General features: G+C 41.8%; 1 protein-coding gene and 1 long non-coding RNA gene across 2 annotated transcripts; one reads left to right on the forward strand and one right to left on the reverse strand.

The window, feature by feature from the left end:
* Positions 1 to 17,947: 17,947 nt before the first annotated feature.
* On the reverse strand, positions 17,948 to 31,426 carry RCN1 (reticulocalbin 1). The gene is made up of 6 exons (XM_027735766.2): positions 31,209 to 31,426; positions 26,275 to 26,468; positions 24,566 to 24,744; positions 23,964 to 24,024; positions 20,837 to 21,036; positions 17,948 to 19,937 (listed from the first exon to the last, which is right to left on the reverse strand). The coding sequence occupies exons 1-6, from the start codon at positions 31,424 to 31,426 to the stop codon at positions 19,830 to 19,832; spliced, it is 960 nt and encodes a 319-aa protein (XP_027591567.1). The 3' UTR covers positions 17,948 to 19,829.
* An 8,564-nt stretch (positions 31,427 to 39,990) lies between these two features.
* LOC113995568 lies at positions 39,991 to 68,993 on the forward strand. Its single transcript, XR_005566942.1, has 3 exons — positions 39,991 to 40,015; positions 67,052 to 67,226; positions 68,786 to 68,993. It is a non-coding gene; the product is annotated as an uncharacterized LOC113995568 (long non-coding RNA).
* The last annotated feature ends 65,782 nt before the right edge of the window (positions 68,994 to 134,775 follow it).

Below are 134,775 nucleotides of genomic sequence, written 5' to 3' on the forward strand. Positions count from 1 at the left end.
TAAAGGGTACTTTTGTATGTGTTTTTCCTTGCAGTTATAGGGTTGGCTGTCTTTTACCTGTACTGATTAATAGAAAACTACAAGGTCTACATTCATCCAAATTTTTGATTGCGGCACATAAGCTTTTAAACTTCAAAATTTAAGATATTGTTGAAAAAATTGATGCTGAAATGCATTAATATTATTCCCTTTCCTCTTGCTCTGTGTATAAAATTTCCTTGAAGAGCTGCATATACTTTTGATGCTCATTGCAGAACTGGTTTTTATCCTGTGCCTTTTATCCTCATGTGTTAAGATAGCCTTTGCCTAATGCAGTTGTCTTTACTTTAGGCTCTTTCAGGCCAGTGTCTCTGACCACAGAGCAAATGCTTGCAGCAATCAGTATTTCTTTCTCCCCTCAATAATTCTGAAAGAACTCTGGAAACTGAAAAACTGACTCCCAAAGGTGATTAAAACTTGTAATTTCTCTTTGCTCAACGTGAAGTTACATAATCCTTCAGCACATTACAAGGTTGTCCTGTGGCATTAGGGTATTAGTACTAATGGAAAGACATAGTTATTACAAACAATTCCAAATTTCATGGCGTGTATCTTAATAGCAGAAAGGGATTTTCTCATGATTAAAGAGAAAAATGGGTGGCAAAATGAGGAAGAAATGCTTGCTACATGGGGGGATCCCCTGGAGGCCTAATTACTGAAAAAATAAATAGGAGGTAAATGTTCAAGATGTTTACAGGTTAAACATTCCATAAGTATCTTTTAAATAAGAGTATCTGCAGCCTTGGAGCAGCTAATTGCTCAAGAATCACAGCCATTTATGCTGCCTCATCTTCCCCTGGGATCGACACTCACAACAGGATAATTCTTACCCTGATATAAGTGTCACAGTAGGGACTCAGTGTAATTTGCTGATATGATATCAAAAATAGCATTAAGGTAATTGCATTTTGCACTTATAATGTTTCACACGCAATAATATAACTGAAAATTCGTCTTTTATTTTATTTTGTAGTTGTTGTAGTCGTTGTAGTAACCTGGCTGTTCCCCACCAGAACCACTTTCTTTCTTTTTAATCTCTCTTCTTCCTCTTAAGGTACAGCAGTGAAGTTACTAGAAAATTTTGAGGCTTTTTTAGCATCTACAACAGCGAATTGTATCCAATAATCAGAACTGAAGAACAAACTGAAGCAGGTATTACACTGTTCAACTTGTGAGATATTCTATAGAGTGAATAGATATTCCATTGTGTGACCTGTCCTCAGCACTGTTCCACTGCAGTTTAAATTGAACCCTTTGCCCCTCTTTTTTTCTGGAGGAAAAGTTAAATGTGTAGATTGCTGTTGCTGTAGTTGTTTTAATGTATTTCAGTTCATAAAATTAAATTTTTGTGTTGAAAAACTAAATTATCTGTAACACTAACTTGTGAATTGTGCGACCTATGGAAGGAAGCACAGTATTTGCAGCTTTTAGGATTACCTGGTCATATAGTTGTTTTTACAGTCCAGGGTAATGAGAGTGCAATGAAAAAGTGACTACATCAAGAAAACCAGACCTTAGTTTGTTGGAAATTGGTATAGAGATCAGGGTTTAAATTGAGTTCCTCTAGTTTATGCCATGTGACAGAATGACCTAAATGTTAGTTACCTGGGATAAAGGAAGTGGATTTAATTATCATTTAGACTCAGCTTGACCAGAGATTTTGCAAAGCTCTGTAGTAAGTTGGTGGTGTTTCTTTCAAACCTTTTATCACTTTCTGGGAAATGCCCAAGTCTTGAGAAACACTTTTTTATTTACATGTGATATCTTATCTTATTTAGATGATACCTATCATCTTACTTAGATGATACCTATCATCCTATTTAGATATTCTAGATTAGGTTTACAACTTTGGCATTACAGGAAGGATGATCACTCATTAAACCCTGGTCCAGAGAAGCTAAGGTATCCCAGAGACAACAAATATGCGGGATCAGACTTTAAGCTTTTGTGGTGTAGTGTAATGCAGACAACTTGAAGAGCTGATGGTGATGTTCAAAGTAGCCAGTGTGACTGGTGTGGTGGTTGGCCTGCAAAGCCTCCATGAGCTGCCCCACTGAAAGCTGCTCTGGAACCAGCTGTGAGTTGGCTCTGCTTCATCCAGACCTCCGTTAACTTCTTGTAGGAAAAAAAAGGGACTCACTAACCATGCTAGACAGTTTCCTGCCAAAGATTGGTCATGAAAATGAGGAGAGGAGCCATGTTGGACTGAATATTTATTTTTGTAGCTGTTATAATTTTGATATCAAGAAACAAGCATTTAAAAAGAGGTTACTCTTCATTATGAGAGGCACTTTGAGCATCTCAGAATAAAGCCTAGAATTGAAGGCTAATATAGATGATATAGTTGAGGACTCTCCTTCAATGGGCTGAATCACACAGAGAAAAAAAAAGAGGCATATTTGAATATAATTTCATTTTGCCAATGAACAGTGCTAGAGACCCATTTTGCAGATAGACAAATGCTTGTCATTACTTTATGTTCAAAGGCAACATTGAAAGTGACCTGGAACAGGCAGGAACTGACTTTTTTCTACTAATATGATATGAAAGTTTTATCGTATTAGGAATTTTCTGTCATGGTGGATTAGTATCAGGTCATATTAATGTTCATTTTTACTAACTTGCAATGAAATGTGCTAACGTGACTGCACTTCCCTATCACATGAGAAAAAAGGCAGAATGATTTTATATTAATGTGATACCATAGAAAGATTTCAATACCTCTGTCCCATGACAAGTAGGAAGAAGTTAAAAATAAAATATAATGGCTTGGGACAAGGAGTTTGTGTGGGTTATTTTTCCCAGGGATGAAACTCCTTCCCTCACCCTCCCTGCCCCCTACATCATGTCCATATTTGTTTAATGGTTTCTGGATTTTTGAAGTGATTAATTTTGAAGCACTTTGGGCCTGATTGTTTAATTATGGTTGCTCTCCCATTTCTAGCTAAAAGTCATTGGGAGCTGCAAATACTGAGTACCTATACAAAATAACCCAAGGTGTTCCAGGCTGACTATCCCTTTACTTTCAGCAAAGCAAGTGTTGACTTCTCAAAATGTTGATCTAGAAGCCAAATTAAAAAAACAAAAAAAAGGAGACCAGGAGGAGGGGGGGGGGGAGGGGAAAGAAAAGCCATCATATTGTGTCCATGCTCCATTATGCACAGAATGCTGTGGCCAGAAATAATTAACAGGCACAAAGGGTGGCAGTTAGTCATTTGGCTGTATGATTGTACCTGCAAGGTTTCTTTCATCTGGAGCCAAAATCTGATAAAAATGGATAATGTTTGAAATGTTCAGTCTTATCTAAATTATGACCAGAAAAAGCTTGGGTTCAATCTTGGCTCCAAATTTCATAAAGGACAAAGTAGATGAGTTTGGCTCCTAAATTCAAGTCATCTCTAATTCTGAAAGTCTGCAGTACGGCTTTCAGTGTTTCCTTTTGACACAGCTAATAATATTCCTAAAAGCTTTGGTCTAAAGTAAAAGGGATCAAAGCCTTTCAAAAACTCCGAAGAGGTGACAAATTAAAACAGAATTATTTTCAGAAGTGCGGGATTTCTTCATTAGATGATATCCATGAAATATGTCTGGATTTCCCTCTGGAAGGGGAGGAAACATATTTATACCAGGTCGAGGACGTGTGCACTCCTCTTCCTGCATGTGTAGCCTTAAGTAAAGGCTCTTGGCAGGTGAGGGGAGGAGAACACCACCCCCTCACCCTCCTTTTCCAGTGTGAAGGGAACAGCTGTATTTTCCAGTTGCTACTCTAAGTAATATCAGTGCCCTTGTGACCGGTCTGGAGCCCGTTGTCCTTTTGCTGTTTGTCACACTTGCCCCGTGTGGGCTGTGCAGTGACACCTTCCAGGAGGACTGTGGAGCTGCAGGGAAGGGCTGGAGGTGTTGTGCCACCTCTTGTGTTTTCACACCTACAAATCAGATAGGCCTTTGTGCTGGAAAGAATGGGAAGGGCAGGCAGGGCTGGTGGGCTCTCAGCCCCTGTTGCAGGACAGGACACTCTCCATCAACTGCTGTCGAGATATGGAACAAGTTTCCTGCTGATGCAGGTTGTTCCAGCAGGTTTATGACCAGGCCATGGCATTGCTGAGCTGATTGTCACTCAGATATATAAAAAAAGTGGACTCAACCCAGGAAATTAAGAACCTGAAATGCTCTGCATCATTCAAAATGCTGATTGAGAACCTTAGTGCAAGCAAATCTCCTGATCCATGGCTCAGCACAGGGGTAAAATCCAGCTGGTAGCAGATACTGTGGAGGTCATGTGGAAAGCCAAGTTGAGCTTGGTCTTTCCGAGATATGTAGAAGAGCATTGTATTAGAGAGGAAAAACTGAAGTTTTTATGTCAGCATGTTGAAAACATGTTTGTTAGTCGCTTGTAGTCATTTAAAAGCTCTTGCAGGTTAGAGACCCTAGGCTCTTCATCCTAGCACTGTCCCCGTGGGTTCAGAAGCTTCTCATCAGAATGGCCTCAATTAAAACAGCAGCACCACTATCTGTAGATTACTGCTTTCCATCATTTATACTGTGTTATCTCTCTCTTCAGACTGACTTTTAATTTTTATGTTTGCAATTATAAGTGATTTATAGGAAAATTCATTGCACGATCTGTCCAGAATCATTAAATTCACCTAGGTTGAATAACCTGATGTTCACCTGGAAACAACCATATCAGAGACATTATCTTACTGAATTTTAGCTACCTTAGAAGTATAAAGCTTATTTTTTATTTTTTATTTTTTTTTTTAACTCTCAAATATAGTGGCAGGGGGGGGGAAACATTTTTAATTCATAAGAGGTAATTAGCCAAGTCTGAAAGGTGTGCCCTAATTACAGAATGCTGTATATCTTGTGTGGCTGATTGCAGCACAGGTTTCTGAATGGTAGCTGTGATTTTATTTTTTTTTTCCCAAACACTGTTCAGTAATTTGAAATGTTATTAGGGGATTAACTTTCCATACGAAAAGCTAAACTAATACTTATTATACAGATTATAACAGCGAGTGGCCTGAGGAGCTGTAGAGGCCATTATTTTGTGGGCTGTAGTCACTGCCAAAGAGCCAGGAGAGTGCTGGATAACCATCCCAGCCTGGGGAATATGCAGAGCTCCATCCTCTGCTGCTCCTCGTCCCTCCTACCTCTGCCAACATGAAGCAAGCTGATGGGCTCCATTTATGAACATGACTCCAAAATGAAGAGGCAGAGGGGAAAAGGTGTGGGGATTGTTCTGGGCTGTGTTGTTCTGCTATGGTTGCAAATCAGTCAAACTACGCCGATCTTAGTGAATTTTTAGCTGTTTTGAAATGTTGTTGTCACCTTACTTAGAGGCCAAACTTTGGGAAAAGACTATCACAGGTTTACTGTTTTGAGAAAACAGCTGAGCAGTACACCTTTAAATATTTATTTCAGTTTGTTTGATCCGGGGTAAAGTTATTTTTTGCAGTCAGCAATTTCAAACCCCATTAAATAGCTTGTTTTGATTTACTCTCTCTGTGGTGGTGTTAGCTGCTGTTTATTTTCCCTCCCTCCCTCCTCCCCAGGTTTTATGCTCTTTATAGGGTCATATATTTTCTCTTTGTGTGACCTCTGATATTTGTTCAACACATGGGAAATCAAGCTGGATTCCTCCAACCTAAAAGCACGAGGCCATGGCTGGAGCTAAAGGATTGTAGCTACAGTGGAAACCTCCCATTCCCTATGAACAAGGCAATAGCAAATGCAGACCTAATTTTAAATGAAGACCATACAGCTGTGATCATGGAGAGTGGATGTGGGAGTGTGTGGCACAGTAGTTTGTGCCAGTGGAGCTGTAGAAGGAAGCTCTTAGATTTCTCTGCTGAATAAGTTGGCACTTAAGTGTTGGGGCTCAGATTGGGGCTGTAAAAAGCACACTAATCAGTGGATGGAAAATACTTGTGTACAGGTTATGTCTCTAGGGAAAATGCAACCCTATTTTGGAAAAGAAAGGACTACACGATAAAGTCTGATGATCTTTTTAATTCTGTACCCTGGCTTAGTGTTAAACTCCAACATCATCAGCACCACTCCTCTCCCCCTGCCTCCCCCCCAAAAAAGAAAACAACCCTGCCATCATTGCTAAAAGAAATTATTTTTGTGTAAAAATGCACTAATTGCATCATATTATTTGCAGTGACTTGTATTCTTTGTCTTGGAAAGCACCTGGTCAGTGCAAGTGTAATTCTTCATTAATAATTTAAAACAAATTTCCTTATGACTTTTTTCTCTGCCTTTTTGCCTTCATTCTGGATTCTTTGATAGATCAGCTAGCACAGTGTTCTTCCTAGAGGGACTTGAATCTTCTCTTTAACGAAGGTCTAAACTATTTTATTGAAACTTAAATTATCTGTTCTTCCCTCAGCCCACCTTATTAATCAAGGCTTCCTTTGCTTTGCTTTTCAGTGCTGTTTCTGTTTGTAAAATTATAGCTCCTACCCCCCTGTTAGTGCTGATATATGATTGAATAGCTTATTGAATGCACTTTGTCCACATTTCTGGAATACATTTGCTGTTCTAAATATTTTAATGCTTTTGGTTTCCAATATGAAACTTGGGGAAATGGTTCTGAACATCTCCACATCAGATTCCCATCGCCTCCCTTTGTCTATCCTAGTATTAATATCCTTTGAGATTTCCTCCTACAGGCATCTCTGAAACCCTTAATTGAACCACCAGTGTGCTTGTTTTAAAGTGTTTCCCTCACTTGGCTTTCTAAAATGATTTTTAAGCTTTCCCTACATAACGTTTTCAGTTTCCCTAGGCTTTCCCTTAACTAATGGCATTATGATGGTCTCTTGTCTTCTGGGATCTCTCTCGAACTACATGAACTTGTAAAGTGTCAGTGAAGACTTCTCTCAGTTTCTATACCCGCTTTTATTGCTCTCTTGGATATCTTATGTATAGTTTGTGGGCTTCCTTAGGGCTCAGCTATGAGCAGCTGTGCACCCCTTTGCAAGAGAAGAAAGGGATGTAAGTCACTGCGTTGCTCCCTTGCATGGGCTGCCACTGAGCTCTGGTTTATGAGTGAAGTCAAAGTTTTGGGAAGCCTTGCAGGAAAGATGGAGATCTACAGAACACCCAGTGTGATGGTAATTTTAAACTGTTTCTCTTAGAAGTTTATTTTGATTTGGGAAAAGCATGCAAAACTCAATGGCCTTTCAATTCAGCAGAGGTCAGTTACCACAAAAAACTCCACCTTTCCAGTTTTGATCATTATGACAGGGTAAGGAGCCAGATAAGACTGAAAAGACCACTTTGCCCCAGTAACCTGCTGCAAAGCACCACTGTGAAGGGCTGGCACGGTCTGTGCTGTCTGCCATCATATCAACGAGAGGTAATGTGCTGTATTCAGGTATGTTGTATCAGATACAGTTATATCTTGGAATAGTTGCAAATTAATTCTTTAAATATTCCAAGTACTCACTGCATTTTAGTTTGAACCTTTTTGCTCTCCTTCTGGAAAGCGAATTCTTTATTCTTGGGTTTGACCTGATTTTTAAAAAAACCCCACCCAAACCAGGAAAAACTGTTTTTTTCTCTCATACTGAGAGACTTAGACTGTATGATTCACTTTTGGTTTTGTTTCACTTGGTTTAGCCTTTTTCTTTTAATACTTAATCAAATCTTTCACTTCTGATATTTTATGGATGGGTTCAAAAGCTTTTTTGTTTGTCTTACATATTGTTCCATATATCTGTCTTGAGCTATGTTGGCTTCTGTTGTCATTTTGACACTGATTTACTGGAATGAACTTATATTTTAAACTCTGTTGTGCTGTTCTTTAAATGTCTCCCATTCCACATTAACATTTCTCAACAATAGTTAGTTCTAATTAGTTTTTTTCCAGCCTGTTTGCAAATCTATCATGATGCCTTCTGAAAACAAACTTACTGAAGAATATCAGACATTTTAAGAAAATAAGTGATCAAGTGCTGCTGGTAGTTCATCTGTGTTCTGTGTGTGCTTGTGTCCAATTATATATGTTTAATAGTCATTTAACTCACAAAGGAAAAGTTTAATTCTATTAAAAGGTCTGCTCCAGAAAATTATTTTTTCAGTGACCTGTTGTAAGTGGAGTTTCAAAGGCTTATGAGTAGGTAATGGATTTTTATTAGGGTGTTCCAAAAAAGTTCTCACACTCTGTGAGCAACTGAGCCCCAAACAGCAGCTCACTCATTCCCCCCCTCAGTGGGATGGGGGAGAGAGTCAGGAGGGTAAAAGTGAGAAAACTCCTGGGTTGAGATAAAGACAGTTTAAGAGAGAAAGCAAAAGCCATACACACAGGCAAAGCAAAACAAGGAATTCATTCTCCACTTCCCATGGGCAGGCAGGTGTTCAGCCATCCCCAGGAGAGCAGGGCTCTATCACTCCAAACATCCTGCTCTTCCTTCTTCTTCCCTCAGCTCTGTATACTGAGCATGATGCTGTAGGGTAGGGAATATCCCTCGGGTTGGTTGGGGTCACCTGTCCCAGCTGTGTCCCCTCACAATTCCCAGTGCACCCCAAGCCCCTTGCTGGTGGGGTGGGGTGAGAGGCAGGAAAGGCCTTGACACTGTGTAAGTGCTGCTCAGCAGTCACAAAAACAGCCCTGACTCATCAACTTATCAACACTGTCTACAGCACAAATCCCAAACGTAGCCCTATACCAGCTACTGTGGAAAAAAATAACTCTACCCCAGCCAAAACCAGCACATATTCCCACTGACATGTTTTGATGGCACTCTCACTGCCCACTGATTTGTGTGTACCTGTCTTTGTCTTGATCTTAAATAGGGTTTCAGTTCTTCTAAAGACAATGGAAAGCCACAGCAGTACCAAGACATCTTAATAGTTTTCAGTGAAAGAAATTTGCAAATATGTTAACATTTTTATTCTGTTTTAATCCAAATAGCTGAATAATTTGCTTCCTCATCTGTCTTTCATGTGCTGTTGCACATCCATTACGTGTCCTCTACAGCAGCAAAAAACCTGTGCAGAAAGGCTTCATTCAGTGTTCCTTTTTTTCTAGGAGGATTGTTTACAGACAAATCTATTTTAAATATATTTTAAACAGTGCCTGTGGATGTAAACGAGCACAGGTGCATTGAAAGAGAGAGAAGATAAATTTTTTAGAGCCACACCAATTAATATGAGCTGAAGGTTGATGCATTTGTGGTGTGCCTTTCTGATCAGTGCGATTATTTTCTCTCTCCCTTGTGAGCTATTTCTTCGTGGTTTGGTGGTCTTGAGGTATGAATTTTAGTCAAATAAAGTTAAAACTGTGGTTGTTTTATTACTTGTATTACTGTAATTCTTAGAAATCCAAGTCGTGAGGCACAATTCCACTGTCTGAACTACTGTAGCAGTGCTGAACCAAAAGAGGCTGTTGAAGAATTTACAGCACAAGAAAAGGGAAAACACAGGGATGGAGGCAAAAGGAGGAGTGCACAGACTGAGTTTGATAGGTGGAAGTCCTCAGAAGTTTCTTCCTCCCCACTCTCTGAAAAGTCTATTGGTCTATTAGAGCTTCATTTCTTCCTCTCTGTTTTGTCTTGCTGATACAGAAAAAATAATAATCTGCTGGTTGTCAGTTATGTTTTTATGAGACGTAGCTGAAGAGAGCATTGGGAGATAATTAGAAATTTAGAAAAGCCTCTTAAAAATATGAGGAACAGCACGTGAGCATACACACAGTTTTTGGCCTTTAAAAAATTAACTTTGTTATAGGTGAATGAGAGGAATAAAATTTTCATCAGTGGGTGAGAAATCAGGGGTAGTGTGGACTGTAGGCTGTGAAGAGTTTTGAAAGTGGAGTCTCTTGGAGTTTGATGGACTGGAGGGAGTGGAATGTTTCCTCTGATGTGCAGCGGCACTTGGAGCTGCACATATAGGAAAAAATGGTAGTAGTGAAGTTATGAGTAACAAGAGACTGCCCAGTTAAAAGTTTTTGCTGTGTGGGTGGACAGAAGTCTTGTACAAAAAGAATGTGCAAGACTTCAAAAGTTGCATTCCAGAAAGCGGGTTTGGATGGATGTTTAAGAGATGTGCACGTGCAGCTGGATCAAAGCAAACCATTACAGCTTGGCTGAGAAGACACTTACAGTAAATCTGGCATTCATTTTTTTTGTGTTGTTCAGATTTTCGAGGGGAGCAGAACACAAAAAATGAAACAGATTTCATCTCTGCAAAGGCTTGATTTCCGGGTTTGATTGGAGAGCAGTTGGACAGTGAAAATTCCTCTCTCTTTACAGTACTACTGCTGCCTATATATCCCCATCTTTGTGCCTGCTTGTTCTACCCCAAGCCTCAATGCCAATTTCATAACACTTAAGTGACCTTCTAACTCCGGTGTTTGGCTTGTTTCCTACACGCCAGAAGCTCAGTGAGACACAAGGATGACACATGAATGAGCACACCCTTGAGAAAAGAGGATTTTTGGATGAAAGAGTTGTGACAATCTCAGCAAGAAAACTATCTTGCTCAGTTCCTCTGTGTTGTACCATGGTATCAAAGAAATGCTTGACACTCCTGTCAAATCACCTTTCTTCCCAAACAACACGCAGGACCTGCAATTCAGGCAAAACACTCGGATTAAAGAAGCAAGCAAGGCACCACACTGCCACTTCGGTTGCTGTGTGAATTTTGGGCATTCCTGTCTGCGTCAGGCAGCCTCATCCACGTGCCTTGTTACGGCTTCATTGTGCTCCTTAGTGGCTGTGAGAAATGTGAGCGGCTCCTCGGGTAACTGCTGAGGCAGAAAAAAACCAAAACACAACAACAACAACAACAACAACAACAAAGAAAAAGGCATGAGAGGGAAGGGGGGATGAGTGTGGTTCTGGTAATGCAGGGCTGGCTTTTATCTGAGATTGTTCCAAGTTTTACCGGGAGCAGGGCGGGATGGTGCAGAGCTGCAGAGGGTAAAGGCTTTGCTTGCCCTCCCCAAGCCTGTGTCATGGTTAGATCACGATTTGCCCCTTTCACTAAACTGTAAGGTGTAGGGCTTTGCTCACAGCGGGTGTAATCTTTTCTCATTAAATGTAATTTTAAATTTAATTTTAAAATGCGTGTTTGGAGACACCGTAACCCTGTATACAAAGCACATCTGAAAATTTAGCGTGCAAGGAGGTGTTAAACGTTTGATTTGATGCCGTTAAAACCGATGCTTGTTAACAGCATAGCGTACAGGTAGGGAAAGTATAAAAATAATGTGTAATGCAGTGGAATGAAAAAGTATCTTTTCCATTCTATTCTGAGAATGCAGCAAAAATAGCCCAATGTCAAATGCTATTTGAATATAACTTCTTAATGTGTCTGATACTTATGCTTTATGTGAGCCCACTGCTGTCTTGCTTATGTTGTAAAAATAAAAAAAATCTATATTAAATTTATTTCCTTTTTGCCTCTAGGGGTACCACATTAGTTTCTTGGTTTCATTCTCAACTCCTTACGGTTTTTGCGTTGACTGATTGACGGCATTCCAACCATCACGTTGTATAAGAGAATTTGAAAGTTCCAACTTAATAGCTCCACAAACTGTTTGCAAAATCTCGTATCTCTGCAGGGGAACGAATCCCACGCAGTTCCACTGGCTGTTACCATCCTGCCAAGTTGCGAGGAGGCGGCTGTAATGAATTGTAACACTGGTACGTCTGGGCTGATACCAGCATTAGACAGGGAGTAGCAGTAAGAAAGCTCCATGAAAAGCTTCTCTGTAAACCCTGGCAGACCCAGCAGCGACAGCGCGAGAGGCCGACTTTTATTCTTCGCTATCAGCGTGCAGTACTAATAAAGCAGGCAGCTAAATGGGAGAACAGGGTATCAAACATACTGCACGTAATAAAATTACGCGGCATTTTTAGCTAAATTAGTCGATGTGCACGTGGCAGTGGAACTGTCGTGCCACACTGTCTGTAACCTTTAGCCACATCTCGGATTGCAGGCTTGAGTTACGCGCTGACAATAACCGCGCTGTCTCGCTGACTTATTTTGACAGTTTGTGTCCGGTTGCTTTCAGTGATTTGCAAAGCTGACATTTCCCTTTAGTGAACCTGAAACTCCTTTCTGCTGTATTGCCCAGATATTTTTAACGTACCAGGCAGCAATGAAAGGCAGGGAAAAGAGGAGAGGGCTTCGTTCTTGCTGAACCTGGGGAGTGGGTTTCGCAGCAGATACGAGGGGTGAAAGGAGCTGTAGCACAAATGAGGACTGGGCCCAAGATTAGTATATTTGTGGTCAGAGGCTTATTGTTATTAATTTTTTCATGCCACAAATGTCACACTCCTGTTTTGTTCGTTAGTAGATATTCTTCTGATATTGCAATATTTTCTTTCCTTCTGGTGAAGTGTATCTGATTGAGCCAATTTATACTGACAGCTTTCCTAAGTTAACTTCTCTATGAATTCCCAGTTCATTTAATATTTTTTTCCTCCTGCTTCCCACATTTGAGTTACCTTTGTTCTGTGTCTGAAGGATAGGAAGCTGATAGTTATTTTATATTTATATTTCAAGGCTGCTTAATGTTTAATGAGGCTGAATATGTTGTAAAAAGCTTCAGAACACTCAGACTGGTTAATATTTCATGCTGATCTACAGAGACAACTATATTGATCTTTTAAGCATCTGCTAAACAAGACAAGGAATAAATTAGATTTTGGTCAGTTTGATTTGGCTGGCGAGTTAAATAGCTTTTAGAACATTATCACCTTTTAAAATGTTTTGTTTCCAGTTGAATAAAGTAGATTTTAAAGGCAGTATTTCACATCGTTTCTCATTGCTCTTCATCTTGCCTCTTTTATTTCAGCTATGTTTGTGTATGTTACGAAGGGATGCAGAAATATAAAGAGAGGATATCTGCCCTGTCTGCCTTATGCACCCATAATTTTACCTTCTGAAGCCACAGTTGAAGGGGCCCTACTTGTCTCTGTTGACTGCATTTTGGACCCAGGTTCCCACTATTAAACTAATGTTTATTTACATCACAGTTACACGCCTAGAAAATTCTCTGAAAACACTGCAAAGCTGGACTGTGACTACAGTCTGATTTAAGGGAAAACCTACCTTATCCCCGAGTTTCTTATCCAGAGGACCCATTTTAACGTCTTGTCACAATCTTACTTTTTACAAGCTTTGGGGTAACAAATGCAAAAAAAAGATTTCTTTGCAAAAAGAGGAAAAATAAATTATTACATCCATTCAGATGTCTACATAACTGTTCTGTAAACCTAATGCTAGTAGATTACAAGGCTTTTGAAGGGTCTTTTTTGTAGAGAAATACTTTCAAAAGGGTTTTGTGATGATGGAAAGTTTTTACAAACTCTGCACTCAGAACACATAGCAATTGCAGAGCAGATCTAATGCAGACATTTTTATTAAGAAACTGAGTAGGCAGCCTTGGAATAAAGTCACGTGGTTTGCCTGTTAGCTCAAGAAGGTCCATTCTAATGGTCATGCAACTGTACTGAAGAAAGACCCATGCAGGAAACATTTGCCAGTTTGACTAAACTTAAGTATAAATTACTGCATTTATTGTATCAGTGAAAACAGCACTCTCTAGCCTACGTGTATACAAATATTCTTCTTGTCTAGAGTTCACTTTTAAATTATTTTGTAGTAAACTAAGTACTCCAACTCAGTATAATCCTAAATATGTCTGTTCCAGGTTAGATATATTTCTGTTTATGAATATAGATGGAATAATGGAACAACACATTTTTTGTCTCTTGCATTTGTGGTTTGGGGTTTTTTTTGTTTTGTTTAACTATATTTTGCAGTTTGGAGCATATGTAATAGCTGTGAAAATTTCATGTCTTTGGCACAAAACATTTCAAAGTTATCAGCGATTTGGGAAGGTTTGGAGGTACCCAGAAATGTTACATCTGGACTGGTAACTGAATTTAAAACTTAAGGACAAATAAAGAAGACAGGCAAAGGAATAAATGCAAAATCTTCTAAATTAAGAGTAGGAATGAAGTTTTTGATTTTGTTAGATTCTGGGATACCTCTCTAGCCACTCTTTCCCCTTCATTCCTGCTGCCTGTGGAATTTGTCTGTGAATTCACCTACGATTTAAAAATGTTTCATCTAAATGTTGCCATCTAAAGCTTTCAGGAAGTTTTAGCTCTCTGAATTCTTTTGCACTTCCCATTTGATGAGTTCTCAACTAGCATTCCTCTCTTTTCTGTGTCCCAGCAACCAAGGCCCTGTGAGATGCAGGGAGTGCGATGTCAGCAGAACTTCAGCTGAATTTAAAGTTGGGGGTGGGGGCATTGGGAATAATTTGGGGGGGATGTATCTAACATGTCAATCTAGTCAATGTTATTTTTTGGTATGTCTGTGTTATCTTACAGCCAATCTAATGATAAAAGCACCTTCCCCCCTTTTTTCTGTCTTCCTGAAACATTGAATTCACTGGCTTTTATCCAAACGGAAGGAATGTCCTGAGAACACCATGTTCTTGGGAGTTCAAGAGTTAACAATTAGAATTAACGACTTTTTTTTCCCCCTTCCTAGGTACTGTGGCCTTGATACCAACTTGTTACCTGGAAACATAGTGGTGGGATTCATGGTCACCCACACGGCGTTTATCATGCACCCATCAAACTTCCTCAGAATCCAACAGCAGCCTCAGGTGGGAGAAGGTAGTGCATGCTGGAGCAGAGTAACTTTATTTTTACCAAAACCTCCTCAGTCTGTCAGGTACAAAAGCAGTATCTTCAGTGATGGCTGTTTCTTGGGCAGTGCTGTACTGGAACTGTTTGAGAATGTGGCAGGTGCTGTGGGGTTATCAACTCACGTTTCTGTGACACCATCCACAAAAGCACCAAGAGGCCTCACTGAGGACTTCAGGCTATGTCTTCAAAAGCTATACTAATTTTTCATTGAGTTTTTGTACCCCCTTTGGTCCTTTTTAAAAGCTGTCAGGCTATTCCCATATAAAGGAAATATTTCCTAGTTAACTGTGAAAGTGTCTTGATGCGTATCTAAATTCTTGTTGATGTGATGAAACATTGTCATTTCTAATGTATGTGTCACCCTTAATTACTGCTCAGATTCAGGATCATGCCATGACTTGTTCTATACAGCTGTCCTGGAACTTCAGGTATGTGGTGGTTGGAGACCACAACCATGGTTAACTTCACAAATGTGAGGCCAACTTAAAAATACTAAAACTTCAAAAGCTAGCCAACCAGATCATATTTGGACCCTTTATGACTATGAAATAAATTCTTCCACAAGGACAATGACTAACATGCAGTATATGAAACTAAGCTCCAGAGCCAACATTTGTGCTGAGGATGGATATTCCTTAATTATCAATAGGAATAGTAATGTGTACACAGGATAATTGCATTCTTGTCACTGGCACAGTGAAGGGATTCTCCCATCTGTTGGAGATATTTTACTTTATTCTGTGGAGGGACAGAATGCAGGTGGGAAATCGCCTGTTGTGTCACGTACAAACGTGTGCCCCTTGTACACTCTGGAAAGCTGGTAACTTGTTCTTCCAAGGTTGCTTTGAAACACATCATGTTTGGAATAATCTACATAGCACTTGAGTTTGAGGGACATCAGCCTCACTGGTGCCTGAAACTTCAGTGGAAAATAACCCTAAATTCTTCCTTTGTAATTAGCAAATATGGTTAATATGCTCCTTGCTGGACATATAAAATGGAATATAGCACACACTAAATTGGAGCAATGAAAAGAGAAGGGCACTGTTTATTAGTGGTGGATGCTTCCAAGTGTTGGGACTACAAGTTGAGTGCAGTTTTGCAAAATTTTTGGCCTTGAAATTTTTTCCACGGATCCTTCTGTCCCCCTGTAAAACTAATTTCATCTGCTAATGGTAACTTGCTGTCTAAGAGTGACGCCACTGTCGCTCAATAAAAAGCCTAAGGCTCCTTGACCACACCAGCAGAACATCAGACACTGCCTTCCATGAACTAGACTTATGCCCTAACTATCTCACAAGAGTATGAACCAGTCTAAACTCCTAAATGTTAGTGCTCAGCAGTAGTAGTGAGGAGATCAGGATCTGATGGTTGTAAGGCTATTTCTGACTTCCAGTCCCACCACCTCATTGTTCTGCTTGCCTTTGGGCAAGCCTAAGGCCTTAGACTAAGACACACTAGTTCTTATTCTCCTTAAAACTAGTTCTGTGTTAACTTCACTGGGATCAAGATCAACTTCTGCACTGCAAATAGCAAAGCATTATGCAACTACTATAAGATACTTGTGTAAGTGTAACGAGATCGGGATGGGCTGCGATCTCCTTTCCTCAGGGAGTTATGAACAGCACCTTGATTGGAATAGGAGACAGATTCAACCTGATTGAATCTTTAAATGGAATTATAGGACAATGAACATCAGCCACTTAGCTCATTTCATAAACTCTAATAATTAAAACTGCATGTGCAATAATAATGGCTATTCCAGATACCCAAGCAAGAAAAATGTCCCTTTGATATGTTGTGGCACAGGCACAATGAAAACATTGAGTTTAATGGAGGATATATGTAATAAGAGTTACCATACAGAACCTGCAGTTGGAAATATATAAACATGCTTCCCAACAGAATTTCACTACGTCACAATTCATTAAGAAAATCGGCAATAACTGACAAGATAGGCACAAAATGGATTTTCATGTTGCTGGGATGAAGTATGGCTCCCAGCAATTAATGGTTTTAGTCATATTAAGCAGATAAATAATGCTATCTGACATTACAGTATTTCACATTACACTAAAATTTCGTAACATTTGCTCATAATATGAGTTGAAATATGTTACCTAGGAAAAAAAATGTTATCTCTGGAACAGTCAAACCCCATTAGAAACCTTAGGCTTGAAAAATCACAATGTTAACAGTTATATCCCCTAGCAAAGGTTTGCTTTCCTTAAATAGTGTTAAATTTAAACCCAGAAGCTCTAGTCTCTTTTGGAGTTACTCTTCTACAGTGCATTGAGCTTGAAAGGGAAATTTAGTGCATGGAATGTACTGTGCCATTACTGAGTGTTGGTGAGAGAAACACTATGAGGAACTGCAGAAAGAGGGGAGCCTGTAGAACGAAATCATATCAGGGACACTTATGTTCTCTAAAAAAATGTTTCTATATTCTGCTTTATTAAAAAAGCTCCTTGTCTTAACATCGCCCCCATTACTCATTATTGATAGATAACTTGATTATTCTAAACCTCATTCTAATTGGCATGTCTGCCTTTTTCAGAGCTGGATATATGCTACCTGAGTATCATTGTCTTGGGGAAAAAAAGCTTTTACAGTAAAATACTATGGGTCTAAATTTCCAGTTTTGCATGAACAACTCTGATTTCAGCATTCTTACTCCTGTAAGTATAGTTTTATACAGGAAAATGCCTGTGTGTACCAAGCATTAATAGGAATCAAGAACAAACAGGGGAACATGATTTCTTTCTTGTGTGATGCTAATTCCACTCCAAATTCATTTAGTAATGTGGAAGGAAATGTGATTGCTTGTCAAAGCACAGATGTGTTTTTTTGTTGGGACAGTGCATAGTGCATTTGGAAGTGTCATGTTTAGCTGAAGGCAACAATGCTTAGTGTCTCAGCACCCAACTCCCACTGAATTTCAACAAGAGTGAGCAAACAACCTTCCCTTGGGCTTCAGTGAAAATCCCTGGCTTAGTATCCAGCCTGAGCTGCAGTTTCCCTTGCAGGAAACAAGCTTTTTCTGAGGTCTTTTAAGGTATTGTTTCCTGAAACAGCAGAAGTGCAGAGAGAGTACTGCAAATCTGTTACTAAAATATGTTAAATTTTGATATGAAAGAACTTAAAAAAAAAGTTCTCAAGATTTTTAGGATTATTGAATACAATAAACCTTTCCAAATTCAAGCCATAAACAAACCAGATGATCGTTTACATGTGCCAAGATACAATTTTATTGCTTCTCAGGTAACGCTGCACTTAGGCATTTATTTAACTTGAGGGTACTCTAAAAGCAAAACCAGTTCACTTATGTCTTATGACATTTGTCCTACTGTATGTTACTAGAAGAGGTAGGGACTTTGCAGAGACATTGCTGGCAATGTCATAAGAAGTGCACACCAAAAGCTCAGTAATGGTGCTATAGCAAGAACATGTAATCTCTGCCAGCCTCTGGTATCTAGATTTAATTATCTTCAATGAGAAGATGTAAAATATTCCACCACAGTTCTTGTATGACCTTATGAAAATGACCCTGCTTACAAAGGTCACAGCTCTGCATTGTCTCATGCTGATTTTCACAGATTTGTTGAACTGCTGAAGTGTATCACAACCCGGGAGTCTCAAAGCTCCTCTCTGGATGGTTATGTGACCTCCAGCGTGTGATGCTGTAGGCCAAACCTTCAAGGAACCTCCCAGTGACTGCTGTGGAGCCCTAATCTCCCAGTTATTATTGTTCAGAAACAATTCTAGTCATAGCAACTATGTATATTGGACTCCTTTCTAGCTTTTTTTTTTTTATTGAGGTGAAGAAGAAACAGTCGGTGCTGTATGTCCAGCTGCTCTTTGTAAATGACCACCCAGTGCTGCAGGAGTTGCCAATGACCCAGTCCTTTGGGAACCACTGGCTTTAGAGGCTTGGTTTGTGCTTTCACATCATTTCTCTGTGTTAGTCTGTGTTATTGCACCTTCACAGTATCAAAAAGAAGTATTGGTTTTATTGTGCTTATTTTAAAACCGGTACATTTAAAACCAACCAAACTTATCTAACTTGGGTATATAAAAATATACATGTAACAACTCACATTATACAGTAAAAAAGAAAGCACCTGTGTGGAAAGCTTACCCTCTTTTTGGGAAGGAGAGCTGTCTTTGTAGAGTTGCTTCACTAACATGTCCTTAAACGTATATACATACAAACCCAGAACTTTAGCCACATAAATCTGTCCTCTTACGTGGCAGAGGAGGCAGAAGGCCCAGAGGGGTGATATGTCTCATTCTTTCTCCATCACAGAGCTGCTGCCATTCACACTGCACGAACAAGAGCCCGGCTCGGGTAAAGCGCGAAAAGCGCGAGGTAAATGATGCTCCGTGTGGCACAATTCCTGCCAGGGAACAGCCCAACCAACAGCCCCCAAACAGCTGTGCGTTCCCCCGCCCTCGGAGTGAGCAGCTGCCCCTCTGAACTCCACATCCCCTCTGCTCTGTGATGGGGGTCAGAGAGAAGGGCCAGCTGCACGTGTTGAACTTGGAAAGCTCTGAACCAGAGGGCTGCTGGATAACTTCTGCAGCACCTCTGACCCAAAGTGGGAGACAAAACCTCTGTGGAGACAAAGGTTGTGTCAAACCTCTTCTCTGGCTCAAAGTCTTAACTTTAAATTGTTATATGCTATTAAAAAAAAGACAACTAAACAGCTTAGTCTGTTTAAACATTAGGTTTCTTTCTAACCCTAGCTGCATTTCACTATGGTAAAAGAGGGTATTTGAAGAAAATATTTCACTATTAAACATCCTTGCAATTATGTTTTTTAGAAGTGCTTTTTCCGTGTCAGGCTCTAATCTACTCAGAAAAGTTACCTTTTTTTTTCCAAAATAAAGCCTGTAGTAACTATATATTGCATATAACCACGTGAAAAGAGTAAAAAGCTATTTCTAAGCGGTTTCTGAGGTAATAAGCTGGCATGTTAAAAATATATTAATGCAAGTTGTTCAGCTGTGAGTGTCCCTTGCCCATCTCCCCCCGAAAGAAGGGATGGACACAGTGATTTCAGTAAAGTGGAGAAAAGGTGTGTAGCATACTGGTTGGTATTTGTATCATAGTTCATCGTGGTTTCTTGTGAGGTCCTCCCCATAATTAGTAGCTTGACTTCCAACGAACATATTCCAGTTGTCAAGAACTTCCTCTTTTGTTAGTTTTTGATCCTGGTAGGAGGAAAACAAAACCTCTGTAAGAACATTTTCAAAGCTAAGTAAAAGACACTTGTAGGAGCTCTGGGAAGCACACAGTTCTTCAAAGCAGCAGACTGCAGGTTCAGGAATCATTTGTAGCTCTAATGGTGAGTGAAATCTGGACTCCAGTGGCTTCATTTGGGTCAAACTGCCAACTGAAAGTTCTTTGTAATGAACTCTCTGCCAAACAGTACATGGGTTATCTGGTACACAGTTTTGCCCTCTGGTTTGGTTTTGCCTTCCTGACAGTAAGAATGAAAATCCTCTGGTGTACTTTGCTGAAGATGGTTGCTATGTCAGCAGTTTACACACTCTCTGTGTAAGAGAGTATTTTGGCTTTTCAGGTTCAGACTTTGCTGACGTTACACTTGTGAAGATCATCATCTGGAATCTAGTGTCCCACACCAGAGGAAGAGGATGTACTGAGTCAGCCTTTAGTGAAAGGTATGTGCTTGATTATAGAACTGAGGGTGATTTTGCTACCCCCTATGTAAATAGGTCTTTATTTTCCTCTTGTAATCTAAATTAACATACAAAAGTCATGACCATTCTTAAAAGAAAAGAGTATTTCTACTGTGTTAAAACACCCAGGTTAATGATGATAAATAGATTCTTTTCTCACCTAATGATAGCCAAGGGAACCTCTCAAGCTGACAAGCTGTATTTTACTACTTTTACTTTGTGATTCTAACCCTACCAACTGAAATTGGCATGGAAACATTAATGCATGAGCAATTCTAGCCTCTAAAACTCCATTTAAAGTGTACTAATAAGAAAAGTTATCAGGAATAAATTGTTGCAAGCTGATATTTAAAAAAAAACCATAACAGCTTGTGTAACTTCTTTAAAAACTACAGTAGAACACTATGTACCTTGTCTGCATCAGACTCATAGACTAAGTGCCTGGCTTCAGCCAGGGCATGATCATAGTCTTGAGGGAGAATCCAGTGCTGAATCTCATCTTTGTCCATCTTTCCATCCTTGTTGAGGTCACGAAAATCTGCAAACTGTTCACGCTCTGTAATCACCCAGTCAGGCTCTGGTCCACCCTCTTCATTTGCAAACATATCAGCTGGAGAGGAAATAAAGGTCTCACTCGAGTCATATTTAATTTGCAAATTATGCACAGGCTAAAGACATTTGCACAGTGTTCCTCAGAGGAAGACCAAACTTTTCACTCTTTGCACAGCATCTCTTTGTACAGAAAATGAAATAGAGTAGCTGTGTGTATCTTGTCTCAGGCCTATTTCTTCACTGCTGGTGATTCTGTCCTTTCTTACATTACCCTTGTCTCACAACTGTGCACTCCTGGTCAGGCTAACATGAGAGGTGAATGTGTTCAAAGGCCATCATCACTGAATTTCAGAATGAAAAAATTCTCTAAGGGTCTTTAGTTAAATAGCAATCACAAGCTTTAGTGCTAGGCTCAGTCACATGGGGAGGAAGGAACCCAGCCATTTTATCTTGTCCCTGCCAGCAAATGTCTTTGTGGATAAGATCAAACTCCAGCCAGCAGAGAGTGATTAAAGGAAAAAAGGCACAGGGGAAATTTAGGCAAACAAAAATTGCTAAATGGAACTTGCATGCTTTTATCCTGCTTTTAGAGAGGTCTGTGTAAGAGATGAGTCTTCTTTTAACCATGCAGTGCTGTAGCATATTCCAGCAGAAGATACTCCCCTACAAAGAATGAGCTGGAGAAGTCATGAATCAGTGGTGGATTCTGTGAAAAACCACAGGCAGAGGCACTTGTCATAGGTTGGTACCTCGGGATGGAGCACCATTTGTGACACAGGATGCAGAGATCACATCAGTCCTGTGCTATATTTAGGAAGCATTGGCAGGACAACGCCACAGTGGCAGCTGCTATCTGCACAAACAGGGTTAGGACGGGAGCAGTGATTATTAAAAGCAAGTGATTTGTAACTGAACTGGTTTTTTGCATCACAGGCCTTCCAAATGATAAGTAGTGTGTCCACTTTGTTCTTCTGGTCACTGTGGCTAATCGCTTTTTGCTCATCAGGGCTGTTTGTCCCTCAAGCCTTCCACTTTTCTAAATAGAATTAAAGCCTGCTTTTTGATACTACTCCTCTTCTATGCCTTTTGTGTTTGGTTGTCAAGGATGTGCTAAGGAAGAGTGCACCCCATGAGGATGGTCTCAGGGCCAGAGGCTGGATGGTATCCATAGGAAACATAAATGGTGATTTCAAAGCTAGGAGTAACCTCCTCTGACTCTGCAGTGTGAGTGTGTACACTAGGCCGAAGCTCTCTATTGCCACTGTCCACAGTGTCCCTGAAATACTCTGTCACCTGCCCGTGCACAATGAGAATTCAGTTCTCTCTGCTCAACGTGATTAGGGATATTTTGCTCTGCTGCTTGTGTAAATCTGAAACAAATTTTGTAAAAGACAAAACAGGAGGAAAGAAGGAGAAGGAGGGAGGAATCATGTGATAACCTTCAGCAGATTTCCCCATCAAATACCCGATCTAGAGACTGACATTTTTGGACTTCTTTTTGTAGAAACTATTTTTGTATAAACTATCAACCATAAACTATCAAAGAAGAGATTTAGTTTTCTGTTGGTTTCTTAACCCCGACTTCATCAAAATTAAAAAATAATTATATCTGAAAAAGGGAAGTAAGAACATCTCAAGCATAGTTTTCTCAACTCATGAAGGAAACTTCAGACAACACATTCACTTTCTTTTTTCATTTTTTAAAGTGCAAATTATATTGTTTATTTGAAGCAACTGACATGTCCTGTCAATTTGATTTTTATCATCCTTGCCAATGTGGGGTGATCGTGACTAGAACATTCTATGTTCCTATCTATAGAAGACAAGAAAAACCAGCATTCACATGGTAACAAATGTTGACAATTACCTTATAATTATACGTAGGTAATGTCACTGAATGAACTGAAATTACTGTGGAAATTATGCTGCTCTGTTATTTCAGTCATAAATGAATAGCATTCACTTTCTGGGCTAAATATAATCTAGAGGGAACAGAACCCCCTGCCATTAATTAACGTGTGTACATTGTTCCTGATTCTGTGTGAAGCGATCTTTACAGCAGCACTTGAAACAAAGATTCATCCAAGTTTGCACTAATGCTTTCCTGGTGCTACCTTCCTGATTTAAAACCCATCAAAACGAGTGCAGTGGAGAAGGTGGGTTCTGGTATCAGAGTAATGATTCAAAAGGCTAAAATGTATCATATACTGCTGCTCTCCACTCCTGCTTCTGTTTTGTCTTCGTAGGTCTAAGTGCAAGACAGCAGCCAACTGCCTGGCGTGACTAAGTTTGTGTAAATTAACTGTGACTGATCTGCTGAGGATGTTTCCCACTTTGTTCTCTTTCTGCCACTGCAGTAATGCACTGCTAACTTTCACACATTTCACAACTTCTTTGAGAATCTTAAATCTTAGCGCGGTTCATTTTTCATGTATCTTCTATTTCTAGGAGAAATACAGTGGTATTAGAGAAGTGTGGGGCTTTACTTACTAATTAGACTAGGAAAAAAACTAGTGGAAACAAAAGGTGAATTTTCTCTTTTTGCAATGTGTGCTTCCTAGCTGGTTTGTATATTTGAGTAACATTCAAACTCGGGAAAAGACTATTTCACTTTCTAATCTTCCTGCATTTCTAAACACTTTCAAACAGCTGTTAACATTGCCTAGTATACAGAGAATATCCCTCTCATGGAAGATATTATTCCAGATCCTCTTCTCTTGTTCTCATATAACTCTTAGCTGAGTTATATGAGAACATGAGGAGAATCTTATGCTGTAAAGTGTGAGGAACCTTTTCCTGGTGATGTTGCTATCTGCCTAAAATGAAATTAGGCTGTACCAACGATCTGAGTTGGATGGTTGGTACAAAACAGTCGAACTGGAACACAGAACTGTTTATCCCTGGGTTGTTGATGCTGCTGCAAATGTGAGAGAAGATGGAAACAATGGATTGGAGATTATGTAAGAAACAAGGGTCAACACTTACCAATGTACTCGTCTTGATCCACGAAACCATCCCCATTTTTGTCTATGTCTTCTAAGGTTTCCTGGAAAATAGTTTTGCATCAAAGTAACCAAGAAAGAACTGAGAATTCTGACTATTTGCCTCTTCGATCATTTAATGTTTTGAGGCCTTGACCTACCCTTGTACACAAGTGAATGTACTCTTACTAACTCCAGTGCGATTGTTGTTTATACAATGAATATACAAATATCCTTTCATGTTGAAAAAATTTCCTGTATGAATGAACTGAATACCATGCTTAAGTCAGGGGCAGATACAAGCCTGCATGAAACACTTGGGTGCTGCATGTCAGCATACCCTTCCTTTTATTTTGGTTTAAGTCTGTGCCCCAAGATTGTTTCTTGATTCCATTGAGGAGCTGTCTAAGTGCACTTAACAAGTCCTTTTTATATCGAGAGTTCTAAATCAAGTGGATTTCATGAAAGGCATCCCTTTCTGTTCCCCACTTAGCTATTATGTGTGTGTCTCTTTCTAAACCCTGCCTGGAAAGGTTAGAGAAGCACTTCAAAGCTCATCCATAAAAATAAAAGTAAAAATAATGGCATTGATTTTGCGCTGCTTACTAGGACAACGATGTTTTTCATGTGCTCAAACTCCTCCGGGTGAAGGAAAGCAGTGAATTCTTCACGAGTGGCAGCCAAGTCTCCATCCAGATCTGCAGTTTTGAATCGTCTTTCATCTCTGGGCAGCATTTTCTTAAAGCTGTGCTGATCAGTTGCATCTTGGAATTCTTCTGGATTTTCTGCAAATTAATCAAGGTGATCTCAAAAGTGTTTTCCTTTAAAACACACTAGCACAATGAAGCTCCCCAACTTGCTGTTTGAGTCTAGAAATACAAAGGCTTATTTCCTTCTCTTTCCTGTGAAGTTTTAAATTCAGGGGTCAAGTACATGTTTTGATTTTTAAAGGTGACAACAGTAGAGGTAAATTTCTTCTATTGAAATCCAGGATAATGGATTTTGCGGTATTATATATTAATCCTCACATATTTAAATTTTATCTGCCTTCACACGCACCACTGAGGTAGCATTTGGGGTAGAATTCATTCACGGAAGTTTTATTCTTCTTTAGGAATTAGGATGATCTACTCAACTTTCCAGTTTCAAGAAGCAGGCAAACCAAGGAAAGGTGGTTTCAGAAGGTGGCAGACTGTCTGAAATTATCTAACTGCTACGCCTCTGCTACAGGGAACCTAACAATTATTTTCAGTTTAAAACAATGACATTCTTTCAGGGTGTTCACTGGTATAAAAGGAATGGTATTTGATATAATTTTTTTTAATAGGATCATTAAACTGACTTCAAACATGAAAAATACTCATAACAATTTCACAGTTCAGATGTTGGGAGACAAACACAGGCGAAAAAGACGAGGCCAGGAATTACAGATGGGAATTGTAAGTATTCATTAAAACAAGCCCACAGTGTAGTATCTGCTCTCCAAATCCTGGGGATTACAGAGAGCAAAGACAAAGGGCTGAGAAGGGTTCCCAGGGATAATGCTGCAGGGATTGTGTGTCAAATATTTCCTTCCACAAATGTAACAGGCTCCATTTTAATCTCAGGTAGACTTTGGAATGATTATTGCTACTGGAAGCTTGGTCTAGAAACTGTCTCTGTGGTAGGTGAATACTGTCTTCTCATTTCCAGTAAATATAAATGGTCAATTAATACTGATTTGTTGTTCTGTCAGTATTGCCCTTTAGCTTAAGTGATCTCTTCTCCTCATTTCCCTTCATTAACTTACAAAAAGCAAGGGAAACGGGTGGGGGCAGAATTCAGGTATATTTTTTAATAAATGTTTCTTTTGCCTGATTTGTTAAGAATTTTCATTTGCAGTGGATCACAGTCTGAAGCATGTTATTCTCCAAAACAATTTTAATCAATAACTTTGCTATGGCTTAGAATCAATTTTTAGCATCTAGAATTAAGATTTTAGAGAGAGTGACTTAACAAATGCAGTTAATTACACAACATATATTTTTTAATTAAAATACCATTTTAAATACTAAAAAAGAATATATTTCTAACCGGAGGAGACTATAATTCAGCTGTGTCAGTACATTTAACAATATCTCTACAAAACCTTCTGTGTGCTGGTGGGCTGCAAGAACTAACTAAAAAGTGCTTTTGACCTCTGAGCATTTATAAAATTTAATGTGAGTTTCAAGAGACTTAAATGAGACACCAAACTTCTGTTGACTGTAAAGCAAGAAACCACACTTTATAATCTCCAAAATCCTTGATCATAAAATCTGAAATTGTCCTCTTACCTAGATAATAACCATATGTGGCTTGTTTGTATTCTTCCCAGGCAATTTTATTGTCCTTGTTTAGATCATAGTCTTTCCAAACTTTAGCCACGTTTTCATAGATATAGCGTTTCTGTACCCGCTTAATCCAGGTTTTTAATTCCTCTGTTGTGAGATAGCCATCTTTGTTGTCATCTATTCTATCCACAATCTTCCTGTAAAAAGAGATCAGCATCCTTAAGAGTTGGCAGAAAAAAAACTTGCATGTCAGGCCACTTTTAGTAATCTTTATCTGGCTCTGATTTTCCACAAAAAAGGAGTGCCCAAAACTCATAAAGCTGCCCTGCCTTAAAGTGGTTAAGGCTTTCCTGCATTTTACAGATTATCTGAAGGGATATGTCTCTATTCTTTATTCAGTATCGCTACAAATAACTGAAATGGAGCTTGTGCAATCAAAATTAGTGGACAAAGGGAACCTCAGATAACACCTGGCTTTCTTAGGTTGTGTCCACTCTCTTAGGGGCACCTGTTCTTCACTGTCAGTAAGGAGTGCCCATGTTGGCTCAGAGCAGGAGACACCAACTTCACTACAGGAGAAAGCCTGTACTTGAGCTTGCTGGAGGCAACCAGGGCAAAAATCTAGGACGTGGTGGACACCTGCAGTTCCTCCCTTGGCTTTCCATCAGACTGACACTTGGGTAGAGTGACTTATTTGACTGCATAATGCTGGGGATGTACATCATGTACAGTCTTCCCTTCCATGCCTGTCCTTCCACTGCTGTTTCTTTTCTTCCATTCCCAATGAGAAGCAGTACTGCTGGTGTTGCCAGGAATGCCTGTTACTTGCTAAAGCACTGTTAGTCTGCAGCAGGTGTCCAGTCATTGCCGGCAGCTGGGACATAAACCCAGCTCTGTGTAAAGCTGCCACCCTCAAGTGCTGTTGAAATCAGGAGTGAAAGGTACTGGTGTACTCCCAGGGAAACTCCCATATTTGAAATGTTCTGCACACAGCTGCAGATAAAACTGACCTGAAAAACCTATGTTAAAAAATAAAAATAGGGCAATGCTGATTTGCCACGCCTATGGAATACCTACATGTCATTGGTATGAAAAGGGTAAAAGCAGGAGCTGACTTATCTAAATCCTGACTTGACATTCAACAGGTGAGCTCCCTAAACCTCCAGGCTGCCAAAGGACACAGGGAGAAGTTCTCCACTCTTAAGTATTCTTTTCAATTCAGCATCTTGGTTCTCCACAAAGAAACCAACCCTGGCCAACTGGAACTGCTTGACCAGTGAAGCAATGTCCTTTCACAAGCCTTACTTATGAAAGTGGTAAGTAGTCAAACAACAGCAGCAGCTTCTGCTGAATTTCCAGCAATCTTGTGTGAGTCCAATAGTATCAGACTGATTTTATAAACATGCCATTTCTGAGCTGGGGGGTGGGGAAGGGGCTGCCGAATTTGCCTTCTGAATTAGTAAAGTATGAATTAACTGACTAGAAAAACCTTTTCTATTTTGCATAAATCTCATGGAGAACTGACTGCCAGTGGTCCCTTTCACTGCGTGATGCACTGTATTTGTCAACAGATTTTCCCCACAATGAATCTGATTCAATTGGTTTATATGGTATTTCCTTCTGTTGTTAAATGTATTAGTCATAATAAATGATTCTGCCAGTAGCTCTTGGCTATTTTTAACATGAAAGAAGTCAGGACTGTTTAGCAGAAGATGTTTCATGCCTTTTCCTTTTCACCTGTTTTTATAGGTCCATTGCATCCATGTGCACTGTTTCACTCTGCTTCTCAGCTGAAGACAGGGACAATGAAATAGTTTTGCCTACAGGCTCCCAAAGGCACAGGTAACAAGCTGTTACTGTATGGACTGTGGACCTCACTTTTTATACTGATAAATTGCCTGTAAAATGGCTTGGGATCATGCTAAGCTTTGTAGTGGAGCTAATGCGTGTTGATCAGTCTGAAAAGCTTTAGTGCCTCAGGTTTAAATGGTTAATTCTTAAATACAGAAAAAATGCAAGGAGCATGTTAACAGACACAAAATGCCAGCTCATAAACAGGAATTTACTTGCACAAGTGTGTAATACCTGAAAGTTTACTTTCTCCCTTTATCTGAAGTGGTATTACAGCCAGTATGAGTTGGTACACACAACCTTCTACCACAGACATTCAAGCTGCCAGTGTGTAAAGACATCTGGTGATGGAACAAAGTTGGGGCAAGGAAACCATTACTACCAAGTGTCTCAAAGAGGAAGGCTTCCCCTCTGCACCTGATGTGAGTACAACTGTACGTCAATAAACTCTGGCTTTGGTCTGTACGTAAAGCAGAAATGTTTATTTTGTGAGGATCTGTAACCATCTTCTGTGTTCTCTTAAAAGTGACAGGCCCCTCACAAATGGCAGGGAGAAGGTCCAGATGCCTGCAGCCCCGCTCCCCTCCTCCTCAGCCCACCTCCAGTCCCTTAATGCAGTCCTTGGATGCTGCACCAGGATTATGTCATGCTTCTCCAAAGCCAGGTGAGTTGCTGTACTGCACATGGATGGGCAATGTGTGATTCCTCCTTTGCCAAGCGATCCAGGGAGGGAGGACAGGGAGAAGGGATGCCCCTGTCACAGCATCTGTCATCAGGGCTGGTGCACTCCCAGGTCACAATGCAGTTAGGGGCTGGTATGTGCCACCATCTCAATCCAAGATCACACTGTGCAGCTGCTCCTCCACTGAGGTTGCAGGTAGAGTTTGCAGGGCTATTTTTCTATACTAGCTGGTTGCTTTTTGTTTGCTGGAAGAAGGTGAGAGTGGCTTTGCATTAATGATGCCTAGCCCTGGGAGTCCAGTCCCAGCACTGGTCATTGGGATGACATATGTGCTGCCACCCTTCCTAAGCAAGGTAAAATAAATACAGCAGCATGCACTTTGGTTAAAGCAGCAGACTGTAAGCTCCAGAAATCATTAGAAATAGCTTTTATTTAAATCTGTTTTCTTCCTAAAAGCCAATCACTTCTTGAGAAGTGACTCTATTTGTAACCCACTACAGGGTTACAAATAGAGGGGGGGGTGCCAGCATATCCGATTATTAGGACATGAAATGTTTTTAAAATCCTCTCTTTACCTCCCAGTACGCTATCCAAAATCACAAGGTTGGGAAATGCTGAAAGTTATGAAACTCTCTCACAGGGCCCCTCAGGAACCACATCTCTGATATTCTGATGCACAATGCTCACCCCACAGTTTGTGCTTTGGTCCTCCGAGGGACAGTCCTGTCACCCTCATTTAAAAGGTTACTGACTGTGGCCGTAGCTTAACATGCCTGTGTCACCTCTCCAAGGGACACACAGTGAGATCACCACAAGCTAAGCTTCTTTCCTTGCTTGCTTTCCTTGTTGACATTTGTAAAAACTGTTTTAAAACAGCCATATTGTTAAATCATAGCCCCAACTGAATTATCTATTCTGGTGTAGGTGTAGACCAATTTTAATAAGGCATGTCCATTTTAGTGACACACTTTGTGAGAATCTAGGTCATAAATTGTGTACACTGAGAACACGGTTCCTTTCTCTCCTTCTTGAAACAATGTGGATGAAGTCGGTCATTTCTGGTAACTACTTTATCTGCCCAGTCACTGAGATACACTTAAATAGTAGTGACAGCTTCCAGAAGGATCAAGAGGTCAGTCAGTGAGATTACAGTGCTACTGCACTAAGGTCTTAGGATGGAGCTAGACAGACAATCAGTAAGTACCATCCCCTGTGGTACTTTACTAGGCAAGGGGAATCTTAGCGAGAACGTGCAGATATTTCAAATTATCTTCTTGCTAGTAACTACATTAAAGGAACTTTCTTTAATTCCTGTTAAACTTAGCTCTGCTTAATGATCTGCCTTCCTGTAGATGTAAAGGAGGGAGAAGCAGTAAAGTAAGGAGTGGTCTCTGTTCTTGGTAGCAGCGTGGAAGCAAGAGCAACACTGAAACACAGCGAGCGGGCAAAGATGTCTCAAGTGGAAAAGCTGTGGGAAGATGCTTCAAGTGGACTTGTAAATGTAGCTGTAAGTAAGGAATGATTTAAACTTGATTCACACTGATATGGTGGGAACAAGTAACCCAGAGTTAGGGAGCTGTAGCAGCAAAGCCCTCCAGCAAAGGGTGAGGTCTGTCCAACACCAGGCACAGCACTATATACAGCAGCTCCCTCCACTAGGCTTACTGCTGTAGGGCCAGGAAAGGCAGGAGAGAAAAACACCAAAGCGATGAATTGTTGGCTGCTCATTTACAAAACCAGCAGGGTATGAGAGAATTAGGCTGAGAAAGCTGGGGCTGTTCAGCCTGGAGAAGTGAAGGTTGCATGGAGACCTCATAGCAACCTCCCAGTATCTCAAGGGGCCTACAGGGAAACCAGAGATGGACTCTTCATCAGGAACAGTCGTGATAGGACAAGCAGTGGGTAGAAATTGAGAGAGGGGAAATTTAGGTCAGACATTAGGAAGAAATTTTTCCCTCTGAGGGTGGTGAGGTACTGGAACAGGGAGGCTGTGGATGCCCCAACCCTGGTGGTATTCAAAGCCAGGCTGGATAAGGCCTTAAGCAAACTTGGTCTTAGCGGGAGGTGTCCCTGCCCATGGCAGGGGTGGTGTTGGGACTAGATGGTCTTCAAGGTCCCTTCCCACCCCTTAACATTCTACGATTCTAAGTCAAACCTCAGAGGTATTGCTGCCACACCAGGGTACAAGGTACCAAACTGGGGTACAGGGTACTGTACTGGGACACAGGGCAGCACACTGGGGTACAGGGTACTGCACTGGGGTACAGGGTACTGCACTGGGGTACAGAGTACCGCTGCACGATCCCCTGAGGGTGAGAAGGGTGCACGGAGCGCTGTGACACCAAGGCAAGGCGGCCCCGGTCCCTCCCCCTGCCACGTCCGCCGCCCCGTCCGGCCGCCTCACCCCAGGCGCTCCCGGCTTTCCTCCGGGCTCAGCTGGTCGAAGCTCCGCGCCTCCTCCTTGCCCAGGAAGGCCTCGTGGTCGTACTGGAAGCCGGGCCGGTCCTCGTGCTGCGCTCCGGGCCGCGCCCGCTCCTGCCGCGCCGTGGGCTTGCCCAGCGCTCCCGCCGCCAGGAGCAGCAGCGCCGGGAGCAGCGCCCGCCCCGCACCGCCGCCCGCCATGGCCCGGGTCCGCAGCCCCGCTCCCGCAGCCCCGCTCCGCGGCCCTCCCGCCCGCCCGCCAGGCCCCTCCGCCCCGCCCCGGGCCCCGCTGCCCGCCCCGCCCCCGGCCCGGCCATTGGCGGCGGGGCCGGCGCGGCCCGGCGGGCGCCACGTCTGCACGGGGGCCCGGCCGGCGGGGCCGCGGGGAGCGACGGAGCGGGGCGGGGAGGGGGGATCCCGGGACCGGGCATCGCCGGAGCGACCCCGGCCCGCCCTGGTGAACGCGGAGCGGGGCGGGGGGATCCCGGGACCGGGCATCGCCGGAGCGACCCCGGCCCGCCCTGGTGAACGCGGAGCGGCGCGGCGGGTCTGTCCCTCTGTGCGGTTCGGTCACCCGGAGCGCCAGGTTGATGATGGGTCTCTGCTGTCATCCTGAATTGGTTAGGAGAGGACAGAAGCGTGATTTTTTTTTTTTTTCTCTTTTCATGGCAAGTAACAATAAAAGTAAAAAAACAAACAAACAAACAAACAAACAAAACAAACCCCAAAACAAACAGAAACTCCAAACAAAACCAAACAAACAACAAAAACAAAATCCCCCCTCTTCAGTCAAGACTCTTGAGTGTTACAGCAGCCTGATATCCCCGCAGTGTGGGGGGAAAAAAGGTTGCAAGCACTCTCACAGAGGATGTTTGTGGTGATGGGGTCACTGTCACTGGAAGGGAAGCAAACTTGGTATCCTGAAAATGCAGGAGGGAGAAAGCCCGAACCATCCAGCAAAGAGAAGGGTTATATTCTGTTCTGTTTTGCTTAAATTACAGGTTATTTTGCTCACAGCTGTAAAAGTCTCTAGTCAGAGGTAATTGAAATTTGCCTGATTCCTTTTCCTGTGTTACACTCTTAATTCACAGTCAGAGAATCACACTGTAGAGAGGACTGTCAATGTATGCAGCCTGTTGCAGGTTATGATCGTGCTGCTGAGTTCGTCCTGTGATGAACTGGTGCACAGTGTGCACCACCCGCAGGGCTGCTCTGTCCATTGCTGCTTTGGACCTGAGGGTATCACTAGTTCCAAATTGCAATGACTGGTTTGTCAGCCTGGTCCACAGGGTATATAAACCACATTTATGATGTGGTCTTTGGGTGTGCCAGTAACGCTGACATGCAATATGCTGAACCAGACCACAACTTCCCCTTGCACTGTTGTTACCCTGGTAGACATCCGTTTGACCTAAACCTGTAGCTGAACTGTGCTTGGCACAGGAGTTGCTTGTAATGACAGCAGAAATGTGGCAGTGGAGACTTCCACATTTGTTGTTTTCTGCCTTTTGTGACTCTTGCAAAGTATGAATGAGAGCCATGGTGGGCTAGTGCTGATTTTGCCTCAGAACCATTGGCAACAGTAGCAGATTTCAAACATTTAAACAGTCAAATATGTTGGGTTTTTTGCTTAATTAGACAGCGTGGAACACTAATGCACACCTTTCAGCTCAGTCACATGAGCTGCCCTTTGCTTTAGGTCTGGGCAGATTGTCTTCTGGGTGGGTTTGTACATCCAGAGCTGAGCAACTGCTTCAGTGCTGTTGGTGAGAGCTGTGATATGCATGTGGCAGCTTGAAAATGGTTCAGCTGATCAGATTAGCAGTGTTTGAGTTTACAAAGCTAATGAGATGTAATCCTTTTATTGTGTTTGGGTTTGGTTGCTTTATTTATTTATTTATTTATTTGTTAAGCATATAGCTGCAAAACAAAGTTTTCGTTAACATATTGAAGAATCTCATATTTGTGCAATAATTCAGGTATGACTCTTTTTGTGTCTCAGTCTTCTGAAATTCCTGTCCCTGATTCCTACATCTATAATATTGTTCTGACGTTTTCCCAGAACTGAGGCTGTGGTGAGGGGATGAATTTTTAGCTTCTGGATCCACAAGTCTTGGATTGTGCTGCTAGTTCAGAGATGAGTCATTTGCACGAGTAACAGGTAGGCTTTGCTGCCCATTCACCCCATCGGTGCTGTAATCAAGCATCAGCTTGATGCTTGTGGGATATGCAGAAGAACATGAAGTTGTTTGAGGGACATGGGAAATGAATCTATGTGTTTTGTTGTCAGAACAATTTGGAGCCGCTTCTGTGAGAAAAGCTACAGTAACAGCAATGCAGAATGGGCTAAGTGCCTACATGGTCGTTCATCTGAAAGCCTCCAGACACTGGGAGGGTTTGCCTCAGGGATATGGGTTCTGGCCGTTGGAACATTTTAATTTTGCCCTGGGTTTGGGTTCACGTGTGAGCGAGCCTTGAAATGTAGTGATCTTACAAGAGATGGGAAACCATGAATGTTCTGATCCCTCCAGTCTTGGTTCAGGACCACTGGTAATAACAATAAAGATTTGATTGATTCAATATGACTTTTTGTGGAAAAGGACTGATATTGTGATTACGTGTCCTTAGAGGGCTGAAGTCTTAGATTTTAATGCTGAGAATAGGGAGCACATTCAGTCAAAACAGTTGTTGATCTGGTCAGTCATAGTGTTGCCAGATCTTTGTATCACTCGGATTAACTTTTACATATTTTGCTGTTGGACTGTGGTGACCTTGAACTCTCAATCCTCTGTGAAGATGTCTTCTACTCTGTTTATTCAATTCACAAAATGGTAATTTTCTCTTAACTCCTCTATCCAAAATGCCTGTTTCCTAAAATATTGGGGTTTTTTTTCCCTGAAATATTTGTGTTTTCTGGTTTAAGGGTATTACTATGAACATCTCCGGTGAGAGAAACCTACTGCTACTGAATGATTAATTAGATTTAGAGTTTAAGGTACTATTTTTGCAATCCACGCTTCTTTCAGTAATGTGTGAGTTATATACACATAGGGTTTCTTTATAACATTGCAAAAGACCAGTCTGCAACATCGAAAATGTTTTTTAGCAATACATTTATGCAGCAGCAGGCATGCTGGGTAGTTTATAAGCTTTTAATGAAACACTGGCAGATATTAGGGTTTTATGGGCTGGAAAACAGTGCAAATCAAAGAGCTTTGCTTACTGTTTATAGCGCTTTTCCCCTGAATCTAACAATATTTATCTCACTTCTTCCATCTTGCATTTTGCTCTTCACATATTTACTTTCCCTTTCACTGATACATTTATCATCAACCAACTGTTTTATGTGAAATATACGTACAGCTACAGTATGCCTGTCATTGTGGGCATCCAGTTACCTGGATAAAGCCTGAGATTACTTGTTTCGCATCTGTCTTTGACTTCAGTCTGCCTTTATCCTAACGAGGGTACACATATCTTGCGTCTTTAGCCAGTATTTCTGGGCATCATTAATTGTGACTTCCCTGGGGCCATGTAAATGATCCCTAAGGGATACTGTGCTTTCTGACAGCCTGCTGGCTAACACCTGATCTTATCACATTTTCAGTAGCAAAACTCTTCTCAGAGCATATCTCTATCAGTATGTTTTTTGAGTCCCATCTGCTAAAATAGTCAGAATACTTGATGCTGTCATAGTGTAGCTTTCTAAGTAAGGACCTTTGTGTACTCTTACTTACATTTGATGTCCACATTAAAACTAGAATGAGATTCAGGCCTAAAGGCTGCATCATAGTTTGGCTTGAAAGGATATGGTGAAAAATAAAAGTGATGTGGCACCAACAGTTGTTAGAGTGCCAGTACACCTTCAGTTAAAAAGTCAGCCTGCAGAACTTCTTGAAATCTTCTGCCTTCTCTAAATCTGTGCAGCATCCTAACTATCATGCAAAGACATACTTATCCTGACATTCACAAAATTCCTTTGTGTATTTCCCACTCACGTGTAGTACCTCATGGAATTTGGCTGCATTTACGCAGAGATCCCCTTGTAAAGAGGTAAAGCACCGATACACTCACTGGCTTTCTCATCAACAAATCGAGTTCATTTCAGAGTCTCACATAGCTATGAATAACAGTCCCCTGAGGCAACCTGGAGGAATGAGAGAGTAGGTTTAACTGAGCAGTCTGGGGATCCTTTGTTATCAGGGAATGATGGCTTTCACGGGCTGGATGCTTAAACACAAGTGAGCTCAACTTACTGGTGGTGAATGTGGGGAAGTACCATCATCCTTGGGATCAGTGTGGCAGACTGCCTGGTTTCCCATGGAGAACTGTGAAAGGCTAGGTCTAGGATTACAGTCTGTTTCAGCTCTGAAAAAATGCATTCTGCAGCTCAGTTAGGGAGAATGGTGACCTTTGATGATAACTCTGTTAGTATTACTAGGAGGTAAAAATAAATGTCTGTGAGAAGCAGATGATTTCTAAGTAAGCAGAAGAACTTGTTTTTCAGAGAAGCTACAAATGGAAAACATAATAACTTTTCTCCTTGATTCTACTGTACTTTGTAAGTCCAGAACAACTAAATTACAATATTCCTTTGTACACAGAACATATGGTTGGTTTGGATGGACATGAGACTCACCTATGTCACCTCAAATTAAATTATAGTAACCCGTTTTGTGTTTTTCAGAATTATATTTTACATTTCAGCTGGGCTAATGTGGTTCACTCAGGTCATGGTATCAGTACTAATTTTTAAAGCCTTGTCTTTCCTGAGGACACAGAACACCTTTATCAAAGTTGTTGAAAAGTTTCCATGGATAACAATAGACTGCAGCTCAAGCTGTTTGTATACAGTGCAGCTGTATTTTATTGGAAATGCAACTGTATTGGTATTGCAGAATGAGCCCTTAACATTTAACTTATGTTGGATGATCTAGCATTAGATACCCTGTATTTGTACTTTCAGCCAAATTCTGCTGGGTGTTAATTGCTCTCTTCAGCTTGGGTGTACAACTGCAGATGGACTGGAACTTTTATCTTGGCTCCTGTGGGAAACTCGAAGAGATCAGAGTACAGTCAGATCCCAGCCAGCAAATAACAGCAGAAACATTGCAGGAGGGGAAATGGGGGAACTTTCAGAGAACCACTTTGATCACCCGTAGTTTTGGCTTGTCCTGACTGGCTGCTTCATCACACCATCATGTCCCTTGTCTTTTTCTTAGCATGGATGTAGCCTACATCATCCCCTGCCCCTTCTCTTTTCTTCATCTTTGGCTTGGTTGCCAGAAGCAAGTTTCTTGATATAATCTGCCCAAAATAATCACACCAGTACTGTGAGGCTGACAACCTTGTTTGCTCTGTACGATACACCACTTCTCTTTCTCCTTGCCTTTTTCATCTACTTAGACTGTAAACTCTTTGGCAGGGATTTTCTACTGTTTCTACTGATTGGTTTCTGGTTACTACTACTGGTGACTGTTTCTACTGATTTTCTACTGAGCAGGTGCAGTATCTTGCTCGCTTGGACGTGGTCTGAGTTGTCCCTTGAGGTACCGGTGTCAATAAGCATAGTTAACAACAATTTTGCATCACTCAGAAGCAGTCTTGAAGTTTTTTGCTTATCAGGAATCTTTGTGATTTGTGTTTTTTCAAACATTTACGTTTTCAAGTGTATAAGCAGATCCCTTGCTTCTGACAGCATGAATCCGTGCGCTGTATGTGCAATTTGCCCTGGTAATTACTTATGTATGGTGATAACCATAGCAACATCCCAGGTAGATAATGTCATGCAAATTACTGCAGCTCCAGGGATGGAAGATGTTAATACAAGTATGTACTCATACCCCTGGTCTTCAACATTTTGCGGTGACTCTCCCTTTCCTTCCCCAAAACATGTTGGTTTAAAATTTCCTTTCCTCACTATGATCAGAAAGCAAAAGGAAACCTCTTGCTATTTTTCTCACTCGTATTTGCAGAGGGAGGGGGAGGGTGGTCCTTCGATGTTTCTGTCATGAATAATTTTGTATGCACAGTGGAAATTCCACAGTGTATGTAGGGCATAAAAGTCTAGAGACTTGGATACACTGCGGGGCTGTGTTGTGCCTAAACTCAAGTTCTTGCATTTGTAAACACGGAGTGTGAGCACGTAGGGGTGGAACTGTAGCCACAGATGTTTGGACTGAGGTGTAGACCTCCTCAAATCATTTACAGAAGATATGGGAGAGTAGCTTTGTCTTTCAAAGCAGACATGCTCTGGCTGAATACTTATCAGGGTCAGTGCATTGTTACTGAAATGAGGAAACAGCAGAGAAGATGCTGGTAACAGTTATCCCTTGTTTAGTCATAAGCAAGAGCAACAAAAAAAATCTACAGAAATGCTGTTCTGCATATACACTAGTCCTTGTGTAACCTTAGAACCCTGGAGGTATGAAAATAAGATAAGCCTCTAACCCGTAACTAGAGTCTTTTGTTAAAGATATAAAAAAGCAGGCAAGAAAATTGGTTAAGTAAAGGTTTTGTTTTTCTAATGAAGAATGAAATTGTTGCTGATTTTTTTTTGCTTTGAAGTTAAATAGTGGGAGTGTTGGTGTTAGTGCTGCAATCTGTGCTGAAGTTACTGATTACAAAAAGCTACACTGCCCCAGCCATTTAATGAGGAAATACCCTGATAAAAGAGAGTGGAGATTTGTGGAGAGTCAGAGGAAGATGGTCCAGGCAGCCAGAGGCACATATGTAATCAGATCCCAGTTTGTAAGTGTTCCCAAAGCAGGCTGTGCTATTCATTAGGCCAGCACTGAATTGTCTTCATCATAAAAGCATAGTCTTTCTCAAACAAAACCATGATGGGGAGTGGAAACAAAATTTTTGAAGGCCTTGAGCAACTTTATTTGTGCTAGAGGTAGCAGATGTAGAGAGTGTTAATTAATTGGAGATTAAAATTCTATTAATCTGTATCCCTTGGTATTTGTACAGGGGTGTTTGCCACTCTTACAGGTCTGCCTACAAATCCCAGATTGTAAGGTTTAATCTCTTCCCCTCTTATTTCTCTGTGAATTAACAATTCAATACGTAGCCAATGGTAGCACTGGCAGCACTGTTCAGCTGTGCCACCCTGCCCAGCATAGCTATTGATGGCAGTGGAATTTGAAAGGTACACATATCCAGGTGATCCAGTTTGTTGCTAAACCTTGCAACAGTGCTTGGAGCTGCAGACATCCCTGATTTACACTGGAGGCTTTTTTAAAATGCCATATTTAGTTAGGACATCTACCTGAGAAAAACAAACTGCACCAGAAAGAAACATATAAAGTCAGGCTTTTTAATCATCTGGCAGAAACTATTGAGCCTAATTATCTGCAGGAGATTTTTTTCTGTCTGCCTGCTTTGCATATTGTAGATGTTTCTTTGTCATTTCTATTTTCAGCATGTGATTGTCTGATGATGGCCTCTCCTTAGATCCCATATCACATTGAAGAGAACAGTAGATGCCTTGGAATTACAGGGATAGCCAAACTGAGGCCCCAGCAAGTTAAATGGGCACTTCTTCAAAATGAAATGCATGATAACTGCACTGCTAGACCTCCTGGACCCCTGTTTATGTGCCAGTTTCGTTGTCTGACCAGTATCACAGCCAGACAAGACTTGACTGCAATTATCCAGTCTTCTGCTTTCCATGGCTAGGATGTCTTCTTCAGGACTGACCTGATCTCTTCCTAAGTAAGTCCAGGAGATAGTGGGGATCACCACTGGCATATTTTTTTGTTTCCTGGCAGTCTTGTTTTTAAAGTGTGTCTCTATATGGCTTCTATTTATTGCTTTTAATCACAGAGTGAGGTATGATTAACAGTGATTAAAAATGAAAAGGCTGCAAGTAACTTAGGAATGTCTGAGAAATGGTGTCAGTTTTTAATGAAACTCGTAGCACAGATTGAAGATTTTAAAAGTTCATCAGAGAAACTGCTGACGTTGCAAAGCTTCCCTCAGAGCTGCAACACCATTCCAACACATGGAAAAAAGTGTGCATGAGAAAAGATTTGTCTAGGTTAATGCCACATGTAGGGCTAATGTCGGATTTAATGACTGTTTCCCTGCTCAGGCAAGGGCATTGCCTTCCTCCATGTGCTGCATCCACTTTTTTTTTAATTTTCTTCTAGCTAATAAAACCAAACTAAGGGAACCTGCCAGCATGAACAAGTAATATTTTAAAATATTAAAAAATATAAAAAAAAAAAATATTTTTTTTATTTACTGTCTCTTCTCCTCACTTTTTCTGCCTCAGCAGTTGCTCACCTTTGCTAGTTTATGACATGATGTTCAAGGCAACATTGTGTTGTCACATGCAGCAGACATCGACAGGGAGAAATTGGCTTGTCATCAGTAAAAATTGTAAAACCAACCCTACAAAAAACCCTGCTTTTGACCACAACATCTGCCTCCCGTGTGCAGAAGTGAAGCACAACCCACAGCTCTCACTGGTCATTTTTAACCCACAGTTAAAATCTCCATGGGCAAAGGTCCAGTGTAGGCAAGACTTATCACAGGGATGAGAGATGTGTAAGTGCATCCCGGCAGAGCAGCCTGGAATGGAGGTATCCAGGGGAATGGAGGACCTCAGCTCTCTTTCCTAGCTCTTTCTTAGGGCATCATTAAATGGCAAGCTTCTGGTTAAGACTGGTCATTTTGTGTCTGTTATTGCAGGTGAGGAATGGCACAAGAAGCCCTGGTAACAGTTCACTTCCAGAGGAACGCATGGATTCCTTCATTATTCCTGTGGAGATTTCTGAAAGGCTGGTATGGCTGTGTGATACCTGCTCCAGTGGCTGCCTCCAGGTTCCTCCTGTCTCACAACCTCCAGACCTGGTCGTTCTTTCCCTGCTTGGATAAAGGTCCTTGTTTTGACAAACGTTAAGGCCTGAAAAAATAGCTTGCAGTTCTAAAGGCAGCTACAGCAGAGGGGCTGTAGGCTCAGACCTCTGGGATTTGGGGCTTAAGTGGGGAGAAACATGAATACTCACCTCTCAGTAAGCAGCTTGGCTTTCTGGGAAAAGCACAACAGAGCTGGCTTGGAAATCAAAGTGGGACACTGCCTCTAAGCTTAGACATTTTCTATTAATAATATATAACAAAATTGCCCACTGTAATTAAGCTACCTTAGGACAGAGGCACCCCAGCTACAACAGGGGTCTGTCCAATGTCCACCAAAATCAGCTGAAAACATCTTTGTAACTTTAGTGAGTTTAGTTTGTCAACGATGCAAAGCAAAGCCACACAGCTTTTAGGGCAGGAAGTGCAGTATGCTGGAAGCAATATGAATTCCTTTTGCTCCTTTTTGCATCACTAATTTTTATTTATCACACAAAATCATAAACTGCACATAAACTTAAATGCAGACATAATGTACGTTACTACGATAATAGAGAAGTTGTGCCCTTTTGACCAGACAGATGAGATAGAAATAGGCATATTGAGTGAGTTCTCCTCAGTGGAATGTTCAAATTCCTTGTTTTTCCAAATCTTTAAATTCTAACCTGTCTGTTAAGGATACAGAAGTATAATTACACTAAAATGTGCTCACGAAGGACAGCACATCATCTAAATTTCTTCAGACAACAGCATATGAATGTCCAAAACTTGGTTGAAAGACTTTCATACAGGGCCTTGTAGATTGGCTATTTGGAATTTACAAACCATTCAACCAGAATACATAACAACTGCAGTTTTGAATGTGTATAAATAGCACTCATGTAAGTAGGGTTAGCTGTTTAAATATATTAATTAAGGGAAGCCTGCATTTCCAATTGTCATTTTGTTTTGTAGCCATCAAGGTCATAGCACACCAGTGCCTGGCTGATGACAAGTATAGCAAACTAGATAGCCAAAGCCAAAACACCTATGGAAAAACATATTAACTAGTGCCAGAATTGTGAAGTGATTTAGATAAACTGAGTTATGAACTGAAACGAGCTATAGCACATGGCTGTAAATGCCAGTGAACCAAACAAGCTAATTCTTTGCCTGTGAAGTAGAGTTGAAACACATCCTATATGCAGTTTAGGTTTAAATATAAATATGGGATTACCTTTTAGGTTGTGAGACAGAATCATATAGGCAACAAACATTACATCTTGGGTCTTCTATGAGTGAAAACTGTTGTGTCAAATATGGTTAGTTTAGTAGGGTTGATGGGCTTTATTCAGGGTTCCTAGAATTTATCTGCCAAGCATAAATAATTATTTAACAACTAATAGGGCAAGGCCAGAAATATAATAGCTTTTATGTTGAAATTAACATCAAGTGATCTGTAGACATCTGCTAAGCAAGCCAAATGTGGTCTATGTGCTGTATGTTTTGCCTCACTGCCTCAAAATAACAAGCACTGCTTATATTTGGAGGGGCAGTTTTCCTTGTTGAAGTGGAAAAAAAAATGTTCTGATAGAAAATCACTTGCACTGTTAGGATCGAATGTGTGATGAACATTAAATAGCCCTACAAATTTAAATAATGCTCGATGTTGAGATTTCATCCTTGCAAATGCTCGTTTCCTGATGTGTGCTTACTGCGGTTCAGAGCGAAATGAAAGTCCTTTCTTGTTAGAAAGAAAACAAACTATCACCCAGTATATTCCTGCCCTGAGCTGTTTCAGCTTTCTGGGGTCCAGTAAGTGTGGGAGCCTGGTCTGCAGTGAACTTGTTTTTTCCAAAATGACCAGAAGGGTGAGGGAATCATAAGAAAAGCCACAGCGTTATAAAAGCCTGACAAAGTTCCAAGTGGCAAAGACCTTTCCAAGCAGATACTCGCTGTTGCCTTGCAGGGATCTGCATTGTGTGTGTAAGTGTTTGGGTTCTGTGGATGCCAGAACAGAAACTGTACTTCCTTTCCTTGAGAGCACCACTGTTGGCATGGCCTGTTTGCTTTGCTGGCTGTTGCAGTTCATCTGCTTTCAGGGCCAACCATTCAATCTTTGGCGTCTTCCCTAGGGGTCCTGACCTTTCCTCTGTTTTAAAAGTATTAGAAGGAGGTTGAATTGCTGAGTGGGGAGTGTAATCTTTGTGAGGCCAAGTCTAAAGATGTTAATAAGCTGAAAGGGCCACACTGGCAATTTACTGTGTACTGTGCAGGAATGAATGAGAGACTCATATTCATTGTGCTTATGTATGCTCAAGTTCTTTATGTCCATATTTAGATCTATTAACATGATAAGATTAAGCCAACTTGAGTTTCTTGAATGAACAAAGCAGTAAATGGCAGAGCCTCAACAAGAGACCCCATAAATGTGTACTACCACCAGCAGCATGACTAACACTGGACCCGAGATCCTGTGGGGTTTGGCAGTGACACAGAGGACGCTGCTCTGAACAAGCTGGATTCCCTTTCGTACAGGAGCCTTGGCACCAACCTCACTGTGAGCTGGCTCAGGCTTTTATGGGGGCACTGAAGGCTGGGCTCTGTGCTGGACTCAGTGTCTCTGCCCCAGGCTTTCCTGAATGCAGGAGTGCAGCCTCAGGCTGCTCTGGCTCACACTGCCAGGAGTCCCTGGGAGTTTGTCTGCCAGTTGGGTTAGCCAGAACACACAGTGCTCCAGCCAAAGTCAACTTCCCCCTGAGAGGGTGACCGCAGTAAGGAAATGTCAGATGCTGCCTGGGCCAGTTCTCAAACCACACTTCACCCTTCCCAGAAGGGATTTCCCCAGCAGATAAATGGCAGAAATCTCTGTCCTGTGCAGGCAACTCTGGAGGACAGAGTTAGAGAAATAGGACAAAACACCTGGACAAAGAGAGCTGTTACACTAACAAATCATAGAACCAGAGAATGGTTTGGATTGGAAGGGACCTTAAAGATCATCTGGCTCCAAACCCCTGCCCATGGGCAGGGACACCTTCCACTAGAGCAGGTTCCTCACAACAAACCTGGCTTAGATTGTGTCTGCTGCTTCAAATCACAAATGATGAGAAGGAAAAAATTCCGTTTGCAAAGGCCTCATCTTGGATTTCTTTATTAGAGTGGTGCACAAAGGAGTTTGGAGTGTCGTGAGGCAGGAATGCTACGTAATTTTGTCCATGGATGAAGCTCCTTGTCCAGCACAGGTAGGGCAAACAATATCCAAGCTGGATAGAGAGTGGCCAACCAGTTCTGTTGTTTGGATATTGCAGCCCTGACTGCTGCAGGGACTAAACATGGGACAGCATTCTAGGTGGTATAGGTGGGCTTCTTTGCAGGCATTCATCTGATGTGAGTGAGGAAGTTTCTCTCTGCAGATTGGTCTTGTCTTTCTGCGGAAAATGTGAATTGCTGATTCTGAATCATGACATGTAAGAGTTCCTGTGCAGTGCTGAGGGTGTGTAACAGCCCATTCAGCTTTACTTTGATGATTAGGTTTCTGCTTTTAGTACAAAATGCATGGCAAAGCAGTCATTTCTATGCATGTTCCAGGATGGTGCATTATTGCATTTTAGCACTTGACATGAGAGTAATTTACACACAGTCACTGCTTTGTCTTCCATGAAAAACAAACCCTCTACCAGCAGATGCAAGAAGTCTGGTAAAGATTTCATGTTATTAACGTTTACAGCATTTGTTGTAGTGCTGCCTGTTCATTACCCCATTTAAGAGTGTGCCCTTCTGCTGTGAGGGGAAGGCATCTGTTTGGAATGATGCTTCTTGAAAAATGTTCACACTATAATTCAGCATCTCTGCATCTGGAAAGATGCTGCTCTCAAGCAAAGTGCAAATTGGGACTAAGCCTGCTGTAAAAAGTGAAACTGGCCTGGTGTAAAAGCAGCTTTGGGGAAGAAGCAGCCCCTCTGATTTCAGAGGCTCCTTGCAGTCTTAGTGCAATAAAAGTCAGTGAGAAAATAGGCCATGTGTTGGAGGGAGCAAATTTGCTAAGGCTGTGAGGCAGGGACTGGTCAAAGGAGGGTGGAGGCAAATCTGAAACTCTGCCTCTAGCACTTACCATCCTCCAGACAGCACCTTCCTCCTCCTCTCCCAGGGAAGCACCTCTACTGTAGCCAGGCATTTTACTGGGAGTGCAGAAATGGCTGGGTAAAGAGCAGTGCTTTCTTTTGTCTGTTTTCCTTCTGAAGGTGACTCTAACTGTTTGTTTCTTCCTTTGACTGTTCCTCATGCTTCCACCTGGCCATTTCTTCCCATGTGAGTGGAAAACCCTGCCGTGCCTCCAATTTCAGACACTGTGGTCATGAGGGGGTTCTGCATGGCCCTACGCACAGCGGCATCACACAGGTGATGGAAAGGTGCAGAAAGGTAGCATCATGTAGTGAAAAAAAAAGAAAAATCAGGGAGTCCTTAACTTGGCATCGTGCTCTCTTACTGTTCTTGCTCCCTGCATCCCCCTGCTATCCTACTGTCGTGGCTGGCAGGGACCCTGGACCTGATGAGGTGCTGTATCTACCTCAGTGATGTCTGAGACATGGCCAGCCCCACACTTGCATATTTTGGTTCTGTGTGCTGCTCAACAAAGAGCAGAATTTCTATGTTCTCTAGAAAAAGTACAGTTTGAGCTGCCTTTATGCATCTGTTTCTCCCTGTAATCAGGGGTTCTCTGTTGGTTTGGGTCTGTCTTTATCTCCACAGGTCTAACTGGCAAAATGAAGGTGTGATTGCAGCATGTTTGCCTGTCTTAATTTAACTGGCAGAGGTAATAGCAGCAGTGAGGATGCAGCAGCACTGGCCAGCAACCAAGTTATAAAGTCTCCAGAGACCTTGTGTGTATATCTCAGGGTATGTTGACACTGCAACAACTGCTGCTTGCAGAGATACCCTGAGATAGCTGTTAATAATGTCACAGTGAGTGAATTGTTACTTAGCAATGGCTAACTTAAATGACTGTCACAGAGTTTATGCTGCTTCTTGGGTGAGTTTTGCAGTTTGTCCTGAGTATCATGCTGCTGTGGATGGGATACACTTGTTTTAGTGAGCGGGAAACAGTGATAACATCTTGGATGAGCAGTACGAATGTTCATCCAGAGACACCCTCAGCACATATGGAATCAATGCTAAGAGACTGAAGATAGAAAATGAGGCAAACAAAGGGAAGACTGACTCCTGTGTAGAGCAACATAATAGCTGGCATGTCAGGGGAGGGATGGAGACAAAGCAGTGTTTCCACTCCAGTGCTGGAAGTATGAACCCATGCCAGAAAAATGATGACCAGGACTGTTAAAACCCTCCCATGGTGCTTGATTCTGAAGAAACAACGTTCTGGCAGGGACTGTGTCATGCTGCAGAACAACCTGCCACTGACTCAGAAGTGGTAGAAATAGAGCATGAAAACTGGGCCTCAAACCCCGACTGACGATATGCGGATGTTACCTGCCACAGACTGATCCCTGGGGCTCTCCTGCTTTACCCTGTGGCATGGCTTATGTAAGCTGTCAGACTGAGGAAGGTCCACAGAGCTGAACTAAATGTCTGGGCTCTGCAGTGGCAGCCAGTACTTCTCACTGAGCTGTGCCTGCTTGGTGAAGTCTAGAATTTGGTTCTATCATCCTTGCAGGTGGTTTTTGGATGCTAAACCAAATACCACGTTTCTGTGCCCATTCCCTTTCATGAAAAAGGGCTCAGCTTCCCATTCAGTCCAACAGAACCAGACCTTTGGACTTGAAAATAATCTCAGTCTTTCAGATAACAAGATTTGTCCTCAGGAGTTTTTCTTGCATTCTACTTTGAACATCATTTCTACATGCTGCTAATTTTGATAGGGCTATGGGAAGGAGTTGGCAAGTTGACCCTTATATTATAAAGAGCTGGCTTTGGTCTGCAATATGTGTTCTGAATGAGATGCACTGAAGTTTTTCAGGAGTCATTCAGGTGTACTCTGCACAGGTGTAGACTGACTTTGTATCACTAGCCAGTGGAGCTTTGCCAGGAGAGATGTGATGCAGACTTGGGACAAGGGTCTGGCCTGGATCTTTCTGATTCGGTGTTTCAGCGACACGCAGAAAAGCACTCGGGAGCTTTTTTGGTAAAGCTTGCTGAGGCAAACAGGAACAATGAAATTAAGTTCTCTGAAAGTCAGGCCGTTCGTACTGCGGTTCTGAATTTGAGAGGTCGGTTTTCCACAGGTGAGTCTGGAATTCCAGGGCCTCTTTCCCCCGCCGGGGCCGCGGCACTGCAGCAGCCCCACCTGCTGTTGGACGGGGAGGACGCGGCTCCGTCCTTCCATCTGGGCTGGGTCTGGATTGGAAGTGACTCAGTGCTCATTACCCTATCTCTTATCACCCTCTTTTACCCCGCGTTCTCCCTTTTACGCTCAGTTCTTTGCGGTCAGTTGTTATCTTTGGGGTAGGAAGGATATCTTATCTCTGCTTGTAAAGAACACTGAGTAAATTTACACACACCGTGTAAGTGCTTGATAATAATAACATTAATCTTTTGCTTTTACTAGCATTTGATTTCAGGAGCTCTCTGTGAATCTGAATGAGAAAAAGTTACAAAAGCAAGGGTATAATTAGACTTCCTGAAATGGTTTTATTCAGTACTGAGGAGGGTGATTTTATGTTGTGGCTTTTGTTTTTTTTTTTCTCTTTAGAAATGAGAACACCATAAACAAGCCTGCCCAGAATAAGAAAGAAAATAAATGAGACTTTTAAATGGACAATACTTGTAAAAAGGACAGGGTGATAAACGATATATTAAGATACTTTTTCTTAAATTATACTGCTGCTTTTATGAGTTTGAGATGAGCACAATGATCAGGAGTGAGGCTTATTTACACAGCAGATTTAATTTCAGATGAGGATGTCTTTGCAGCAGAAAAACACTTTTATGTCTAAAGGCTTTCTTTTATATGTTTAATTTATATATATTTAGGGACAAATTCTGCAAGATACTTCAGCTCATGCCTGTTTTCAATAACAGCTTTGTTTAAGTCAACATGAGTGTTGCTGAATCAGGATCTAGACTTTCTTCCCCCATAAAAAACCCTACAGTTAAAATGATCACTACCTCCCCAAGTATCTTATTTTAGAACAGTTTGTTAGCCCATAGTGTGACATATTGCATTGCATTTGAGAGTAGGGAGAGACTCCAAACAGCACAACTTGCCTCTGGAATGAGATTCCAAACACTTTTTTTATGAGGATTCTTTAGACTAATCCATTAGAAATATGAAATTGAGAGCGCATGCATTTATGCATTGTTAGTCCTTCTTATAGCATATGATATGCACAGGCAGAAGTAGAGGGAAGAGGTGTTGTTACTTGGTTTGGGAGAGTGTGGGAATAGTTGATATAACTTTTTTCTAAAGCAAGTAGAATTAAAGTTCTGGCATTATCTGAGATGGACAAAGCTTCTTCGAGATACCCACTCTGCAAAAAGCCAGCAGAGCAGGCAGCTGACATTGCAAAACCCTTTGTATTTGTGACATAGCATGTGTTTTACACCTGGACTTATAAAATTTTTATCAAAAATCTGTTATTAAGCCTCTGTATGTCATTTTGATAGGCTGATAGGGTAGTTAATAGACAATGTTGAGCACCTGCTCATTTCCTGCATATTGAGAGCTGGAGTCATCAGTAAAGCAAGATTCTAAAATACCATAAAACAAAAAATGCTTAACCACATGTTCCTAACAGATAACAAAGGTGTTTATTTTATTCATGAATATAATACACTTTCTCTCAAAAGATAGTTTAGACCTTAATTTTTAAAAAGGATGTTCGGATTTCTTAGGTGAGTAAATGTGTTTGCCTGTGTCTCTGCCTGATCTGCTTTGTGCCTGTGTAACCCAGCAGAGAGAGCACAGCACTTTTTGATATTCTCAGATGGGGTGAATGTACCTTGCTTTGAAGATGAGGGAGGCACAGTAGTGGTTCATATGCCATGTGCAGGTTCTCCACAGAGGTTACTCTTTACCCTGCAAGACCTTAAAATGTCATGACTGCCACAAAGTGCAGTGAGTCCAGAAACTCACTGCAAGACGTAAAAAATAAAGAGGAAAGAGAACAATGTAGCCGCTGCATTTCTTTATGTCTTTTGAAATATGACCACAGGTTATATCTATACATTAGACATACAGATATATACGATGTTTTACCTAGTACATATGATACTAAGTAGCTGGAAGTTGAATTGTTTTCTTAGTGTAAAGCATTTTGGAGGTACCTCCCATGCCAGGCCAGAGCCATCACGGTGGTATGTAACAAGTAAGAAGAATGTTACTGGCAAGACCCTCTTTCCCTTTCTAGGAACATTAGTATTCATTTATCCTGGGATGCAGCAGCACCCAAGCCGAGACATCTGGCAGCAACAGCTGTGTGGCAACCAAGTGTTTTGGTGTCTGTAATGCTCTTATGTGAGTGCAAAGTAGATTCAGATGTTTGGAAAATTGCAAAAGCAATGAAAGTAATTTTTTCTTTTTTTTTCTTTTTTTTTTTTTTTTTTAGGAATTCAGTAGGCAGGCAGTTCATCCTTTCTTGTACTTCTGTTTGCAAGTAATGAAGTAAGGGCTGGTGAACAGGAATCTGGACCTCTGAAGGATGAAGCATTATGACAGTCTGTGAAAAGCCTTGTTTCTGTTACTAGGTACAGGTCATAACCAAATAGGGGACTCTGAAGTGATTGAATCTCTTCTTAAAATGCTTCTTAGTAAGGTGGGGACTCTTTATAAACATGGCAGTTTAACAAATGTATGATCATGCCTGTGCATGGCCTCCTGTCAGTCTGCTCACTCAAAATGTGGCAAAGAAAGTGTTTAGGGTGGTATTTCATTGTTTGCTCAGGGTTTTAGCTAAGCGTGTCAGAAAGGTCTGAGTTAGCCAACAATCTGACTATCCCTAGATTACATGGCTGAGGTACGATTTGGAAGAGGAAGTTATTAGTTTATTAAATCTACTGCTAGAGTAGGGAAAAAAGTACACAACATTCTGGGCATGTGAACCATCCTTCGGGCACTTCAGGGGGATTGATGGCAGCATTTGCTGCGTTGAAGGCTCAGTGGATGTGAACTTATGTCTGTTTGGCTCAATTACTGTGCTCTGAGCAGTGTAATTTAAATATTGTGTGTTTCCGGAAGGTTAACGTTGCTGGTACACTTCATGCTCTGCACTGTAAAAAGCAAGCACTTTAAAAACAAGTGACAATCTCCCGTTTGCCACTGTGCAGTCAGTGAAACTGCTCTGTTGAGATCGAAATTTTCAAGGCTGAAGTCAGAGGGAGGGGGGTCTTAAATTTATTAGTCCACACGAAACAAAGGCAGAGGTGACACCGTAAGACTGGTGATAAGGCAGCACCCCAACCAAGTTGTGGGCTAAACTGGTTTAACAGTACTTTCAGGGGAAAGGCTGTGGCCTGGAGGCAGAATTGCCCACCCTTGCACAGTTTAGAAACTCTTGTCAGAGGTCTAACGTCACTGAGGCACACACTTGCTGAGTGGTAGCACATGGACACAAATTCTGCAGCTTCCCTGGGAGCTGCAGTGCTGCTGTTCCACTGGTGGCAATACCCCATGTACAAGCTGGAGCGAGCCATGGTTTTACTAACAACGAGCAGCCTCTGTGTAAGTGCCTTGAGGTCAATGTTTGTTGACGTGATCATAATGATAACCCCTTCTCCAGACATGCTTACACAGATTACTGTGCAGGCAGGTGAGGCACGGAGTACACATTGATCTATACATTTATCTATAGAGCAGATAGCACAGAACAGACCAGCTTCTGCTGTGAAGCTGATCATTGCATGGTGAATTCACCCAAGCTATTCTTGCACCAGTTCATTCCTATAGTTGTATTGTCTTACAATCCCAGTCATAAATGTCATCAGAATTTAAAAGTAAGGCTCATTTTGTGCTGTTTAATTTTAGATATTGTTACTAGTTTCATAGCAAACTTTTTGGAAGTCTGGTTGCAACATAGCAGACTTCACAGAAGGGCTGTATATATTTAGATTATCTTCTTGACTTCCAATCACTTCAATTAAGTGACCCATGATTTTTATACAACAGGACATTGCAAAAGATGCACCTGCCAGTATTATTTTTGGTTTTATATTGTTGGAAGTGGTTTGGAAGTTTGATCAAAGTATATTTCCGAAAGTTGAGATGCTCCTCTGAATCCTTCCAATTTCCTGGAGGAACATTTTGGTGTTTGTTTTGCCAGAGGGCAGCCCAGGATCGTAGAGGTCCTCTTGAGATTTACAACCTCTGATTCTTGGAATCAAAACATAGAGCCCAAATTATGAGCACCTATATGGGGGTTTCTAGTGAACTCAATGAAAATCTTGTATGAAATATGTGCTGTCATATGCTGTATTGTCTTCTGGGCAGATCAGAAATATCATACATCAACATTTATCATGGAATAGCTCTATTTTTGACTCAGTAGCATATGAGCAGAAGCTGGACATGACATAGAATGCAAGAGAAAATGAAATATGAACAAGGAGAAATCTTTCTTTAGCCATTTATAGGGTAGCCATTTGTCAGCATCTGGTGAGCACATATCTATTTTAAGGAGCAGAAGAACATTTGAAATGTGCCACTCATATGTGATTTGAGTCCTAAATGTGGCTTGTGGTTATGAGTCTGTCTTTAGCATATTGCTGTGTGCTGCCCCAAAGCCTTTAGGTCACATCAACTTATCTCAGATTTAATTTTCTTTCGGTTGTAGTATTAATTCAGGGATTGTTACAGTTTATTTGCTTAAAAAAATCTGTGTGATTTTTCTTTGCATTTTGCAAACCTCATCATTTTGGAATCCTAAATGAACTGTTAAAAGAACTATTTATTATAACCCTATTATATGGATATATTTGGACAAAGAATGCGCATGAGCTTGATGGTGCATCAAAGCAAAAAAAACCAAAATGGCTTTGACTTTAAGGAAAAGACTTGAACCACTGTCAAGATCAAAGTATATTTCATGTACTGGAGTCCTGATTCAGCAAAGCATGTAAGAAAGAATTTCAGACACAGTGAGCTTTGGTGGCAGCCACTGAACATGATTGCATTTACTGCTGAGATTCTTACTTCTCAAGAATCTCAACAAAACAACCCACAACCAAGCCATCAAAAATATTGTAATCTTTCTCTGTTTTCACATCCTTGCACACCATTTCTTACACAATTTGCATTATTCATAATGAATTGCTTTAATCAGAAGGATTTAAAGTTTTAAAAGTTCCTGCATCTGCAGATCTGTTTCTCTTTGTAAATGTGCTTAGGTGATGGGAAACAGCTCGTATGCTTTTCCATGTCCTAGTAATCTTTTAATCAAATAGAAATGCTTTATGCAATAAAGCTTACTCACTGCTCTTCCTGCTTCTCCATCACCAAGAGTCTTAGAATATGCATACTGACAGCAAATAAATGAAAGCAGTACTTTTTTTTCTTAATGGAAAATGCCTGGTAAGACACTCTGATTCCCTCTATCTCTCTTTGTTTTGCAGGCAGACCAGTGAGGGTTTTCAGCCAGACAAATGTTTTAGGGCAATAGTGCTTTATGTTTTCGTAACACCCTTCTTCTAAGGGTCTAAAATGCTTTACAGCACTAATAAATTAAACCTTACAACATCCTATGTGGTAGGTAACTATTATACCCAATTTATGGGCGCCAGACTTCGTGAAATAAGCTGCATTCAACATGCCAGCACATTACGAGCAGTCACTGGGGGTTTCATCCCAGAATCATCATGTGAATGCTGTCTACAATGGAGTCTATAAAAGAGGAACCTACAAGGCAAAGCATTAGGACTTTTAGGAGCAGTGTTTGTCTTTGGGCCATGTGCAGAGACCTTTAAAAAAAAATGTTTGTGAGGAAAGCTGTGATTAGAAACCAAGAAAAGTCTTGGTAAAAAATTCAAGGTGAAAAACCCTAAAAAAATGATGAAATGAAGGTTCATCAGTCTGGAAAGAAAGATAGTGCGGAAGAGGGTCTGGGGGAATGAAAGGAAATGTTTTAGAGTGGAGGAGCCATGACCAGATTTTCTAGTCTGCAATTCAAAATATAAAGGAGTGTCTGGCCTCTCCATACTACTTCAGCTGAGATAAAAGAAAGTCGTGACTGTTGTTAACAACACTCATTCTCAACCTGAAACCCAAATAACTATAGGCAGCTATAGTAACTTAGCTTTTAAATCAGCAGGACTGAGCTGCAGTCAGCTCAGTTAAATGAATGGTTAAAAGACTTCAGGGATGTATTTGAGTCTGAAATAGGCACCTGACCGGTGACACCCCATGAGCCCATGCAGGTGTGCTGAACTTCCCTTTTGCTTGTGTCCCTTTGGAGCCTGCAAGGACAATAACCACTTAGGTTGGAGGAAACACTGAATCATGGAAGAAATTGTGACGCCAAACATGTAAACCCTCAGGAACAGGAAAACCTAAACTAGTTTTAAAATTAAGCTCAGTCGTTGTATGGACAGGCATGTGGGGTATGATGGTCTGGACTAGCAGGACTCAAAGGACTGATTAAGGAGGGACCCCTCCCAAGACAAATTAACATCATATGATAAACTCAGTGCTTCATGGCATGTTTTTTGTTAAGTTGTTAAAAAACCCCTATCATACAGGAATAACCTCATTATTCTGTTAAGATGAAGCAAGAAATACAGGCACCAAGGAATATCTTCTGCTCTGAAATATTCATAAGTTTTTTTGTTTTCTTTTTCTACTGACAGAAACAGTCAAAAAGCAGCCTGGAGGAAATGTCCTTCGCTTTTGGAAAATGAGTTGGTAATTTATTCACATAAGGCCACGTAGTCATTTTGAATTAGCACATTGTGGAATCTGCTAATAAAATGAAGTCAGTTTACATTTTAAACAACCTTTAATATTTGTAAAAGTAAATATCCCTTAATTTCTCAGCAATTTAGATGTAATGGAAATTGTCAGAAATTTTAATTTCTCCCCGTTTAGCTCACTCACAATGGCTGTCAAACAGTCAAGTGATATGACGTAAAGTACTGCTAATCGTTTCAGCACAAGACAGTACTTCAAAGGTAAGGCAAAGGATGTGCAGACACTAATGAAATTTTATTATCAGAACATAGAATTAGAATTGTGACAAGAGACAATGGTGGCAGTGACATGCAGCTAGAATGTTAAGCTTCTGAAATCTCCAGGCTGAGTCTCGCAGACAAAAATAGCTGGAGCTACAGACTTCTTAATAGTCTTAAGTGGAAATCGAATGGGCTCAATTAATCAAATGAACAAAATATAGGAAATTACAAAAAGGGCTCCTTCTATATTTTCAGGCTATTAACCTGCATGGCCATTATGTCCTGTTGTAATGGTGTGCTTTGAAATTCATGTGTTGCTTCTCTGAGAGTACATGTTTTTGTAATTCATAGGAAAGCATGGAAAGCTCATAAGGCAGCATGGCATGATGATTTTTGTAAGCACATGCTTTGTCAGACCCCACAGACAGTGGGTCTTGTTTCACGTGATCAAGCCAGTTCTGCCTGTGAAATAGGACTGCATATTTCTGAATATGTGAGCATGACAAGTTTGCTACAGAGCAGGCAACTGGCCCCCAACATATCCAAGGTAAAACAATGAATTTTACTGACCTGAGGGCATCCGTTACTATTTTAGTGTTCACTGAAAGAGTCTCTACTTTACAAAAATCTATGAGAATATGTCAGGTGTTAAAGAAAAAACAGCTTTGATGTTAGTAGGCTCACAAAAAGTATATGTGAAGTAACTCTCACTGTCCTCAGCACATTCTTCTAATTCTCTGAACTGTGGTATGTGCCCTATTGCCTTGTGAGCCTCAGCAGCTGCAAGGGGAAATAAAAAAATGCCACATTGAATTTATTAGGTTTATTTCCTTTTGAATGTGAGTTAAACTTGGGTAAGAGTGATCAAAGCCTGGAACATTCTCTCTCCTTTGGAGGGGACCTGGCCTCTACTATTAGGAACTTTTCTCTGATTCTTGGATTAGTCCCACCTACAACGGCATCAGAGATAAAAAAGTATTTGAGAAAGGTTGGAGACAAAAGATACTCATCATTATATTCTGTAAGCATTTTTTGGGCCCTTTTAGGGAATGTCTGTTCCCTAGGAGTTCTGTACAAATATAAGAGCTTTATGAAAACTCACACCCAGCATGGATGTGATAGTAAGGAGCTCTGCTGCAACTTGCACAGGACACAACCCAGCAGGAAGTCTGCAGTGTCAGGCACAGGCTTTCCTTCCTCCACCTGCAGGGTAGCTATTGGCATTGGAGAAGGACACAGAAGTGTTTTGAGTGTAGAACTGAGACTGGAAATTGTTACCAAACTCCTCTAGTGCACTGGTGTCCTTAGAGTACAATTTCTAGCTTAATTTGAAATGGGGAAAGAAGGTGTATGGTTTTCTTTAGGAGATACTTTTGCACTCTGACAGATCTCTTGGCAAAAAGGGAGGGTTTCCTCTGCATAAGGAAAAGGTCACAAAAATCATGTAATTTATTAACCCTACCGTGTAATGGAACTGGCAATAACACTGCTTTCTAAATAAACGGATAGGGCCACAGTATATATCACTAAGATGTTGGTTTGGCCTGGTAAGATAGTCCGGAGTCTTTGTCAAGACTGCCTATACCTGATGCTTTCTGCTCAGAGCTGCTGTATTTTCATTCCAGGGAATGCAGCTGTATCCACTGCCTCATCTCCTGTTCTCTTTCTATGGCTGCTGCATTTTATCTTTCCCATTTTCCGCTAAACTCTTCCATTTCTTTCTCTCTCTCTTGTATTTTTGTTCTCTGTAGTTTTTATTCGCGTGAAGGACATCTCCGGAGAGTTCGAAAATAGATAATTCATGTTCCCTCGTGCTATTTCCTGTGCCACACTGCCACTCCCCTGCCAGTGTGGAGTGTAAACATGTAAGGATTCCAGCTATGCCGGTACAGATACTTGCCAAGGGCAAACTGTAACCCAGAGTGCTTGATCATTAGCTGAAAGCAAACTGCACATCGTACATGCACATATGTTGTCTGTTTACAGTTTTGATTCCATTGCTAAGTTATGCAAGTCAACCAGTCAGGGAACAAAACCAATAACACATATGTCTGGTGACTAACCAAAAGCGTGATTTGTCCTCACAATAAGAAATGGAAGGGGGGGGGAAAAAAAGAGTCAAAAGCTCGTATTCCACTTAGCAATGCAGTTTGGAACAGAGGTGACGCACGGTTTGAAAATATTTTGGGCGTTGCGTTAATAGTAAAAGCAGAGCAAATTCTGAATGGGCAATATTCAGCTGTGTTGCTGCAGGGAGAGCAAACACTGCCACATGGCTCATGCAATGCAGCCGGTGCTGTGCCTACAGTGAATATTTGCAAACTGCTCAGCAGAATTACCTAGTAAGTAACAGTCCCCACTAAGTTTCAGGTTCTAGTTTCATAGTTCATATACAGCTGAATGCCTCAGAAAACTGGACATAAAATGAATCCCCGTGGCTTGTTTGTTCAGGAAAGAAGAGGTTCTCTGTTCTCCAGGCCCTGACCCCGAGCTGAAGGTTCTGGACCATGTGGCCTCTGTCCCTCAGCTCCAGTTACCTGGAGGTAGCAGCTCTCCCCTTACTAATGAGGGTGTTGGAGGATGAATGAGTTGAAGACTATGGTACACTTATGGGATCAAAAAGATGTTTGAAATGGATGGATCCATAGTGCTGCCTACTGTACCCATTACCAGCTCCTCCAATACCTTAAAGCCCCTGCCAGTGATGCCAGTGAAGCTTTATGTGAACGTAGAGTCTCACCACAAGGGCAAAGGAATAAATATATGACTGGCTGGTAGAAAGCTTCTTAGCTTCCTATGGTATTCTTGAACAATAAGCTTCCCTTGATCTGCAAAACCTCTTTCATGTAACATTCACCTGCATCTTGGAAGGGCTGTTAACTAGACAAAAGGGGATTCAAGGAAAATTCACATTAAAAATGTGAATTATGTGAATTATGGGGAGCAAGGAATTGTCGTCCTGGCAACAGCAAGCATCTGTGTTTCTTTTTCCTTTTTTTTTTTTAATATTTTTCTTTCTTTTTTTTTCCTTTTTTTTTTTTTTTTTTTTTTTTTTTTTTTTTGAGGGACCTTACCTTGTATCTGCTGTATAGGCTTTAGCTGTTCCTCTGAGTTAAAAGGGCCAGGTTTGTCCTTCAAGTAGAATTTCAAGCAGAACTCTGCAATGGAGGTCTTGATGCTGACTTTTTTTCTCACTGGACTCAAACTGATATAAAAGTGGCTTAGCAGAATCAAATTAATTCTTGAATGAGAAGATCTATTTTAGACAGCAAGCCATTATTCAAATTTTAGTTAAGATGCACTTACTTCATGAAAACAATAGTTCTTAGAAGGCAAAAGCTTTATATGCAGAGGGAAATTATATGGAACTTATTTTTCTTCAAATTAAGGTGGCTCTCGGAAGATGAATAGAAAAACTGCAGAACTAAGTGGTTTGTCTGAGTGTATTGGCATTGTGTATTGGATTGGGATAAACTATCAATTATTAATCCAGATCTTTCCTAATAGAGTTGAAAAGGCAAGCACAATATTTTGGTAAGGGGAAAAACCTTGAGATTGTCATAAACCCCCTCTCTTCACCTTTAATACAACCTCTTGGTTTTTAATTACTCCTGTAAAGTGGAGCAATCACAGGATCCTCCTGTGACATTTTCAAGTTTTCTGTCTGCTCCACTTACGAGAAACAAATGGGTCTGCTCAGCTCCATCTAGATTGAGTTTTTCATGAAGTCATTACTTCTGTCACAGGGACTATTTTCAAATTGAAAAATCTGAAACAATAAATGATGGTGAAGCAGTTAATAACTGTTAAGAAATCACATTTGGAAAATTGCATTTAAGCAATAACCTTTCTCCCTGTAATTAAATGACAGAAAGGTCCTGGTTTTAATTAAGTCAGCAATTTATAGTTATGAAGCTATACTTCACTATGCAGATTAGAAGATGATAGGTCACAGAACACCCTGAGTGCATTTTTAGCAGAGCTGATCTGGTAATTACTCCACTGTTCAGTGGTGACCACAGTGAACCGTATCTCTAGATTAAACAATTTTCTTTTCCCTGCTCCATGATGTATAACCAGGATGAGTAAATGTACCACTAGGACTGCATCGAACATCTTTAAATTAAAATGGATTTTAAATGAGGGGGCATGAGTGAAGAAAGTAATGTTTGAAGAACAGCGGTAAAAATGAATGGGCCACTAGGCAAGTCTTGCAAGCAGAGAATATATCATTGTTTTACAGGGCTTTCTATCTTGTGCCTGAATGTTTGGTGCAGATTTATGAGGAAGTAAAATGCTAATGTTAGTGTATTTATAAACATATGATGGGGGTTTCATCTATAATTTATTCCCAAGCCCTGCATTATGCTGCCTATGAAAGAAAATGAAATGCTGTGTCGGACAGCAAAAGGGTTCATTAATACAGCTTTCACATTTTATTTAACTAACCCCTAGCTCATATTACACATTGATTATTACATTGTGAGATGTTTTTGAACGCTTATTGTGTTCTGTTCCTCAGGCCTTTTGCGAGCTACTTCAGTATGATTTCAGCAGCATTCAACTGTCTTATTTCAACTAGCACTAAGTATATTCACTTGGCCTTCAGGCATATGAACAATGTATGTATATTTATGGATTTTATTTTTTTTTCTGAAAGAGTTGGAGGAACAGAGGTAGAGTTCAGTATTACAGTTTATTAATAAAATGTGTTATTTTAGTAAGATACTGATCAAATAACCTGTGCTCAAGTTGCACCGCAGAATCAATCCTAATCAAACGTAGCCACAGTGTGAGCTTTGCTGAACCAGAGTCTGTAAATAAGGAATATTCAAATAGCACTTTAGTTCACAGTTACTACTTCCTTTTACTGGTAAACAAACTAATTCATTGACCAGAATAACTTCTTTAATGGGTCAAATTAGCTATGAGTGTAAATTGCCAGCACTATATAGAAATCTGTTGAGATTTGCCAATACAGACTGGAATTTACTTACAGAGCTCAATTTTTCCATATATTACAACTGAGTGCATGTTGAAGAGGAGGGGTGGCAAGCGTGGAAAGGGATGAAAAGCCAGTTACAAGATGATATTTATGAGAGCAGACATCAGTAACTATTGACATTAAGCGAAGACAGCAGATGATGGTTTTCAAGTTTACTGATACAAATACTTGCTTACAATTTCTTTTTACTCTGTTTCCTGGGTGATTGTTTTATTTTTATTCTCAGGTTTTTGCAAACCTTACTCTGATTCTCTCTGACTTTAACGAAAGGGGCTCCAGCCAGCAGTAGGCAATGGCAAGATTATTTCAAGGTTGGATCTGTCTAAACAGTGCAAGGAAAAGAAAGGCAAAAGTAGCATCTCTCAAGCCACAGCTACTGGTGCTGTTCTTCCAGGTTTTGGGATGTTGTTTTGGGGGGGGTGGGGGGTGGGGGAGTGTGTTTAATAAGCCTGAAAAGGCCTCATAGAATCAGATGTCTTAGGAAGTTTCTTCTTTTAAAAGATGATAAATCTCCACTGTAGATATTCTGAAATGTTGAGAGAATGGGAAAAGAATGAAAATACTTACGTCACGTGCTTTCTTTTCTTTTTTCATTTTTTTTTCTCTTGAAAGGATTGACAGTTAAGCTAATTGATGGCAGAGCTTTGTATTTTCCCCACCACCACACACACACACGCATATATTCCCCTCCACCATGTTTATTCTGCATGGAAAGAAACAAGCTTAGCACCTCCTTTGTATGTGTAACTGTATATAACTTTATTCTGAGGCATCCATATGTTTTCAGTGAAGTTTAGAGATGATGCTTCTTGGGTTGGTTTAAATGTGGGAGCAGAACAAGGGGACAGCTCTTTGGCTGCACAGTAAACAATGGGAATTTAGCCCAAATTACTGGCCATCTAGTGTAAAGGATGCATTTTGTACACTCCACAAAGTCCTGGGGAAGCTGGGTAAGCAGACTCAAAGGTCAAGCAAAGTAAGCAACAGTTAGTTAGCAACCTATGCCTTAGGTTCAATAACCTTGACATATTCTCACACCACTGAGTTGTGAACTCTTTTCAGAAGTCCCCAAAGTATCAGCGTAAGAACATTTTTCTTCACTACAGTTGGCTTGTTTTACTTCTCTTGTCATCCTTCTCTCTTTCCTTTTTGTTCAGTATTTTTATGTTATTTCTTTTCTGGTTTTTTTTTTTTCTCCTTACGTGTAGTGCTGTTTACAACCCTCAGTGTATCAGGGTGAAGGTATTTCAAAAAGCTACTGTACTGAAGGAATCCAGTGCTGCAAAACAAATTTTAGGTATTTTTAAAGATCTTCCTTAGCAATGTGTGACATTTGGAGTTAAAAGGGTAGGGATGCAGGGCTGCCAAGCCCTAATCCCTGAAGATGTAGCACAAATAGCATTTGGAGACCCAAATGCCTTCTGCATAACACTGGGAACAGTCAGTATAACCAAAAATCCACACACATGCAAACTCCAGGATCTACAGTCTGTTAGAGCTCTGTGAATCCTGAAGCACAGACATGATCATCTACTCTTTTCTAGCAATTACTGTCTGTCACAACAGCCTCTTGTTATCAACAGAGCAACTTATCAGCTGACTAGAAGTTGTTAAAGGTGAATGGAAATAGGTGGGACCTTAGCTGGCTTCCACAGAAACTGTTGAGTTCCTCAACTCCTGTTAAGACAATTAGCTAAATCAGGATCTGTTTTATTGCTTCTGAAGAGCATGGATTTACCATTTTCCTTTCTTCTGAAACAGCTGGAATGACTTATACTTGGAGGTACCAATTTGCTTTCATTCCTTGCAGAATCTGAGGAAGTTCATGGGAATATTCCCTGTAGACAAGGCCATCAAAATGGCTGTCATGAAGCATGGAGACATAAAGTAAACTGATGACAGAAGAATTACACGTAGGATTTATCCTTCGGTGATCATGTACACCTGCCTTATAAGGACATCCAGGGGAAGTCTCCCTTCGAGACAGCCCATTCTTGCTATGTTACATCCAGAAAAGAGACACACAATTAAGGTGGGCAGGAAAGAATTTGAATTATGGAGAGGTACATGCTTTCTGATGTGTTTGACAGCAGAAATCAGACAGGGAAAGCTGATGAATTCTTATACTTCTCAGGGGAAAAAGTGAATTTGAATCAATGTGACAAAAAATTGTCAAGTGATACTAGCATGCTTTGGAAAAAGCAGTAAAATCCTTCCCATCTCGCTTTTACTACAGAGTTCTTAAAGAACACCTTTTCAAGTTCATTTTAGTTATGGTAGCTTTGCAGAGAAGTCCACTGGAAAATGCTGGAGTAAAGTACTTTTACCATGCCGTGAATCAGAGTATTAATCTTCACTCTCAGCTCTTCACCTACGGGCAAGGATGGTGATACTTACACTGACTTTCCAGCAACCCCTGCAGCTGCTCAGTTTCTGATCTTGAGTTCTGCATTAATGTTGAAACAATTGCACTGATCAGTTTTAATTACTCTATTGGCTCACTGTGGTGTTAAGAAGCAGCACATTGCACAGATTAACGTCATGGGTATTAGCACTTACTCATTTCCTCCTTTTGCCAATGACTCTCATTAATGACACAGAGGTTACATATTTATTATTTCAGTTATGAAAGCCCTTATGGGAGGTGCTGTACAAACAGAACAAAAAGCTGTCCCTACCCCAGGGCGCTCTCAATCCAAAATAAGCTCAGTACAAAATTACAGATGACGGATTCATCCGGGAAGTAGTTTCGTGGTGTCTAATCCAAAGAGGACTGAAAACTAGTGAGTGGTGAAAAATACCTGAAGACAGAACTTTTTGGAGAGTGGGAGGTGTGAAATGGGGCTGCTGCTCAGGTGAAGACATGCAGGAGAAGTGTGCAGCTTGAAAGTTGCAGGAACATCAAACATGAAAGTTGCAGCAGCCATGACTGTGCATAAGGTGTAAAGTCATGAACTGAAACAGAGAAGGAAAGTTGTTATTAGCTAATAATCTTTCCCTGTGTGTATCACGGGCTAATATGTACTACTTGTCTCCATATTTTAAAACTGTTGGGAGCTCTGAAGCCTTATGGCATTTTATTTCAGGGATTACAGTGTCATCAAGATGGACATTTTGTTAAAACTTAGGGAAGTCAGTGTTAATAAGTTTTTGGATTTGAAAGTAAAACATGAAAAAGCTGGAGTCTGCATAAACTAGATTATGCATCGGGGCCACATTATGCCTAAAATGTGAAACTCAACTTTGAAAAGCAGGTATTCACTCAACTTTCTTCAGGCCAGTGTGTTTTGGGCAGTAAATTAGAATAGCTTTGCAGAATCCTCATCAGATGCTGTGGGTCAAAATGCAAAGGCACAAACATCAGGTCCCTGTGCACCCCATTCTGTTCTGTACAGTACATAGTGCTGTCAGCCTGGACTCATAAGTTTGCACAGTGAAGTATTGGATTTCTGCCCCTTAATTTTGATGGGAAAAACATGAGGTTTGTCAAGTTGGGCCTCCCAGAATTTTAATTTTTTTTTCTGTCAAAGACAACCTTATCAGTTTTCCTTGTGACTACATGAGTGTTCAGTCTTCTGGCTTTTACAGGAGGATCCTCAGACCCATATTTTTTGGCGTCTGCTTTATAGCTGGAGAGCTGACAGTCTGTATTAAAACGTTGTGTGTTCTCATGAGCAGCCTGACAGTGCTGCCAAGAGATCCCTCAAAATCCTCTCTGAATTTTAAAATCTCTTTGGAGTATTTTACTGATTTTTCTGCTATTGCACTTGACCCTGCCTAAAGAAGCCACGACACAATGCATTTTACTCATGTGCTACTGAAAATTGCCAAAACAAGTCACTTATACACCAAACCCCATCCATTATTCTATTTTTAACTGTATTCATTTGAACAAACAGCAGATAACAATATCACACTGATATTATAAATAATGATATCAGTGAGGTAGTACGTAAAAATTTTAGGAACAGTCTATTAATGAGAAATGACTCCTCCTTGTTCATCCAGAGGGGTCTCTGCCAACCTTGTTCCAAGGGCAGTCAGAAGTCTCGTGTTGTGTAAGTGGTCTCTCTTACATTCTGCTCCTTGTATGAACTGCAGGCTTCACAGCAGGATACTTCATCTTTGATTGCATCATTCATGTCTGGCAAGAACAGGACATCTCAAATGTTGTTTTTACACTTTTCAACACCCAAATGGGAACTGCAGATTATGTTTGCTATGTCTCACCTCAGGTGTGGTACTAGAACACAGTTGTCTCTGTGCAGCATCCCATTCTTAGTCGCAGTTTTGCCTGGTTTAGGGTGGAAGTTGCACAGCCTTTTTTGTTAATGGCTACCCATTTAAAATCTCATCTAAGATATAAAATGGCAGTATGTATTGTTAACTGAGCTTTTTTTAATTTTGCCTTTTAGAAGCATACAGCAGGGTAAGTTTACTTCTTCCTGTACTGTGAGTGGATAAAGAAGCTATTTAAAGCATTTCTTCTGCGAAATGCCTGATGTGAGTAAAGACTGAGTGTTAAATCCATTATATAAGGGATTATATTCACCTTTCTTTGTCCCAGCACCTTGCTGTGTCTCCCCATCAACTCACTGGGTCCTGGTGAAGGTCACAATCTGTGCCTGAGTCACCTATTGAAAAGTAAGCATAGTAGCACACTGGAGGTGTAGCAAGGGTGATAGCAATTGGCACTGGTGTGTTAGAGAGGTTTTAAATGTTAAGGGAAAGGGTGCCATGGCAATAGCTGAGGAAGTGACTCGGGGGTGGTGTTTTCGTACGGTGTCATCAGGAATGGTTTGCCTGAAGTCTACAGAGTGAAAAATGTACTCTGTAATGTTTCTGGCAGTAATTTGCAGTCGTTTCTGGTACAAATGGACACAGCTCTGTTCTATTTATGGAAGGTTCCTGTAATGTGTGCAGGCTTCCCACTGACTTCAGTGAAGCTGTGCCCACTTACAAGGCTCGTGAACCTGGCCCGTGAACTCTGCCAGTCACTTATAAGGTCTGAGACAAAAAGCCAGCCTGAAAGCTGTCAATATTTATGTAATTCTGTCTGAAGACTGCTATCTTGGGGTGAGCCCAGCAAGGAAGAGAAATTTTGTGTGCTCAGACCAAAACTAGTAACATTTAAGTACTTAATTTTTTTCCCTGAAAGATTTGTCCATTAACTTTAATGAAGCTTTTTCTGGGCTTACAAATCTGAAGAGAGCTATTAAACAAAAGGGAGAGAGTTTGCTTGCCAGGCATTTTCTCTGCTCCCTTGGTTCTGTTTCTTTATAGCCAGAGAAACACTTTCAGCAATATATCTTTAAAGCAATCCTAACACTTAGTGACCAGTTAAGTAAATCCCACTTGTTAAATTCTTGTGGCTGCATTATGCTGGGAGCCTTACTCTGAGGGCCCTGTTCTGTCACTGCTTGTTTTTTCCACATTAAATGAAGTGACTTGGATGGGATACACAGACTGGTGATGAAGGAGAAATCCTCTTCTGCCACTGAAAGGTGGCATGATGCAGCTCTAGAGCTGTTATTTTACTCTTCTGTAAAAGGTAAGCCAAGAAAACTTGTTTGCTTTCCTAGACCTCAGGCTAACAGGACAAAGCCTGGATGCAAGACAGTAGCCAGAAGCAAGCAAGTAGAAGGGCTTCTTTACTTATGGCTCCCGCTCCTGAAGCAGGAGTGAAAGGATACGTGCAGGACTTGCTATCTTAGGTCTCTTTGCTTTGTTCTTGGACCAGTGGAATTAGAACTAAATGGCAGTGAGCCAGTCTAGGTGCACTGTCTCACCTCCATGACACCTGCAGTGCCCTCTTCCCCTCACAGTGTTGGCCATAAGTGTCCCAAAAAATCTTACAGGTTCCCATTTGGAATTCCAGGGTTTCCTTGAGACAAAAAGCTGCAGCTGCTGATGTCTTTCTCCCAGACCAAAGAGACAAATGACGCCTACGTCCATCTGCCTGCCTTCCCTGCAGGGTGTGTGTCCCTCCTGTAGCCCTTGCACTTACCAGCCCCTGACTCCCTTCACAAGCACCAAGGTACCACATTTATCTTTTGCTCTTCGGTGGGATTGAGGCCCAAACATTCCGGATGGGCTCCAGTTTAAGAGGAGCAGCTTATCCGTACACGTACCTTATCATCTTGCAAATAAAAAAAAATGTCCAAGGTTTCTTTGTGTGCCATATCTCTTATTTCAATTACAAAATACCGCTCAGAAGTCATAGCTCAGGAGTTCTGGCCTAATTTCTCTTACAAATTGCTTACATGGATTTCTCTTGCTTGAAAATTAATTGACCATACAATAAACTATTTTCCCTTGAGCAGGGACTATTCTGTTTCCTATGACGTTACAGTAAGCTGTCTTTGGGCCAAATATTTAAAGGTATTTAGGTGCTTAAAGATGCAGGTAATGTGAATTTTCCGAAATACCTAGCTGCCTAATACACAGTGATTTCAGTGGGAGTTGCCATCAAAGAGCTTCTAAAAATCCCACTGTGCACCCATCTGCTCCTTTAAGCACCTGAATTCCTTTAAAAAACAGGTCCTTCCCTCCATCATTGGAGACAAATTTTATTTTTCATAATGTAGACAGAGCTTCTTAATACAGCTTCTTGGATATTGCCCGCCACCTTTAGCTTGTTTTCATTGTTTTGATTATGATGTCAAATCTAGTTGATGATCATGTTTATGCAGTTCCAAGCAGAGCGTGGGCACACAGCATCTATCCTTTATGACATGAACTTGGCACAGCAGCTAATGTTAATAAATCAGGGCTAAGAGGTTTGTAGGCAAGCAAACTGTCAGGAAGTTACTGCAACTTTTGCAGTATATTAAATGATCTGTGTTTTGTTCTAACTTTTTAAACCCTCTTTGAAAACCGGTACTCTGTTTCTCATTAGTTGGTCTTTGATCCAGTGAAAATATCAGTCCCTTGAGTTAATATTTCATCTGACTATGAGGCCATGTAATTTGCTACGACACTAAGTCAATAGGTCTCTGCTGGCTTACCCCAGCAGGACTTGTATGTGTAGGCAAAAAATTCTCTGCAAAACATGAATAATGTGGGTCTAATCAAGAATTTATTTCTTTGGTTAACCAAAGGAAAAAAGTGGAGTGTGAACATCAGTCCATCTAGGCACAGAAGGAGCTTGAGGGAAAGAAAACATTTCACTTTATATCAATTCACATTCTCAATTTAATACATAAGGAGGAGTGTCAGGACATGTACATCTTGCAGAGCCACAGAAATAGCAGTAGATTGATCTATCATTATTTACCAGCTTAGCCATCCTTTTCATGTGCTTTCTATTACAATGTACTTGGAAAGCTCAGACAGTCCTCCTGCATTAACCTCCACCTTCTGTCCTCATCCTTCCCTCTGGCCGCCCCGCGCTGCATTCTGAAATTTTAATTTCATTGCACAAGGTGCTATAGAATGAAAATAAACATTTGTCTGTGGAGAGTTTGCTGAGTCTGGAATATTCAGTGTGGCTGAAGCTAATTTAAAAACAAGCAACTAAAATTGTGCTTTTACTTTTTAAGGCTTTTCCAGCAATATTTCATTCCGTGGTCTCTAAAGGACCGAAGCATTTACGAATATGCATTAATCCTCACTGGGAATTGATCCAGAGCTTGTTTTAAGCATATGCTTAAGTGGTTTGTTGAACTGGGGCCATGGCTGCCCAGACCCATCTCTGGATGAGATTTAATTGAGCAATGAGTACATTTGAATTCATTTACTTGTACTTGTGGGGTTTGATTGAGATATATATAAAAAAAATTATATAAATATAAATATATATATTTATGAGATTTATAAGGATTTGTGCACATCTGATGTTTGAATTCAGTGTATGAGAAAGGGTCAGATCTCTGCTATGACTCTGCAAAAAAAAAAAGTCATCTTTAGTGCAACACCTGTCTGATACTGTGTCTAAAGGACAAGCAAATAGTTTTTTATGTTTTCTCTATGCTGAAAATAGACTTAGATCTTTATTGTGTGATTTTTGATCCTTGCTTGGTTTTGGCTTGGGGTTTTTTTAATTTATTTTATTTTATGGCTTCCATTCCTGTTTTGGATATATGATGAGGAAGAGCCTTATTGTAGAGGAGCCTCCTGCTCTGGTTGATGTGTGAGCACATCACTGACCCACTGCAGCTCATTCATGAGTTTTCAGCTCTGACAGGTTGAATGCCCAGAGTGGTCACTGGTCAGACTGCCACTCCTAATATTCTCATCCCTGCAGTTATCAAGCAGGAAAAGAGTGACAAGTAAATCCAAGCAGCGTGGGAAATGCAGAGTCTGAGAAACCGTGGACTTGTTGCATCTTATGGCACTTACTGAGCCTGCAGTGGCATTCAGTGTGATAGCACAGTAGTCTGGATCAGAAAAGGAATGCAGAACTTGGCAAATAGAAGGCAAATTGCGCATCACACTCGTGACTTGTACGTTGCTGCACGATGCCTTAGGGGGAGGAGAAGGATTTCGGAGCCCTGGGTGACTCCTTTGAGCTTGGTTGGTTTGTGTTCAGTTGCTCTGCTGAAGAGATCTGACCCTGAAATTTCAGGGCCACCTCCTGAACTCCAAAATCTCTATTCATCAAGACAAAATTCTTAATAAAGTCACTGGGAATTTTCCTCTGACTTAAGGATATCAGAATTTTTTTTTTCAAGAGGATGGTTTAAAGCATATTTATCACCAAAAATGGGAATTTCAGTCCCCATGGAAGACATTCAATTTGCCCAGGTTTTATGGTAGAGGAGCTCAGCTTCTTACTGTTTTAGCACATTTTCTGACTGACATGTTGTAAATTGAGATTTTTTTCATTTCGTTTGGGCAAGTTTGTTTTTGCACGTGTTTTTCTTTCCCAGCGTTTTTGCAGGTCTGGGTTCCACTCCTGCCATTGTCATGCCTTCTTGAGGAGTATCCAGGGAACATTTTACACTCCCAGACTCCATAAATTCCCTGGGCTGATACCAGAGGCTGAGATGTATGCACTTGACTGAGACATTCACCGGGGATTTGCTGAGGCCAAAATTAAATCAGGTAAAGCTCTAAGTTGAATCTGGGTCTCCTGTGTCTCAGGTGAATGCAGTAATGTGTTTATTCTCTACAGCTTTTTCTTACAAAAAGTTAAAGTTCTGAAAAATATTTCTCTGACCTTCTTCCTAACAAAAAAAAAAAAAAAAAGGCAAAGGCAGGCTTCCATGAATCAGTATTTTCCAGTGATTTTTTTTTTTTTCTCAGAATACTCCTGCTTGGTTGTAATTGTTTTATTAAAAGCACCTTTGCTTTGGCTTGTGTCTAAAAATATAAATTCTACTTAGAAGATGAGAAGTGCCATGTACAAACCAACAAGGAACACGCTTCGGAAGTTACACACATCTGAACTAAGTGATCCAATAAATGTGTTAACGAGCAGAATTAGGAAAATAAACTGCATTAGTAGCTCAGATGGGTCGATGTAAGTTCCCTGTACACTTCCCTGTACCTCTTTCCTGTCTTTTTACTCTCCCCAGTGCAGTGTTTTTCAACTCTGTGGCCCAGTCCTGAAGTGTGGCTCTAGCCAGAGTGAGTCCATTCTCTGTCCTGGGGGTATATGTTTCTCTGCAGCCATGAGCAAGGCTGTGCACTGCTGCCCCGAGAGATGCTGTGTAGCTGTGTGCACTCCTGTGCTTCCCCATCATGTCACAGGGAGTTTGAAAGCCACATTGGACCATGCTAATGGTGGTCAGAGAGCAATTCTGTGTGTTTTACCACTCACAGGGAAATGAGCAGTCCTCTGTACTCCTTTGAAAGCAGCAATACTTTAAACTCCGGAGTTGGTCAAATCTGTGAATGTTTTTTGCTTGGAAGTTGAGGGCCGCTGTCCAGGCCTCCCTGTTTGATTCCCATACAGACGAAGAGTTTGGTGTGTGGCTCTTCATGTGTGTATGTGAACCCCACCTCTAGCACCAGTTAGTACCCAGGCTTGGTGAGAGGAGAAAACAGAAAAAAACTAATATTTGGTCTGAAGACATTCTGATATGAATTAAGCCTTAACAACAGCTTTCCTCTGTCGTAACAAGAAATATCCATTGTTTTGAGGCAGGATGTTGAAGTATTAGATACATGCAGAATTCCCCGTGTTTAAATTAACCCCTTGGTTCTCATAATAAAGTCAGTCTGAAAAATTCTCATAGCCGTACCCCCGGGTTATGTGATTGTGCCCATCCTGCCTCTTTTGCTCCTTACAGCTCATCAACCCTCCAACTCTCCTACAGCTCTCATTCCTCCAGTCCCCCTACAAAAGGGAAGGAAGGTGAAGCCAGCAACCAGGATGGAAATCCTCAACTCGAGCAGTCAAAAAGAGACAAGACAGGGTCACAAATGTACTGCTTGTAACAACCCTTTTCTTTTCAAAATTACTCAGTTGTGCAGAGAGACATGAGGGAAAAAACAAGCATGGCTTTTGTTGATTTTGAGACCATATGTTACGCTATCCTTAGAAGGGAGACTGCACAGTAAAATTTGGGGGGGGGGGGGATGTTAGTGCAAAAGAATTAAATTAGAAATGGGGATAATAATGGCATGGAATGTGATGCTGGTTTGTCTTCTACCTCCAGCTGTTGCACCGAGAAGGGAGGGAGTCCCGTCTGCACACACCTCTTGCCCAGAGTGCCAGAGAGTTTGGACCCAGGTGTCTGAGTTCTCCCACAAAAGCTCTGCTGTGCACGAGGAACATTTCAGGATACTGCTGCAAGCGTGAGTGCATCCGTAATTCTGTTTTTGAAGACAAATCATTTCAAGTAGAGTGCATAGAGCTCATGACACAAGCACATCTGGATTTCAGTTGTTGATCTGAAATATTCACAGTCCAATATGGCAACAGCAGATGTTGGATTGACAGTCATAGTAAATGTGAATGATCACATCAGAAATCCCATATGTAGCTTAGCTGAGAGCAACAAAGCCTACCTGCCCACCCTTGTTTGTGCTCTGGGGTTAAAAATATTTGCTTGCACACCTAATGTTAGTCATTGCTTTTTTTTTTAGGTATAGAAGATTATTACAACCCTTAAAAAGGTTTAGATGCAAACTGGTAGGAATTGAACTGACTCCCTTAATCAGAAATACTTGGTTTGAAATGAAACATAAAAACCCCTCCTTTTTAAAATGTTTAATATTATCATATTTTGTGCATAGTAAGCCCTGCTGCAGAGGTCAATGGCATCAAAATTAGTAGGTTGATCATTAAGAGACATCGAGCACCCTGTGCCTTCTGCTGAGGTACATAGAGGCTGCAGAACTTCTGACACCTTTGAGGAAGAGCAGCTGAGGAAAGAAAAGCATTGCTAAACACGAGTCAAGGGGTCCATATAAAGGGCACATGATTTTTCAGAAGCTTTTAATTTCCACAGGATTCTCACTTTGAGTCTGAGTTTCGTTGGTGTGAAAACTGCATGCATGTCATTCTTTAAGTATTAACTTAGGAGTGTATCCACAAACTGGAGGGTGCTGAAAAATACTTTGGATTATCAGAGTACTAATGTCACTGTCTTCCAGAGCAAAATCCTTCCAGACACAACAGCTGAGACCAGAACTCTTGTAGAAGAGAAGCCCAGGCCATGTCCCCTTTTCTCTCTCCCACCCTCCCCCCACAGCCTCTTTGATTCCTGAACACTCAGATCCAGAGGACCATATTCTGTTCTTGATCCCAGCCCTTGGTACAATGGTGCTGTGAAGGTGTTACGACTCTCCAGCAGTCTGAGGGCTCCAAACCAAGGTAACAGTTTAGGCAGTGTGCAATTTTGGAAGGAGGTGATAAGTCCTTGGTTGGAGTTCCCACCCTTGCAGCTCACTGAGCTATGGAGTTCATGGTTTCCCCAGGCAATTCCACAACTGGGAGACTGAATTGCCCACACAAGTGGGCATAAAACTGCTGGTCTCAGGACTGTCCATATCTTGCATTTGGTAGCAAGGTGCACCCTTCAGGGTGCACCAATGAGGTGCCTTGCAGAATGTTTATGATGTTCTAATAGAACCATTTACTGAGAAGTAAAATAGCTATTTATGTTAATCTGCAGCATTCATTATTGCATCAGAAACAATCTGTTGTTACAGGAGCTTTCCCAACATTTGCTTTCATGAGGATTTTAATGCAGAATCCGTTATTAGGAGGGAATTGAAGAAAGGGATTTCAGGATGAGTGAAAGATGGTGGGTAAGAGGTTAAATAATTAAGGAAACAATTATGCATGGGCTGAAGATAGAACAGTCATCCCAAGGTGTGGAAGAGATTCAAGACAAAGTTGAAGACAAGGTGAAACCAGTAAAAACTGTGTTGGCCACAGTGTTTTAAATCAGGTGAAACAACAGAAAGAAAAGTTTGGAGAAAAATGAGAAATTTCTGAGGAAGAGCTGGAGTGAGAGGTAGGAACAATTCAAGTGCATTAGGAAAAATGTACTGGGGAACATGGATAGCAGGGAACGTGTATGGTTTTTATGTTACAAAAAGCACATCCTAAACTGAGCTATCTCAGACTTTAAAGTGAATCAGATTTTGGTTAATTTCCTTTCCTAGAAGAGGATTTTATTTCTGAATAGGCAAACCTTTAAAATCGTAAAGAAGAAAAAGGAAGGATGGATGAAACATAAATCTTAAGCAGAACTATAAACTGTTCAGACAAGGCATTTTTGTTGGATTATGTAGCTCATATCAGATAGCAATAAATCAATCCTTCAAAGACAAAAGACTATAGAAAGAAGAATAAACCAAAGACTCTCCAAATAACAAAGGCCAGATACACAAAAGTAACTAAGGAGCTGAAGAGGCAAATAGATGCCTGGCAGGATTTTAAATGGGATCATTCAACACAGACACTCATCACCTGCTAGTGATTATTGGTGTCTTCAGGCTCCTTCAGGCCCAGACACTTCCTTGACTAAGGTTGAAATTCCCATCAGCATCAGGGAAACTAACTCACAGCCTTAAAATCTGCGTGGTTGGTATATCTTCCCTAAGTAAATGGAATTTAGTAGTGGATGGCTTTGAGCATTGTGAACGTTGACAGTACACATCTTACTACAGTTCTGTCTTTACTCTCTGGGGTCATCCCCCTGAGATGTGAAGTTCTGCACATATTTATTTACCTTCCTTGCTGTTCTAGGCCTGACTACATAGAATAATAGCTTCTGGAGAAAAACTGTGGCTTATTGGGTATGATGACAGAATTCTAGCAGTGGGTACCAGCCACTAATGTTAGTTAATACTCACTTGCTCTCACCCTTTGGAAATTAATTTTCTGTACTGAAAATTCCTACATTTAGGGCAAAAAAGGCCCCATTTCGGTGCTGCAAATAGCAAAATCTGTACCATACTCTGTGCCTGTGCCCTGCAGTCCCAGTGCCTTACTGTTCAGATCATCCAGACCTTTTACAGCATGCTCTGGCATGTTCCTAACCTGCACACCTTGGCCTTCTCCCAGTGAAAATCAAAGAATAAGAGAAGATTAAGTCTTGGGGCTCATCCTGACGTGCAGGCAGAACAGTCATAGCAGCTTGGAAGTATTTCTAGATCCCATAACTAGAAGTACTGGGGACAGGTCTTTTTAGCTGAGCTTTACTATGCTAATAGTTATGTTTTCATCCAGGATCAAATTTGGCTGGTTTGTTTGTTGATATTAAATAAAAGGATGACTCGAGTCTTAAACTGTTGAGGGTGTGTGCAGGATATAGAAATGGATTCCTGTCCTACCTAAATCAGAAGAAATAAATGTATTGTAGATAATAAGAGGGGGGGGGGGGAAATAAGAGAAATTGCTGTACATCTATTTTAAAAAGCCAAGCAAACAAATATTGAGGGCACAAGATCTTAGTGTGACAGAGAATTACTAGAACATGCCAGACATGGTGAATAAAAGGCAAGCAGGCAGTGTTACTGCTGGAACAAGCAGAGATGTGAAAAATGCAGGAAAATTTGCAAGTCTTTATTTGCCAGTAGTCTGACAACAGATGATGATGACATATCTGTGAACATATGTTATGAAAAAAAGATTACTATCACAAGCTATGCAGTGATAGGGCCTTTGAATATTTTTAGCTTCAGTTCTAGTTCTGGTTGGCCTGTGTATCATCTTGAGTTTGAAAGTGGAGGTTAGTTCAGTCTCCCCATGGAATATTGCTCTACAGAATACTTTAAGGGAATTTATTCAGAAAGGAGTCTTGGCATTTGAATACAATATCATTATGACTGCAACCCAAGCCTATACAGTTTTAGGTTTGCTTCATCAAAGATTAATATTCTGTTTCTCAGATTTTGCAGACTTACAGAGTTCAGCTGGAAAAAAAAATTCAGAGTGCACCTGTTACAAGTTAAGTGGTACTTTTGTGTTCTTTCAAGTCCTGCTCCCCTTTGGCACCAGAGAAGTGCTTTTTTCATTCCATATCTTAGGATGTGCAATACCTAAAACAGGGCAGCATGGAACACCATAAAAATAAGTCTTCCTGCTTCAAAGTACAAAATATTTCCTGTTCAAAATACACTTATCTGTTTAAAAAAGAAAAATATGCTTTTCCAAAATGTTGTCTGTACATTAATCCTGCCCAAGGGCACATTTGATGTGTGCTTTCACTATTTACATGGCTTTCATAGACAACTTCTTACTTTGGTATCAACTAAAAAATGAATTTTTTTCCTAATCAAGGCAAGGACTGGACAGTGCAGCAGGAGTCTGTCCACCTGCTATTCATGACAATTTTTTCTTAAATAAAGCACCTTACTGATGCATTCCTTTCCACACATCTCCCAGAGCACAGTCATGTATTTTTGGTCTCACTGTTTGCTCTTAGTGCTCGTATGATCCCATTTTTCCCCCTCTTCTTCTTTAATTGCACCCCCTTAGTAGGGGTGGGGGGAAAAAAAAAGGTAACGTTTGCAAAAGGCAAATCAGTCCATGGGGACTGCTCGGATTTTAAGGGCAGCTGCTGTTCAATGTATCTGGTGTGTCACTTTCTGTTTTGTGCTACTGTTTTATTGCTGCTGTGGGAATGGAGCAAAAATAGCGGCTACTGCAGTTCTGTTGAATAACCATCAACGTGATTCTAGCCGATGTGTCAGTCCCTCACTGGGCAAAAAAATGTCCATATTTGATATCCACTACCCACCCTGACCTGTAAATGAAAATAGCAGCATGCTAAATAGCTACAGAAAAGCATGATTAGCTGGAAGACTCAGCTGATGTACATAGATGTGTTTGTGCTGCTATGCATGTGTGGGTGTGAGAATATCCCTACGTCTCCGGAAAGGCTGGTGTAAGTAAATAATTCATAAGGTGCATGCAGTGTATTTAAATGTTAAATACATTGGCTTTCAAATTCAGTGCAACTATTGAAACCTGCATTTGGCTACAAACATTCGACTGCTGCATATTTAAAGTGAAACCACTAGCAGTATGGAAATGCTGAGTAAAAATTGCCCGAGCCCCAATCCTTGACAAACCACCTAAGCTTGCCATTTTATCCCTTTGTGGAGCTCAGATTATCTTCCTCCCATGCATGTTTCAATTTGAGTGTAAAGTCTTGACGCTGGAAGTGCTGACTCATGAAACGGCAAGGAAGGAACGTTTCCGTGGCTGCTGCAGTGGCCAAAGTGGGGTGGAATTTACCCTGCTGTGGCTTCTCCTGCCCTCCTCGCTCCATCACCCCGTGTCCCACGTCCGGCCTCCGTGCCTCTGAAACTGCTGCTGAGAAGGAGCGCGACGGTGCTAAATACACCTGATAGCTGCTGGTTTGCACAGTCCGGCGTTGCATCCATCCGGATTGCTTTACCTCTTCTTTCTGTTCATCAGTAAAAGTTTATCCCGCGTCAAGCCAGGCTTGTCCCTGAGCCTGACCGGGCTTTTGTTCTCCCCAAGGCGCAGCAGCGCCGAGCCCGCGCGGTCCCTGAACCGGCCGCGTTTCCCCGACAGATGGCACTGCCTTTCTCTCGTACTTAGCCAAAAGTTTAAAAACATTTCGTTAAAAATAGCTGCCCCACATTCTTAATTGGCAATCCTTTTTCTATTTATTGTTAGGCACAAATCAAATGCTGTTTAGCTCTTGGGCGAGCTCAGTACATAAAAGCGTAACGTGAAACACACAGATATTTTCCTATTCTGTTCTGTATCTGCTTGTTATAGCAGAAAATACTGAGCAATTTGTGGTTTGTCACGGATATCTTCAGAAACTTAGTTATGATAAAATGTTATTTTTTCCATTATGAAGATAGAACCTTTTTGTTTAGTCTTAAAACTTGCTGTGTAGTCAGACATCCAGGTTTGCACAAAGCCCCTCCTTTTCACATAAATGAAGCCAATATTATTCCAGAAACTCTAGAGTTCGGCTACAGCAGTGGAGTGCTTAAGGCATTTAGCCCTTACCCTGGCTTCAAAATCTCCTGTGCTGGCAGGTCTTTCTTGCATGAGGGGATGGAGACACCCGTGCCAGTCCAGCTCTCTGAGCTGTGGTCCTCACAGTGCGGTCCTGATGCCCATTCTGGGGTCGTGAGGGCTTGCAGTCTCCTTGGGGCAAGCCCTCTCCAAAGGGGCTGGGAGCACTGCAGGAAAACGTGACTCCACCACACACCTCCTCCGACCCCTCCCGGGTCCCCGGGGTAATTCCCCAGGTAGTTTGCTCCAGCTCCTTACCGGGGTCTCCTGATCCCAGCTCGGCTCTTGCAGGGAGCGGACGGATGCGTCACCGGGGGTGAGCCTCCCTCTGCTCTCTCCTCAGCAAGATAATCATTTCTGTGGCCTCTTCTGGGACCCATTTCATTTCTGCAATTCCTTGGGCTATGCTGAGCAGAAAGGCCAAATCACTCCTTTACAAAATGAAATTGTAATGGCCTCCCTTTTTCCTAGCTTAGTCTGCACCTCGTCTTTCTTTTCGTGGCCGAGTTGTTTATGGTGAAGCAGAAGGAACATGTTTTGTTTTGCTTTATTTCTTTGCCTGCTCTTGCACATGGACAGATTGTCGGCCAGCTGCCCACGGTTTTACTCCATCCCACCTCCCCCCACAACGGTCACAGATTCAGTGGAGGTCCTGATCCAGACAAGCATTTCGTTTCCTACCGGAGCTCCTCCAGCCCTGTCAATAGCACTGCCCACAAACACGGTTTTGTGTGAGCTCGAAGGCGGTGGCAGTGCTGGCCTTTTAGCACAGATGCATGGGAGAAATTCTTTCTAATATGCATTCACGTCTCTCTCTCCTGTGACCTTCGTTTGCCATCGCTTTGCCTATTTAGTTAGTTTATTTGGTCCTTCTGAAGTGGTTCCTAATATTCTCATAATATTGGACAAGCCTCAATAATTGTATCAAATTCCAATGTTATCAGCTGGATTTTTAAGCCCCTTCCCCTGTTTGCTAACATATTAAACAGCGCTGTACCTAACACAGTTCTCTGAGTCACCTCATTGTCAAAGCAGTTGAAAGCCTTTTCTTCTTCTTCTTCTTTGGTGATTTTTACTTCCCAAGTTGGTTTTGTTCCCTTTGTCACTTTTTGTGATGAGGGCTATCAGCTGTTTTTAGAAAGAGCAGTAGATTAATCAGATATGCTTGTACTTGAGGCAGTTGGTTACATTCTGAGCCTCATTTTCTTTTTAAAAACTCTGCACTATTCTCTGTCTTTTATATAATGACAGTCTGGTTCTTTTCATACTTTATTTTTGTTTTAAGAGTTTTGTTTTCCTGGTGGTAGAGTTTACTAGGCTGAAATTTTGAAGGCTGGCTCAACATGTTTTTTAAAGCTAAGCTTTCCAGCAGCTGATGGTAATGAGCAAGGATGTAGGGGTTTTTAATTAGTTCCTTCGACACTTCCTTGAAAATATTTGCATGCACACAAGCCAGTTCTGGAGATCTGTTGCTCCTAAATGCAAATGTTGTAACACTTACTGCCTTGGTAACAGTCTTTAGTATTGATTTATTTTCCTTACATGGGAGAATAATGCTGAAATGACAGCTTAAAACCCTCTTTTGAATACAGGTGTAAATAAAATATTTGGGATCTTTGAACATATCCTTAAATACTCATTTGTTCCTCCTTCAGTCCTTCTGCTTCTTGGCTATGTGCCTCTGTGTGCATGTAAGAAAGTCTTGCTTTTATTCACAAGCAAATGGTCAAAAAATATTGTTTTTCCCAGACCTAGTTTCTATCTTGCATTTTTAAAGACAGTAGCACATGTATTTTTGTTTTGGTTTCACCTGCTGGGGGTTCCTCTGCTTTGAAAGCTAACTGGTAAACAGCTGACCACATAAACATAATATTTATTTTTCCTCGATTTCTCCTTCCTCTTTGTGTCAAAATATTCATACTCTAGTGAATGTATTATGATTTTGAGGCTTTATGGTTATTAAGGACATCTAGTATTATTTCTCGTATCATGCCAGTCATGTGATTTCAGCCCCAGGTCCCAGACAAGCTGCACTGTATCTTTTATAAGGGCACTCATTCTTACTGAAAAGACATCAGCTTATTATATCCAGTGCTCTCAAGCACTTAATTTTAACCTAATCCTTACTTTACTTTTTAAAAGAACACACGATTTTTTTCCAACCTGAATTTGTCTGCCTTCTCTTTCTTAATTACTTACTTCAGTGGTTTTGCTCCCTAATTGCAAGTCCACTGTTGTCAGGGCTTTCCCTTCCCGGCACTTCACTGACACTGTGGTGAGTTATCCCTGCCCTTTTCCTGGGGGTGGCCATCTGCAGTATGTTATGCACAGGTAAGGCTTCCACAATTTCAAATTATTTAGTGACTCATTCTTGATTCCCTTGCAGTATTCCAGAATCATCATTATTTGAAAATTGGATACCAGAACTGGACATAGCCATGCTGGTCCCACAGTGATACATACCTGTAATATCATGGTCTCCTGCATAATCATGCAGGTATTGCATTAACCTTAGCCCATAGATTGCATAGGGAATTCATGGTAAATTGATTTTCTGAAGTCCTTTTCAGTGTCACTGCATTTCAGGATATGGTATTCTGTGTTGTTAGTGTGACCTACATTCTCTCTTCTGACATATCTGACTTTGTGTCTGCCTGTATTAAAATTTTTTAAAATATTACTTCATTTTACAAGCTGATTCAAATAGCACATTATAGCTGACCATTCACGATCTCTCCAATGGTTATTTGATGAAATTTTTTCCTTTACATATCTATAAAGTAGCCAGTTTAAAATACTTGAAGTGTTTTCTCTCCTGGACAGATAAATATATTTTCATAATTCCTGTTCTGAATGTAGTCAAAAGGCATTTTTTTAAAAAATAATAGAAACACTGGAAATACTATTTGATACACCCATATTCAGATATGATGACCAATAACAATGCTTTTGTCAGTTTTTAACGTGTTCTACTCCTACACATTTTGAGTAGTGTTGTTCTTCAACAGAATGTGATGCAAAATCTTTTAAAAATATGAACTCAAAATATAAATGAAATTATTTTTTTCAACTGAATTTTTGACAAATAAAAAAATTATGTCAGCTTTTTTTAAAAAAAATATGCTTCCCATCTACTGACTAGGCATTATGTTCTCATTTTTCAACATTTCTTTTTATTCTAACCTATGGTAACTTCTCCAAAGAGTCACCTTAGCCACAGTTCCTAATCCAAATGGCCCTTCCCCACTCTGTGAATTTCTCTGTGTCTGCAGCTCTTCCATTTTGTCCAGGTGAAAAGCTGCTTTTGCCACCTTTGCCATTTGGAGATTGTATTTAAGCCCTTTCCCTGACCACCTAAATTCAGATGGTTAGCAGAATTTTTTTTCTTCTCCTGCCCTGCATCACTGTATATTCCGTGCCACAAGTCAGCATGAAGACTGGTTTATGCAATCTTTCTTTGCCTTCTTCCACCACACTCTGTGAATGAATTCCGTAAAAGCCTCTTTAAAATTCCCACCAGAGAAGAGATGTCATCTTCCATGTCAGTCTTTTTTCCAAAGTAACAAGCGATAGGACAAGAGGAAGGAGCCTCAAGTTACACCAGGGGAGTTTTAGGTTGGATATCAGGAAAAAAAATTCTTCACCAAAAGGTTATCAAGCATTGGAAGAGGCTGCCCAGGGCAGTGGTGGAGTCACCATCCCTGGAGGTACTTCAAAGACATGTCGGTGTGGCACTTAAGGACATGGTTTAATGGTGGAATTATCAGTGTTGGGTTAACAGCTGGACTCGATCTTTGAGGTCTTTTCCAACCTAAATGATTCTATGATTCTCTCCTCTCACACCATGACTGGCTTGCCAGTGCTGGCTTGCTAATCTAATTACGCTGGCCTGAGGATGCCTATCTTTCAAATCAGCATCACTTCTGTTGATCATAGAATCACAGAATCATAGAATCAACCAGAAAACACCTCCGAGATCATCAAGTCCAACCCTTGATCCAACCCTGCCGTGGTTACTAGACCATGGCACTGATGCCACATCCAGTCTCATCTTAAAAACCTCCAGGGATGGAGAATCCACCACTTCCCTGGGCAGCCCATTCCAATGTCTGATCAACCTCTCTGTAAAAATTTTTTTTCTAATATTCAGCCTAAACCTCCCCTGGCACAGCTTAAGACCGTGCCTTCTTGTCCTACTGCTGGTTGCTTGGGAGAAGAGACCAACCCCACCTGGCTACAACCTACTGTCAGGGAGTTGTAGAGAGTGATGAGGTCTCCCCTGAGCCTCCTCTTCTCCAAGCTAAACAACCCCAGCTCCCTCAGCCTCTCCTCATAGGACTTCTGCTCAAGTCCCTTCACCAGCCTCGTTGCTCTTCTCTGGACCTGCTCCAGCCCCTCAATGTCCCTCCTGAACTGAGGGACCCAGAACTGGACACAGCACTCCAGGGGTGGCCTCACCAGTGCTGAGTCCAGGGGAAGAATCACCTCCCTGCTCCTGCTGCCACACTGTTCCTGATCCAGGCCAGGATCCATTGGCCTTGTTGGCCACCTGGACACACTCTGGCTCCTGTTCAGCTTCCTGTCAATCCAAACTCCCAGGTCCCTTCCTGCCTGGCTGCTCTCCAGCCCCTCTGTCCCCAGCCTGTGGTGCTGCAGGGGGTTGTTGTGGCCAAAGTGCAGGACTCGGCACTTGGCCTTGTTGAACCTCATCCCGTTGGAACCAGCCCATCTCTCCAGCTTGTCCAGGTCCCTCTGCAGAGCCCTCCTGCCTTCCTGCTGATCAACACTCCCTCCCAAGTTGGTGTCTGCAAATATTGCTAATGGTACATTCAATCCCCTCATCCAGATCATCAATAAAGGTATTAAACAGAACTGGGCCCAACACCGATCCCTGGGGGACACCACTAGTGACCGTCTGCCGCCTGGATGCAGCCCCGTTCCCCACCACTCTCTGGGCCCGGCCCTCCAGCCAGTTCCTGAGCCAGCACAGAGTGCCCCTGCCCAAGCCGTGGGCTGCCAGCTTTTTTCAGGAGAATGCTGTGGGAGACGGTGTCAAAGGCTTTGCTGAAGTCCAGGTAGACACACCCACAGCCTTCCCCTCATCCACCAGGCGGGTCGCCTGATCAGGTTGGTCAAACAGGACGTACCCTTCCTAAACCCCTGCTGGCTGGGTCTGATCCTTTAGCTGGTCCTGTAGCTGTTGTGTGATAAAACAACTGTCCTCAGTTCTAAAGGTGAGAGCAAGAAAGAAGGGGAGTGTATGGAAGTCAAAAAGCTCTGGCTGGATGCCTTCTATAGATAGCAAGTCATTCTTCTTGGTTTGGACCCTTAACATGAACCTGAGGTAGCCCAGACAGCAGGAGGGCCCTGGAGTCCAGCCAGGTTTACAACTGTGCATTTTGCCCTTAGGAAACGGCAACACTTGGGGTTTGCATCTGCCATGGGGTGGATATTCACTGGGGTGAAGTGCAAGTTCTCTATTGCTCGAGAAGGAATCTGAAACAGTGATCAAGTAACAAATAAGTAACAGCATCTCTATTTGGAAGCATAGGGAGAGAAGTTGTTTTCACACACATATTTCGTGGATTTTGCGATAGCTGCCTGTCAATTGACAGATGAACCTTTAGGTTAGTAAAGCCAGCAGAACGAGAGGTACCTGCTTAACCTGTTTAATGTTTTCTTAATGATAACAGAGGAGACTTGGCATATTAGTGTTTCCTCGAAGAATATCCAAATATCCACTGACTTAAAAGATCAAAGAAAAGAGCAATGCTTTCTGTTAAGCTGGGCAGGTTATGTGGGAGTATGTTCTTGCATAATTATTGACAGCTTGTCTGGATCTCTGTCACCTGCACAGGGTCTGTGCACCAGACAAGGGCTTGGTTGCTTAACTCTACAGGTCATTAAGGGTACTAATTCTTAGTTAGAAGGCCATTCCAGATCCCAGTGATGTTACCTCAATTACTGGCTGTTAAATTGGTTACTGGCTGCTGTATAAAAGCCTTTTTTTTAAGCCTTTTTTTTTTTTAATGAGAAATTTTTGTTTCACTGGGGAGAAAAGAGTAAGAGAAAAGCATGTGAGAACAAGGCAGTTTGCAATGGTCACATAGGCTGTGTGAGATTCAGCTTGTGAAGGGACTGAACCAGTCACAGGCTGTCGCATCCTTGCTGGGATTTTGCCTCCCCTTGGCTAATTGTGACTGCAAACATTCTTTGTCTTAGGGAAGAGATGGCAGAGAGGAATGGCATTAGAGAGGAATAGCAGAGTTTGCCAGCACAAAGCAAGCACTGCTGAGGAGCCCAAATTCTTATCCAGGTGCTTTGAAATTGTCCAGAGATGCAGCTGCTTCGAGAGGCGTTTTATGAAAATACTGCGATGTTCAGCCTAAATATCTCTTTTTTTTTTTTCCTTCAGAAGAGAAAAAGTGTTGTGCTGACCATGCATAAGAAAACCAATCTTGTTGCTCACAGATACATGATAATGTATGAGCTGATATTTGTTCAGCTGAGTCACTTGCAGCCAGAGATGTGACAGTTCTAGGAAGTAATAAGCTGTCATGTAGTGTTTCTTAAATGCATGGATTTTCTGAAACCCTGTTCAAAGGGTCAATAGCAGAGCAGATGCAATTGTCTGCTGTATCACAGAGACCTCGAGAGTCAACTCTGCATTTCCCTTTATTTTTCATTCCCCTGAAGTGGTAAACCTCAGGAATTTCCTCTCTGAGCAAAGGAGCTTTCACTAGATGTTGGGGATAAGAACTGGCTGTTTAGTTTTGGAAATTATCTTGTGGTTATTTTTTTATTCCACCTGTTTATTTTATTGTTTTGTTTCACATTATTCCTTGAGGAACTAATCTGTTTATTGCTACTACCATTTGTTAGCCAATGCTATTTTAATTGTTGTTTGGATTTTTGTGCTGGTGGTCTACTTGCTAACTACCATTTAGTCACAACCAAGGCAAGTCAAATCAAACTGTTAAAATCTATGTCACAGACATATCTAATGTGCCTTATCTTGCATCCTTTATTTGGTTGATTTCTGTGTTTCAAAGGGATAGAAAGGCACAGGGAAATATAGCAGATAGAGAGAGTAAATAATCTAGACCCTTCAGAGGATCCACTAAGGGGAAAAAGACCGAGATGTGCACAATAATGAGTGTCATGGAGAAAGCGATTAGGGAGTGACTAATGCATTGTTTCTGACAATACAAGACCTAAGGGGGTTCCAATGTTATAATCACACAGGGAATTTAAAACAAACTTTTGTCATGCAGGGCATAATTATTTTGTGGAACTCATTCCACAGGATGCTACAAGTTCAAAAAAATAAGATGTATTGCTGACGATAGGTCCATGGGGGACTATTAACATGATGGTACCGTGGCAAACTCCGGTTCAAGGTCCTCTGAGCAGCTGATTGCTGGAAGCTGAGAGATGCACAGGGATTTCTGATTTGTCCTGTTTCTTATTCTTGTCCTCTAAGAATCTCCTACTAATAGCTCAAAGGCAGGGCACGGGGCAAGGATGGATCTGAGCCTGACCTACAGGGATACGTTCATGTACAGAACTAGATACCCAAAAGAGCATCACAGCCAACAGAAGAAACACAGGGACACGGGATATGCTCACTGAATGAATGACGTGGCCTGGTGGGTTTTTTTAATAGCCAGATGATGCTAAATGTCAAATCCACTGCAACTTTCTGCAGGTCAGCTGACCTCAGTAAAGCCAGTTTACACCAGCACTAAGGTACTTGCTGGTGCCCTATAGGGAAAGTGTTTTCCACAGCATGTCTGGAGTCATGATCTCCTGACCATTCAGTCTGCGGGACTTTGTGGAAAATATAGTAGCATCCTCCCTACACAGAGACAGTTTTTCTACTAGAGGAAATCAGGGTGTACAGAGGAAGGTACACAGCATCCAAATGTGCAGCCAAATTGCACCAGGAATTCCCAGGGGGGATTAGGACGTACTGTGAAGCATCTGTGTTTGGCAGAAGATGTTTTGAGATGCTGAAGTAAAACAACAATATATAAGCAAGATACTGCAAGACCTGCTGGACTAGATGAGAGTTTGTGTGTGCTCTTATCCATTGGTAAATACGAAATATCTCCCTCTTAGTCATGAACAAGTATTAAGGAAGGATTGTGTTTGGAGAAGTGATCAGTGTGGAAGAAAAATTCTACATGAGGTTTTGACATGAACCAGTGGTAGAAATGCCTAAAAACTGGATTAAAGCTTCACTAGCTTGCTAACATTGAGAAGTATTAAGAAAGAGAAGATGCTTTCAATATAGGACATGGTGTGGTAACAATGCTATGGAGCGAATTCTATGTGCTATGGTGAAATAAAAGTCAGGAAGAAAGTTAGGAAAGGGCAGTGGAGAGATTCCAGCTGTCTGGTTGTTTTATGGACTGAACAAGGCAGTAGAATTTGTTGAAACAGGGGGAGTGATTTAGGCAGGCCACATATTCATGTCTGGGACTGAAAGACAAAGGACAAGGCTTGTAGTATCAATGAAGATGGCAAATGGTAAAGTGAAGCTTTATAAGGCATCAAGAATACTTTCAATCCTTACCCTAGTGCTAAATGGATGTCTGGGGAGGACTACTCAGAAAGAGGAACACATGGACCTCCCTATGTGTTCTGAGGTGAGGGAAATAGCATTTTCCTTTGGGAAGGCTGCTTTGTGAGGTCAACAGTGAGTGAATGGTAAGCTCAGAAATGCCTCAGAAGTGCCAGGTCTCCAAAAGAAAGGCTTGCTCCAGTGCCAGTCAGAAGAGGACAGTGTTTCTCATCTGTTCCTCGGTAGGGAGGGGAACACAGCTGTCTGCCCTGCTCTGTCTAGAGACACAGACCTTCTCAGAAAAGGAGGAAAAATGTTTTCTGCTGAGATACTTGATGCTTAACAGCATGGCATAAATTCATCTCTCTCTCACAATTTAAATTCAGCAGGCAAAGACAACAGGGCCCAAGTGGGCAAGTGTCAGGTGTAGGAAAGATTTATGAAATTCTTTTGCTTTGGCGAGAATTGGTGGGTGAAACTTGGTTGTTTTTTCTTTTGTGTTTGTCTTTTTGTCATTTGGTTTGTCTTTGTTAAATAGAATCACAGACTTATAGCTATGTTTGTGTTGGAAGGGACTTTAAAGATCATCTAGTTCATCTTGTCAGGGACAACTTCCACTAGATCAGGTTCCTTAAAGCTGCATCCAGCCTGGCCTTGAACACTTCCAGGGATGGGGCAGCCACCCTTCTTCTGGAGTGGACAACCTGCTCAATTGTTTTACTGCCCTCATAGTGAAGAAATAGTTTTTGTCAAATTTATTGGTCTTTTACAAAATACACAAGACAGTACTAAACTGGTAAATTTATTTTAAAATTGCTTATAAACAGCTCAGATTAATATATCTATAAATTTTACCTCCATATAAATAGGCACATCATATTTATATTTTGTAAATCTCACTAAGTATAACATGAAATTATTGAGCTACAGGAAATTCTCTGAGACTGGGTTTGAGTACTATTAAAAAAACTGTAGAATACTCTTCTTCAACTATGCTTCTACCAGAAGTGTCAGGTAGAATGTGACTGCAACAATTTTACTTTGAAATCTTCTAAATGCATATGAAAATCCAGACAATAACCTCCACAATAAATTCCATCTTGCACAGGAAGAAACACCAACATCCACTAAAATTATAGAAAAGAGCATGACTTTAATATTAGATTTCTGTAATTGCAATTGTAAGAACCCTTTTGTACATCAACATAATAATAATGTCTGAGATTCCTACTCAGAAAGCACAGTTGCTCTCAAATCTTCTGTTCATTCCTTTAAAAGCAACGTCAACATGTAACAGCCGTCACTACTGTATATGCATCTCTCATCTTAAATTAGCACTTTGTATTATTGCATTTCATTTTAAAAAGGCTTTCCAACAACCTATCAGGTATTTAAAGAATGTACAGTATAGTTGTAATGACACAGGTTGCTTATTTATTTAACTGTTGAAAGCTTGAAAGCCTCTTTCAGCTCCCTGTATCTATTTCTGTATGTACGAATTATGAGACCTTGAATAATGAACGTGTTATTTAAATCGTGCTCTGACACTACATAATGCTGAGAAGTCATTTTATACAGTTCACTATTCTCATAGTCAATGGTGCTTGACTTGATTACCAGTGCCTCATAGCTAGAGTAGATGTGGGCAATGTTTTAAATTTGTTAAAAATCGGTTAGATAAAATTGTCTTGAATGAAATAGAGTAGGCTGGAGAGCTTATTCCTTCTGATATTTTCCTAGATGAGTCTTAATTGTCACGCATAAAATATCCACGATAAAGTAAATTTTTGTATATTAAAAAAAAGGAAGAAAATTAAAAAGTAAAGAAACAGCTGAATGTTCTACCTGGCCTCTGCAAAATTATAGTGGAGGAGGCAAACCCAGCCCAACATCCTGCCTTACATTCCTAAAAGCCAATTCACGACAACCACGGCTAAGGAAATGTTTTTACCCTTCATGAATAAGGAAAAGGTGAGCAGAAATAAGTTCTTAGCAACCACTAGCCCCTCATGGGTCAGCATACAAGGTCTATGCAATGATTAGTGTCATTACTGTAAACTTCTGCTTTCTACCAGGCAAAAGGAGATCACTGTGCCCAGTACTGGCCTGTACTACAGTACAGGTTGCTCTACCTGTGCATCTTCACTGCACTGGGGTCTAGAAGGCACCCTGGTACCGCTGCAATTTACCTAGCAAAGCTGGTTTTCCCCTCCAATATTGATTTGTTCAGTGACGCTAGTTTGACCCGCTCAGCAAAGCCACCGTGCGCATTATCATGATACATCCACGTAAGAAGTGTTTTGCACGTGTATTCCTGTGTGACAAAGCACTAAGAGGTTAACTCACAACTTCTGGGAGCCTGGAAAAGGGCAGATTTTAACAGATGGGGGGGGGGGGGGGAAAGGCTTTCTGTGAGCAGCAGAACTATGAAGCCTGGTTTGCCAGAGGTTGTGTGTTCCTTGTCACCTGTGAGTAGGTGTGGCCGGTGGGCACAGCATATGCTCCTAGCTGGCACACCGCTCCCAAACAGCACGTGAGCTGCAGCATCTGAGTCGTCTGCTTTTCCCCAGTGGAGGTCACTAAACTGGGTTATTCCCTTCCACTAAAACCAGTAGGAATTTCACGGTTTGGAAGTTCCTACCTTTAGACTGTGAGACACACTTGAAAGGCAGTTCTGAAACGCAGCCATGTTTCAGGTCAAGACAGGATCGAGCTGAAGCGTCACCGGAATTGGTTCATCTTCGGAGTATGCCTCAATTTCAGTGAATTTGATGAGATGCAATAAAAATTTCTGTTGGAAACCTTTTGACCCACTGTCCATGTAGGTTACCAGTCTTCAGGTTTCACATCTATTTCTCAGGGCTGAATAATATGCTACCAGTCAGGGCTGGCTTGTATCCATGTCACAGCTCTTTTGCTTGCGCTTACATGTCTCTTTCTTCCTTTTCAGGCACATGGAAGAGACGTTGCTTGTGGTGCAACTGGTTTTGATACCCTCCCCCTTACCACACTTACACACACACTGAGGGTTTATCCATTCTCTTCGTTACATGAACCATGGATAATCCATGCGTTCTTGTCCCCACACCTTTTTGATCAGTTTAATATCTAATGAGATCTTAACCAAATGAAAAAAAAAAAAGAAATCTTTATTTCGAGATACTAGAATTCTTGTGACATGGATTTGGAGCAGTTTATGATCAAACAGTATTTTTTAATTTGTCTTGATTCATGTGAAAGTAATTTGAATCCACATTAGTATTCTATGAACTGATCATTAACACTTTTCAACTGATTTAGTAAACATATATTGCTTCCAAAATAAATAGAAACAGGAAAGGAGTACAGTTAGTGTAGCTGAGGCATGAAAATATACACATTAAAATGCAAGGCAAAACTCCAGCCTTGAAATGGGGCAGCACATCGAAGTTATTTTTCTAGCCATGTTTTCACATCTCCAGAGGATGCTTAAAAACAATAGAATAAACATCCTAAAATATATCTTTTAATAATGCTGCTTTATGCTTCTGATTGTAACAAATGAATTGGCACAGCTCCCCTGAAAATATCGGGTAGTCAGGAAAGACAACATGCTGAAAATAAAGAGCACATCCTCCAAGGAGGTTGGCTCTGTGGTGATTTGTGAGATATTCACAGAGTCCTTTTGGCATATGAGGCTTCTCTAGGGACAGAGTCTGTGTCCCAGATGAAACCCAGGCTGGCTGTGGTCCAGAAGCCATGAAGCCACAGTAACACATTGCTATGTCCAAACCCATAGGCCTTCCTCAAAGCTGTCATTTATTCCTGTTCTGTCACCTGTTGCTGTGTTTCACTTTTAAATGGAAGTAAGGACCCCTGAAAATGGTCTTTTCCCTCAGAAGCTGATGTGCTTCTATTAGCTACTGGGCATAAGGATGAGGGAACCCTCCATCCCTTCCTTAAAAGGAAGGTAAGGGCCCATTTTGAGGGATTTGCCCAGTTAGCTCACCTAACACATTCTGCTGCACCTATGAACTACTTAGAACACTATCAAACTTTATGATCCTCCCAGGGCTGAGGCACGAAAAAAATGCTGAGTTGTTCAGCCCTGTTAACAGCAGGAGGCTTCTGAGTGTTTCCAAAATCACAGACACACAAAAAATTAACAGACTATAAGTACCTCTAGCTTTGCTGGCTTGAAGCTCAGAGGCTCTATTTCTTGCAAGCTCAGTCTAGGTTCTCTTTGTAGACTTCAGTGTGATTTGCTGAATGCTATCTAACTAATACTTTGGATAAAGATGGGAATGGAGCACCTATCCCCCTGCCTCTGTGGAAACTCGATCTCAGTCAATTTGGTGAGTAAGGAGTGTTTATTGGTGAGAAGATATATGTAAAACCTCAGCTTGTACAACTTGGGCATCATCTCTCTCTGAAAGCTCCATAGTAATTCCTCTGTGAAAGCTGGAGGGTTTTTTGATGCAATGTAGCTCTCTGACAACTCACTTCATGTGCAATGGCCGTGCAGAAGGGAGAAGGACATCATACTTGTATTTCTGAGACTTCTGGAGTGGTCCCCAGGCTGCTAAAATTGACACTGTTTCAGGTGTTTCAGGATGGTTGCTGACAGCAGCCGAGAAACATTTGGCACGGCGCAAGAAAAGAAGTGCAAAGGTGACAGTCTCCTTCCCTGGCTGGCTGGGCTGGTTCAGCATCCACCACCTGCCAGCAGACCCAACACAACAGGACGGCCCCCTCCTTGTCTTTAGATTCATCTGGACTTGAAAGGTACTGAGAAGGTTTGAATTCAACCATATAGCTCGTGCCGGGAGAGTGATTCAGCCTAGAATCTGCTTCTACTTAGGCTATTTTGCTGTAATATCTTATAAAAGATCTTGTAGGGATATAGTAAATATCTGCAGTGCCACACTTTGGTCTGTTTTCTCTGTCAAATCTCTCAGGGTCAGTCTTGTCACAGCAAGGTGTATTCCAAATTTTTCGTTTCTGCTCTGGTGCATCAGCGCTAATGGAGTATTCCCTTGCCAGAGAAATTAAGCACCTTATTTTGAAATTTTAAATTCTGGTTCCAGGTTAAAGTAAAGATTTTTGCAAATACTGCAAACACTATTGCTGACTGGCAGCTATGTCTCAGCTGCACATATGGAAAGATGCAAATTTTTTGTGAAGAGGCATAAAGTGCTTCTTGAAGCAGAGATGTGAGTTTTCATCAAATGAAATGTGCACAGGGGGTCATTTTTAAATTTTTTTTGCATTACATTATAGAAAAAGGTTCATTAGAGATTATAAATAGTAATGATATGGACCACACTCTTCTGAATTCAGTTCTAATCAGAAATGCACTGAGCTACCAAAAATAATGCACCCAAGCCAGCTTCCTTAGGACTGCAGTTATCTTCTACATAAATGCATCTTTAACCAACAGCATATAAAAAGAGCAATGATGACATCCAGAGGACAGATAGTTTAATCATAGGTACTGTAGGTATCCTCAGCAAATTTCCTGGGGATATATCCCTCACCTACTTTTTCTGTTTAAAGTCTGTTCCTATTAAGTCAGTTATTGACAGCCTGCTGAGTTCCTCTAAATCATAGCTTTTATGAAAACTGACCTTGTAAAATTGAGTGTTTCACCCCCCCGTGCAAAAATTATGTGTACATGGTAAACTTTTATTAGTGCAATCATTTTTGTGTGCATTATCATTCTATGTTATCATTGAATCCAACTGAAATGTAAAGCACTTTAAGCTATTGGTAACTTCAGGTTAATAGCTGTCTGGCTTACTTCACCTGTAAGGGCTCCTACCGTGAAACCTCTCCCTATATGTAGGTTTTTATCTAATCTGTCTTAGTAACCTTCCATACTCTGTCTTGGCAGGTTGTTTTTGGGTTTGATTTTGTTTGCAACTGCAAGAATATTGGCCAGGTGCACCATATGTAGAAGCCACTACATAGAAAAGCCTCCGAATTCCACTGAAATATCTATGGGTGGGTGTCTATTTTATTGACAAATTTGAAAGAGATACATTACCAATGTTAGTCTGTTAAGCACAGCTCCACAATCAGAATTTAATTGAAGCATGTTACCTATAATAGGTTCAGATATTTGTGTTCTTCAGCATTTTATGAATTCAGAAACAGATGGGCTATGACCAGGAAGCAGTGGAGAACAGACTGGCGTAAAGCAGGTTGGCTCTCTGACAAGTGCAGGTACAGCTGTGGTATGTATTTTATTCAGCATGCCCACCTACTGTATCAGCAGCCTGCCCTACCAGCAATTCAACTACAACTGACTTAATGAAGAGTAGAAGTAAGCATGAATCCAGACTTTCCATGGATCATAATATTTGAGAACCCAGAAGAATCAACATGATGGAAATCATGCCAAGTAATTTTTTTTTTTCTTGCATCTTTATGTGTGAGAGATAACAAAAGCATTGGTGTTTTGAAGGGGGGAAAATATCCCCACAAAATGTAATCAGTTTATGGTATATTAAAATATTTCACTTTTGGTCTTTCTTAATTACTGCTTTTAAAATTAAATAAAGAAAACCTTAGCAAGTAGTAGCTTACAGCTTAAATCACCATAATTGTGCCAAGGAACATGTTGAAGAGCTGGCTAAGAGTGCTTCTGTTAGTAAAAGGGAATTTATATGGGTGACAGAAGGGCCAGTTCTTGAAGATTTCATGCAAGAAGAGTACAAAGGGTATTTTTGCTCCAGTTTGTGCCAATCTTTACAAGTCCTGTGGGGAAAGAAACTTCTGTGACTGAAGAGGTGATGGAAAAGAATCCTAGATGTGAGCATTCCTTAACTGGGAATGTGCTATTTGCTATTTTATGCATTTAAAAAATCTGTCTCTCTTTGTCTTTTGGCATTCCTTAGCCATCCGGTTGAATAATCTTGCATGCCTCTTTATCTCTGTTTCTCTATCTATCTAACTTCATATATTGTAACCTGCAATAACCTACAGTAACCCACAAAGTGAATTTGGAAAAACAACAAACCATAATTATTTTATATGGTGATTGTCTGACTTGAAATATTGAGGTAATTATCAAGTTAAATTCCTATGATCCCTGCAATTTCTATGAACCCTGGAGATGTCAGTACTTGAGTTCTGGCATAACTCTTAAAGTAAAATTATACCACCTCAGCCTAAGGTCGTAATTAAAGATGTAACAAAGCTAAGTGAAAAAGGGCTATATGATTTGAATTAAAAGCAGAACAATCCCCATAATTGTAGAGGGCGCAAAATTAAATTAACTGGCCACAAATTCCACCCTTCAGGAGCCACAAAGTGCCATCTGTAGATGGACAAGACTCTTGTTGATGCAGCTGGATGAAGGCAAAAGAGGAGTCTGGGATGTGGGTGCAGGAAAGAACCTGCAGGACCACTTGGTTTGAAAGGTGAATGATTTCTTACAGAATGCAGTAAAGACTTAGGGAAAGCCTGAATAAGAGGGGGGGTTATAAATCTGACTCTGCTCCGACTTTTATTTGGGAGAGTGAGAAGTACCACTTTGGTCTCTCCAAAGTGAGACTGTGGGACATGTTTGCATAAATTACTTTTATTTTCACCTGGATTTCTAAGAAAAACTTTAAACACAACTGAATAATATTGTTAAGAGTTCTGATGAGCAGAAGAAAACGCAACCTAATGTATAGGTGTATATGCACCTCTATGTGTAAGCATGGATGTGGACTGGTGCTTACATTTGAAAATGAAATCCTGGAAGACTGTTTTATGAACATTCCACAGCCTTATTTTAGGGGTTCTTCCTTTGTTGTAGTACAGGTGCTGTAGGGGTGGCAACCATCAGCATTCAAATGACAAAGACACGACTGGGAGTGCCCCTTCAGGGCAGCAAAACAAGGAGCTGCTGTTCAGGAATTCAGTTTCCCAGTGCATTTGTGCTAGCTGAGCAGCACATGCCACATATCTTGCTTGCATCTTGGACTCTTGAAGGTTTTCTTTTCTCTCATTCTCTTGTCCAAGCTTCACATTTAACCTTTGAGGCAGTTTTGAATATATCCCTCCATAAATCATAGTCCAGTAGCACTAACCTCAGGCAGCTCTTTAGTGTTTTTGACTCCCTTCTCACACTGTTCCTCCTCAGGCTTCTGCTGGTCATTCTCATTTCTCTCCTGATGATTTTGTCACTTCTCTTCAATGTAAAACTCAGGGGATCTATGAAACTGTACACTGTGACCGTGTTTGTGATGTTGGGGCCTCTGCCTGATGCTACACTTCGCTTCATTTACCTTTCTCATTTCATTGCTTTCCCCATGTTCCAGCAGTGCTGCCTGCCCCCCTGTTCCTGCTATAGGGCTGACATACTGTCCATCAGATCCTGTCCCCTCCAGCCTCCACCAAAATATGTTACCTTTCATGTTGGTGACTCCCTCAAATACACTAAATCTTCTGTGTCCTTTAGAATTTTTTCCGTTCGGTTTTAAATGTCCCCCAGCTGTTCTTGTGCTGAAAAAACACCTCTGGACCTACCAATCCTTCACAAGCTTTTTAAAACCGTTCTCTGGTATTTCTTCTGTCAGCATTTTTACAGCATTTCAAGACTAGTTGGTGTCACAAAAGTGAAGAATATTTCACAGAGAGGATAAAATACTACAGTCAGTTCCATACAGGCTTAGTTCTGAAAAGTCACTTAAGTGAAGTGTGATGTTGAATGAAGGGAGTAAGTGATGGCTCTTGGAGATTTGTCCAGAAACAAAAATCCACCTAAGCTATAGCTCAAATTTTTATTTTTTTTTTCAAATGAGTGGTAAAAAATAAGCTTTAGATATGGCAAACCAAAAAAAACCCAAACCAAACCAAAAACAAAAAGAGGGAAGAAAAGAAAAAAAGAGTTGTAGTCCTGTCAGCTCCTGAGGTCCCATCCAAACACTGTCAGAAGGGACCCCATCCCTGAGCACCAGTATCTTTGCTGCTGAGTGCTCTGGATACTGGCACCCAGTTATGTTGGAAAAATATCCTTTTGCTAATGGAAGTACTGGAATCTGGTCTCCTGCAGGTAGTGAGTTCCCAGGAATGCTGGATAAACCTCAGAGCAGTTTAAGCCTTGTCTCTGTTCTGAAGCTGGGTGCCTCTGCCAGCCAGTCCCACAGCCATGCCACTGAATATCTGCAGCATGTGAAGAGTAGGAGTCAGAACTGTTCCTGAAAAGAGTTCAATAAGATGATTTGGAAAAGCTGCTTGATTAAAGGGGTCTAAGCATAAGAATTGCATTAGTTGAGTCCTGCATTATTTTCATAACTACAACAACAGGCACAATTCTGCCTTCAGATCTCCATGGGTGTTTGCACAGAAAGCAGGTAGTGAGCTGAGAAATTTGGCTGAGGAAAGCACTCAGGTACACTATCGAAGAGAACAACATAAAAATTTAAATTAAGAGAAGATGAGATTCTCTTCAGCTTCAGAGCAGAGCAGACCAGGAGCATTTGTTAGGATCAGCATTCCTTTTTCTGGTTCTCTGTCATCACCAGGCTGAAGGGTGTCTGCTCTCTATCCTGCTCTCTGAGGTGTCTACTCTCTTGCTCCAAACTATCCAAAAGCTTTAGTGAGAGCTGGGAAAATTCAGGGAGCAAGTCCTGCATCTGAAGCCAGTCTCTTCCACCTCCACACCCAAGTAAAAAGCTCCACAGTTTCTTTAGAAGAGAACTGAAGCTTTAAACTGAGGGTCAGTGAGCTATGCAATGCACCGTTTCATCAGCTGACAGGCAGTTGTGGTTCTGAGCATGTTCCCCCTGCACAGGATCATTTCTCCTTCTGTTGGTAAATGGGGTGGGGTGCACTTGCCCAGGTGAAGCTGAGGCAGGGAGCAGACATGTTGTATTTGATGAATATTAATGTTCCTGAATACCTGGTGTCTTATGCTGAGCTCAGCAGCTGGGCTGTACAGGGACACGGTGGGTTTTTTCCATTCCTTGGGTAGGAAGCAAGTGGGGGTATTTAAGGTGGCCTGTTAAGGACTATCTCAAGGTCAGGGCAGAAAAAGGGTGTCAAGTAATCCTTAGGAAGAATATTTAGAAGCATGTAAGCAGAAGGCACAGGAGCAGAGAAGATGAAAGAGAAACCGTAATGGGAGACAATTTTTATTGTACATACAGAGTAAAAGGGATGAGTTCAAAATCAACAGGGAAGGGTTTTCATGAGGCACTGTGGTTTTAGTGGGGAAGATAACATTCTGGATGCTATCATGGAGTAAACTGAAGAAAGATGGAAGTAGATAATAAGGAAACTGGAACAGCAATACCATTTCCTTGTACTCCTTTTGGCTTTCGGTTTTTCATTGGATGAACAGGACAAAAGCAAGAGCCAGAGAAAATTCTGTAGGACTTGAAGTGCTCTGCAATGTCCCTGCTAGACAGTGTATATTCCTACTGGAAAGGGTGCTGGAGAAATAGCATCCTTTTTGATAATGACTCAGACCTGAAAGTGAGAATAATAGCTCTGACTCAATCACAGGCTGTTGTGGAGGGAGATTAATGCCAGGATACATGGCCAATTCTCATTTTTTGTGTCAATCTGCTTTCAAAATAAAGCACATGCCAGTTATTTCTCTTGGAAAGGAAAGAGAGAGAGCTGATATGAAACAGAGATAAAATCTGGAGCATAATTAAACAGGCATTTTTCATATCTTTATCACTGTCTTCTTTCTCTTCCCTCTTATGCTTCTGTGTCTTGTTCTTTCTAAAGCTATTGCAAGTGGGATGGATGTCGAAGGAATAGCAGCTGGTTTTGATGCCAAATAAGTACTTCATGTTTTATCTGATACATGGCAAGACACATTCAGGCATTTTTGTTGTGCATCTGATTATATAAGGCATTTTATGAATAGTCCATCATACAAAGGCATTATTGTTACTGTAATTGTCACATCTTCACGTCAATTTTCAATTCACTTTCTGCATTTTCCTCACATTTCCAACAATAAATACTTAAAATAATTATGATTAACCAGACTGAGATTACAGGTAATATTGCTTTGACTTGATGTTTTATTACACTAATTTTCTTCAAGACCTAGCAGTGTAGGTTGGCTTAGGATGGGGATAGGTACCTTTTTGTTGTTGAACTGATATTTCAAGTCTCCCTTCAGTTCAGAGTGAACTAGCATTTCTATTATCTCTTGGCTTTCTGGTTAATGGGGTGGGATGGTCCCAGTTGCATTCCTGCTGACCTGTCATAAGCGATGGTGGTTGGCTCCACTTCTTTGTTCTAGGTAAGGAGAGTAGGGTTTGAAAAAGTTTTAAACCACTTTATGATACTGATATAACCCTCCAAGGTTCTCTTGCTACCCTGGGGTTGGGATAGTCCCAGGTGTAAGCAATGTTTTTGTCAAAGTGACACCAACTTGTCCTTGTTTTCAATGTTCCCTGAGGCAGCTGGAAAATCTCAGGCTACAGAGACTCATCCACAGCCTCTGCCCCTGAATAGATCTCCATGGTAAAACTCTTCTTCTGTTGCTTGAGGTGCTGACAAATCTAGCCTGAGAGCCTTGCCCTGGTGCAGAGAAGAGCCTGAGCTCTCCCTTAGGCTCAAGGAGTGGTAAACCTGCTTCCATACTCTGTGGGCTCCTGTAAAAGAGCAGGTATGGACAGGGTTCATTTATAGAACTAAGTCTGGGAATATAAAGAGCTACACAAACAACTTCCAAATCTAGTATTACATGGGGCAGCTTTACAGGTCCCATTTGATACAGAAACTCTTTGTCTTACTGTATTCACCTATCCCTCCTGGCTCTTCCCCTGTTTCACTAAGTGCCAGATAAATTCAGCCCTACCCCAGCCCCCCACGCCTTCTGAAAAGTTATACTCTCCTGCCACTGCAGCAGCAATAGAAATGCCACTGCTGGCAATGACTTGAATGAGTGACTGGAGCATGGAATATGGGAAATGAAGCCATGAGTCTGCTCTGATGGGAGAGCTTGCTTCTGGAGAGCAGCATATTGATTTGTTTAAATGCTTATTCTCTGGGTTCTTGTGCTTTCTTTGTGCTTGTGTTTGCCTTTCCCCTTCCCAGTGCCATGCAATGATTCCCATGGGTCTATTTCCAAACTGTCACAGTCTTGGTATCTGTTGTTGTTACAGATACACAGAAGAACAGGAAATGCTCTTCTGTTCCCCTTTAGGTGGCTTTAGCATTTATAGAGCTTCCTGCATGAGGCAGGGGGGACCAGAGCGTGTGGAACTGGGCTTGTCCCTTGATGAAGCTCCTCAGGGGATTTTGGCAGCCATCCTGGAGCTGATTATGTTTGTCATGTGCCACACAAGGTCTCAGTGCAAAGGTTGAAGATGCAGTCTTAGATGTTGTAGATGTGGATGTTATCTGACTTCTGCTCAACTCTCTTGTATTTTGGAGGGTGTTTTTCTGGGTTACTGTGGTTCCCAGTCCTCTCCAGTAGTATCAGAGATATAGTGAAAATGAAGAATGCACAAAAGGGAGCAGACACTGCATTCTGTCCCTTGCTACGGTCCAAGAAAAGGGCCCACAGGTCCAGAGATGCAAGTGGAGCTGGAAGGAGCTTCAGAAGTGGGAGATATTTGGGAGACAAAAGCAAGGTACAAGGCTGCAACTGTGATGGATGGTCTTTGTGGAAAATATCACAAAGCAGGATCTGGTAGCATGTGCAACCTTACAAACTGCAAGTACTTCTGTGTCAGGAGTCAGCTGCATGTGCCCCTAAATTTTTTTAAAAGCCAGACTTCCCCTGTGGAAGCACCAGTGTTCCAAGTTAGAGTTAGCCTTTCCAAGGCTCAAAGGGAAGCCTTATAAGTAATGAGCTATGATTAATTTTCTGTTTGTTTTGTGCACACACTAGAAAATGCTGTGATATTTTGTGATGATGAATCATGCTGTGTGTGAACACTCACCTCGCAAATGTCTGAAAACGGCATTTTGTGTTTTGGGACCCATTTCCTCAGTACTAGAGCTACTATGTTAGGTCTTACAAACCTTTTCAGGAACTGGGTAAGCTTCATCTGAAAAAACAGTTGGGTTTTTGGCCCTCAGTATTCCTATTATTGGGCAGCCATTCCAGAGCTTTTATCCATCCTGTGACAGCCAAAGCCATTTTATTTCCAACCTTAGTTTATTCCTTGCCAATTTATGTCATGTGAAGAAATGAATGAATTATCAAATATGCCAGACTGCAGAATAAACAAAAGTGGTGTCACTAAACACCATATTCAGCATTTAGGAAGCAGACCTAGCGTAGATTCAGAAAGAAAAAAAAAATCAATGCAGAAGGCCATATAGCTAATTACCAAGTACAATAAATGACTACCATGAAAAATAGGCCATGTCGAGAATAATCTCTGTCAAATGTAGCTAAAGACTGTCCTCCTTAATCCATTTAAGAATTGAGAGGGTATTAAAACCTGGAACGTGTAAATCAGTTGTGAAAGTTTACAATTCACTGCACCTCACGTATCTCCAGGTTGATACGCGCGCGGGGAATTCCAACGTGTCACTTTAGGAAAACTTAGGATAGCCAAGACTGGCTGACGTGGAAGAAAAACTCTTACCAGCAAGTCTCAGGCTGCTGGCAAACCAGTGTTAAAAAGGGTGCTGTGTTTCACAATAAAGCATTCTGATGATGGGGATGCTGTGACATGATCCCTCCAAAAGGTGCAGGAGGTGAGATAAGCATCTGTCTCAATTCTTTACAGAACCCTTGGGTTTGACAGGAGCGAAACATATGCTGCCTGGCAGGTGAGCCCGCATTTAATCCACGTAGCACTTTCTTTTAATGCCTACGGTCCTGGCAAGGGCTTCACAGCACGTAGGATGGCTTTTAGTTTAGTATAACAGGATTTTCGTTCCCAGACTTATGATTTTGCTGCAGAATAATTAGTGGGTTTATTATTCCGGAGACGCAGGTCTGAGCTCTGCTGAAAATCTGAAGGCCTGGTATTGAAATATTTTGGAATGCTCGTAGTCCTGATGTGGTGGTCTTGAAGTGCTCTTATTCATGGTGGTCTTGTTTCACAGTAACCAGAGTGTTCCTGCAGAGGAGGTGTCTGAGGATTCAGGAGTGCTAGCAAAATTGAAATTACATTATTTTCTCACTGGACTCAGTGATCACCACAGAAAACCCTGCTGACAGCAGCATACATACACAGTTATTTCTCAATAATAAACAGATTTGCATGATCATATTCTTGAGCAGAGGAATGTGTTAACACACCCCCACATTCAACCAAAAAAAGACACCATTTCTTCAAAAACAGAGAAAATTTTAAATAAATGAATGGAGAGTGAAACATCATCTATTTGGTGTAATCAGATTCACAGATTATTTAACTTCTCTGCTACTGTGCTGATTTCTCAGTTGTAAGACAAAGCCCCCCAGTGCTGTGCCAGTATCATCAAGGTATTTATGGCAACTTGCTTTTGTAACAATTTGTTCATATGTTTACCTCTTACTGGTGATACAAAGCTTTTCTTTGCATGGTGTTATCATAGATTTCTTCAAATTCTTAATAAATTTCAGCTACATCTCATCTTTTTAAGGCATCGGGAATTTTAGCACAAGTAAGTGTATCCAATGCATATTAGGTCATTTGGAAACAAGGTTGGTAATTAACAGGTCTAGTTTGGGAAGCAATGCAAAAAATCTGAGTATTTGTTGCTGACACAACTCAGCTCTTTGCATGTTTGACTGGCTGCAAATGGACATATCCTTCCCTCGGAGAAGGCCCCTTTAGCCTTTCCTAGGATCCAGCATGGGTGTAAAGTTCTTCTTGCGTGGATGATACAGGAGGATCAGGACATAAATAGCAGAACTGTGAACAGAAAAACTCAGGATATCACAGACAGTGAGATATTAATAAATGTTAGTTTGTACAAGATTGGCTTAGTCTATAAAACTATCCATTCTGTTATGTTGGTCACCTGAATTCTAGTAAATACAAAACATGTTATCACAAATGGTATAGTGTGTGTGACCTACCTCAGTTTTCCTCATTAATTGGATGACCTTAAAATGTTTGTATTAGGAACTGATGCAGAGATTTATTCATGAAAGTATTGCTTTGTTTTAATATATGTAGAGCCCAGCTGGGTTGCAATTAATAGCTAAGAAGGTAATGCCAAATTGGACTTTACGTAGAGTCCAATGCTATGAGTAACTATAATAAGGTTACACATTAAATTACCTTAGATATCAAAACTAATAAGCCCAAACTAATAATTGCCAGTCACAAGACAACAATTTGTTATTTCAGATGAGCTGACTTTGAAGGGATTTGAAGGGAACAGAGAAAAATGAGTTCATGTGCAGTTTTAGGAGATATCACTTATCACACAGTAATAAGATAGTGGACAGCCCAGGTTGCAACTGTGAAATATAGATAAAGCAAACTTGTAAATAGAAGGAAATGTGATCATCTGTAACACTGCCAAACAAAACTAGGAAAAAAGAACAGAAAAAAAAAAAAAGACATCTAATTCTGTCAAATGCAGGGCACAGATTACAGAATAAACTAGGAACACTCCTAAATTAATAAAAGAAATCTAGAGTCCAGCAGTAAATTGAAATGCAGTTGTTTGAAAAGCACATATTAATGCTCTCCTTCCCCCAGATGCTGCTTTCTCTGCCTGGAGTAGCACTCCTCAGAGATTTTGTTTCTCACTGCCATGATTGCTCATTTTTTCAGCAGAGATAATGAGATCGAGGCAGGAATAGCCTTCTTTCATTCTCTTATTCCATTTCATTTCTCTCCTTCAATTTGCACCACAACAATGGCAGCGAAAACATCAAGGAGATGAGTTGGGAATAGTTCATGGTCAGCAGGGAAGAGACGCTCTGCAGAGAGGCCCTAGACGGAGTTTCAGCTGGGGTTGGGGCACATTTCTCTCCCCGTCCTCCCCACTGAGCCGGGTTTCTCCATCTTCACATAACTCTGCATAGTCCTGTCTGGGACCCACAAAGAAATTCAGATGGGTCAACAGAGGAAGAACAAGGCAGCCATGAGTCTTCTTGGATGCTTGGCTGTGTTGGTTCATCCACCAGTACAGCACCCTGGAGAAGTGCTGTAAGGAAGGTTCTGTTGGAATAACCCAAAACCTCTATGTGCTTATTTTCATAACAAAGTGCTAGGAGTCATCCAGGTGCTTGCAGTCAGCACTCAAAATGGAGGTGCTCCTCCTTTGCTGTTTCACAAATATCACCTGGAAAGCACTGAACAGGAGGAAACGGTAGGGAAGATGTGTGCCCTGCAGTGCACTTGTGCAACCAGAAGCCAAAAATTAGCAGAGGGAACATCTCATTGTGTTTGTTCTGCTTGCAAATAGACACCCCCACCCCCCCCCCACTAATTTCAGCTTCTGCTTACAAAAGTGCTCTGCAGTGTTCGCTGCCCCCTCCCCGCCCTTCCTCCTGCTCTCTCCGTGATTTTTTTTTTCTTCACTCAGATGTGATTTTTTTTACGTTTCCAGCTCTATTTTCTCAGTCTTTTCATCAATATTTAATATGTGAATGGAACAGTGGGCAGTTACCTTCTTTTTCTTTTCCCTTTTTTTTCCCTCTAAAAGTGCTGGTGCTCAGCTCTGGCTGCAGGAGCACTTGGCTCCTGGGAGCACTCACTCGGTTTGAGTACTGCCTACATTAAGGAGCCAAAGTCTAACCTGAGGCTGCCAGAGGGGGTTTAAAAAAGGCAATAATGACTAATTGACCTCTTTAATGAGCTTAGGAGGTATAAAGTAGATAATTGCGGTGCATATGACATATTTTATCTAGGTTTTCAGAAAATCTCTGATAAGGATCTACATGACAGGCTGCTTCTGAAGATGAACCTAACAGGGGCTGAGAAGGACATGGCAAAGAAATACATGAAAGAAAATGAATTTTCTGTGCTGAGGGATCCCCCCAAAAGGGAATAGTTAAATGTGATTAACACCTGGATTCATAGTTTGATTTTAAATAAATTGCCTAGCTAGAAAGACCCACCATAATGTGCTGTATATGCTGATGGTACTAAATTATGATGCATACTGAGCACAAAATGAGTGGCAAGAAACATTCATCGTGCCCTAGATCAGCTCAGTAATTGAGCTGACACATGGCAAATTAAATTTATTACTGAGAAACGTGAAATAATGCACATTGTTCTTGATATAGGGATGACAAACATAGAGACCCCATAGAACATTTTGACAAAATAGCCTTTACTAGAAGGTGGCTGTCCTGGACAATGTACACAGGGAGAGAAACACTGGAAAAGGTGAAAACAGATGGGACTGGCTTTAGCATTTGATTTTCTCTCTACTACAGTGCATTGTCCATGCCCATTCATTTCTTGTTTTTCCAGATCAACACAGAGCCCCTCAGTTGCTCAGGTTTTCTGAAATCTCCTCTCCATACCTTGTGGGTTTATTAAGATGAAAACCAAAGAAGTGAGCTGGATGCATGAAGAAAAGTCCCTCAGTTTTGGAGCTGGAAAAGCAGGGAAGTGCAGCAACAGAACTTTTAAAATGTGCTGGAGCAACCACCCTGATGACACCCTCTATTTAACCCTTCTATTGGTGCAGTAAGGTAAAGAGAAAGGAAAATAGATGTTTCATAGGACAGTGTACTAGACAAGTGAAAGGGGTGGTGTGGGTTTGGTCACATATCTGGCTTTTCATAATGTGCACACTATGTTGTTAAACAGTTTATGGCTAAGATTTGATGCACACACCTGGATCTGGGCAGATCTGATGGGGTAATTACTTAATCCAGATCTAACAGCCCAGGGCAGTGGCTGTCTGGTTGGTTTTGGTCTTCCAGGGTTAACACCAGCACTTCCCATTATCCTCCTGTGTGGCTGCTGTGATTCCCAACACTTATTTTCATCTCCTTACAGTCATGTGGAGTCTATTTTTCTATTTCATCTTCTTGGTTTCCAGCTCAGTTTTCCAGGTGTGATGGACAGTTTCCTGCTAACAATTAGAGGCCGGTGCCTTGGAGAATGCTTTGGGAGGACTGATGATGGAAGGAAGAGCAGGGGTAAGGGCTTCCAGGCACAAACAGCCACTAGACAAAAAATACAGACACTTGTGGGAGAGATGGCCAAGCAGGCCATCAAGGCTGCCAACAGCGACAGAAAAATAAGATTGTTTTGGTTTGTTGTTTTTAAAGAAGGGCTAAGTTGTGACATTTGGGTAGAAGTCTGTGGTGTTCAAATTCATTACAGCCGAAAGGGAAATACAGTCACAGGGGCACATCACAAGAGAACAGTCCCTCTGACTGGCCCTGAAGACCACAGGCTACTTGCAGAGCTTTATTGACATCCTGATTACAGTTATAATGCACTTAACTGCAAAATTCCTTAAAATTAACATCTTATCAGAATCAGTCGTTTTAGTTCCTGCTGGTGGGTTCAGGCTGATTTCTGTGGTGTATGCTTCTCCTTCTGCTTTTTTAGCCATCAGGGTGGTTTGGGTTCCAGTTTCCAGAGTTATGCTGATGACACATCTATGTGATTTGTTTCTTGACTACTCAAAGCCATTTAATCTCTTCGAATTTATTTTTAATGTCAACATTTTGAGATGTCTCTATGAAAATCTGTCACTATTCCCCTAATCTTTTCCTTCATTTCTTTTGCCATCTGAGCTGTGCTTCTTGAAGGTGGGGAAATGCCTCTTTTTCAGGATCATATTATGCATTCTGTTTACAAAGTCATCTTTTTATTACTTGGAAGCATCCCACAAACCAAATACACACAGAAGAAGAAATTAAAAAGCTTACCTTTGTAGCACACTTTTCTTTCCTCTGGATTTACCCTTGGTAGAATTCAGTTGTGAACACAACAGCATTTGACTCAACTCTTAAAATATATCTTGTTAATAATGGGTTTCTAGCTCCACAGTAGAAGACAGAGCCATTCCTGCTTTTGCAATTGTCAGTGCAATTTTGCTTATTATTTAATTTTAAACTGGACTTGGCAGCTTTAAGGTAAGAGCCTATGTTTTTGGGTGTCTGAACACTCTTGATATCTCAATTTTTGAGCAGTCTCCCTGAGATTCTTGAATAATTTGGCTTCCAAAGTTTTAAGTCAGGAATTTTTTGTTGTAATTTTTTAAGTGGAATTTATTATTTGTCAAAAAAAATTGATAGTCTTTTTTGTGAAGAGGAAGAGTCTTGTCTATTGGCTGATCAAAATCCTGAGAATAAAAGATTTATTTTTTTTTAAGTGAAAGGAACATGTGGTGATAGGGAATTAAAACAGAGAGTGGGTAGTTTATTACTGGAAACAATATCCTAAACTGATGAGGTATAGCATTTATTTAAGTTGGATAATGTATGAACTAGTTGTTGGGAATCGATGAATTTTACCTCTCACATCCAACTCTATGAAGATTCTGTCACAAATCCATTGTAGTAACTGGTGGTTCTGTATCAGGCACGGGAATTTTTTGGAGGAAGAAGTCTTCAAATAAAATTTCAAAAGTTGCTATTAGCTGATACTTGCCTAGATCCATTGCAGTAATCCACCCTAAAAACTTTGCTCAAGGTACCACCTGCTGCTTAATTTCCATTTTCTAAGAACTCTAATAAACCAGAAATCAGACTTTTTATCCCGTACCACTACACTGAGTTGGTCTGTTTGACTGATTGTAGGTTATAATGTGGAAAGGGACTTGGTATCTAGCAGGTGAGATGTCCTCTGCATTTGAAAAAGAAAGTATGTACGTATGTAATGCTTTATGCTTCTTCATGCCATTTGATACTATTGATCATAGAAGCTCCTCTCTTGCCTCCAGGAAGCTTGAGGGGTAAACAGAAACACCCTTAAATGACTTAGATCCTTCATCTCGGATTAAAGCCAAAAATTTGACTGGGGCAAATGGTTTTCCATGTCAGCAACCATCCCCTGAGAGCCTCTACAAGGGTTATTCCTCTTCTCTCCTTATAAAGCATCTATGTGATTCTACTGAAAATTGGTATATACATCCTGATGATTTTAAAAGAAACCATTTTTAAACAACTTTTTCTCATGGATCCAGCGTTTAAAATTCTGTTCTTTTCCTTATTTTTTTGTTCATGAGAAGATAAGTTTTCAGTATCCATTCCTGCTGTCATCATATGGAAAAAATACTTCAAACAAAATCATCTTAAAACCCCACCTCTTTAATCACCTCTCCTCCTCCATTATATTCCTCCATTGAATCCCCTCTATATCACACCAAGGTCCATCCACAAGTGATGTGACTTATGACATCCTGCTTGTCTTCTCTTTCCAGATCTGTGCCTTTGCTCTCATCCCATGAGATGCTTCTCATGAACTGGTAAACTTTTCCTTATATAAACCACCTTTTTTTCCTTTTTTTTGGGTTGTGTTTTTTTGTTGTTATTGTTGGTTTGGGGTTTTTTTGTTTGTTTATTTGGAGGTTTTTTGTTTGGGTTTTTTTGGGGGTTTTTCTTGCAATGCTTGCAGGGAATCTAATTAAGTACTGGAACTGTCTTTCACAAAGCAAACATTGCTATCGATTTCACCACAGGTTGGACTGGACTGTAAACTTGCTTACTCCTTATCTGCATGAATTTCAAAAATATGTCTAATTGATTAAAAGTCAGTGACACTTGGTTTTCCAAGTTACCCCAGGGCTTTTGAAAATCCCTTTTCATGAGGGATAAAATCAGAAGTCAAATCTGCCTTCAACAAGTCTCTCCTTCTTTCTGTGTCCTCTTTCATAACTTATTGGATTCCTATTGTGTCATATCTTACATTAATTTCTAAGGTCTGTAGAACAGTTTAAGTCCCTTAATGTTGTAGACAATGTTGTAGATACAGATCCATAAAAACTAAAGGAAGCTCTGAAAAGCAGAGCGGAGACACTCTAATCACAAAGATTGTGAAGTCAATGCCCCCCATGATGCCTTCACAAGAATAAAATATATTCAGATCCTCAGATGCTATGCTTCCTTTAGGGATGCTTGATGTCTGATTTATCAAATGCTCAATGTATTTTTTCAGATGGGGCTTGATATAGTCTGTGTGAGACTGGAATGGAAGTAAATATAGTGATGTGAATAAGGAGTTTGAAACCACTGCTATAATAGATGCAGGACAATATTTGAAATCAGTTGCAGACAAATCAACATCAACTGTTCTGCTGGCCAAATTTGCTTCAAATTGGGTAGGTGATAAATGAGTCATCCAAGCTACTTAGGAGTCCCAGTGCTTCCACCGTGGGACTGCCAAGAAATGTGATTCTGTTGGTTGCATGTGCACATCCATTGGAGGAACAAAAGTATGCCACACAGTAAAAGGCTGGGCTGGAGATCATGAAAGGTCAGGCCCTGAGCACTGGAAATTGCCCCTCCCAAAATCCATATTTGAGAATACAAATAGAAAGTAATCTTATGGCCAGAGGTGCAGAGCTCTGGGACAGCCAGTCCTCAAGAAAGCTGGTCCTCTCATCTGTCAGCAATTATACCCTCACTAGTCACCTCTCTTCCCTCAGGACAGGTCTGTAGCACTGAGCTCCCACACAGAGCAAAATTCTTACTGTCATCCATGAGAGAAAAGAGGGCAGGTAGGAGCCCACACCTTCCACGTCAGCAGCAGGACATCCCTGCACACCTGTGACTCCTGAGTGGGCCCGTGAACCCACCACTGAGCTCTGACCTGTTGAGAGGAAACTGGAAATCAATCACTTGTGCGTTTGGCAGAAGCATATACGGGTCTAGAAGCAATTGCTGCAATCTGTCTAAAATCTCTGATGGGTCTTTTGCTCCTCCTCTTCCTCCTCCTTCCCCATCCCAGGCAAAGGACAGCAGTCACCTTGCAGTCCTCCAGTATTGTTTCCATTTCTGCTTGTGTAGGGTAAAAAATTACCCTCTCCCCGTGCTCCTTGCAGACTGTTTGTTTGCATCAAGGTAAACATTTAAATGTCACCTAAATGTAAAAATAGGTAGGAGGCACATTAAGGAAACTTCATCTCCACTTCACATCAACACCACTAAACACATTGTTACAACAGTGACTAAAACTGTCTAATAACATCATCAGTGGCAACTGGTCAGTTAAAATGTTTTTTAATTGTGACTTGAATGTGTTTATCAACCTCTTTTTGTGACATTAAAAAGACAGCAAGAGAAACACATGGAGACATTGTCCTCGAGGGAAAGGATTAATCATCAGTGAGTGAGCAGGCCTAAGCAGATGGTCAGCTAAGCTTTCCTGAAGTCATTTCTTCTATCCACCATTCAGTGTCACTGCCAGAAATGAGAAGAAGTGTTATCTTGACATTGAACATCTTTATAATAAAATCACTAATTGGTGTCTAATACCAAAGGCTTTATAGCTGTAAAACTGCAACAGAGTGGTTGACTGGGTTTCATTTTAATAAATGCTATTTCACAAACCCTTCCTTAGTGTAGTCAACGCTGTGCTATCACTGGGAGACCTCTCTGCTGTAACAGTGTCTCTGTTAGCTCACTTCCAAACACAACAACCAGGAGTGTTTTAGCAGCAAAGCAGACAAACGTGTCACTGCCATTGTGCTGTTATTTTTCATGTATTTCATGTAATGCTAATATTTTACAGAAGATGTTCTTCGGGATTTAGTTCTCGGATTTTTCTTGTCTTTTTTGGCAACCAGAGAGAGTCTGTCGTAATAAATTATCACTTTTGGTCTTGGAAATATATTTTTATGAAAGCTGAAAATGTGTCAGTGTTGGACATACATGAAATTCTCATGGTTTATTAAGGATCTCTTTTTCTTTTATCCTTCTCCCTTTAGCCAGGAGCAGTCAGGGAAAATATTTCTTTCCATACTAGCCACCCATTTTTTTTTAAAGGTACAATCAAATCTGGGCTGGAAAGAGTTACATATAACAGGGGCTATGTGAATACAGCAGTTCTTTTTATTACAGTTTGTATGTGTGGGTCTTGTTTCCATCACCCATTTTTCCATTTAGCAAATCTTTCATTGAGTGAACACTGAGAGCCAGATTCTGGCCTCATCACACCAAAGCCAGTCTGGAGTAATTCAGACACTCTGGACTGTGTTTTGGTGTGGTTGAGGCTCAGCAGTGGCTCTCTTGAGAGCACCTTTGATGGTGCTTGACCCCAAGGCAACCAGTGTGATGCTGCTGTGCTGGAAACTGGGCCCGATCCGAGGTTCATTTAAAGCAATAGAAAGAACCTTGTGGACAGGAACAGCTTTCAAACCAGGCTTTCAATTCTTTCCCAGTGAAATTTGAAATTTGCAGAGAGGGTTAATGCCTGGAAAATTATATAAATATGTTATGTCATAATATTATATGTCCCAAAATATTGGTAAAGGGTGTTTTTCCCAGAGATTAGAGCATTAGTGAAAAAATAATGATTAACCTTTAAAATCAGATTGGCATTTCTTTTTTCTCCAAATGTAGAATTAATACGCATTTTTTAATCATTAGTGTAATTTTCAGGATGATACTTTTGTTCTTTTGGCTGTTGAACTGTTACGGCTGCTAGTAACCCTTCAAATTGTTTGCTTCATTCAAGCATTCTTTTTTGAATAATTCATTAGGCATTATTATCCAAGCGTGGAACACCTCATTTAGCACTGGTGATCTTTTCCTTATGTGTAGCTGACAGGCAATCAAAGTTTTTATCAGTGCAGAAAATTTGCAATTCAGAAATGTAGTTGCAGCAATTAGTAGCTATCAGGTAGCATAGGAAGGACAGCTTCATAAAAAGAGAGAGTTGAATGAGCTCAACTGATGTTAGCACAAAAGTAATGGATAAAACTAACCAGCTGTTTCTAAATTTACCAAATGGAACATTCCTTTTTCTCAGAATAGAGGCTTTAATTAACTTTGTGTTATGTGTGGCTTCACGAGAGGAGAAGTGACTAGGTGACAGAACATCCCCCTTTTGGTGCCCTTCACTTAATTTTGTAACTGTATTAAGATGTCCTGTCGATATACAGCTCACTCCCTGTCTCACTGCAGGAAAAACTTCCAGGTTTCTCTTTGCTCACCTTAGGTCCATGGGACAGCAATGAGGTTTTTTAAAGGTATGGCAGGTTTTTTTTCTCTCTCTCAGTACAAATATTGATGTTTTTATGCTGCTGCAAGAAGCTTGCTGAAGTTTGGGCACTCCAGGTGAACTCCCAGTGCGGCTTCTACAGTGACAGTCTCAGAATACAAACAAATATTTCTAGGAAACAAGGTGGGAGAAGAGGTTGTGGAAGCAGGAGGAAAGAGTGAGCTCTTAGTTTCATATGTTACCAAGCAGCCTAGCTCATTTCCATATTGCAGACCAGGAGATGTTTATACTGGATTTGACCCCGTGAGTCACATTCTGGAAAGTTCAAAGAGAAAAAGAAAGCATTAGTGGCACTACCATCTACAGTGTTCACTGGAATCCTGGAGGAGACCTGGACATTGGTCTTGTTCCTGGGATAGTTTATCTGGTTTGGAGTGGACTTTTTCAGGATTTAACTTCAAAGACACTTGATCTGCCAAGTCCTCACATTCTGGTGAGTTGCTCTAATTGGTTTGTGACTGAATAATTGTCACAGCTCCATCATCCCCTCGTATCATTTTTGAAAGTAAGAGTGTTCCCTGGCCTCCCTTATGGTTCTTGTTTGAAGGAAAAGTTTCCTGGCACTGGACCCCAGGCAAGTTTTGCCTGCATGCTGCCCCAAACAAGGCAGCTGGCCAGCAAGAGGGGCAAGCAGGAGAGGAAACACCTTTCCCCAGGCTCTGCCTCCACACTGCGGGTGTGCAGCACCCTGACCATAGGGCAGTACAGGGGGCCTGGAGGGCCAAATCCCCTTCTGAGATCCCTCACTCTCACTGAGCACTCCAAACAGAGCCTACAGGTGTGTGAGGGTGTTTAACGGGGCCAGGTCTCTGAAACCCAGCACAGCAAAGCTTGTGGCTCCACTTCCATCCTGTCCTGTGGCCTTCCATGGGTGAAGTTTCAACAAAGCTCTTTTGCTTTTTAACAAAAAGCAAAATGAGTCCTCCAGTGTCCAAGTGGAAGGAGAAAGCCTGAAGTGCAGAACAGCCCAACTGATTCAAGAACAAGAAGGTATGTGGAGCAAGGCCCTACATCAAATACGTATGTGTCATGGTGATGGAGACTGTGAAAACTGGGAGAAACACTGTTGCAGTGTAATTTAGAAGCATTTAAAACCTACTCTCTTTGTGCTTATTGCTGGTCCACTGTATTCATATAGTGCTTTTAAGCACCAGTGCTGAGCCACATGTGAACATTATTTTATCCATTGTGTTGTCTGCCTCCTTTTAGTGAAATGAAATGATGCCATGTTTCACATACTGTTTCCTCCTCTGACAGCAGCCACAGGGCTCAGGAAACTGCTCAGAGCAGCGTGGGCCATCTCCAGCAAACGCTCCCATCTGGGGAGGCCCTTGGGAAGCTGCAGAGGAAGCAGGTGTGCAGCTGCCAACCCCCGTTCCCCACAGGGAAAACTCTGCGTTCCCAGCAAAAGGAACCTCCTGGCGTGTTCTCCCATCTCAGGGGTCTGCCTGGCCTTTTGCTGACAGCATAATTTCCTTAGGAGTTTCAAGGTCTGACATCTCTGTTCGTGACCCTTTTTTCTAAGCAACATTAATATCTGCTGCAGGTTTGGCAGGTGCAACGTCCACTAATTGTGTCTGCACCGCCAGGCCTGACTCAAACACCCCTCCAACATCTGAATTTCTACCTGGGCAATGAACAGACCTCCTTTTCTCCTGGAAAGAGTGCCCTGCTCACTTGTGAACTCCTGGCCAACAATCTCCCAAGCAAGAAGAAACATATAGTTAGGAAATTTGCCGAAGCCATCGTGAAAACTCATCAGTACGTCTGATGGAACTGAAGAGCCTTTGCCAGTCTGAATCATTGCTCGTGTCACAGGCACAACCAAAGCTCTTTTGTAAGATGAGCAAGGAGACACCTACCTCAAAAAGCCAGAAACAGTTGATATAAACTTGACTGAAGTGGCCATCTGAGGTGGTGAAAAGCAGCACAGCGGGAATCCACAGTGACCAGACACTGTGCCAAGCAGAGGGTGGGTCTGGGCTGATGAGCTGCTATGGCACTGAGCTTCCCATCCCTTGCAATTCAGTGAAGCATGGCTAACCTGGCACTGGTTACTCATCCCTGGCACTGCTTACTCTGTCCCAATTCATTTTTCAGAAATAAATAAGATTTTGAGAACATGTTTTCTTCCCAATAAAGAAAGAAACATAAGATCTCCCTGTGATCTCCGCCACACCTAGCCATCTAATCAAGTGTACATTTTAAATATAAATAATATATCAAAATAACAGTTAATCAATACTAGATTTGTGTCCAATCTGGTTCTGTCTACCATCAAATGCTGAGAAGCTTCTGAAATCCCACATTTTTTTTGGTATCACAAAATTGATTTTATCACATATTGATTTTAACACTGGGAGAAGACTTCAGGGAAGGTAAACAGAGAAATCTCAGACTTGATTATCCTGAGATTTTTTTTCCCCAAGACTTAAAACTCTCATTAATTCTGATTAAACAAACCGCTATAGCTCATTTGGATTGTGAACTAGCAGGTGCTTCTAAGACTGAAAGCAATCACCTTCTGCACACCCTGGCTTTGCTGGAGAGTAGAATTAGACCCAAAGTATATCTCCTAATGCTTCTTCATTTTTATGGATTTTATTTTTTTCTTTTTGAAGGGGGGGGTTGTTTTTAGATGGAACCAACTCGATGCTATAGCAAAATTAAGCTTCAATAGTGAAACACAAGAGTGAATGAGAACCTTTAAATGTATAGCCCCCACCATACTGACGGAGTCTTTCTCTTTTAATCCTGTTTCAGCCGAAAAACGAGTTCCCAGGTTAGACATAAATACTTTAGTGATGCCTTTCAGAACTGCATGGTTCTGGTTCTATATGGCTGATGTGACAATATGTTGAATCAAGTAATTCCTTATGTTTAAGCTCAGGTCCCTGTACAGCTTTTTTGGACAGTGAGAGTCACACAGCCTAACAGCCTCCTGCACTTACCACTGCTGCTCCACGTCCCACAGAAAAGGTTAAAAGGACATTGAGGTCTGTGGCAAGGTGTACAGTCCTAAACCCACTAAAGTATGAAGCCCCTACTGCAAGGTGACAGCAGTAAGTGCTAATAGATGGCATTGTGTTGCTTTTGTCTTATGAAAATTTCCCCTTTGCTTCCTGCGTCATTAGTGGAGGAAGTGGCTGAGCACAAGTCCTTAGTCAACACATCTCTCGTTATTGTTGTTATTATTTTGGCAGAGGTTGGTCTGTATTCACTCCCACCTGGGTGTGGAGATGCCAGTAAGATGATTTGTCCTCTGAAATCGAACCAAACCCTCTGATAAACACTAAAGCTATGGGGAAGGACTTCCCTGGCCAGTCAAAAGTTTTAGAGAAGCTTAACTCAGATGAATCTGATGGCGAAGGGCAAATTTCCCTAATGAATTTCTCTCCTAAACTTTTACGATAATTAAGAAGAGAGCACTGGCCACTGAGCTCATCACTGAGCAAGCAGAGCAGGGGAGCAAAATCCCCGAGTGATTGTTTCCCAAAGACTACTGTGTAGCCATTCCCACGCCCAAGACATACCGTTCCATCTGCTCTCATGTTTTTTTTCTAAGGGCGGTTTCTTTCTTCTCTAATTATTTTTTCACAAATCAAACGAAATCATTGCACAGTCATACAGCATTAATCACCTTATATAACTTCATAGTAGTGACACACAGAAATATAATAAGTAATAAAAAAATAAGGGAGGATGATGCATATGTGGAAAGAACTGCAAGGCAGAGAAATTGCTCTGGATGTGTCACCACTTTCTCAGGTGTATCACAGAAGAATAAGGAAAGTCATCTCACCTTCGGGCTGACTAAAACACCTGAGACGTACTCCATGTAAAATCCAGCAGAAAAAAACATTTATGTATTGCTAGGAATTAATTACTTTGTAGGTATGGATTTTAAAGATAACCGAAGCACTAGAAAATATATTTAAAAAAAAACCCAAAACAACCAAAAAAAAAAGATGGACAGCTAAACACATGCTTCATGCCAACATGAAACCAACATGAAGCCAACACAGCTTTTCCTGCCAACAGGACTTTTACTGTGACTTCACTGGAACACAAGAATAACCATAAGGGCTCAGAGGAAGGCATATCTCAGCATCCTGTCTCCAGCAGTGGCCGTAGCAAGTGCCTCGGGTGGAGTGAGAATAAGGCATGCATCTATGATATTTACCTACAGTAATACTCTCCTAGTCTCAGACTGGGTCTGATTCAAGAGCTTGCCTGAGTCTAATGCAATTTGTCTGTTTAAGTGCCCTCAGTAAATCTCTCTCAAGTGCTTGTCCAGTCTCCCCTATCCAAATCCACATCATCTGCTGGCAAGGAGATCATAGGTTTAGGGGCAGATTACAAGTTTCTGTATCTTGCTTCCTTTTGGAAAAGATAAGAACACCTTTGGAGGGCCACTGTGGTCAGGTTTCTGGAGATTTTCTTTGATAATTTCTTAATGAGGAACTCTTGTGAACAGTTTTGATAAAATGCCTCCTACTTGATAGGAAATATTGCAAAAATCACACAGGGTTTCTATTCTTCATTTCATTTCAGCATTGACATATCACCAAATATTCACCTTTAGGTTTTACCCTTGTCTTGAATGAGACACGTCAGTGGATTCCAGATGCTTTAGTGGCTCACAAAATATTAGTAGCATTATGATAAAACACTCAGATTACCAGCTGGTCTAGAGTTATGTGTTTTAAATGGCATCCACTCCTTTTTGGAATTGCCTGCCATTTGTACACACAGATATCACATTTTTGCACCTGTACAACAAAAAAAGAAAGCACTGTTTGAGTTTTGTAATTTGAATTCCTTGGGTTTTTTTAGTGTAGCCTAACAGTGTTGTGTGTTGTCTCTGTAGTGAGGGACCCATCACAAAGTTCAGATTTGGAGCTGAGCTACCAGCAGTCTGTGGTTGTTATGGTGCATTTTTTTGTGTGTAAGTCCCTCTCCAGAGATTGATAGGATTTCAACAGGCCACTCTTAACATTGTTAAGGATGCAAAACTGAATAGCCCCAACTTTAGACCAATGGACCACAGTCAGACATATGTCTTGCATATGTCTTGCAAACTCCCATCATCATCTAGAGCCTGGGACAGGGCAGAGAAATAAGGAGTTTCCATCAAGGTCCATGTCATATAAAACTGACAGATTCATGTATGTTCCCATTTGGTATTTTCCTGGAGTACATGAGGACTATTTATTAGGACCTCAGGGATGACAAGGGATGAGTCTAACACAGTTTGGAGGCTACAACAATGTACAAAAATTTAAAGACTGTAGTTAGGAGTCATCTTCACTGCTTGCCAGCACAGGGGAGCACATGGTCAGGCCTTTGTCAGGCCAGGTACAGCCACAATTCTTCATCAGCAAGTGTGATGAAGTTAGTTCAGTTCCACTGGATACAGGAACATGAGGCTCCTGAAACCCAATTATCTGAAAATGTGTTTTGTGCATCGCTAATAAGAGAGGGAAATAGTGCTGCTGGACATTGGCTTTAGTTCCTTATCCAAAGTCTGTTAGGAGATGCAGACAAATGTGTTGGTGCCTTACAGTGATGATGGGAAATAAGACTATTGAGTTGGTGTTCTGTGAAAAAGGAATAAAGTTTGATTTAGTCCAGAAGCTAGAAAAATGCATACATGAAATATTTTAGGTGCTGCTACAAAATATGTCTATCTCTGTATCTATTTTCATATATATGAAATGAACTGTAGACCTTTTATGTGGTTATACTTGCCTGTCTTCCTTCCTATATGAGGAGCATTGCACAATGACTAAGGACCCTGATCATGGCTCTTTATTGAGACAAGAGTAAGTGTCTTGTCAGTGAGCAGCCTAATTATTGACTTGAGATTGTATCAGAAAATTCCCACATATTCAAATCAATACTGGATTATAAAACTTTCTGCTGTAGCTGTGTATTTGCAACATTTGCCTCTCAGTGCTATCGACTGCCCTTCCCTTGCTCTGATATTTGGTGCCTTGATTAGAGCAGAACAAATGCCCTGATAGGTATCAAGCTTTACTGTTTCTCTGCTCTTTTTGGAGTTCCTGTGAAACAGTTCCTGATGCTAAAGAGAGGCTGCAATGCTCTAAGCCACGGGCATGCAGGAACAGCACAAGGTGTTGCCAGCTATGGGAAAGACAGAAAGCCTATTTTCAAATCCCTGTGAATGGGTTAATGCTGTTGCTAGGAAAAGATTTGCCCTTTTACAGATCTGAAGGGAGGTAATGTTGACAGTAAGGAGTAGAGGCCCAGCAAGGTTTTAAGTTTTTGTGTGACTTTTATTTCGGGAAAGGAAAGGGCATTGGCAACAACAGCTGCCTGTAGCACAGCTTCCCCTCCTTTTTTCACACTTGACTTCTAATATGGATTCCAGGCATGATTCAGCAAAGAGAGGAAAGAAGATTTTTACAGACATGGACTGGCAGTATTAGAAAAAAAAATGATGCAAAAAAACCAACCCTGGAATAACATAATGGGCTTTCTTTGATAGATCTAAAATTTTGACCTTAGCAATCTTGCATAAGCCTTAATTTGTAAGAGTTTTATGGGTTTCTTGCTTTAACTGCAGAGAATTATTTGCTGGGAGCACAGACTTGGTCTAACAGGGCTAACTGGTCTGGCTCACAGAAGGTCCCAGCTCACCTGGAGCCTCAAAATGAAAAAGATAAAACCACTAAATTGCATTATCTGGACATTCATTTTGTTCTTATTTAAGTATGTGGCAAATAGATGGAGAATGATTTTGTGATCCAGAAATCCCAGAAGTGGTGCTGACGGCTGGAGTACTTTATCCCTCCTTCTTAAGTAAGTGCTCCAGTTTCAAAGCTGGGACAACATTTTTTAGCTTGAGGAACAGATTTTTAAAGACAACAATAAACCTCTGGAGCTCTTCCAGTCTATCCTCATGCCCCAAGACAAGAGCAACTGTTTCTAAACCATATCTACTGGATTGAAACATATATACACACAAGGTATAAGTAGGCAGCTGTGAGGAGTCACGGGTTGGATGCATATTAAGTTGAAATCAACTGGGCACACATAACTACAGGAAAAGAAGAGAAAAAAAAACTTCTGAGAGAGACAGAAACTTGATCGGTGTGGGAGTGATTGATTTTTTCAGACGGTTGTGAGAGTTGGTGGTTATTGTATTTTAGCATATGATTAGAACAGCTTACGTTTGGGTATTGTTGAAATCTAATGGACAGTGGATAATCCTCAGCAATTTAAGTGTGAATTAAAATGACAAATGTCTCCTTTTGTTGGAATGGTGGCACAGTCAGGTGAGGTCCCTGGTGGCTGAAAAAGGGAAACTTTGTACTCATTTTCAAAAGAGGAAGAAAGGAGGATCCTGGGAACTACTGACCTGTCAGCCTCACCTCTCTGCCTGAGAAGATCATGGAACAGATCCTCCTAGAAGCTCTGCTTCTCTCTCTCTCATGGAGAACAGGGAGGTGAATTAAGACAGCCAACAAGGCAAGTCCTGCCTAACCAACCTGGTGGCCTTCTATGATGGAGGGACTACATCAGTGGACAAGGGAAGGGCCACAAATGTCATCTCTCTGAACTTCAGTAAGGCCTTTGACATGGGCCCCCACAACATCCTTCTTGCTAAACTGGAGAGATATGGATTTGATGAGCAGACTGTTCAGTGGGTGAAGATTTGGCTGGATGGTTGCATCCAGAGGGTAGTGATCAATGGTGCAGCATCCAGATGGAGATGGGTGACAAGCGGTGCTCCCCAGGGGCCTGTGTTGGGGACCAGTATTGTTTAATATTGTTTAATATCTTCTTCGGTGGCACAGAGGGATCGAGCGCACCCTCGGCAAGTTCGCAGATGTCACCAAGCTGAGTGGTGCAGATGACTCACCTGAGGGACAGGATGCCATCCAAAGGGACCTGAACAAACTCACAAAGTGGGCCATGGGAACTTAAAGGGGTTTCACAAAGCCAAGTTTAAGGCTCTGTACCTAGGTCAGGGCAACTCCTGATATCAATAGAGGCTGGGGAATGAACAGATTAAGAGCAACCCTGTGGAGAAAGCCTTGACAGTGCTGGTGGATGAAAAGCTGGACATGATATGGCAGTGGGCTCTCACAGCCCAGAAAGCTGGAGCACCTCTCCTATGAAGACAGGATGAGGAAGTTGAGGGTTGTTCAGCCTGGAGAAGAGAAGGCTCTGGGGAGACCTTACTGTGGCCCTTTGATGCTTGTAAGAAAGATGGGGACAAATTTTTTGAGCAGGCCCTGTTGGGGTAGGACAAGGGGTAATGGTTTAAACCAAAAGAACATACATTTAGACTAGATGTCAGGAAGAAACTTTTTACAATGAGGGTGGTTAAACGCTGGCCACAGATTGCCCAGAGATGGGAGAGATGCCCCATCCCTGGGAACATTCAAGGCCAGGTTGGAGGGGGCTCTGATGAGGAACCCGATCTAGTTGAAGATGTCCCTGCTCGTAGCAAGGGGGTTGGACTAAATGACCTTAAGTGTCCCTTCCTACCCAAACCATTCTTTGATTCTATGTTACTGGTAGAAATAATTTATGCAGCTGATAAGAGCAGTCCTGTATTGACAGCAACATTAGAAGGAAGCCTGTGAATTATGGATGGCAGCACAGGCTGTCATAAAGCACTTTGCAACTTTAAATCCCCAGAAGCTTGTACCAATAGTGTCCATACATCCTCCTTCTCCTCTTTAGTAATTGAGGACTACTCTTTTGTTAAAAAAAAAAAAAAAAATCAAACTGGCAAGGTCAGCCTGAATATTTTTCATTACCTCATGTGTCCTCTAATGGTTTGGGAAAATCTCAAATCTGCACAATTTGCTGGGTCTGGGACTGGCAAAGGAACAGTAGAATAGTGACTGGCAGAGATGACAGAGTGCTCCTGTGTGCAGAGAGATGTGAATGTAGCTACCATTTCTGCACTAAAGTTTTAATAATGCTTTCATTTTCTCTTAAGATTATCAGAAACTGAGACTCATCCCTTGCGATCCCTGTGTTAATTGTGGCTGTTTATGATAATAACTTTCTTGATTATTTTGGATGATTTGAGTTCTGAGACTTTTCTCATATATATGTGAGTGCATCTGCGTGTTTTAAGATATGAAAATTGCTCTGGTGTATTCCTGTTAAATTGCATGGTAATAACTATAACAATATCCCACATAAATTATGACTGTGGAGACTTACCTACTTGTCCTTGCCTTAGCTAATTATATTTCACCCCCATTCACTTTTTTCATGCTGTCACTTCAAATGTATATTTTTTGGTTCTCTAGCTCTGCGGTAGCTCTAGTACATTCCCTGACAGCAGGGTGGGTTACAGTTACAGTGGGGAGACTTGCTGGACTAAATGAACTGAAATGAAAGATATTTTAGTCTCCTGACATACAACTCTCAAGTAACTGTATGGAAAGCTAGTCTTTTTTTTTTAATGAATGAATATTTCTGACACATAATTCAAATGCCCAAAACTAAGCACATCTGGAGACAGATTTGATGCAGAGACAGTCCAGACAGGTCAGAAACTGCACCTCCTTTTTTTATAGGGCCAGGCCACTGGTGTAAAGCCCAGCATGAGGACCAGGCTCTTTTGACCATACGTGAGGAGGAATGGGCTGCCCAGAAAGGCAAGCCCTAAAACCTTGCCCCTTTTGAAGCATTAAAGAGCTGGAAACACGAAGGGTGGGATCGTGTTTCAACTTCTGCCCGTTGTTCTCCAGAGCTCAGCTGTCCAGACCTGCAGTTTTAACATGCATTAGCCTGATGTTTTATGTTGAAGACCCTTGATATGATGACAACCAAACCCAGGGAGCACCCAAACTACAGCCAGACTTCCAGGTAAAATTCTATTTGCTTTTAAAAGCAATTTACCCTTGAAAAGACCATTTTTTCTAGGAAACATTTGACTGCAGGTTTTGTTTAAGGTGGGTGGATGTCTTTAGAGAGCAGCCTGGCTTGGAAAAGCAGCATTTTATTGGAAGGGTAGGTCTGGCTGCACATCTTCTGAGGCTCCAGAGGACGTGAGGGTGCATTGTCCCCCATCCCTATGTCTTCTGGTCTGCGTTGTCCCAGAGGAGCAGTTCTGTTATTCAGGGGTCTCTTTACTTAAAAACCATGTTTTCAGTGAGGGTTTTTAACACTCGAGTAAGTACCAGAGTACCAATGCCACATAAGTTACATATCACGCTGTTAGCAAGGTAGGGTAGGGATGTACCTTCACCATTAATGCCCCAGTTCACCACTCACGTTTCTGCCATTTACATTTTTGACTTTTCTAAGGCATTTATAGCTCTCTAAAACATCCCATTTTACCTTCCGTGTCCTTTTCGCAAAAAATAACAATAAAAAAATTAAAGGTCCTCGGGGGGGATGATGATTTTTTTTTCTTTGGTCAAAACACTTCTCCGCTTCATAAACAATGAGGTATTTCAGTCAGATTTAAACCCACAATTTCCCAAAAATTTACGAGTTATTCTGGTGACATTGCTACTATATTAGCCTTTCTGTTCTCTCTCTGGCTTCTTATACTGTCAGATATTATCAGAGTACCTAAGCATCTCACGCATAAAATCAATAGCAAAAGTAAAATCTCTACAGGGGTTCATACTCTCTGGCAATGCTCCCTTCTCACTGGTAAAAAAATTTTTCCTTGAGTCAGGGCTTTTTTTCTCAATTTTGAAGAGTGGAGAGGAAAACGTTCAGCAATAAATGTGGTGTTTTTATCGGGTGTGAGCTGCACCCACACAAAAAAAAAAAGGTCCTTAAAGGCACTGGTGGCCCCTCCTGAAGGCAGCTACCCCTGGGTTTCCCATGCCAGGTGGGGAGGGGCCTCCATGTGTCCACCCACACCCATTTCCTGAGGTGACATGGGCTGGGGACAAGGATCTCTGGCACAAATGGGATCACCACCTGCAACCAGGCTGGTGGCCTTTGCACCACGTGGTCCCTGGCAGCCCCAGGGCTGCTGTACCCAAATGGGTCAGCATAACCCCTTATTGGAACCATTGGCCTCATCTGACTTCCACACCTTCCCGGAAATGGTACGTTTCTGTTAAATTCAGCCCCTTCATTTGTTTCTAAAGCCCTCTCTCACATCGGTCTGTCAAAGCACTTCACGTCTTGATTTGCCTCCTCCACAACTCTTGGCCACGTTTCTCTCCTTCAGGAGTCTCTTTTCAGGATAAATAGATGCTATTTGATTTCTCCTCATACAGAAGCTCTTCCACACTTCAGAATATTCTCATCTCTCTTGTCTAAAACTTATCACTACCTCTTTTTTTACAGTGAGAGACCAGTAGGGCAATAAATTATGTCAGATATGGATGCACCAAGGGTTTAAACAATGGCATAATGATGTCTGCTGTTTCTTCTCTCTTTGTTTTCATCTTTCTGTGCACAGGGACACTGATGAAACCCCTCTTAATAATGTCACCAATGTCACTGTAGAGTTTTCTTTTGTGTTGTCATTTGTGTTGCATTTTAGAGAGGAAGAAGTATTTTTAGTAACACGTGAAGCATAAAAGCAGGTGCTGCATCTTTCAGTTTCACAATTTAACCCAAATGGCTTTCTGTGTCATTAGCTTCATGCAACCCCGCTGAAAAGAACTATAAACTACAATCTAGGCTAGTTTTTTTCCACATAAAATTTCCAGCAGCAGCATATGTGCTTGTCGTGTAGTTGGGGCTGGTCCAAGCCGTGCAGAAGCGCGCTGGGTAGGATCGTGCCCGCGGCCACCCTGCGGTGCTGTGCTCACGAGAAGAGATGCCAAAGGGCTCCTGGTTATTCCTGCCCCGGCAGGGACAGCACCATGGAGCCCTGTGGTCCTCTGGAGGTACCCAGAGCTTCTTCCCAGCTCCATCCTGACGCCAAGAGGGGTTTGCAATCAGCGGTAGGTCTCAGAGTGGTGGTTCGTGGCTGCCGGTGGCTCCTGCGCTGTTGTCAGGTGTCTGTGGCTGTGCAGTGACACCCTGATGTCACTGCAAAGGGGGGACTGGCAGACTCCCCCTTAGCAAATCAAACACTGGTGGGCAGATCCACATGTTCAACGGGTCCAGGCTGGGCGAATTTGGTGCCAGAGGGATTTAGCTCCCACACACCCCCACCATGATGAATTTTCCTCCGAGAGGCCGACGTAGAGCTCACGCTCAGGTTACTCGTGGTGATGGCTTCTACAAAGATGTGAGTTGACACCAGCACCCGTTCCTCGTGCAGCTGCTCTTCACTGCAGCCCTCCTTCATGCCACCCACCCTCGTGCCAGCCCACAGAAAAAAAAGGCTGCACTGCAGATGCAGTTTCTAGTAGTGACACTGATATGGGTTAACCCAAATTTTGGAAATCCAAGCCTAAAAGAGAACTGATTCTTCAGAAACTGCAGGCTATGCACCCCTGGAAAACAAGTGTTACCATGGATTGCCCTTAGTCATGCTGGGGACAACCACCCCTCTGGCCAGGGAAGCAGCTGCTCGTATTTGCTCTTTTATTTCTAGTTCTGGAGCAAGCATATTTCAGCCAGATTAGAAAATCTGAGACATCAGTTTGTACTGCTGATTGGCAGCTTTTTCTTCTGCAGTAAGTGCAGGATATTTCTCGGGATGCTTTGCAAGCAGTCACCTCTGAGTGCTCAGCAGAACAGACCACAGCCTCACACGCGACTCTCTCTCCACTGTATCGCTGCTGCTGTACAGCCTGAGAAACTGTTGTCACTACAGACCAAAAAATTCATATTCTGTCCCAATCCACAGCCCATTTCCCAGCTTTTTCTGCGCTGCAGGACCAGTAGCCTGATCCATGTTGTGCTCCAGCCTGTTTTGATGCTACAAGGTTTGAACTTGGGATCGCTTACGATAGCAATGTTCATTCACTATTATTTTGTTGAAGCAATGTAGAAAGACAAGGTTTAATCTGTGAAATGGGCCATCTGTTCCCATACAAACTCCATAATAGAATGCACAACTATTTCAATTAATGCAGTAAACCGTCTTTAAGCAATACAGATGATTTTGTATAAATTCTTGGCAGAAGATGCCATCATCCTTTGCTCTAATTTTTCTTGATTTTACCTTCTTATTTTTCTATTTAAAGAAAAGGAATGACAACTTGTCTCGCTGGGAGAAAAGTTTGCTCATAGATGGATCAGGAATAATTAAACCAAATGGTACTGCAAACTCCAGCAGACAGGATATCTCCATTACAGAGAGTAATGTTGTCATTTCTTTGACCATCCTCCCATCAATCCATCCATCAACAAATTAAAGCTGGCTAAAGAGCCACTTATCTTGAGTGCTTTTTACCCTGATTGCTGTCAATCTAGGTAAATAAACATTTTCCCTAGGCAGAGTTTACATATTTAACCATGTTTCAGAAGACAGTCCCCTTGCTACTCATACATCCAGCAAACAGCACATGCTTTTGCTACGCTTCCTTACTCACCTCATCCACATATTGCAACTCCATTGAATAAGCCCTACTCCCTCTGACTCCCTTTGGTTTGTCTTTGAAGGTGGCATGACTAGGATAAAGTTGCAATAAAACTCGCAGACTGAAACGAATTTTATTCCCTTAGGTTGGAAAAGCCTGGCCTCCCATGCAGGATGCACAGCAATAATGAAACAGGGGTGTGAAAGAAAGAAAAACTGAACAGCAGAGCTTTATCAGTGCAGAATATGGCAATGCTACTGCATCTGACTTCCATCGTTTAAACCATGACACTACAAATTACTTTAGGGCTTCATGATGCACATAAACATGATATGAACAGCATTTTATTTGCTATCTAATAAATATGTATGTGCCAGTGAATACACTGTTAAAGATATTACTTTCTTCCGATTATTTATTTTTCACTTAATTGATATATACTGTGGTTCACACTCTGCCTGCTGCCTATCAAGTAGGAGCAAAGGAATATAGCCCTCTTAGTTATTAGTGTTAATGTGTGCCTGGTGCTTTTCAGAAGGCACTCACAGACACACACGTGCACAGAAGGGGTGACATTGGCCTCCTACCCAAGTCAGTAGGCTGTGCACCACTGCTGTCAGTAACCAGGGGGGACTGCTCCCAAACCTGACTGCTACTACGCCAGAGTACGACTGAGAACAAACCCACTGCTGTGGGCAGAGCTGGAGAGCTGTTAGGGAAGCAGGAGAGGAACAACAAGCTGATATCCCCTGTCGGTCATTAAGGACAATTTGCCTTTTCCTCTCAAATACCTTGCAAATGCGGCAGCTGGTTGGGGCATGTCTTAGTTGTTAGATTTCCCTAAAATGAAGGCAGGATGTAAGAAAATGCTTTTGCAGTGGCAACGTGCGTGTTGGATAATGCTGCAGTGGTGTCAGTGGAGAACAGTGGTTTAAGAAGGGTAAGGATGGCCCTCAGGAGAGTTAGAGTCACAAACAGCAGTATGGCACTGCCACTGCCTGATCCCATCTGGAAGCCAAAGCAGACTCCAAACAGCATCTCGTCTCTTTTACCTCCAATATAGTTTGGCACTGAACATCTTACTGGTCACAGGCTTCTCTTTTTTGAGGCAGTTAAGACAGAATCAAAGGAAGATTTGACTTTCCAAACAGGACTTATCCCAAGTACACAAACATCTCCTGAGACTACGACTCTGAACTATCCATTCCAGATTTTGTTGCACCTCCTTTCCCAGGCTTGCTCCTTCTGCCCCACACATGCTTGGTCATTGCGAAGAGGCTTCTCAGGGGCTTGCTGGAGAGGCTGTGCCCCCCCTGACAATTTGTCAAAGGCAGCTGCGCTGTAAAAGTCATCATGGCTGAAGTTATGGAAGAAGAGAACTCAGCAAGGACACCTTCCCCATGGACTGCAACAGAACAGACACGGTAAGTACGTAACATAACCTTTCCTTACACCCATCACTCTTCCTGCTGCCTGCTCTCAGGAGCTCAAGGCAGGAGTTTGCTGTAACATGATGAAAAAAAGATGTGACTTTTCCACCCTTTTAATAGACCCAGTAAGCAATAGGTGCCTTCCTTTCCTCTGCCAAAACAATTCTTCTGTCTAGACAAATAAAGGCAACCACATGAGGGATTTATACTGCTAATATTCTAATCAAACCCTACCTCAGATTTCTTTCCTGAAGCACAACCACAAGACTGGTGTAAATCTGATGATGGTGAGTTCAGCAGTGGAACCTCAAGGTACCTTTCCACCCTGGGAGCATCCATGCCCTGCCCCAATGCCCCCACCCGCAGCAGGCAGCGTGTCCTTGCACCGTGTTGTCCCCATGAGGATGTGTGTGTATAATATGTCATTTCTCCCATAACATGTCCATAAGTACAGGGCAGGGGGTCAAACCTGTGGAAGCAAAGTGGTTGTTTACAGATTTGGGGAAGGAGGGAGACAGGCACAGAGCTGAAGGAGGAGATGCAGTTTGATTTCCCCCTCTCCAACACTCACAGGGGACAGTGACAAACATCCCCAGTGCAGCCTGTCATCCTCAGGTTGTTCTCTGGCATCTGGTGCCCTCATCCTGGAGCAGAGTCTGTGCCTCACTTTGCCCAGGGGAAAACACTTCCCATCTCTAGGATCTTGGCAAGATACCTGAGGTGCCTCATCGCATTCCCCGCGTTTCACTAATGATGAGATGCCGCGGTGCTTGGCTCACACCGCGCGCCCGCTCATTAAATCTCAGCCATGTCTTCAGCACTGATATTCTGACCAGGCTCTTCAAATGCAAGCATGGATGGCTTCTTGCTTGTCGCTGAAGGGGCCCTCACAGAAGCCAGGGGTGGGTAAGATGGCTGATCTGATGAGGCAGGAGTAGCCTCTATCTTTTAGCGCTTGATTTCCTCGTCTTAACTCTGCATAAACACTACTTCTTTGCATTTATTTATACTCAAGTTTAAGTGCCTGTGCAAATTATAGCACAGACAGCCAGAACAGAAATGAGGCATTTAAATGGTAAATAAACACTGCCTGTGCATGGTGGTGATTTTATAAATAATATCCCCTTTTAAGCTTTATTCTCTTCCATACAGGAATGTCACTTTTCAGAACATCTGAACTTGCAAACATCACACATCAGTCTCTTTATATGCTTATTTAAAGAGCATATCAAACTATTTCTGCAAGCAAAAGGACTAAATTATCCATGAATTCCATCCTTAACCCAGAAAATGTCAAGAGTTTTCCGTAATAATAGTCCCAAACATGGCAGCTGTAGTGGTTGGAGTACCCCCCCCTTTAGGAGTGGGAGAGCCACACATTTCTGGGAACACACTCACCACTGAGCACTTCCTGACTTTTTTATAAGCTGTTATACATACTGGGCTCCACACATGGGCTCCCTGCAGTTGTGTAGTGCCTTTGCTGCCTCCTCTGTGCCGTGTTTCCCCTCTAAGGGTGGGAATTTTCAGTAAAGCCCTCACCCAGCCCTGGAGAAGCTCTTGGCAAGCAGGTGCTGCTGGAGCAGAGCCACACCAAGCAGAGAACAGGGTTGGGCCATCTCAGTGCAATATGATTTCCGTGTGCCCCTGGATGAAGGGGGAGATGAAAATATTAATCTTCATTATTTCTTCCTACAACTTGCAGAAACCATTCATGACTGGAGGCCTCCACCCTTATCACTCCATTTATTAGCAAAATATATCCAGATTATAAATTTGGTCCTGTAGCAATTCCTTGTTGGCTTTTACTTTTGCCCACTAAAATGCAAAGTAATAAAAAAACTTCCACCTTGCTTTATTCTTTAACTCCTGGCCTTCTTTGCATGATCTCTGGATTTAATGCCACCTTCCAGATGATTTTTATTGCAATGTTTACAATGCAGACCTATAAACATCTACTAAATTCTACTTGTTAAGCCTGTAATAACTACTGCCCACAACTACCTAGCAAGCAGGTTTACACCTGAAACACTTTAATGAAGAGGCAGGTTGTTCATGTGCGTGTTCTCAGCTGGGTGTTGTTTTGAACAACAGACTTCCACGGTTAAAATCAGACTGATACAGGAGCACTGACCACAGAGAAATGTGTTCCTGGGTCCCAGATTTTGGGCACAGGTCACAACACCATACAATCTACAGTGCTACGTTTGCTCTGAAATATATGCAGATCCTTCACTGAAGTTAACAGGGAAGGGGGTGTTTTTACAGCACGTGTGCAAGTAGGAACTAAAAAATAGTCAAAATTTTCTGACTCCTGTCCAGACACTACCAGCTCCTAACCAGCAGTGTAGCAGGGTCATGCCTGGCCTTTGCTTTTGAGGAGTGAGTGGAAAGTGGAAACAGAGTGCAGTGTTTGTTGTTTCCTGAGCTCCCAAAATGCACAGCCTGGTGAGGACCAGCTCAAACTGGCTTTGATTTCCTGCTACACCATCTCGAGTAAAAATACGTGATTTAACTTCACAATGGCAAGAAGATGCAGGTGGTGTGCTAGTGTGAAATAAGTAGTGAGGAACAAATTTGTCCAAATCGCTCATGAAGTTGATAAGGCACTAGAGAGCTACTTTGCTTTCCTGCCAGTGGGTCCCTTGGTGGAGGCAGCAGTGATGGTGAGTGTGTTTGTGCTGTGGCAGAGCAGTTTCTGACTTCAGAGCAGACCCAGGCACCCATGGCATGTCCCACACTGATGTCCACTCTTCTTGTCGGCCTAAGCACAGATGGGAAGGGATGTAGAGGCAGCGACACCCACAGACACTGCTGAGGGATGCTTCCAAACATTGCCCAGCTGTGTTTGCAAGGTGGTGTGGAGAAGCTGGTGTTGCTCAGTCCTACAATGCCTGTCCTGTGGCTGCAGAGCAGGTGTCACTGGCCAAAACTCAACCTGCCGAACACTGGCTCTCTCTACAATTTTAACAGACATGATGGAAACGCAAATTGCAAAATTCTCTTTGTATTTTGTATTTGATTGTATTTGGTCTTTTTTTGTCTCATAATCAGAATACGGTGGTGGAATTTATTGTAGGTGAAGTTTTGCCATCTTACTCCAAGATGTAGAACTGAGAAAAAATTGAATACTCTGTGAAAAGGATGGAGGCAAAACACATGAGCGTTATACAGTCTCCTCCTAATGTGGTCTCTCAGAGTGGATTATAATATAAACATTCATCCATTAGAAAAAAACTACCCTTTACTGCCCCCCATTAAATACATTGGCAGTCCTATTAAAATACAAGTAAGATTTGTGTTTAATGATCTTGAAAGGAAAGTAATTGCTTGAGTATTACCATTCAAATGTTCTTACAGCAGCATATCATATTTACAGTCTAAGTGCCACTTCTGAGTGCTACGTGGCACTGAGGACTGCCCAGCCTCTTCAGAGAGCCTGTGCAGCTGAGAACCAGGGTACAAAAGTGATACACTCTCTGAGCACTGCAAAGCCTGTGAGAAACAACCGAGCAATGGGCTGCATAATTTTTCAATTTCAATAAGCTCTTGACAGGGGGGAAAAAAAAATCTTACAAAACCCCTCCAACCCTGAGAAGGCAGGGCTTGAACACCAAAAATGCTTGCTCAGGTGAGGAGTTCTGCTCTTACTCACAAGTCAAGCTCCTTGCACTGTAAGCATCACATGCCAGCAGCAGGACAAAGTCATTCTGAGATCTGTCGTATTTTTAACCCCTGACAGTTTCTTAGTCAACATCATGGATTACTTGTATTCAACTTTTACATATGTAATATGTACATATCCTCAGTTTGGAGCTCATTTTGACAAAAGGAGAGGGGAACACGAAAGTAAACAGGAAGAAAAAATGTTTTTATTATGTTTGTTTGTACAAGGCCATCAAGAGTAAACCAGGACAGTATTTCATAAAGCACATGGGAAGAGTGCCACAAAGAATATCAGAATATTCCCAGTGGGAAAAAGCGAGGTCCAAGTCCTTTTTTCCTTTTCTCCTCTGTCTTGCCTACCAAGGTCTTGGTCCCTCAGGCTTCCAGAGGGATGGTGAGAGACTGGGCTTGGTGTCCATGTCTCACTGCCACCCCACCAGTGACTCATGACAGCAGACCCTGGAGTGCAAAACTGCTTGGCAAGGTCAGCCCCTTGCTCTGTGCTTGTACAAGATGCAGCATGGGGAAGCCACAGTCAGCACTGAGATCTTGCACCCACCTATAAAGCAAGATTAATTAAAAAGTACTAACGAACTCAAAATGTCCAGGGCATTGCCTTTTGTTGGACATGCTGGTTCTGAGACTGACAATCCTGCCATAGTGAATTAGCTTTTGCATCCTTGGATGCCACTGTCAGATGCCATCCCAAGCAGGCAGGACAGCAAGGATGTGATGTGAATGGAGTAGGATGAGAGGCAGTAAAGCACCACCATGTACTAATCAAACTGGTGCCATGGGGCAGATATTAATGTTAGAATGTGGTGAGGGTGCCTGTAATCACTTTATTAATTGTAATGGCTAGCATTTCTGTCACATAGTTTATCTCCTTTGTATGCACTTGGCTGACAACCAGCTTCCTCTCTCAGGAGGTGTTATTCTCTGCAGAGTGTGGTCTTGGTTATAACCCTTTCTCCATCTCAGACACTCGTGAAGTGGTGGTTGAAACAGTCCAGACACAGCGATCTTCATTCCCTTCCACATCGAGACTTCTTTGATCACTCTCACCATAGAAAAGACCTGTAAAGCTGGTACAAAGGTAGTTCAGGTTCCTGTGAAATCCCTGAGTGATTCCAGGGGCTTTAGTGGAAGTAGGAATTAAACTTGAAATCTCTGCAAGTGCTGTGAAATGCCCATACACCTCTTTGACAAACATGGGGGGGGGAGAGGAAGGCAGAGAACCAGGAAAAGGGAAAACATTTGCATTTTATGGAAACTATAATAGCAAAGAAGAGCAGAAAAACCCTTCAAGTAACCAGGGGCACACACCTGTCTTTGAAGGCTTGCCCATCATTGCAGATGTGTGTATGAATGAAGACTTTAAGCATGCCCGTGGCAGTCTAGCTGTGTACCATACAGAAACAGCTTTGCAAGCCAGTTTGCTGACCTGAGAACTGAAAATCAGCACCCAAGTCTGCCCCACTTCCCCCTGCAGATTAGTACACCTAGATGCACTGGATCGGGACACTTGGGAAGTCCAAAGCACTAATAGTGTTTTCTCTGGATCCTCTTCAGTCTTTCACCAGTGAACTGAAAAATATGGCTGTGCTGAGTGATCTGGGATTTAGCTGAGCTCCTCATTACAGTTTTCTGATTCCCTAATTAGTGAGGTTTAAATTTCAAGCTGGAACAGATCAGGTACTATCAACAAGCCCGGAAAAAATGCACCCCTGCAATTTTAACAGGACTTGCCTCAGCCTCAGACCAACTAAATAATACATCTGGATGGCACAACACTCTTGGGAACCTGAACAAAGCTCTTGTGCTATTATTGCAGTTGGGACTGGGTGTTATTCAGGGTTGATGACCAACTGGTGGTGCTAATGCTTCATTGGATGGGAGGTGAAGAAGGGTTCATCACCTCTCACTAAATATGTACATTCATTACACAAACCCTCTGCAAATTACAAAGCAGCTTTCACCAGCCCTGCGATTAAAGGATCCAGCCTGAGTTTCAAAAGACACTTGTAGGAGACAGTTACACACGTGTGTTCCAAAATTTCATACGGTAGCACTTTGATCATGAGATCTTCAAGGAGCAGTCACTTGCTGAGGACACTCAGCAGTCCTTAGTCCCTATAATACACTTCTGTGGGAGGTTTTTTTGTATCTGTAAAATGTTTATTGCCTCCGAGGGGGGTTAGATACTTTTTTGCACAGAACTATGAAACAGTAAAGCATCAAGCGAGACAAGCCTGGGTTTGAGGGATAGTTGGCCGCAGTAAGAGACAACCAGCCTGGCTGATAAAGCATAGTCTGAGCCTCGGTGGGTGGAGAAGGCTCTGGAGCCAAGTGTCACTCTGTGTCGCAGGCAGCACAGTCATTGAGTGCAACAGAAATAGACTCCAGGAACCGCAGGAGTGCGAAAATAAAAAGAGAACACTGTTACTTGCATTTATTTGAATAAGTGATACTCCTCATAAAAAAGTCAAGGTGCCATCATTCATATTTGGTGGAGGCCATTTACTCTCTTAGAGGTTTGTATTTGTATTTATGGTTCTGTCCCCTGAGTATTGTGCTGAAAGTCACCTGTAACAACCAGGCCAATGACAAGCTGTATGAGGGATTGCCCTGTTGCACAGGGAGGAGAAAGGAAGAACTGAGTCATTTGCTTTTGCAGCAGACAGACTGTGAGAGGAAAACCCCTTTTCACACCAGCTCTGACCTGTGAGGACACTTCTTGAAGAGACTGAACACGAGCTTCTCAGAGTAACAGTGAGGAGTGGGAGAGGGGACCTGTGGTGTGACACAGCGACAGATGACTTGTGTAATCACCAGGTGATTACAGTCGTCTTCCCAGCATCACAGTTGCCACTGTGTTTATTCATTCCCTGAAATCATCTTCCTCTGATAGCTGTTGAATCTCAGGAGGAATGAGGTACCCCTGGGTCTTGCAGGAGAGAACAGGCAAAGGGATGACCGCTCTGCCCACTCCCAGCACCGCTCTGCCATCCCACCCACAGTATTTGGTGTGGTGAGTGTCTGGAAGTTATTCACACCTGGCATTTCCAGTGAAGTAGCTAGAAATTACTGTGCCTAGAAGGGAGCTGGCCTTTTTCCACATTTCCTACCATAATCACAGTTTTAATACTATGAAACAACCTATTGGGATACTTTGGCCATTAATGCCAAAAGTCCCCCTGATGAGCATGTGTCACCTTCTGGTAGTGGTTAAATTGGTGACCATTTTTTTGGAGCTCAGGGGAGTACCAGTGCACTCTGTGAAGCCTTAGGTCATAAAATATAGACATAAATTCTTCATCTCCTCTCGAGTACCTGCAGGTGCTGTTCAGGTTCCTGCAAGGTCAAGCTCGTGCAGGTCTCCTCCTCTCCATAGGAAGAAGTAGTGTGGTGGTCCAGGGGGTGCTATCCCACCAACAAAAGCACCTGCTGATGCTCACTGGGTGTCAAATTGAGCTGTCAATGGCAATTGTGAGCCTTCCTTCTGTCCGTCCTTCTGAAGGAGGCCTGGTGACTTGCAATGCTCATCAGTCCCTGGTTTTCTTTTTTTTTTCCCTCCATTCCCAACAACCTCTTTTTTTCTACCCCAAATCTTTTCCTAGTGGTTTTCTAAATGTCTTCTTTCTCTCCCAGTTCATCCTTCTCTCTGAAGGAGCAGCACTGACAGTGGCTCTCTACTTTGGGATTGTCACCTGGCAAGGCATGAGCTCCATTGTTTGTTTCCTTTCTGGCTCATCCTGCTTGTTTCCCATAATCAGGCATATTAATATTCCACCTCTCATTGTCATTTATCTTTTGTTGGAGAACATTTGCCTTCTGTCTCATTTAGAAAAAAAAGTGAAATCACTGCCAAATTTTTTTTTTTAAATGAAGGTTTCTTCTCTGTTTTCGTTGCAGCTACTTAAGAGCTCGGCTACTTTGGCTTGCAGGATGTGCAAACCCCACAAGGCACACACATGTTGGGTGTGCAGATCAGATAATTGCATGTACAAATGTCTAGTTAAATGCATGTCTGGTTATATGCATTCCTAAATACACGAATGCTTGGATACCATCACCTCAAACTGGGTCTGTGTCTCGGGAATGGTGTGATGGGAATGTTAGGGGCACAGGGCAGAGGGGACAGCCTGTGCTGGCAAAATATGGCTACATTTCTGCATGCAGTCCTCATCTTCTGACATTTGCAAATTTGTCCCTTACTCTCTGTGGTGTGGAATTTGCTGTCAAGAAACATTGTCTGGGATGAGCTGTTGGGATTCAGATTATCAACTGAACATTAATTATTCTTCTAACTAAACCCTCAACAGCGAGGCTAGATAATACAAATGAAAAAAAAAAAAAAGAAGAAATGAGGATGAATGATGCTCAGTGCTTGAAATCTAGAATGCATCATGCTGTAGGAACAAAATTAAATACCACATGCATATGTGTTTTGAGACATAGCAGAGCCAGATCCTCAGCTGGGGCCGGGACAGACAGTTCTGATGCCACTGGCATCAAAATGTGCTTTCCCCAGTTTAAGACCCTGAGCAGCTTTGTTCATTCTAAGCACCTGGAGAGCGATTCCAGATAATGATGAGATCCATCAGGTCGTGCTGTGGGAAGCTGAAGCCAAAATAACAAATAAGATCTGATAATATTGTGATAGAAAACGTCTTTTTTTTTTTTTTTTCTAGTCATGCTTATGCAAGGAGCCGCTCAGAAAGACAGAAGCAGTACAGGCCCTCGGAGAAGCTGCAACGGGTGCCTAGCATCAATGCCAGGCAAAGCATCAATGCAAAAAGCATCAGAGCTTCTGGAAGGAACAGCAAGCCTGTCTGCTGTAGTTACCAAGCAAGAGGACCCAGATCTTCAGACCGAGTAACTTGGGGCGGCTCAACTGACTTCTGTAGAGCTTTGTATTTATATCCCTCTGTTCCACACATGGTCGCAATGTCATGGTGCTTAATACCATCATGGTGGTGTCCTTGCATCCAACTAGGCTAGAGATTTAAGTATTTACATTTCAGCGTACACAACTAAATGCTTTTAAACCCAAGTCAGGGGTTTAAAGTCTCAGAATAGAGCCATAAAGAGCTAATGAGAAGAATAAAAATCAGGTAGTTAAAAAATGATGTAAGGTAGAGTCTTAATTTTTTATTATTAAATTCACAGCACATTAAATATTAAGTGTTCATAAACTTTGTTTTGTGCAATGATAAATTAATAATATCTACATAGACATGTTCTTTTACAACAGGGAAGCTAAGAAACATAGTACCAGAGGACCTTGTGTTGACAACTGAAGCTATTAGAATAGACTCCTTAATCTTCAATCATAAAAAGTAGATAATGTTATTTCTTATTACTATTAAATGCAAAGTGCCTTACTAGGAAACATATATGCTATTACTAAAAATAACTATCAGGGAACATTTTAAACAAGGAAGAAAAAGATGTTAGCAAATTATATCTTGAGATAAATTCAGTGAAATGTTCTCTGCTAATCTCTGCCATATAAAAATTGTTTTTCAACTTATTCTTCTGTTAGCTCATAACAGGTTGCATAAGGTTTATGTCTGAGCACAGAAACAGTCAAGGTTTAACATGGTATGCTGTACTTTTGGTAAAAGTTGCCAATGTCCCCAACTGGTGGTGATGTACAGGCAGAGGTAATACTTTTTGTATTACTGAAAAGCCTCTGCCAACCTCTGCTTGGGGAAGGGATGATGAACTTGGTGGTTTCCATCTCATCTACAGACAGTGAACAATGCTTCCTTGATTAAAGCTGGGGGACTTCAGCAACTTTTATCTAGGATTTAGCAACATTATTCATTCAAATGTTTCCTGTGGTTCATAAGTAAGTGAGGAGGAGGTATCTGCCAGGGCAGTCTCCTCAAAGACTAGCTCCTTGTCTGCAGACCAGGCCATGAAGAAGTATTTCAGAATGAAATGTGGCCTAAATGAAGGAATTATGGGTTTGTAAAGTATTTATACATGACCCAGACAGCAAACCCATCCACTGGTTACTGATATAGCTGCCAGTACATGGAAGTAGATGGGCTTTTAAGATTAAAGCCTGAGAAAGACCCTTCACTGGGACAGTAGCACAGCTGGTAAAGAGGAGTTTCAAGCACCTCAAACCTTCCAGTAGGGGTAGGACAAAATGTTGATTTACATGAGCACACACTAATTTTTGAGTCCTGACACTTTAAATACTTTTTTTTTTTCCAAACCAGAAGTCAAAGGAGACTCATTTTAGATTACTATAAACAATTTTGAACGGATAAACCGAAACAACCTACTCCTGGACCCACATTTGCCTTCAAAACCCCGTGCAGCATCTTCTGTTCCTGCTTCCACAGCGTGGCAGCCCCTGGCCCCATGTGCTGCCTCACCGGGGCTGCTGCCAGCGCGGGGACCCCCACCCCGGCAGCACACCACGGGGCTCATGCAGCTCCTGCCCCAGTTTTTCTTCTCGTGATGCTGAATGAGACCGGCTGGGGTGAGGACGGGCTGGAGCAACACGTGCTCCCCTCGCCTGTTTGTAACGGGCGGACGCTCTGCCCCGGCCAGCTGATGGGAACTAGGACATGCCGGGCACTGCGTCCTCCTCATTCAGCTGCTGCAACGGCCCTGGAGCCAGCTGGAGCGTTGAGGAGCCCAGCAGCTCCCTGCCAGCCCGGCTCCCGGGGCCAGCTTTAGGCACAGGAGTAATCGGCAGTTGCCTGGAGAGGCGGGCTGGTGGAGGCAGCGAAATCGCAGCCGGGAGAGGACAAGCCGTGCCCTGGGGTGCAGAAGCAGCTGCTGCTTCCTGACAGGCTTCCCCAGGCCCCCCAGGCCCTGTGGCACAGCCCCTTCCTGTCTTTATTCCCACTTATGGGGGCTCTGGCTGCTTGCCTGCAGCCCTGCCCTTGCTCTGCCTCTCACTCAGTGCTGGCCTCGCCACCAGGACCTTGTCTTGTGCTCTTCCTTGGAGTCGTGGCAGGGACTATCAGTGGCCCACGGGCACCCATCTTCAGTGTCAGGCTTCCTCCTCATGGAAAAGAGGCTTCTGCCTCCCGAGAATCATCCCCAGACCCATGCCTTGAACACAGGGGACACCTGACTGTGCTGCATGAGATGTAAAGTCTAAAAATTGAGAGAGGGCAAAGCAGTGGGGAGGAACGCTGAGCTCTCCTTCCTGTTTCAAGAAGTTCCTTCCAGAGGCTCTGCAGCTGTGCTCTTGCATTGGGAGGATGTTCACCAGTGAGAATTTAGCCCCACTCTTGCAGCCAGGCTCTGTGGGCACTGCTTTGGGAGGGTGAACACGAGGTGGTTGGCACATCCCATCACTACCATCATCCCCTCTAAGCCCTGCACCATTTCACGGATAGCTACTGCTGAAAGCCACCCACAGGGGACTGCTACGTATCAATCCCTCTCTGCATGTCATCCAGGAGACACTGCTTTTTTTGCTATGATAGAGAATAGGGAGAAAACATCCCTGGAGCAAACACATCAGTGTTCTGAGCTTCCAGGTGGAAACCACCGACATGACAAAATTGCAACCAGGGCTGCCAAAGCACTGCAGGTACACCCCAGTCAATGGACAGCCTGGCATCAGCTGCCCAGCAACCTGAAGCACAGCTCCAAAACTAAAGGATCCCGACCATGCAGTCCCCCAGCAGCTGGGCTGGGCATAGGCTACAGATAAAAACTGTTGTCAGAAAGCGCCTTCATAAAATACTGCCGTTTTTGGGGCACCTAGAGAAAGCACACAAAAGGTCTCAAAGCGATAGGTATTAACAACAGGGAAGGCTTATCCGAGCAGCTAATGGGGTTTAAGTGGGATAACCCCAGGCTAACAGTGGCAGATACCATCGGTGAGACACCTGGACAGAAATACCTGCACTACACAGCACTGGTGTTGCTGGCTCGGCACGAACTGGATGATGCGGTCCAGCAGGATTAGTGGAAACCTCCACCTGGGCGAATTTAGGGTAAGCTCCTCAGCATTTAGTCCCAGGGTAGTTTAAATAGTTTTCTGCTTAAGGGATTGGCTCTGAAAATCCCTTGCTTAAGCACTTAACTACAGGTCGGCTTGTTGGCACAGACCAGCCCCATTCAGGGACCGCGTTCCCAAAGGCGATGGCTCGGCGGAGGACCGGGAGCCGCCGCGCTCCGGTGTGTGCTACCTGCAGAAACAGGCTCCCCATCACTCCTTTCAGGCTGCTTCAAGATCACTGCTGGCTGCCGTGCTGCTGAAGCCCCGCTGTGCCAGTCTGTGTCTGCAGCACAGACATCACCGCAGGGCAACACACCGAAACACGGCCGGAGAGGGGCTGCGCCTCTGCAGGAAACGAGGCTGCTCCTCTCCGCTGTCTCCCAGAAGGGCTGCTGCCGAATTACACCTTCCCAGTGCTTCACCAAACAGCTTTGTGTCCTTTTTTTTCCCCCCTCATTTAATTTTGTTTTTTTCAGCTGGTCCGGCTTTCTGCGATGCACTTGCAAGATATGACATTGTCATTATAATGTACTTATTTTCATTATAAACTAGATCTAGCTAGACCTTTCCAAAGGAGCTAAACTGTGTAGGTGACAAGCTCTTCATTTGTATACTTGGGAGTCATTTGGTCAAGTAAAGCTGCTGTATGAAAACCCCACATTCACCGCATAACAATTGGAGCGAAGTTTTCAAGCACAGGGCTTTTTATTTTCCAATCAGCAGCCCTGAGTTGGGACTCTTGGGGTAAACTGGTAGCTCTGGGCAGCTTTGAAGCACCACAAGTGGAGGGTTTTGTCTCCAGAAGATTTACTAGCAGTGATCTTTTCTTCAACCGTTTTATTAGCCTCCTTTTACATATGTATAGCGGTGAGGGGAAAAAACCTGTTGTTGGTGAAGTGCAGAGCCTATTTCCCCTGTGGTATTCACACAAAAAAAAAATGTGTGAAAAATTGCTGCCCGGGGCACCCCCAAATCTTGAAATTTAGCTTAGCACCACGAGGTTTTCCAACCCTTCTACCCTTCTCCACCCCCCCACCCCCCTCTTTTAAAGGTTGAAGCT

The sequence above is a fragment of the Pipra filicauda genome, unplaced genomic scaffold, assembly GCF_003945595.2.
Source record: "Pipra filicauda isolate LSUMZ 115617 unplaced genomic scaffold, ASM394559v2 scaffold82_size2718185_pilon, whole genome shotgun sequence".
Classification (NCBI taxonomy): Eukaryota; Metazoa; Chordata; class Aves; order Passeriformes; family Pipridae; genus Pipra; species Pipra filicauda.

What these genes read in the sequence shown, in the direction of transcription:
- RCN1 (XM_027735766.2), bottom strand. Translation starts at nt 31,426, where the DNA reads ATGGCGGGCGGCGGTGCGGGGCGGGCGCTGCTCCCGGCGCTGCTGCTC. An exon ending in GAAAGCCGGGAGCGCCTGGG is followed by an intron (nt 26,469 to 31,208) that starts GTGAGGCGGCCG and finishes CTCTTTTTACAG; the next exon opens with GAAGATTGTGGATAGAATAG. An exon ending in TGAAAAACATCGTTGTCCTA is followed by an intron (nt 24,025 to 24,565) that starts GTAAGCAGCGCA and finishes ACTATTTTCCAG; the next exon opens with GAAACCTTAGAAGACATAGA.